At 35.5% G+C, this 144179-nt stretch overlaps 1 protein-coding gene across 7 annotated transcripts; it reads right to left on the bottom strand.

Moving 5' to 3' along the window:
- Positions 1 to 34772: 34772 nt before the first annotated feature.
- Positions 34773 to 117773, bottom strand: GAPVD1 (GTPase activating protein and VPS9 domains 1). Of its 7 annotated transcripts, XM_074293090.1 has the most exons (27): positions 117578 to 117756; positions 91480 to 91696; positions 89837 to 90680; positions 86019 to 86105; positions 85423 to 85557; positions 83511 to 83700; positions 81847 to 81927; positions 77517 to 77677; positions 72562 to 72691; positions 71453 to 71578; positions 70767 to 70940; positions 69366 to 69506; positions 67019 to 67153; positions 66168 to 66287; positions 63843 to 63920; positions 62449 to 62816; positions 60804 to 60891; positions 59727 to 59807; positions 55365 to 55487; positions 53288 to 53417; positions 50323 to 50432; positions 47827 to 47986; positions 45974 to 46161; positions 44349 to 44562; positions 42866 to 42938; positions 37935 to 38132; positions 34773 to 35072 (listed from the first exon to the last, which is right to left on the bottom strand). In XM_074293090.1, the coding sequence occupies exons 2-27, from the start codon at positions 91662 to 91664 to the stop codon at positions 34932 to 34934; spliced, it is 4461 nt and encodes a 1486-aa protein (XP_074149191.1). In that variant the 5' UTR covers positions 91665 to 91696; positions 117578 to 117756; the 3' UTR covers positions 34773 to 34931. The 7 variants fall into 7 exon arrangements, with proteins under 7 accessions (XP_074149191.1, XP_074149185.1, XP_074149184.1 ...); XM_074293084.1 differs by lacking the exon at positions 81847 to 81927 and having other exon boundaries at positions 72625 to 72691; positions 117578 to 117773; XM_074293083.1 differs by lacking the exon at positions 81847 to 81927.
- Positions 117774 to 144179: the final 26406 nt, after the last annotated feature.

Raw genomic sequence — 144179 nt, 5'->3', positions numbered from 1 at the left:
TCCTCATTACTTGATTTGTTTCTTCCTGGCTGCTTGAAATCTCCTTGATGTAATAATTCTGGAATTTAGCTACAATATTCCTTGGAATTTTCATTTTGGGGTCTCTTTCAGGAGATAGTTGGTGGGATTATTTCAATGGCTATTTTACCCTCTGGTTCTAGGACATCAGGGAAACTTTCCTTGATTATTTCTTGAAAGATATTGTCTAGGCTCTTTTTTTCATTGTGACTTTCAGATAATCCAATAATTCTTAGACAGTCTCTCCTGGAATAATTCTCCCAAGTCCATTGCTTTTCCAATGAAATATTTTACATTGTCTTCCTTTTTTTTCCCAATTTTTTGGTTTTGTTTGACTGATTCTTGATATCTCATTGAGTTAATCATTTTTGTTTATTCAATTCTAATTTTTAGTGAATTTTTTTTCAGTTAGCATTTTTTTATTTTGGGGGGGGGGGGTTTGCATTTAGTCAACTGAACTTTTAAATGAGTTGTTTTGTTCATTGGATTATTTTTCCATTTCACAAATTCTGTTTTTAAGGAGTTGTTTTCTTTTTCCATTTCACCAAAACTATCTTTAAGGAGGGGTTTTCCTCAGACAATTTCCTTTTCCAAAGTTCTAATTTCCTTTTCCATTTTTCTAACTCTTTTTTAAGATCCTTTTTGAATTCTTCCAAGAGAGCTTTTTGAGTTGGAGATCAACTTATATTACCTTTCGAGGCTTAATTTGAAGACATTTTGCCTTTAGTGTCTTCAGGGATGAGGTTTATTCTTCCCTATCTCCATAACAGCTTATCTATGATCAGAGCTCTTTTTGCTTTTTTATTCATTTTTAAAGATTGACATCTGCTCTTAGAGCCAAAGGGAGATTATCCCAAGCTTCACATCTTGGTGATTTCATGCTGCCCTAGGGCCAGTGCTGCCAGCTTCTTTCCTGTGCTGGATAGGCATGACCAAGTCAACTTGTTATGCAGGGCTCAGGAGTTCACTATTTGCTTTCTGTAGTTGTATTGGAGATCTCACAGCAAATCTGCTGATCCACTGGCTTCTGAACCAGGACAGAGTAGCCAACATTGCTGTATTTTGGCTCCCCCACACACACCTGGTTGAGACAAAAGTTATTCCAAAATATCTTCTGCTGGAAATTTGTTATACTTCAAATATTTATGGGTTCTGTCACTCCAAAAACTGATCAGAGGCTTGATCTGGTTCTGATCTGAGGGAAGCCAGGAAAAGTTCAAAGACCTTTACTCTCTGCCATCTTGGCTTCAGGGTGAAAAGAGAAAGGAAAGGAGAGGAGAGGAGAAAAGAAGAGAGGAGAGGAAAGGAAAAGAGAGGAGAGGAGGGAAGGAAAGAAAGCAGGCAGGAAGGAAGGAAGGAAGGAAGGAAGGAAGGAAAGAAGGAAGGAAGGGAGGGAGGGAGGGAGGGAGGGAGGGAGGAAGGAAGGAAGGAAGGAAGGAAGGAAGGAAGGAAGGAAGGAAGGAAGGAAGGAAGGAAGGAAGGAAGGAAGGAAGGAAGGAAGGAAGGAAAGAAGAAGGCAAAAGAAGGAAAGAGAAAAAAAGAAGGAAGTCAAAAGACTGAAAATATAGAAGAGACTATAAGATATCTCATAATAAAACTAACTGACTTGGAAATAGTTCAAGGAGAAAAATATTAGGAATCATTCCTCCAAAAACAATGACCAAACAGAAGAGTTAAAATCCTATTTCAAGAAATCTGAAAAAAAAAAAAAACTGCACAGATCTCTTAGAAGCAGAGGTCAAAATAGAAACAGAAAGAAACCTCCGGAAAAAACAAACAAACAAACAAACAAAAAAAAACAAATAGAAAACTTTAAGGATTATCATAACAAAAATCCAAATTTTCCAAAGAAGAAATGTTAGGTTCTTACTAAGTGCTAATGAGATATAAGGTTCTTACTAAGTGCTAAGTCGGTACTTGACAATTCTCTAGTTCTGGCCATGACTGGGAGTTTTACTTGTGAATTTCTGGGGAAGAACTTGCATGCTTAGGAGGAGCAAGTTCATTGGTTGAAGTAATTTTTCCCAGAAGCCCTTGCATTATCCCACACCCATTCTCTGGGAGGATAAAAAAGGGAAGTCACTACTCTGGACGAGAGTTAACAGCAACTGTCTAGAGACAACGGCTCTCTACAGGAAGAAGAATCTGTCTGAGAGATATGAGTTGACATAGCAGATCTCCTCCCAGAGAGCGATCAGCAGCTTCTGGAGACGACAGCACCTTACAAATTGGAGTCCACAACATGGGGCAAGGACTTTTGCTTATCCTGACAAGGACTTATTCTGAGCCCTTCAGAGGATCTAGCCCAGACCTTCGTATTTAAGGACTTATTCTGAGCCTGTCAGAGGAACTAGACTGGACCATCGCAAAGAAATGCTTCAAGCAATCAGGAAAAAAATCAAATATACAGTCAGGATCATGCACAATTTAGTGGTCACAATTATAAATGAGTGGCAGACTTAGAATATTATATTCCAGAAGGTAAAAGATATAGGCTTATAACCAAGAATAACTTAATCAGCAAAACAATATAATTCTCAGGGGGAAAATAGGCATTTAATAAAAATAGAGGGCTTCAAAGCAGTCCTGAAGAAAAAAAAAAGATTCAGAGAGATTTTGAAGTTCAAATACAAGAGTGAAGAGAAATATTAAAAAGTTAACATGGGGAGCAGCTAGGGGGCACAGTGGATAGAGCAACAGCCCTGTAGTCAGGAGAGTCTGAGTTCAAGTCTAATCTCAGACACTTAATCCTAGCAGCATGATCCTGGCCAAGTCCCTTAACCCCAATTATCTCAGAAAAAAAAAAAAATTAACATGAATGAGCAAAGAACTAAGAAAAATAAAACTGCTTGCATTCAATATGGGGAAAAGATAAGTGTCCTCCAAAAACTATTATCATCAGGGTTCAATACAGAGAATTCAATTAGACAAGATCAGGGATTGGTTTATTATGTCTTCATGATCTTAAGAAAAAAATGAAAAGAAAGAGGAAGACTGGGGGGAAATGAAAGGAAGGTTAGGGAAAATTATCTCACACAATGTGCACAAGTAGATCTCTATACAAAAAGTAGTAAGTTGGAGAGAGGCTGACACTTGAAACTCTTATTTGAACTGAATAAAAAGAAAGACTACACACAAAAACACATATACACACACAGTGTTGGGTAAAGAAATATATTTTACTCATCAAGAAAATAAGAGGGAAAGGGAAGAAGAAAAGAGGAAGAAATAAAATATAGGTTAAGGAAAGAATTAGTTAGTCCTAAGAAAAATAAGCTCTGAAAACATACATAAGTATTTAGAGCTCTTTTTGAGATGGTAAAGAATGGGAATTTGAGGGAGTATCCATAAATTGGGGAAATGGATCAACAAATTATAAATATGAAAAATACTAATATGCTGAACTCTTATCAAGATAATGACCAACCAGGATTCCAGAGGATTAATGATGAAACATGCTACTCAGAGAGGTAAAAGTCTGATGATGCAGGATGAGGTAAATATGTTTTTTAATATAGCCAATGTGGAAATTTGCTTTGATTGATTATACATGTTTGAAATGAATTTTGATTTTCTTTTTTTTCTCAATTAAAAGTTTAGGATAGAAGGGAGAGAAGGCAGATCTTGGATGATTAAAACAAAACTTTTTTAATGAACAGTTTGAAATAAATGTTCTCAAAATAATCCCTTTTAGTTCTAAAATCTATGATTATCACATCTGCAAAATGTGATAATAATGCTAATCACCATAAGGTTATTCTATTTAAAGTAGTGGAATGTAGTAGAAAGGACCTCACCTTTAAGAATCAGAGTACTTAGGCATGGACCCACACTTAATACCACATACTAAGATAAAATCAAAATGGGTCCATGATTTAGGCATAAAGAATGAGATCATAAATAGATTAGAGGAACATAGGATAATTTACCTCTCAGACTTGTGGAGGAGGAAGGAATTTGTGACCAAAGGAGAACTAGAGCTCATTATTGATCACAAAATAGAAAATTTTGATTACATCAAATTAAAAAGCTTTTGCACAAACAAAACTAATGCAAACAAGATTAGAAGGGAAGTAACAAATTGGGAAAACATTTTTACAGTTAAAGGTTCTGATAAAGGCCTCAACTCCAAAATATACAGAGAATTGACTCTAATTTATAAGAAATCAAACCATTCTCTAATTGATTAATGGTCAAAGGATATGAACATTTTCAGATGATGGAATTGAAACTATTTCCACTAATATGAGTGTTCCAAATCACTATTGATCAGACAAATGCAAATTAAGATAACTCTGAGACACCACTACCCACCTGTCAGATTGGCTAAGATGACAGAAACAAATAATGAATGTTGGAGGGGATGTGGGAAAACTGGGACACTGATGCATTGTTGGTGGAGTCGTGAACGAATCCAACCATTCTGGAGAGCAATTTGGAACTATGCCCCAAAAGTTATCAAACTGTGCATACCCTTTGACCCAGCAGTGCTACTACTGGGCTTATATCCCAAAGAAATACTAAAAAAAAAAGGGAAAGGGACCTGTATGTGCCAAAATGTTTGTGGCAGCCCTTTTTGTAGTGGCTAGAAACTGGAAAATGAATGGATGCCCATCAATTGGAGAATGGTTGGGTAAATTATGGTATATGAAGGTTATGGAATATTATTGTTCTGTAAGAAATGACCAACAGGATGAATACAGAGAGGCTTGGAGAGACTTACATGAACTGATGCTGAGTGAAATGAGCAGAACCAGAAGATCATTATACACTTCAACAACAATACTGTATGAGGATGTATTCTGAAGGAAGTCAATATCTTCAACAAAGAGAAGAACTAACTCAGATCCAATTGATCAATGATGGACAGAATCAGCTACACCCAGAGAAGGAACACTGGGAAATGAGTGCAAACTGTTTGCATTTTTGTTTTTCTTGCCAGGTTATTTTTACCTTCTGAATCCAATTCTTCCTTTGCAACAACAACAACAACAACAACAACAACAACAACAACAACAACAACAACAACTTCAATTCTGCACATATATATTGTATCTAGGATATACTATAACATATTTTATATGTATGGGACTGCCTGCCATCTAGGGGAGGGGGTGAAGGAAAGGAGAGGAAAATTCGGAACAGAAGGGAGTACAAGGGATAATGTTGTAAAAAATTACCTATGCATATGTACTGTCAAAAAAAAAGTTACAATTATAAAAGTAATTAAAAATAAATAAATAAATAATGATAATTTTTTTTAAATCTTAAAAAAGAAAAAAAGAAAAAAAAAAAAAAGAATCAGAGTACTTGTGTTTAAGGACTTGATCTGCCATTTAATGTCTGTGTGGCCATAAGTAAGTTGCTTCTGTTGTCTATGTCACTTGTAAAATGAAAATAAAAATCCACTGCCCATCTCACAGATGTTATAGAAAAGCACTTTATAAATTGTAAAGTGCTATACAAATAGGAGTGTCTATCATTTTTTATTGAATAAATAATATGTTTAAGACCCTGACCCTTCCCAATAAGGCCATAACCTGAAGAACAGGCAATGAAAAAAAACCAGAGTGTTCATTTTGATACAAGTCAGTGAATTTCAGAATGACTGAATTCAGCTGTCATTACATACATGAATGTATTGAAATATAATTGTGCAATAAGAAATGAAGAATATAAGGAATTCAGGGCCATAAGGGAAGATATACTGCTACAGGGTGAAATAAACAAAATCAAGAAAAAATGTAAAATGATTAAAACTATGTAAATGAACAGATCACTAAAAAGAAGCTACATTCTGCATAACTGAAAAACCAGTAATAGTACTAGACAACAGAGAATGAAATATACTTCCATCCTCTTGTAAGAGAGGCAGAGAATACTATGGCAGAATTCTATATACTTTATCCAATGTGATTACTTAGTTATATTTTTGAAGGGGAGAAAAAGGAGGTGAAAGTGAGGTGGGGAAAGGATGGAAGAAAGGAAGAAGGGAAAAGGGGGAAGAGAAAGAGATGGAGGGAGGGAGGAAGGAGGGCAGAAGAAAGGAAGAAAGGGAAGAAGAGAGAGGGAGGAAAGCAGGGAGAGAGAAATGGAGAAAAAAAACGTTGGAAGGCAGGCAGGAGGAGAGAAGGGAGAATGGAAGGCAGGAAAGCATGAGGAAGGAAGGAAGGAAGGAAGGAAGGAAGGAAGGAAGGAAGGAAGGAAGGAAGGAAGGAAGGAAGGAAGGAAGGAAGGAAGGAAGGAAGGAAGGAAGGAAGGAAGGAAGGAAGGAAGGAAGGAAGGAAGGAAGGAAGGAAGGAAGGAAGGAAGGAAGGAAGGAAGGAAGGAAGGAAGGAAGGGAGAAAGGAGGGAAAGAGGGAGGGAGGGAGGAAGGAAGGAAGGAAGGAAGGAAGGAAGGAAGGAAGGAAGGAAGGAAGGAAGGAAGGAAGGAAGGGAGAAAGGAGGGAAAGAGGGAGGGAGGGAGGGAGGGAGGGAGGAAGGAAGGAAGGAAGGAAGGAAGGAAGGAAGGAAGGAAGGAAGGAAGGAAGGAAGGAAGGAAGGAAGGAAGGAAGGAAGGAAGGAAGGGAGAAAGGAGGGAAAGAGGGAGGGAGGAAGGAAGGGAGGAAGGAAGGGAGGAAGGAAGGGAGAAAGGAAGGAAGGAAGGAAGGAAGGAAGGAAGGAAGGAAGGAAGGAAGGAAGGAAGGAAGGAAGGAAGGAAGGAAGGAAGGAAGGAAGGAAGGAGGGAGGGAAGGAGAAAGGAAGGAAGGAAGGAAGGAAGGAAGGAGGGAGGGAGAGAGGGAGGGAGGGAGGAAAGAAGGAAGGAGGGAAGGAAGGAGGGAGGAAGGAAGGAAGGAAGGAAGGAAGGAAGGAAGGAAGGAAGGAAGGAAGGAAGGAAGGAAGGAAGGAAGGAAGGAAGGAGGGAGGGAAGGAGAAAGGAAGGAAGGAAGGAAGGAAGGAGGGAGGGAGAGAGGGAGGGAGAGAGGAAGGAAGGAGGGAAGGAAGGAGGGAGGAAGGAAGGAAGGAAGGAAGGAAGGAAGGAAGGAAGGAAGGAAGGAAGGAAGGAAGGAAGGAAGGAAGGAAGGAAGGAAGGAAGGAAGGAAGGAAGGAAGGAGGGAAGGAAAGAGGGAAGGAAGGAGGGAGGGAGGAGGGAGGGAGGGAGGGAGGGAGAGAGGAAGGAAGGAAGGAAGGAAGGAAGGAAGGAAGGAAGGAAGGAAGGAAGGAAGGAAGGAAGGAAGGAAGGAAGGAAGGAAGGAAGGAAGGAAGGAAGGAAGGAAGGAAAAAAAGTGAAGAAAGGAATCTAGAAAGCATGCAGGCCAGGATAATAGAACACAGATAATGAAGAGAGAATGATATAGAGAAGTTGGTGCATCTCTGTAAAATGTCAGAAAATTCACTTGAAACCCTTTATCCTTATCACTTTGGGATGGTTAGGAATAGACAAATATGTTCGTGATACTGACAGGCAGCCCAGAAGAAGAAAAACTGTAACCACTGATCCATTTCTTATAGACCGAGAAGGGCTTCGACGGGCATCGAGCCCACATTAAATCTGAGCAGGAATCTCTCCTCCAGCTCTGACAAATGACCATCTGGCTTTCAGTTAAAACCTTCGGGGTGGGAGGATTCCCGGGGTAGTGTAGGAGCACTGGTCGGAGTCGCGAAGCCTGGAGTACTCCTTCTGGCCCGACACGGAATAGCCGGGTGATCTTAGGTAAGTCGTTTTCCTTCTCTAGGTTTCATTTTCCTGAGGCAAAGTAGAGGTACCCTGCTCTGCCCATCCCCCAGCTAGGCTATTGTGAGGAAAACGAAGTGTGCACCTTTAACGTGCCGGAGAAATTATCACCATGCTTCTTTCCTCCGCGAAGGTCCATGCTAATTTAACGCTAGTACCAAGTTTTTATGTTATTAAACAGAAACTTCCCTTTCTGGAACACCTTCATCCTTACTCCGGTACGTTCTCCACATTGATGGCTACTGGCTGAAAATATCAACTCCCGGGGACTGGAGGACTCCCGATCTTGCCTCGGACCGCTTTCTGTTAGAACTCGCCCAATCCCCGCCTGCCTTCTCCCTGCCACCTGCACAGCCTTTTTTGGGGACGGAACTTGTCGTTTGTAAGCTTGGCCACACGATGTCGCCCCAGGAAAAGCCAAGGTGAAAAGTATGGAAATAAAAACGGGAGAAAAAAGACTGCCGCCCCTAACGTGGGTCCCATTCCTACGGCGCTTTTCAGTTTACAAGCACTTTAGCACTTACTAAGCACCCGCCACGTGCCAAGCAGTGTTGAGCAATAACAAAGACAAAAATCGCCCTATCCTTAAAAAGCTCACAGTCTAATGGGGAGGGGGGGAGTCCCGGTGGACAATATGCAAACGACCATGTTCAAATTGTGTATTCCCTAGCTTGGGGGTGGTCTCAAAGGGATGGCACTAAGATTAAGAAGGAATGGAAAGGATTCTTGCAAAAAGGAGGAAGAAGGGAGAAAGGAAGAAAAAGGAAAGGAAGGAGGAAGCTGGGGGAGAGAAAAAGGAAAAGTAGATGAGTGGGGGGAAGGAAGGAGGGAAATAAGGAACAAGGGAGCAAAAGAAGAAAAAAAAAAAAAAAAAAAGGAGAACAGAGAAAAGGAGAAAGCCAGGAGGCAGAGATGAAGAAAACAATTTCAGGGAAAGTGTCCAGAATCAGTAGATGGAATATCATGTTTGAGGCACAGTCAGGAGGCCATAATCAGTGGATCAAGGAGTTCGTGGAAGGGAGAAAGGTGTAAGAGAAGAAAAAAGGTAGGAAGGGAACAAGTGCTGAAGGGCTTTGATCTTGGAGGTAACAGGGAGCTAGTTGGGGTTATTGAATGGAAGTGAGAGAACAAAGTTGGTCAGATCTGCATGTTAGAAAGATCACTTTGACTGTTGAATGGAGGGTGGAGGGGAGAAAGATGAAGCTGAGAGACCAACCATGAGGCTCATGCAATAGTTGTGAGGTGTTGAGAGTGGAGGCAACGTCAGTAGAGAGAAGAAGAAGAGAAGAGAAATGTGATGAACATAGAAAGGACAAATTGCGACTACTGATTGGACGTATGGGGGGAGAAAGAGTGAGTAGATGACAGGCAGGTCATGTGACTGAGAGGGGGTGGTACCTCAGTAAAAAGGAAGTTAGAAGAGGGAAGGCTTTTGAGGAAAAGATGAGTTTTGTTTTGGGCATGAGTTTAAGATGTCTACAAGAGAGGTATCCACTCAAGACATCTAAAAAATAATCAGAGATCCAAGATTAGAGGTCTAAAGAGAAGTTAGGGCTGGCAAGTAGACCTGAGAGTCACCCGCATGGAGATAATAATTGAAACTATGGGAGCTGATGAGATTACCAGATGAAATAGTGAGATAGAAGGAGAAGAGAATCCAGAACAGAGGCACTATTAGTAGGCATTCCCTGGAAGAAGATGCACCAGTTGGGGCAGGTAAATGGTGCAGTGGATAGAGCACTGGCCTGGAGACAAGAGAACCTGAGTTCAAATTCAATCTCAAGACACTTAACACTTACTAGCTATGTGACCCTGGGCAAGTCACTTGCCAAGAAGAAGAAGAAGGTGATAATGATCCACCAAAAGAAATAGAAGAGTATTCAGAAGGTAGGAAGAGAAACAGGAGATAGCAGTGTCATAAAAACATAAATAGAAGAGAATATCCAAAGGAAGAGGGTAAAAAATAATGGAAAAAAATGCCACTTTCTTCAAAAAAGACCTGGAAAAAGTCAATAATGTGGATATTACTATTCTCATTTTCTAGACAAGGAAAGGGGTTCAGAGAAGGAATGTCACTTGCCAGTAAATAATACTAATAAATAATTATAACAAAAAAATTCATCAACCCCCATGATTTCAATTATTATCTTCATGCAAATGACTCTCTGGTCTACTTGCCAGCCCTAAATTCTCTTTGGACTGTAGGTGGAACTGTGAACTAGTCCAACTATTCTGAAGAGCAATTTGAAACCATTCCCAAAGATGAAGTCAAGATGGCAGAAAGTAGACGTGACTTTCTGTGACCCACTCTGATGTAAAGGAGTAGAACTGAGCAAATGCACTTGGATAATGGAGCACTTGAGACTAATTGTCAATTGGACTATTAACTTGTTTGAAGGTTGACCCTCCCCAGCTATTCTGTGCTGACTTGATTGGTGGGACAAAGAGGGGGAAGTGACATGTGGGGGGGAGTAGGAGGAGGAAGAGGAAATTGAGATGCTCTCTTTGTCTCTCTTGTGGCGTTGGAGGGAGGAAGGTGTGTGTGGAGATTGCTAGATTTAATCCCCTGACCTTGAACATAAAAGATCAAGAATAAAGACGTTTAGTGATCCTGACTCCGGCTGATTCCTGGGAAGACAGAGTTCCAGCACTCTGACCTCTCAAATCAACCTCAGATTAAGAAGCTGGTTTTGGAGTGACAGCTCACAAATATCTGGAGTACAACACATTTCCAGAAGAAGATACCTTGGAAGAACTTCAGAACAGGTCTGTTTCAAACGGGCAGGAGGACAGTGTGCTGAGCCCAGACCACAACACAGAGAGCCCGGGGCAAAAACCTGGGATGGGGAGTCACAGTGTTGCTGCATCCACACACTGGGGAACCTTCTGAGTCTCTTAGGCTACTCTGTTCTGGCTGCAAGGGGGTGGTTAGCAGATTCCCTGTAAACACCCAAAAGTGAATACAAAAGGCAAATGAAAAGTCACTGAGCCTTGAAGGCTCACTGGACATAGTCACAATTTCCCAGCACTGGAAGTCAGTCAGAAACACCAACCTCAGGGCAAACTAAAGTAGCTGTCACCCTTTGCCTTAAGAGCTGATCTCAATCCTTAAAAAAAAAAAAAAAAAAAAAAAAAGAGCAAAAAAAGCAAAAAGAACTCTGACCATGGACAACTTTTATGGAGAGAAAGAACAGACCCCAACCCTGAGGTTCCTAAAGACCAATCAATTCTAGATAAAGCCCTAAAGGGAGATAGGAGCTGGCCCCCATTTCACAAGGCTTTCTTGGAAGATTTCAAAAAGGATCTTAAAAGAGAATTAGAAGAAAAATGGGGAAAAGAAATGAGGTCTTTGCAAGAATGTGTGGAAAAAGAAAAACAAACTATCTGAGGAAAATTCCTTAAAAGTAGATTAGATAAAATGGGAAAAGTATATAACTCCCTACAAAATAGAAAAAGATACCAATTCACAGAAAAACAAAATTTGTGAAATGGAAAAAAAATTGCAATAAACAAAACAATTCAATTGGCCAAATACAAAGGGAACTAAAAATAATAATAATAATAATAATAACTGAAGAGAATTGAAACCATTCCTAAAAACTATAAAATTGTGCACACTCTTTGATTCGGCAATACTACAACTAAGTTTATACTCCAAAGAAATAAACGGAATATCATATACAAAAACATTTGTAACACCTCTTTTTGTGGTGGTAAAGAATTGGAAATTGAAGGAACCCATCAGCTAGGGAATGGCAGAACAAGATATGGCATGAGAATATAATGGAATAGTATTATGGAATAGTATTGAATAGAACTATAAAAAATGGTGAAGAGGATGGTTTCAGAAAAAAACCTGGGAAGACTTGCCTGAACTAATGCAAAGTCAAGTGAGCAGTACCAGAAGAACAATTTACACAAATTACAGCAATATAATCAATTGTTAAAAACTTAGTAACTCTAATCATTGGATTCAATGATCCACTCCACTTCCAAAATGCTTAAGATTAAAAATACTATTCATCTCCAAATAGAGAATTGATGGATTAAAGCATATTTTGTTTTCTTTCTTTGGGGGGGAGGAGGGGAGAAATATGGCAATATGGAAATGTATTTTGCATGATTTAATATGTGTAATGAGTATTATTTTTGGCTTTTCAATGTGCATGGAGGGGTAGAGAAAGAGAATATGGAACAGAAAAGAAAAGAAAAATTTAAAAACTATATGTAGATATGTATATATGCATGCATACACACACACACACACACACACACACACACACACACACACACACACACACAAATAGAATCCAAAACAAGGTAACTTTATACTAGTAGCTTGAGAGTTCAGGAAAGGCTAATGTAGGTGGAGTTCTAGAATTGAATTTTGAAGGAAATTGGGGCTTCTAAAAGGCAGAGATAAAGAGAGAATGAAGTCCAAACATGGGAGACAATTTGGGCAAAGAAATAGCAATGGGAGATGCATGAGAGATAGCAAAAAGGCCAGTTTGACTGGACCATACATAAGAGTGTGTGATGGGTTTGAATGGAATGGAAAAGCATCTGTTATTATCAAGCACCATCCTAAGTACTGGTAATACAGGTAGAATATGTGGAATTCTTTTTGATTGGAAGTTTCTTGTTCTTATTCAATTTATAGCATATGGAAAGGTCAGGCAATAACTTAGGTTATGGAAGGGACAGGAACAAAGCAAGTGAAGGTTTGATCTCAGCATCCCAGCCAACAGTGAACAATTGGGCAAAAGGACATTGAGGATAGATCTCAGAAAGGGCAGGGTTCATAGCACCTCTCAGTAGAGGCGAGCTGTACTATTCTATCTCCAGTTCACTTGTTGGTGAGAGGATAATGCTTTCCTGCTTACTCCATGGGGTAGTAGTGGTAATATGCAATAAAACTAGAAAGGTAGGTGAGAGACCATTTGTGAAGCACTTTAAACGCCAAAAGAATGAGGTGGTTCTGGCTTTCCTTGATGTCTTTTACCCACACTCTTCTCTACAATCAATATTTAATTCCAGTCCTTGTTAGCACATACAAGTAGTTATTCAATAGGTGTAAGTTCAGACATCCCAAAAGAGACATTCCATTCTTTTTCTAAACCTTAAAGTGCTCTGGCAGTGTCTTAGAGGAGACAGAGCAGTTTGCAAAGTTTGCAGTTTCCAATTCTCACTCTGACATTTACCCCATTTGAAACTGAGCACATCATTTGCCTACTCTGGACCTCCCTTTACACAAAATGGGGACAATAAGCTTATACAGCCTACCACATAGGGTTGTTGTGAGCCTCAAATGAGGAAGGGAGGATTTTGGATCTGGTGATGAACTTGGAGCTAGGAAATTTTTGGTTTGGAATCCTAATTCAGATACTATTGTGTGATTCTAAGTAAGTCATTGAACCTCTCTCAGCATCAATCTGCTCTCTGTAAGTTGGAGATAACAATACCATTTATATCACCATATTGGTATAAGAAATAAATTATATAATGTGTATAAAATGACTTGCAAACCTGAGACACTACATAAATACAGATTATTGTTATTATTGTTAATTATTAATCCATAAAATATAAACTACTTAAGGGCATCCCTAAAATGGGGCCTTAAATACAATAGTTGCTAAAGAAATATTTGTTGAATCCAACAAACATAAATTGGAAAGTTTTTTTAAATGCAAAATACTGTTAAAATCTGTCAATTCAACTCTAAAATTTTATAATCCCAACAACTCTTGGTTTTTTCACTATGATGTATGATCCTTGAGGTTCCGAAAGGATGATACAGATTTTATTTCTGTATTCCTAGCATTTAGCTCATTGTCTTAGATACAGTAGGTGCTTAACAATGTTTAGTGGTTGATTAGAATCATGATTTTAGAGTTGCAAGGGACTATGGAAAAGCAATTATTCAGTTGGTAACATGGTAACGTGGCTTTAAGCTTGGGAGTCAAGAGATTTGGTTCAAATCTAGCTTTATGACCCTCGGCAAGTAATTTCATCCTCAGTTTCAGTTTCTCACCTATTAACAGAAGCAATTTGGAGCTTTAAAGTACCAGAATGGGAAAGCTATAGAAATGAAATTAAATAGACCTAGACAGATAAACCGATAGATAGATAGATAGATAGATAGATAGATAGATAGATAGATAGATAGATAGATAGATAGATAGATAAAGATAGATAGATGGATGAACAGTTAAAGAGATGGATGGATAGATAAGATGTCAAACTAACCAATAGGAAGTGGTCATCAAGCTGGGTTGTCACAGAAGTCACCCCAATGAGCGTTTACTTATGGTCTATATGTAACCTTGCTTCCTAGTTCCAGAATTTACTATCTATATGACCTTTCTAAAAGTAATTATAGAAAAGAGAAATGATAAATGTTGGAGGGCATATAGGAAAATTGGAACACTAATACACTGTTGGTGAAGTTGTGAATTGGTCAGCTATTCTGTAATTTGGAACTACTTTTAAAAGGTTGTAAAAACCATGCATAACCATGTAAGCAGTACCATGGTATTGCTGACCATGTGAACCAGCAACACCAGCATTAGGTCTGAATCCTAAAGAGATTTTAAAGGAGGTGAAATGGAGCAATGGAAAGAACCTATTTGTACAAAAATATTTATAGTAGCTCTTTTTTGTAATAGCAAGAATTGAACATTAAAGAGATAGCCATCAATTAGGGAATGGATGAACAAATAGTGGCATATGGTTGTAATGGAATATTATTGTACTATAAGAGATAATAAGCAGGATACTTTCAGAAAAATCTGGAAAGACTTACACAAACTAATACAAAGTGAATTGAGTAAAAACAGAACATTATACACAGTAATAGCAACATTGAACAATGATCCACTGTGAATAACTTATCTATTATTAGTAAAAATAATTCCAAAGAACCCCAAAGAAAAATTCATGGAGTCTGAATACAGATCAAAGCATACTTTTTTTCACTTCAATTTTTTTCATGATTTTTTTGGGGGGAAGTTGTTTTTTAATAAGATGACTAATATAGAGATGTTTTGCATGATTGCATATGTATGACTATATCAAATTGTTTATCGTCTCAGGGAAAAGGAAAGAAATTAAATAATTTGGAACTCAGAATTTTTTTAATAAATATTAATTTTTTTACAAACAATGGAAAAAATAAAATACCGTTAAAAAGTAAAAGTCATTTAACCTCTTTGAGCCTCAGTTTCTTCATTTGTTAATTTGACTTCATGGGTCAATTGTAAGAAAAGAACTTTGTAAGCCTTAAAGTGCTATGGAATTTCAAGATTATTACTCTTCTTTTTAACAGAGATATTTAATAAAGCCATTTCTAATAGTATGGGAAAAAATGTTCTAAATCACTATTGATTAGAGAAATGCAAATTAAGACAACCCTGAGAGACCACTCAGATTGGTTAAAATGACAGGAAAAGATAATAATGAATGCTAGAAGGGATGTGGGAAGACTGGGACACTAATGCATTGTTGGTGGAATTGTGAAATGATCTAACCATTCTGGAGAGCAATTTGGAACTATGCTCAAAAAGTTATCAAACTGTGCATATCCTTTGATCCAGCAGTGTTTCTACTGGGCTTATATCCCAAAGAGATCTTAAAGGAGGGAAAGGGACCCACATGCGCAAAAATGTTTGTGGCAGCCCTTTTTGTCGTGGCAAGGAACTGAAAACTGAATAAGTGGTCATCAGTTGGGGAATAGCTAAATAAATTATGGAATATAAATGTAATGGAATATTATTGTTCTATAAGAAATGATTAGCAAGATAATTTCAGAGGGGCCTGGAGAGACTTACATGAACTGATGCTGGATAGTGAGTAGAACCAAAAGAACATTATACACAGAAAAAAAAAAAGATTGTGTGGTGATTAACTAAATAAATATTTGTTTTTCATTTTTAATAATAGCTTTTTATTTTCAAAATACATGCAAAGATAGTTTTCAACACCTTAATTAAGTGATTTTGGCCAATTCTAATAGACATGACAGAGAGAATATTAGTATCCACTTATTCAGTGCCATACCAATCAAACTGCCAAAAACATTATTTTATAGAACTAGAAAAAAAATAATAACAAAATCCATCTGGAGAAACAAAAGGTCAAGAATACAAAGAAATTAATGAAAAAATACAAAGGATGATTGCTTAGCAGTATCAAACCTAAAACTATATTATAAAGCAGCAGTAATCAAAACCATTTGCTATTGGCTAAGAAATAGAGTTGAGGATCAGTGAAATAGATTAGATACACATGACATAATAAGCAAGGCCTATAGCAATCTAGTACTTGATAAACCCCCAAACTCTGGCTTCTGGAATAAGAACTCATTATTTGGCAAAAATTGCTGGGAAAACTGGAAAATAATGTCAGCAACTCAGCATAGACCTACATCCCACACCCCATACCAACATAAAGTCAAAATGGATACCTAATTTGGGCATAAAGAATGATACAATTTTAGATAGATAGATAGATAGATAGATAGATAGATAGATAGATAGATAGATAGATAGATAGATTTTTTTTTCAAATAATTAGGAAAAAATAAAACATCATTAAAAAGTAAAAGTCAGGGCGGAGCCAAGATGGCGGAGAAGAAACACACTACTCAGTGAACGTCCTCACTCCCTCACAACCAATTAGATAAATTAAGTCTCAAAATTAGCTCAGGACTGATAGATACCACAAGGACTGGAAGCACGACTTACCAGCTGAAGAGAATCTGGAGTTTCAACAGGAAAGGTCAGTTCTCAGGGGAGGAATAAGAAAGACCAGCACAGACGGTGGGGTAGGGGCACACTGCGCCCATTGCGCTGGGAAGGGCTCTGGGATCAGAGAAGCCACTGAGGTAAAGGAATCTGGCACAGGCTGTTAGCTCTTCTCTGCTAATTATTTAGCAGTTCAGAAGAGAAAGCCAAAATATTTTAAAACTCAGATTAGATTCCCCCCCCCCCCCACCCTGGGGCAGACTCGGCACCAGGGGGTGTGGCCTCAGCTACCTCCTGAGAATAGTTAAGAGACTGACAAATGGGTGGATACGGCCCAAGGCAACACACACGGCCTAGCTTAGCTGGAGGGAGTGGAACTCAGCTCCAGGAAGTCCCAGAGAAGCGGAACCTTTGAACTAGGGACCGCGGTTTCTGGCAGACACTTCCAGTTTGAGCGCAGGGGCTTCTCACGTCACCTGCTGCAGACATCCACTCCCCACCCGGACACATAGGCTGAGCTTCTTGCTGTCTTCACTATTCTACGCCCTCAAAGCACAGCAGTGCTAATCACCTCTGAGGCACTTCCAGGGAGGGGGTGGGGAACTCTCTCCCAGAGCTCTCTCTTAGCGCGGGCGCAGGGGCCGCTGCATCCATCCGGTCTGGGAGGAAGCTGGTAAAGAAGTAAATAATTTCCTACCCCAGGGACAGACCCCAAAACATTTTTTAAGTATGAGCAAAAAAGCTAGAAAAACTATAGATTCCTTCTATACAGAGAAAGAGCGGGTATCCAACCCCGAGGAAGTTAACAGCAAAGATTCAGAAGATAACAACCTAAAGGGGAACAATTCCTGCCCCCCATCACATAACTCTCTCCTAGAAGAAGCTCTTAAGAAATTGAGGGAGATTGAAGAAAAATGGGGCAAGGAAAGGGAAGTTATGATAGAGAATAACAACGTCCTGAAATTGGAGTTGGAAAAAAAAAGTAAAAGTCAGGGGTATCTAGGTAGCGCAGTGGATAGAGCACCAGCCCTGAATTCAGGAGGACCTAAGTTCAAATCTGATCTCAGACACTTAACACTTCCTAGCTGTGTGAACCTAGTCAAGTCACTTAACCCCAGCCTCCCAAAAAAAAAAAAAAAAAAAAAGTAAAGGTCACTTAACCTCTCTAGGTCTCAGTTTCTTCATTTGTAAAATACAGATATTTACACTTTACTACATGATCAATATAAAGAAAAGAACTTTGTAAGCCTTAAAGTGCTATGGACTTTCTGGGGCTATTACTCTTCTTTTTAACAGTAAGCCATTTCTAGTAATATGAAAAAAATGTTCTCAATCATTATTGATTTAATAAAGGACAATTTTCAGATTTTAAAATTAAAGCCATTTAATAGTTATATGAAAAAAAATGCTCTAAATTACTATTGTTAGAGAAATACAAATCAACAGAAGTACCACTCCATACCTCTCAAACTGGTTAAAATGACAAGAAAAAATAATGATAAATGATGGAGAGGATGTGGGAAAACTGGGGCATTAACACATAGTTGGTGGAGTTGTGAATGATGCAACCATTCTGGAGAGCAATTTGGAACTATCCCTAAAAGGCTATAAAACTGTGCATAACCTTTGACCCAGCAATGCCATTACTGGGTCTATATCCCAAGGAAATCATAAAAGAGGGAAAAGGATCCACATGTGCAAAAATTCTTTGTAGCAGCTCTTTTTGTTGTAGCAAAGAATTGGAAAAGAAGTGGATGCCCATCAGTTGGGGAATGGCTGAACAAGTTGTGGTACATTAAAGTAATGGAATATTATAATTCTATAAAAAATGATGAACAAGAAAAGAATAGAAAGATCTGGAAAGATTTATACTAACTGATGCTAAGTGAAACAAGCAGAACCAGGAATACTTTGGACACAATAACAACAAGAATATGTGATCAACTATAAAAGGCTTGGTTTTCAGTATTTTAGTAATCCAAAGGAATCCCAATAGACTTTGGACTGAAACTGCCATCTATAACCAGAGAAAGAACTAAGGAGACTGAATGTAAATCAACACATGGTATATTCACTTCTTTTTTCTGTTTTTTTCTCTCCCATGTTTTTCCCATTTGCTCTGATTTTTCTCTCCCAACATAATTCATAAAACAATGTGTTTTAAAAATAAATAAACTAAAAAAGAGAGAAAAAAAACATTATACACAGCAATAGCAAGATTATGTGGTGATTAACTCTGATAGAGTTGGCTCTTTTCAACAATGAGGTGATTCAGGCCAATTCCAATAGATTGTGATAGAGAATCTGTATCCAGAGAACAGTATTTTCACCTTTTTTTTTTGTTGTTGTTGTTGCTGTTTGCTTGCTTTTTTTTTTCCTCTTATTTTTTCCTTTGAACTGATTTTTCTTGTGCAGTATGATGAATGGGGAAATATGTTTAGAAGAATTACACACATTTAACATATATTGGATTTCTTGCTGTCTAATGGAGGGGCAAAAGAAAAATATGGAACACGAGATTTTTCAAGGGTGAATGTTGAAAACTATCTTTGCATATATTTTGAAAATAAGAAACTAGTAAAAAAAAGAAAGAACTTGCAATGGAGCTTTTTCTGTAGAAATGGATAAGGGCTGTGTATATGTCTATGGGTCAGAAAGGGTATGGAAGAGGAGCTGGAAGTATATGGGAGGGGGCTCAAATCATAGTAAGTGATTATATCTAGGCAAAGGGCTAGGTCTCATTCCATTAAGTCTTCAATAGAACCTTCAGGTAAGAAAGGGTATGAGGAAGTCAATATATATATATATATATATATATATATTGGTATAAGGAGAATAAAGCACTGGACCTGAGTCAGGAAGACTGGAGTTTTAACTGGGCTTCAGACATTTATCAGCAGAGTAACCCTAGATTTGTCATCTGAAGTCCTCCCTGGAGCTGCTTACAGCAGGTCTTAAAGGTTCTCTCTCCCTCCAGAGCCCATGCTATGGTACAGTGGAAAGAACAGTTGCTCTGGAGTTGGAGATCCTGGGTTTAAATCCCACTTCCACCACTAACACCTCCCCCCCCCCCATAACATTGGGTTCCCTGGGCTACCTCTGTGATTTCCTCCAGGTCTAAATCTGATCACATTCTGGGATGGTAAAAGTGAAGATGAAATGAAGAGAGAACAAGCTTGATTCAAACCCCAGTTCCTGGAGAAGCTGCACAGATGGTATAGAATTTCACAATTGAAAGGGACCTCTACTTTCTGCATCTTCAAATACCTCCAAGCACATCTCCTTTAACCACTGAAAGACCTCAACAAAGGGAAAACCCATTACCTCCAGAAGTATCCTCTTCCAATTTAGATACCTTTACTTGTTAGGAAGTTTTGCCTTACAATTATCCTAAATCTGTCTCTCTACATGCATGCTCCTAGTAAAAGAGCTAACATACTCATTTCCCTCATGGTAAGATGATAGCCACAATGAAACAATAGCACCTATGTAGAACATCCTATAGAATCTTGGAATGAGGAGAATCTGAGTTCAAATTTGTCTTCAGTCATTTATTGTGACACCTGGGCAAGTCACTTAACATCTGTAAAATGGGCATAATAATGTCATTTATCTACCAGAATTGTTGTGAGGATCAAATTAAATATATTTATAAAGCACTTTACATAGTAAATACTTACTAAAAACAATAATAACAACCAGCAAGTCTCAGATCTAATTTCCTAGGCCATAGAAATTTGCTGCCAATTTGTACCCGATAGCTGGTACTGCTAATGGAAATAAAAAGATATTACAAGATGGAGTTTATTTTTGAGTTCAGGGTACAACTTGGTGATTCAATTTGTCACCTCAAGTCTACTGCCTGCTTGTCACTTGCTAGATTCTTATTAGTCCAGCCCATGGCTCTCATTTGCCAAGCATCAGAACCTTGGAGTCATAACAACTGGGTGAGAGAGATAGGGCAAGTTTTATCACCCCAATTTTACACATGATGAACCAGGATCCAGTTGTTTAAAGCTGGATGATCTTGTTCTAGTCTTCACTTTCTTGAGCTCCAGATTCATCTATAAAATGGGGCAGTTAGGTGAGGGCTGAAATTATATTTTATTACATTCCTCAAAGTGTTATTGTGAGGATCATATAAGATCATGGAGGTGATATATTTTGTAATCACAAAGCACTACACAAATATAAAGGGTTATGATTGTTATCCTTACCACTGTTCCAATTATTAATTCTTCTAAAGAAATAGAAATGTATTTTGGTTCTCAAGTCATTCCACATGAATCATAGATTTGGAGTAATGTAGCCTCTCCTATAAACTATCCATTTTATAGATGGGGGAATAGGTCGTGGATCCTAATTTTTATAACTATAAAATGAGATTGAATTGGATGACCTTAAAGGACTCTTCCATCTTTAAATCTATATCCCCAGAATGGATCTTAAAATAGATTTTTCAAACTAAAAAGAGCCTTAGGAATCATTCAGTCCATCTTAAGCAGAAGAAACTAAGAAGCTAGGAATAAGATCAGGATTTGAACCCAGTTCTCCTGACTCTCAGTCCAGTGTTTTTCATACTACACCACCCCGCCTCTCTGTTGCCTGATACTTTAGCAGGCCAAAATGCCATACTGGGATGATCAGACGAGTCTGTGGCTCCTTCAGTCTGACCACAAGAGCATGGCCACCGCAGACAGCACAGCTGAGCATTTTTTTTTTTTTTTTTTTGCTTGTCTTTTAAAAGTTCTCTCTGTGCATCTGGAAACACATTATTTGTGGTTCAGTTTGTGGTCAGGGAAAGTTTCCATCTCAGCTTGCTAACTAACATCATTAAGGGTTGGTGTTTTCTCACTTCGATGAAAGTGAGAAGAGAAAAACAATCAGAGACCACATTAACAACATTTTAGAGTATCAGGAAAGGTGCTTCCTGGAGGCACAGGAGACTATAAACAAAGCACAGTGTGAAGTCTGACAGAGGAAAGTAGTACTCAAAGGCGGGATCAGGGAAGGCTACCCAGACAGTATCTGGAGTTCAACTTAGAGAGGAAGCTGCCAGCCCTAGCTTTTCCTCCACCATCCCGACTCCGCCCTTGAGTTCGGTATTAAAGAATGAATGGAAATTCAATAGACATGGATAGACATTCAGGATATCTGGTTAAATAAAACAATTAGAGTTGACAATAAAGGAGAAAAAAGAAGACCAGGTAAGACATAGATCAATTAGCAGGAAGAAGTGTGACTGACTGGACAAATGATTTAATCTCTCAAGGTGGTAGTTTCCTTTCCTACAAGATAAAGAAGTTAAGATTAAATGATCATTAAGGTTTTTTCCAGATTTTATGAATACCCCTTAAAGACTGCTGAGTATGAGTGTAAAGTGCTGAGATTAAGACAGAGAAGTCATATGTACCTATTTGAGCCTTACTTCTCTATTTCCTACGAAAAGTAATAGCAGATTAGGAAAAAGTTAAGCACTTTAACCAATGAATGTATGTTGCTCTTCCTATAATCTCAGGTCCACTAGGGACCTAAGAATCAATTTAATTCAACTATTTTTTCAGGAGGCATCTCCACGGTGACTGCCACAAATAATCCCTTTAACCACTGCTGAGAGCTAGTGACAGCAGATTCACTTCTAGAGGCAGCCCACTCCACTTTTGGTCATCTTTCTTTGTTAGGGAGTAAATTTTTCCCTCCTTTATGTTGCTGTTGAGTCGGTTTTTTCGATCGTGTCTTGACTCTTTGTGCGACCCCCATTTGGGGTTTTCTTGGCAAAAATACTGGAGTGATTTGCCATTCTATCCTAGTTTTTGTTGTCTTTCCTCCTAACTTCAACTAAATTGAAGCGAACCGACATCCCTTCCCTTTAGAGGGGCTCCCTCCTTTCCGCTTCCTGTCATTGATTCTGGCACTTTACATTCGTTTTGTGACACATGCTCAGGTTGCCCACACCAACACTCCTAGGTCCCAGGACAGACCTCGGCCTAATGACTCCCGAGGAGGTCCCCGCCGCACCCTCTCCGGCAGCGACGCGGGCGGTTTACATTTGCATAAATGATTCTCCTCTCCTCTCCCTCCTTCTGTCGGGGACCCCCGAAGTGCAGGCAGGACCCCCCTTTCGCCACCGTGATCATAGCCTGGCCCCAGCGGTCGGTGTGGTGCTACTCCTGCCGAGGACCTCGAGCTACAGCTCTAAAAGTGAAACGTCCTTCCCACGAAGGTGGGACCAAAGGCTCCCGGGGACTAGGGCGGGGATGTCGAGAGCTCTCAGAAGCGGGGCTTTCCCCATTCGGGCTCACTTTGTAAGCGAGCGCAAAGGGCGGCCATTCTCCCTGCAATGCTCCCCTTCCACTGACGCCCAGACAGCCTTAACAGAATCCGTCACCCCTCCCTTCGCTGCCCCCACGCTCAGAGCCGCAGCTCGGGGCAGGGGCGCCGTGTAAAGACTGATCCGATAGGTTCCGGTGAGAGAGCTCGGCCACAGAAGAGCCAATAGAATGATGACTTTTAGACCTGGAAGGCCCTTCAGCGCCCAACCCCTAGTCTTACAGATAAGGAAACTACAGCTGATCCAAAGTCACTTGTATGGTAGCGAAGGCATTTGAACTCGGGGTCTGTTACTCTAAATCCAGTGCTCATTCCACTGTGTTGCTGAAGACCCGCTCCTCTGGTAGAAGTGAAGGAAGCTAACGCGTCATCCGGAAAGGAAGTTCTTGGAGCTTGTAAAAGGGCTGAAGCACCAGGAAGCTCTTGGACAGCGGATCCCAGGCTGGGAGCTTCGAAGAAACCAGTACCCGACTTACCTGTATCCCTGGCGGCTGGGAGCTTTATTTCCTTTCCACTGCCCCCGCCCCCGCCCACACGCCGGTAACTGCGGGCCCGCTACTTTCTTCTAGATTAATAGACTGTTAAAACGGGAAAAAGGATTCAGCTCAATTCAACAAGCATTAGTTAAGTGCCTATTGTGTGAATGAGCTGTTCTGTGAACTAAGAACAGAAAATTCAAAGACTTGGCTCCTGGTTTCCTGGCTATTATCATGCTGATGACTGAATACACAGACATACAACTAAAGACGAAGTCTGGTAAAGTGGAAAGAGCACCAGAAGTTGGAATCAGCGGTCCAGAGTTCAAATCCCAATTCTGGTCCCAAGGAAATCCTTAATCTGTTTGAAGCCCGTGTAAAATATGGGTGATGGGCTAGATGAATTTATCCAACAAGTATTTATTAAGCGTTTAGGTTCTAGGAAGAATGCTAGAAACAGGCACCAAAATGAAAGCCCTTGCCCTCAAGGAATTGACTGTGACCTAAAGGTGGGTTACTATACCCACACAAAATAAAGTCAAGTCTTTTTAAGTCTTTCACAAATTTCTTTGCATTGCATTCTCCTGGTCTTTGCACAGATACAGGATCTCTACAGCTGAGACTCTAAATGACATCTCATCAATGAAATCTTTGCCTGAATGTAATGACCTGCACACTTAGACTTTGTATTACTCTTGGTTTTACACTCTGATGCATTTACACCAATATTGCAGAATTGGATTTAATACCAAAGGTCCTACAGCCTAGCAATCCCTCCCCTTATACTTAACCCCCATGGGACTCAGTTTTCTCATCTGTAAAAGGATATTGGACTCCGTAACCTTCAAAGTCCCTGCTAGCAATAGATATGTTCTCATTGATATGGGTCTTTTCTTCCACCACACAGAACCTAGTCACTTGTGCTTACCCATTCATCTTGTGTGATTCCCTTAGTTTGCAAAAGGGGGTCCACTCAACATACTGCTGAATTTTTTAGCCAATGCAAACCATGAAAACAATTGATTCTCTTATTCTACAGTGTTATGTATTATATTCTGTCTTTACCCCTCTAGACTTCAGATCCCATGTTGGCAGGCAATATTCTTGTCTTTGGACAGCAAAACAAGTGCATGGTCTTGCACACAGCAAGACCTCAAAGAAAGTTCATTGTTGACTTTGAAATTAAATTTATCTTCCATCAGGGGGCAGCTAGGTAGCGCAGTGGTTAGAGCACCAGCCCTGAATTCAGGAGGACCCAAGTTCAAATCTGGTCTCAGACACTTAACACTTCCTAGCTGTGTGACCCTGGGCAAGTCACTTAACCCAGCCTCAGGGAAAAAAAAAAAAATTATCTTCCACCAGTCATCTGCACAGTGCTTTCTTACATGGTAAGAGCTTATCAAATGCTTAAGGAATGAATGAATGGTAGGAGCCGACAACTTGGCCACCTGGATTTCTAATTTAAAATAAATATAAGGGCTGAGAAACCATGTGACAGTGACTGGGAAGAAGGTTCAGGTCTTCCTAACCTGCCTCAAATCTTGCCTCCAATACATACTGTGTGACTTCCAGCAATTTATTTAAGTTTTTGGTACTTCTATGCAACTCTCTTAAGACTAGGTATGTTAGAGTTGCTGGACTATATCAATGGGAGATTCAAGATCTAAATAAAAGACGGAAGAACAATGGTTTTCTCTGGAGAAATGAAGGGGGTTGTACAAGTTTGGAAAATTTAAATCTAGGAGGTGGGAAATCCACTCCTTGATTTAGATAGTGGCTTACTAGAAGCAAGAGTACTGACTTAACTGTATTCTTCTTAAAGGCCTGTACTTTTTATTAGCATGGGTTGAATTCAGAGCATATTTATGCAAACATAAGATTTGGGTGTTACAATTTGAATGTTTCATAATTGGAAATAAATTTGATGTGTATGAATTAAGGTTTGCCTCTGGGAAAATCTGTACCACTTCTGTCACTCATCTCAGCCAAATCGTTTTCCACAAAGTGGAATGTGATATAATAGTAATTCATGTGTGTGTGTGTGTGTGTGTGTGTATACCACTTTAAGATTTATAAAGCATTTTCCTCACAATCACTCTATGAGATAAAAGTATAATTGTTTTCTCCATTTTACGGAGAATGGAAGTATGGCTGAAACATTCACACAAGAGATCTCATTCCATCTTCTCTAGAAGAGTGCCCCCTCTGCAATCCCTGTTCTTTATCTTCAATCTCTCCTTGTTACTGGCTGCTTCCTTACAACTTACTTAAATAAGCCTGTTTCCTCAAGTTCAAAAAACCCTCATTGGTCCACCCATCTCTACTAGTTCCCACCCCGTTTACCCTGCCTTTCATGGCTAACCTCAAGGCCAACATACAGCCTAGCTTCTGACATCATCCTTTCACTGAAAATACCTTCTGCAAAGTTGCCCATGATCACTTAATAGCCAGACCTCTTCCTAATTCTCACCTTCATTGTCTGGGCAGCCTTCAACACTCTCTTCATATTCTCTCCTCTCTAGGATTTCATATCGCTCTTTTCAATTTCTCCCGCCTCACTTATCTTGATGCCTCAGATGAACATTCATCCAGGTCATAACCACTAACATCGAGGCCCAAGCTCTTCTCTTATTTCTCTATACTATTTCACATGGTAATCTCAGCAGTTCCCATGCATTCAAATGACATCTCTGTTGATAATTCTCAAATCTACTTTTAGCCAGCCCTACCTGCTCTGCTGACCTCATCTCATATTTCCAAATGACTACTGAACATCTCAAACCGGATGTCCTTTAGACATCTTATCACAGCCAAAATTAAGCTCACCTTCCCCTCTCTTTTCTATTACTGTTGAAGGTACCATTATCTAAGTCACCCAGGTGAACAAACAAGTTTTTATCCTTGACTTTTTACTCTCTCCCATCCTCCCCATGTAAATTTCATTTTTTTTAAACATCTTTCTTAATATGTCCTACTCTGTGTTGTTTCCCACCTTAGAATAGGGGCTCCTTGAAAACAGGAACTGTCGTTTGTCCTTTGTATCCCCAGCACTTAAAATAATGCCTAGTCCACAGGAGACATTTAATAAATGCTTACTGAATAAAAAGTACTTCCAATCAAACTGAGATTCTCAGCTGTTTTAGTAATCTGACATTTTCTTAATAGCACCAATGTTTTACTTGTAAAAATATCAGTCTGACTAAATGTCATAAGTCATGAGAACCTGAAGTCACATCCTCCCTCACACAATTAGCAATTAGCTAATTGGGTAAATTGTTTTATCTAAAAAAGCCTTAGTTTTCTCAGCTGTAACAAAATAACACCTAATTTTCAAGATTGTTTTAAGGAACAAATAAGCATTTTTCAAACCTTAAAACACCACGTAACTTCCATTATCATTACTACTACTACTGCTGCTGCTGCTGCTGCTGCTGCTCCTGCTCCTGCAGCTGGGCTGCTGCTGCCCAACCAGTTAACCAATTAAATTCATTCAGTAGTCAAAACACAACCATTCTCCTAATAGCCATAGATAATAAATTGGCCTCCAAAAAAAAAGGCCAATATATGCATAATTACTAAGCTCTTGATATTTAGTATTGCCATATTTAAATTAAAAATTAAAACTTTTATTAGCTCTGCTTGAGTCCAAAAAGAGTAAGGGACCCTTTCAAGCAAAAGTTTTTTCATATGTCCTTGTTGTGGATAATATGCTGTTTATATCAAACTCAGCAATGTTAGAGGGCCTTCTCAATGAGATTTTGGCCTTCAAAAGAAAGTCCAACAATTCAAGTTATATTGGTGAGAATGCACATTATCCAAGTTCTAATGAATGGGACAGTTCATTGACTTGGTCCATGGGTACACATCTTGAATAATCACTGCAGACAATGAGATCGTCAGGAATGGAACAGGCAAAGCAAACTAGATCATATTTGGGAAACAGTGCTTTCACAATGACTTCAAACTTCTTACTTCCACAAAAGCTCACTTCTAAATAATATTTCCCCATGAAATGCTATATGGTTACCAATTAGGTACCAACCACTACAATATCAGACAGAGTCAAAATTACACATGACCCAAAAGACAATGGAAAGCAGCATTGTGGGTCTCAACCAAGCTGTAAACTTGTACTTACTACTTGTATGCAAAAAGTAGCATGAAAAATACTATCTACAAAGGGCTTATTTCCAAAATATAGAGAATTGACTCTAATTTATAAGAAATCAAACCATTCTCCAATTGATAGTCAAAGGATATGAACAGACAATTTTCAGATTAAGAAATTGAAATTATTTCTAGCCATATGAAATGATGCTCCAAGTCATTATTAATCAGAGAAATGCAAATTAAGGCAATTCTGAGATACCACTACACACTTGTCAGATTGGCTAGGATGACAGGAAAAGGTAATGCTGAATTTTGGAGAGGATGTGGGAAAACGGGGACATTGATACATTGTTGGTGGAATTGTGAATACATCCAGCCATTCTGGAAAGCAATTTGGAACTATACTCAAAAAGTTATCAAAATGTGCATACCCTTTGATCCATCAGTGTTCCTACTGGGCTTATATCCCAAAGAGATCTTAAACAAGGGAAAGAGACTCACATGTACAAAAATATTTGTGGCAACCCTTTTTGTAGTGGCTAGAAATTGGAAATTGAATGCATGCCCATCAATTGGAGAATGACTGAATAAATTGTGATATATGAATGTTGTGGAATACTATTGTTCTGTAAAAAAAATGATCAGCAGGAGGATTTCAGAAAGGCCTGGAGAGACTTACATGAACTGATGCTGAGTGAAATGAGCAGGACCAGGAGATCTTTATATACTTCAACAACAATACTATATGATGATCAATTCTGATGGACCTGGCTCTCTTCAACAATGAGATAAACCAAATCAGTTCCATTTGTTCAATAATGAAGAGAACCAGCTACACCCAGCAAAAGAACTCTGGGAAATGAGTGTGAATCACAACATAGCATTTCTAATCCTTCTGTTTTTGTCCGGTTGCATTTTTTATTTCCTTCTCAGGTTAATTTTACCTTATTTCTAAGTCCGATTTTTCTTGTGCAGCAAAATAACTGTATGGATAGGCATATGTATATTGTATTTAACATATACTTTAACATATTTAACATGTATTGGTCTACCTGCCATTTGGGGGAGGGGATGGGAGAAAGGAGGGGAAAAGTTGGAACAGAAGGTTTTGCAATTGTCAATGCTGAAAAATTACCCATACATATACCTTGTAAATAAAAAGCTATAATAATAATAATAAAAAAATACTATCTACTACATGAATGCTCATTACATAAGTAAGAGATAAACTATGCATTTCTACTCTCCCATTATTAAAAGAATTAGAGAAAGACTTTCATTATTTTGAAATGTTTTTCTCTGGAGCATTAACAGAAAGACAAAATCACAGAGGATAGGAACATAAAGATGGATTGTGATGTCACTTGCTGGAAGGAGTGCTCATACCAATGAGGTCCCAGATGCATTAAAGTACTGTAGCTTGAATTTAATTTTTAACAGTTCCCTTCTAAAGTTATATGTATTCCATAAAAAGAAAAGTCTGTGAAGGAACAATTTTAAAAATTTTCCTATTTCCTTGCCTTCTTCCATTCCTTTGTCTTATATGAAAGGTAGGATGATGTTTGAAAGGAAGGGCTCCATATAGGTAGTTTTTCTCAACCGAAAAGACTAAGTGTGAATTCAGAAAATTAAGCTATGATAAGAACTCACATTTATAAAACATTCTGCATACATTCATTGTTTTGAGTATCACAACTCTGTATAGAAAGTAGTATGAACATTATTCTCTTCCTTTCATAATAAGACAACTAAAGCTCATGGAGAAATGATTTGTTCAAGGTTATATAATTACAAAGTGACAGTGGTATAACTTTAAACTACCTTTTGATTCTAAAAAACCAATATTCTTTCCATTAAACCAAAATGTCTCTAATAGTGTCTATTTCTATAATCAGAACTAAGTCATACAATTTTCAACAAGTTGAATTGCTTCATATCTTCTGTAATTAAGGAAAATAACTGTGCTAAAAGTGAAACATTCGTCTTCATGATTTTAAAACTAGTAGGAACTTAAAAATCACATAAACCAATACCTCTTCTAACTTATTTTACAGAGCAGGAAATTGAAGCCCGAAAAGGAAACTTAGCCCAAGTCAAGAAGTCAGAAGAACTGGAATTTGAATCCAATTTTCCAACTGGAAATCTCAGGCTGGTGAACATTAAAAGTGGAAGAAAGTTTACTTAGGCATTAGTTACCTAGGCAATCTTCCCCATAGATAAGAGAAGCAAAAGCCCAGAGCTGCAACAAAACATTGGATTTGGAGTCAAAAGATACCTGAATTTGATCTACTTACTAGCTGTGTGATATGGGAATAATCACTAAACCTTGAACCTTGTGCAGTTTCCTCATTCATTATTAGGACCATAATTCTTGTATTATTTGTGCTCTATAAACTTTAAACTGCTATAGAACTATGACCTATAATTAATAATATTCACAGTCACATGGAAAATTAGAGGTAAAGCCAAGACTAGAACTTGGTCTTTTTTATTCCCAGGTCAGTGTTCTTTTTTCCATGATAGTCATGTAGCCTGCCTCTCAAATTCCTTCTTCCAAAACACTTATTTTCAAGTGTTCTTAAGAAAAAAGTAAGTGTGAATTCATGAAGAACAATAATATTTACAACTCAAAAACTTTTCAATGATGCTTATAAGACAAACTACATAATATGATGATGGAAACAAACTCCAGGGAATTAAACTGCTCTCCTTTTTTAATCAGTTTTACAGAATGATATAATACATTAATAATCACATTAGAGACAAGACGAGTTTCCTGTAGGTATACAAGATTGTGCAAGCTCATTAATTTAGATTTATAGAAAGGCTTTACCAGTTTCAGAGAGGAGAGGCAGTACAAAGCTTTTCAGTACAGGAGAAGCACACAATACACAACACAGAATATTCAGCAGAGATGAAGTCTAAAGCCATACAGCCATACTGATGGTTGTTGGCTAGATACAAAACACTCTCTTTTTGAAGTCTGACCTCCTGTTTGGCTACTACCAAGAAAGTCCTGCCATATCATTGGCTATACCACTGGTCTTCAACTGACCACACAACTCTTTGACTTCATTTACATGCAGCTTTCTAAAGAAGAGCAAAGCTATTCTTGACTGAGGACCCATTTCTGGTATTGTTTACATTCTATAATATATTCAGTTATCATTAGTCTGGCAAAGAGCTCCCAAACATTTTGGCATTAGAGGTTTTTCCAAACACCTACTGTCAATCTTTATTTAAAAAAAAAAAAAAAAAACTTCAGCTAAAAAGACTGTTTTTGAAACTGTTCTTTTCAAATTATGGCAGGTATATTTAAAATTCTTCAGAATAATCTTGCTCAAATAAAAGAAACTAAAAATAGGGGAGACACAGACTTTCTCTCAAAAAATGAAGGTGGGAGTAGAGGAGAAGAAACATTTAAACAACACTTTTAAAAATTATACAGCATATCAAGAGTAATAGCTCTAACAATGGGATTCCTGTTGGGCTCTGACAACCCTACAACTCTGGGGCAGTTCTAAGAAGAGCAGTGATACTGGGAAGTCATCCACTCAAGCTCAGGACAAGAGAACACAGAAAACAAATAAAAAAGATATCTCCCTGAGCCAACTGTGTAGGCTGACTGGTTCAGTTTTCTGGTCAATTTCTTAGGTTGACTGGCCAATACAAATATCCACAACTAAGAAGACATGTCAACCTTAGCAAATGCAACCCAAAACCTCTTAAGGTACTAAGGGTGGTTCATGAAGGGCCCTAACTCCAAACCCAGCTTTTATATCATATTGGTTAGTTCTGGTAAATTTGGTCTACAACCAGAGAGAATAATTCCTTTAAAAAAAAAAAAAGACCTAAGGATCTAGTCTTTTTAATACTTAGCATCCTATGAGAGAAAAAGCTTGTTCCTAATGAGAACTACTACCATCATTTGTCATGTAATCAGATGAACAAATTTCTACTCTTTTTCCTTCCACCTATACCTTCATCTAGGGGGAGAAACAACCATTTTTATACATTTCATTGACCTTTGTTTGGAAAAAAAATAATATGTGGCATTCTAAACACAGGTTTATAGCTCCCAAAGCTTTTGTTCCTGTAGCTAAAGATTCTTGTAGCAAAACAGAATAGCAAAACAAAATAGCTGTTGCTATTGTGGTTATTGTTTAGGGAGAGAAGGGGCATTCTTATAGCTTCTTGTTTGGGTTATTTTTTTTTCTTTTTGACTTAGACACTTTCGTGTTCAACTACATGAGGAAAAACAAAATGACCTTCCTATAGCTATATAATATGAAGAATATTTAAAAGTTACATCAGGAAAAGATATCTATGAGTCTGACAAAGCCTACTTTTTAATTACAACTATGGAACAATGTTTTTTATATAAATGGCTTTCAATAATCAGGATTGAGAGGTTTTGTAGTTGTTTGTTGGGTTTTTTTGGGCGGGAGGGGGTTAGGAAACAGATTAACAGATCTTTTTTGAAATCCTGATATAAACCATAAAGAGAAAACTCCTTTTACAGAAGGACTGGAAAACCCAAAATCTTTAATTATGTTTCTTTTACTCAATTTTTAGAAGCAGTAAAAGTCAGTTTTGTTTTCTTTTCAAGTGGGAAAAAAATTAGAACTATAAAAGAGGTCTAGAAATCATACTAACCAAACCCATCATTTTACAGATGAAGAAACTAAAGCCTAGAGAGAAATGATTCCCTAAAGACTAACAGTTGCTAAATAGAAGTATCAGGATTGAAATACCAGTCTTCTAATTCTAATTCAATGCTTTCTCTACAAGATTAATTTTGCAAGACTCCAGTGTGAATCAGTGTCCCAACTTAATACCCACTGTGAACTCATTCAATGTGGAAAAATGAGGTTCTAAGTTCTTTCACACTAATAGTCCATTTTAAGTTATTGGAAGAAAAGTCAGTACAAATCTTCAAAGCATATATTACATTACTATTACAAACCCATACTACTTCTTTTCCCTTCCCCTCAAAACACACACACACACACACACACACACACACTAACCAACCTGTACTGACTCCCATGCTTAAATATCAATAAAATAACAAAATCTGACACTGAACACAATTAGGTCATTGTTGATCTGAAATAATTCTTGTCTGTGAAGTTTCTAGAATGAACATGTTAACTATTTCTTGAATGAGGTCTCTAATACTAATGTGCCAAAAGCCTCCCCTGCTAGGACTAAGAGTATTGTCATCATCTCTATCACAAATGAAAAAAAAATGTATAGCCACAGAAACTGAACTTCTATGGTATGCTTACTATGGGTTCAAGCATTTGCATAACTAAAATAGACAGCTACTAAATAAGGCAAATTCTATTGCTCCAGAACTTTAATACTAAGTCTCCAGTCAAAGTTATAAAGAGATGAAATCTTTACCCCATTCTCCACTCTCTCTCCAAAGCAATAACTTTTATGTAAGTTCATTTCTGAATCTAATTTTCACGTTGATGACAGAGAACAGATTTTAACAGTCCCTGGGACAAGGGAGCAGTCAATGCACAAAGAAACAAATATTTTTCATTAAATTATCAAAATCAAATACCATTACAATTGACTTTTTAAATACCAATGGAAATAAGTTGACCAGCTGAATCTTAGAAATCTTATCATACAAATATGTTTGGGTTTTTTCGTTTGTTTTTTGGTAATAGAATACATAACAGATTTTGACCTACAAAAAACAAAGGCAACTGTGATAGGCACAGCCTAGAAAACAGTATACTGTACACATTTGTATTTTGTTGATTTTTTAAAAACTTAAATGAAGGATGAAAGTTTAGGAGTATTAGTTTAACGTGTTCACCCATTAAAAGCAAACATCTAACTCTACACCTACTTCTACATAACTTGATATCTTCAAGTATATGAACAGAAAAAGGAGAAGGGTAGAATAAAGTCATTTTCCCTCAGTATTTTAGAAATGTCAAACAGCACATCCTAAAGAAAGAGAACAGACTGTATCTTTCCTTACTCATGAAAGGCTACCTATTACATCCTTATCCAACTGCAAGCAATAAAAATGCTTTAGGGAACAAGGTGGTACTATTAGCATTAAGAAGCTGACTCAGCTCTCCATTATGTAAAAGAACTAGTATTTCCATTATGTAAAAGAAGTGATTATTATCTATACTGAGAAATAACACAAGTACAAAATAAAACCAGCCAGTGATCACTTATATACAAGACATGTGCTTAATGCTGTCAAGGTCCTGCTTGGTCAACTTCTCAGGCACCAAGGACAATCTGTCAGCTTAATCATCTAAATGAAAAGAAAGCCACATTTTACTAGAAGAAAGGAGAAAATAATAGAAATCTGCCCAAATACCCTGACATGGTGCCTATTTATGAATATATATGTATGTGTGTATATATATATATATATATATGTTATATATACATATATATAAAATATATATATATTTTTATAAGGACAGTGTGATTTGTTAAAATATTTTATGACTATTAAAACCTGCACCACTAGAGCAGACAATACAAAGAACACTTAGTAAAAAAAACGCCATTCACTGAATCCCCTGGCGTATGCATTCAATGTGAATAATCAATCAAAACATATATTACAATTTAAGGTTCATAAGGAGCTCTGTCTGAGATTTGTACAGTATACACAATATTTCAGAAGAAAAATATTACAATAAGGTATCTGATATTTACTATTCCTTTCTATAGTCAGTGCTTATCTCTAGACACAGTCCATTTATTTTATAAGCAAATTCCCAAACCTTCATGGTGAAAGATCCAAAAATTGACACTTGCTATCAACTGTAGCACTGAATGCATCAAACTCTTGGAAAGTTCAATAAACTACATTGTATTTTAATAAATATTTATGTTTTTTTGTTTAAGCTCAGCTTAGGTTCCTTTGAGGAAACCATATCACAACAGGGTAATGACATAACCTACTGTCAAGACACAGAAGTTCCTTGTTTATGAAAGTCAGAAGATGTCCATAGTACAACAAATATAAATATTTATATTTACATGTCCTTCTCAGCTTCTCAATTTAGGTATACAGACTTAGATATAATGCCACTAATGTTTCAAATATTATAAACCTTCAAGTTCAGAGGGTGTTTTCTTGTCAATACTAGATATCTTAAAAGAGGTGACCTGGTCCTTTTTTTTTTTTTTTTTTTTTTTTTTTTTATGAAAAGGAAAGAATAGCTATTCATGAATGATGACCTAGGAATTTTCCCAAGAGGTTTTTATATTCCAAAATACCTGAAAAATGTGGTCCCTTTTTGCAGCTCTACTTAGAATGGGGAAAATAAAATATGCAACCCAGAAATGGGAATAGTGGGGGGAAAACAAAGAAAGAAAACCTGCTAGTTATCTCATTAATCTGTTTAGTAAAGATCTGGTTGAAAATGCCTGAACTCTGTACAATATACAAGGACAATTTTCAGCCTGCTAAGCAGCTGGTGAATATTATTTAAGAAATTCTGCTCTCCTTAACAGTCTGCCTGCCAAAGCAGGCTTCAGAGTAGGTCACTTCCGGTCATCAATGGTTTTAATGAATTCAACTGCTGCTGTGAATTGCATCCACCAATATGATTCTTCTCCAGATAGACAGTTAGCATAAAAGCTACTGATGTACTGAACGGTAGACAGTAAACAGGGTGGGTTTGCCTGGAGGAAAAACAACAAATACAAATTAATCTAAAGATTAAACCAATAGGTCTTTAGCACTTAAAGAATTATGACATGCTTCTCCCCACAATTATTTTGTCAAGAAGGCTAAATATACCCAAGCCAAAGACACCCCCCCCATGGTTGTTTTTCTTTTTCTTTCTATTCAAGTAATCAAGTGGTACAGTAAATAGGTGCCAAACCAGAAATGTGGACAACTCAAGTTCAAATCTGACCTCAGACACTTACTAGTTGTGTGACCTTAAGCAAGTTACTTAGGACTGCTTGAATTTCCTCATCTGTAAAATGGAGAAAAGAACAAAACCTACCTCCCAGGCTTCTCATGTGGACTAAATAAGATATTTGTCAAGTGCACAGCATAATGTTGAGCATATAATAAGAGTTATATACAATTAGGTATTATTAAAATTATTAACTTATTGTTATTGTTACTTCATAAACAAAATCCAGATGGATTTTTTCCTCTCTGTTAAAAATAGTTTTCCACATGGTTTAAAAAAACAACTTCAGAAGTAGAAGAAGAGACAGGTGTGCCTAGAGAGGTCAACTAAAAATGACAAGGAAGATGTCATAAGAGGTCACTTTACTAAGTATTTCTGCTGGACTTTTTCTCTGTTACACAGGAGAGTTAAATCTGCTCCCTGCCCTCCCCAAAAATTCCCATGTTGCAAAGATGACAGGAATGAAAGATTCATTTTTTAAGACAATCTGGGGATGTTAGTGGATTACAAGCTCTATGAGCGATATTAAACTTATGTCACTGGCCAAAAATCAAAAAAAGCTAATAGGGCCTTATCCTCCATTAAGAGGAACAGCAACTAGCAAAGAACTAAGGAGGTTTTTCTATTCTGCCCAAATAAGAGAACAGAGGGAGTTCAGTATTAAGGTAAAGTGAACTTTAGGAAGTTCACTGGTAAAGTTTCAGGAGGAAGACAATCACAATAGTAAAGGGTTTTGTGATTGCACCTTACAAAAATCTACTGAAGGAAATTATAAGATTGAGTCTGGTGGAAAGAGAATTTAGGGATAACACAGATGTTTTTAAGTAAATGAAAGGCTTTACTGCAAAAGAAGGAAGAGATGTTGTCTTTAGGGAAATAGGTGAAGTTGTAAAAGTTGTAAAAAGGAAAATTTGGGGTTGATGAAAAGCTTCTTAACACTAAATAGAATGAGCCACTTAAATATATTTCTCCTCATTAAAAGTGGTCAAGCAAAAATTAGATGATTACTTGGGAATTATATAATAGAAATACTTTTCAAAGTCCCTTTTTATCTCTAACATTTTGGGCTCTTCTTATCTCCTTTCCAAAATTAGGTGGCTTCAGCTTATCTCACTGGCAGTTATGCATCTATGTACCCTAAAAAAAGGATTCTTTTCCTAGGCCCAACAATGAGCTAAGCTCACTTTTCTGTGTTCAGACCAATGAATGAATTATCCTCTAATTCTTCCTTCTCATGTAGTTTAGGTTCATAAAAGAAAAAAAGTACACTTTAGCCTTCCCTCTTCCCCAGTAAATTATGGATAGAGACAAGGTACCACAGAAGTTGTGGGACACTAAAACTAAGCTAAGCAAAAATTGGATAATAAACTATTAGGAAAGAAAGGCTTTTCACTCCAAGCTAAACATTTAGATTACTACTCATTTTTATGAAGGAGCCTGGGTGCAGCTAGATGGCACAGTGGATAGAGCACAGGCCCTAAAATCAAGAGCTCCTCAGTACTAATCCAGCCTCAGATATGGAACATTTACTAATTGAGTGAAACTGGGCAAGTTACTTAACCCAAACTGCCTTGCAAATAAAGCCTCTTAAATTCTGGTCCTTCTAGTGTTAAGCAAACAGAACAAAGAATAAATCATATAGTTTATACATTACCACAGCATGTACAAATACTACCACTGAAATCTAAATACCAAATGATTCTTTCTAAAAAATAAATACACCAACATAAACATTCTAAAATGTAAAAATCAAAGTGACAGCAAACATTATGATTATCTATGCCCTAGAGTTTAAAGTAACAAATAATTACATTCCTAAGATGAGAGATCTAATATATTCATCTAATATATTCAATATAATGTGTGGCAAATTGTACAAAAGAATATTAGGTATGTGAATTACCAAAGGCATCAAAATATAAAATAAGAATTAGATGTTTATCCATGTCATAGATTCTGACACTGTTTTAGAAAGAAAGAATGTTTAGTCAGGAATCTAGACTTCCCATCCTTTTTTCCCCCCCCTGAAAGGTCTTGTCATTTAACTTCTGTATAATTAGGGACTCTGTCCCTGTGAACAAGAGGCAAAATGTCTTTGAAAGCAAATTGGAACCTGAAACTTGTGAATGTGGGCTAATTTTTTTTTTTTACTAGCAACATATAAATTGAATGACAATCCAATGAGATTGTCAAAGTACATGGTGCTTTGTAAAGAGCAAATTTTATCTTCATTTGTAACCTTCCTATTACCCAACTTCTATAGCTTAACATACTCACTATGTTATTATTCTATTTAACAGTGATAATTGAGTGGCCTTTATCATAAAAGAGATTATCAATGACACAAAAACCATAAAATGATTCAAGCTAATTATGTAGTGAGAGTGCAAGAAAAAAAGGCAGCTTAATGCTGCTGCACATGTATCCTCAAAATACGAAAAGAAACAAAGGAAAGTGTATATGGCATTAAGTGGCTTATCAAAGTAAGACTTACAGAAAGATATGGACAAAATTCCTACCACAAAAGAAGGCAAGAAGAGGCTATGATCTGCATCAGTAAAATAATCAATCTCATCAATGATACCATAAATTTATGGAAAAATATAAGTAGCTAACTCACCTTTATCAAAACAAACACCAAAACAGGAACAAAATCATCTGCTCCAGGGACTGAATCTTCATTGGCCAGACTTAGCAAGTTCATAATTGTGGAGCACATTCTCAGGATACACTGTACTTTGTCCCTGGGAGTCTTATAAGCACTTATTGTGCGGATTTCAGATTGTGCAGATGGCCATGGTGCCTCCCGAAGATAGACCTAAAGGGGAGAAGAGATTCATACATTAGCCTAAAAAAGACCCACCACCAGCAAAACACAATGGAAGACTATAGTGTACAAATGCCATTTTCACATCAGTAACTCTTAACAAGTACAGAAGAAAAAAAAATTTAATTGCCAGAGCAAAGGAGATGTGCTTTCTTTGTAAAAACATTTCTATGAAAATTAGCTTTAAAATCATACCAGGTGACAGAATTTCAGATTTGAAAGAAACTTCAAAGATGATCTAAAATATATCTAGTCCTTTCCTGAAGTAAGAATTCATTCTATAACCAAAGTCATCTATAGTCATATGAAAAAAATGCTCTAAATCATTACTGATTAGATAAATACAAATTAAGACAACTTTGAGGTACCACCTCACATCTATCTGACTGACTAAGATGAAAGAAAGGAAAGACAATAAGAATGTGAGAAAATTGGTACATTAATGTATTGTTGCTGGAACTGTGAACTGATTCAGCCATTCTGGAGAGCAATTTGGAACTATGCCCAAAGAGCTATAAAACTGTAGAAAAACAAAAATCCTTTGATCCAACAGTGACACTACTGGATTTGTATCCCAAAGAGATCATAAAAAAGGGAAAAAGACTCACTTGTGCAAAAATGTAGCATCTGTTTTTATAATCTGATTTTATTTTTTTTCTCAATAGTATTTTATTTTTTCCAAATATATAGTTTTTGACATTCATTTTTGTAAGAATCTGTGTTTCATTAATGAAAAAAAATGTAAATGATAGTGGCCTAACTATGCCAGATCTAAAACTATATTATAAAGTTCCAGTCATCAAAACCATTTGGTGCTAGCTAAGAAATAAAGAGTACTGAAATCGGTGGAATAGATTAGGTTCACCTGACACAAAAGTTACTAACTAGAGTAACCTAGTATTTGATAAACCCAAAAACTTCAGCTTCTGGAGTTTCACTATTTAACAAAATTGAACAAATTCACTATTTGACAAAAATTGCAGAAAAACTGCAAGGAAAACTGAAAAATAGTATGGCAGAAACTAGGCACTGACCAACACCTAACATCTTATACCAAGATAAGGTCAAAATGGGTTCATGATTTAGACAGAAAGGGTGATACTACAAACAAATTAGTTAAACAAGGGATAGTTTGTGACCAAAGAAGAACTAGAAAACATTAAGAAATGCAAAATGGATAATTTTGTTTACATTTTTATATCCAGTATTTCTGATAAAGGCTCATTTCTAAAATATATTTAAAAATTGACTCAAATTTATAAGAATTCAGAATAACTAAAAATGACTTTAATTTCTCTATCTGAAAACTATTTCTTCATATGACCATTTATCAATTGTGGAATGGCTGTATTCTTTCTGTTTTTATTTTATTAGCTCCCATAGATTTTTTTGTTTATTTTTAATTTTTTTGAATGCAGGAAAGATCTATTTTACATTCTCGAAAAAACAGATGCCTAGTTTAGTTACTTAACTCCAACGGCCACACTAAAAACAAACAAAAAAACCCAATAAACTATGTTGGATTGATTATGTCTATGAGAGGAATTTGAGAGAGAGGGAGAAAAATTTGGTTTTGTAAGAGTGAATGTTGAAAACTATCTTTGGGGGCAGCTAGTTGGTGCAGTGGATAGAGCACCAACCCTGAGGCAGGAGAACCTGAGTTCAAATCTGGTCTCAGACACTTAATACTTCCTAGCTGTGTGACCCTGGGCAAGTCACTTACCCCCAATTGCCTCAGCAAAAAAAACCCAACAACAACAACAAAAAAAACCCCCATTATCTTTGCCATGTATGTGGAAAAATAAAAAAATTATTTAAAAAGAGAGAGAGAGAGAGAAACAAATAAATGGGCAAAAAAAATAAAAATAAAAATTTGTCATTTGCATCCAAGAAAGAACTAGTTTCCCCTTTTTTGTAGTTTTTTTCTTTTGTTTTGATTTATCTTTTACAATATGACTAATATGGAAATATGTTTAAAATTATTGTACATATATAATCTATATCAGATTGCTTGCTATTTGGGGGAAGAGAAAGGGAGGAAGGAAGAGAAGGATGAAGGGGGAAAGGGAAGAAAAGGAAGGAGAAAAAATTTGGAACTCAAAACCTTACAAAAGTGAATACTGAAAACTACAATATCCCTCAGTGATGGTTGGCCAGCCTTTGCTTAAAGATTTCTAATAAGATGCATTCTCTTTCATAACAATCCATTCCATTCTAGGATAATTCTAATTTGGGGAAAGTTTTCATTACTTTTAATTAAAATCTGCCTCTATAAAATTCTTCACAATTGTTCCTATTTATGCCCCATGGAATTGGAATCAAACAAAATAAATTTAATAACTCTTCCACATATAATTCATAAATATGGCAGTTGTGTTCATAAGTTTATCCTATTCCAAGCTAATTCACTTATAACTCTTCATAACTCAATTTGGAGTTTTCTTGACAAAAACACAGGGGTAGTTTGTCATTTCGTCCTGCAAATCATTTGACAAATGAGCAAAGTGAGGCAAACAGGGTTAAGAGTCTTGCCCAAGGTTATAGAGCTATTAAGTATCTGAGGCTACATTTGAATTCAAGTTTTCCTTATTCCAGCCCAGCGTTCTCTATCTACTACACCACTGAGCTGCTCTCTCAAGCTAAACAAATCTTTAAATACTTGCTAAGTCCTTAGTCCTCTCTCTTATCACTTCAGTTTTGGTCTAAACAGGTCACAGGACAAAACTACAATCACTTGCTTCTTTTTCTTTTTCCAATAAATGATAATTTAAGTCCCTACTAAGTGGGGACTGTCATATGTATTAGGACTATAAAAACAATCAAAATAGTCTTCACTTAAAGAAACTAATATTTCATTTAAAAAAGGGGGGGAGGGGAAAGAGAGAGAAAGAAAGGGGTAGAGAAAAAATGAATATAATTTTAGAGCAGAGATAATTATAAACTGAGTGGATTAGGAAAGGACTCATGAAGGTGGTTCCTGAGTAGAATTTTGAAGGAAGCTGGAGATTTCAACAAGTTGTTGTGAGAAGAGGGTAAATTCCAGGCCTAGAGGACAGTCTATATGAAAGCACAAAAAATTCAAAATGGACTAAGGATGTAGAAGGAATAATGAAAGGGTAAGAGTGGGAGGATAGTAGTATTAGGACACAAAAAGGAGTAATCTGCAAGAAGTGTAGAAAAGTAGGGGGGCACTAGGTTATAAAGGACTTTAAAGACCAAGGAGAAGAATATGCATTTTTATTGTAAGTGAGAGTGAATTTCTGGAGCTCTTAAGCAAGGGAAGAATGCACTAAACTTTTAAAAATATTCACAGAGCTATAATTCATTACTTCAAGATTCATGATTTTAGTCAGCAAGAATAGTACCCCCAGTAACACTACTTAGAAATCTTCCATGTCTTAGGGGTGGTTACAAAGGGTGCTATGGACAAAAAGAAAGAAAAAAAAAAAAGAAAATCCCTTGATGGCTAAATTCTGGTAGCTCTCCACACTTAGACTGGTCCTGAAACCCTTATATCAATTCCTGATACCAATCCTTAAAGCTTTTCTAGCCATCAAGGCCTGCTAATAATACAATATTTGAGAGCCTGAGATTACCAACAAGTCATGAGAGGTAAAAACGAAGACTTCAGTGGAGATATGGATCGATAAATCATAAAAATATAGAAGGTTCTGAGCCTAGGGAACTGAGACCTCCAAGTTACTAAGTTTCTTATACTATCAGACTGGAAATAATCCCATTTTGGAGAAGAGAAAGAATCAAAATATATTGAAACAAACTGCTGATATAAGTTACTAAATCACAGACATATAAGTGTTCTCTCTTAAGTAAGGGAGGAATATTCAGATACAATATATTCAAAAACAAAAGATATCAGTTTTTACTGATAATTTTTAAAGCCTTAAAGTACTCTTAAAAAAATTTAATCCAGCTTTTTAATCCATATTATTTCAATATCCCTTCCCAAATCTGAAATTATTCTATGTTTTAAGATTCCTCTAGTTCTAATATTAAATGTTTCATGTTGCAAAGTCTCTTTTTAGGCAGGATATTCTGTGTTTTTTTATTTTAATGTCTTATTTAGTTCTTAATATCTATAAAACCAAAACATATATCTGGAATTATTTTATGATAAAGATAAATGACAAACAACAAAAGAAAAAGCTCTCCCATATAATATCAGCAACCTTAGAACTACCTTGCAAGTTTAAACACTGTAAGGTATTTATCCCATTTTACAGATGAAGAAATGGACTCTAAGAGGTTTTATAACTTGTTCCAAGTTAACTGGTACCAAAATCAGGACTGAGTTTTTTGTTTGTTTGTTTTTGACTAAGGCAATTGGGGTTAAGTGACTTGCCTAGGGTCACACAGGTAGGAAGTATTAAGTGCCTGAGACCAGATTTGGACTCAGGTCCTCCTGACTTTAGGGCTAGTGTTCTATTCACTGTGCCACCTAGCAGGATTAAGTTTTCTGACTGCAACTTTTTCCACCAGACCACTGTTTTTCTATATCAAAGGTATTATTTGATGGTATCTGGTGCTCAAAGCAACCACTTTAAGGGATAATAGTTGTGAAACCTAATGAGTAATTTTTAAAATTATATTATAAATATGATATAGATCTTACAATATTAATTATTTGAAAATTGGTAAATTAAAATTAGCAAGTAACTTTTACCACTGCCCAATTATTCTGGATAAAGTTTGTTATATTATATTACCTCAGGTATCTGAAGTGCTTTATGATTTGCAGTCACTACTTTGGACAATCTCTGGATATGTTCATGAAGAACCCTAAAAACAACAAAAAATATTTCAATAGCTGTCATTCATTTCTTTAGGTTTGTACACATCCTGTCTGTAGATATGGATTAAAATAACATCAGTCGCTTTCAAATTTTATCTTTCAAAATTTATTTAAATTCAAGATAGAAGTCAAATATACAAACTGCTCAGAGTTATAGGTGGACCCAATATTATCATTACTATAAATAACAATATCATCGTCAATAATATGATATAGAATTGATGCTAATGACCCAATTCTTTTGGAAAGCAGTTTAAAATTATGCTAAAAAAGAAAAATATGCTTTGACCAAGAGATTCCCATTCTCTACTAGGCATGTAACTCTACCTCTCAGAAAATGAAAGACAGAAAGGTTTTACATTTTTATATTCATAAAAATATTTATAATGTCACCTTTTATGATATTAAAAAAACTGGAAACCAAGTAGGATTCTATTAACTGGGGAATGGAATAAATTGAGGCACATATTTAAATACTAAGAAATATTACATATGACAAACATGAAGAATACAGAAAACATAAGATATACAAACTGACAGTGAAGTAAGCAGAAATAGGAAAACAATAAATGCAAATGAAAACAATATAAAATGAAGAAAACCTCAAAAATAAATAGTTTGCAGAAATGATAAACAAGCTTGGTCCTAGAAAAAAAGCTGAAAAAGTGCACCTCCCTTTTTTCCACTCCAGAGAATGTAGTTCATATTGTCAGTCATGGTTGATGTGTTAACTAATTTTGCTGAACTATATTTTTTTCCTTTCTCTTTTAATCCTTGTTACAAAGGATGGCTCACTAAGTAGGAAAGGGGAAGGAATATATTCAGATATAATACGTTCAAAAACAAAAGAATCAGTAAAAAGATAATTTTTTAAAAGACTTAAAAGTACCCTAAAAATAAATAATGATGGCTTGTATTACAATTATGGCTACAAATTATAGCACATGATCTTCAGATCAATTCTGCAATACGGGAAACGTAAACATTTTTTAAAAGCATTATAAGATGCCTTTTTCCCCCCCCAAAAGAAGTCTTGCTTTATAAGACAGGATAAATATTACTGAGTGCTGGCTACCCTGCTTTTGAGTCTTATTTAGATGGTATAATAATAATTACTACTCTCACTCTTTTGGCAAGTCAGAATCTCACAACAGGTCTGTGAAGCAGGTATGGTAGGAAGTATTATAATCAATTTATAAATGAAGAAACTGAGGCTCAAAAAGGTAAAATGAATTGTCACATTGACTAATAAAAAGTGAGGGTGAGACTCAAACTCACAGGTTCTGACCTAGTGACCAATGACCACTCCACTGTTACCTCCCCAACTCTCGAAAGATATCTTGCCGTTTTCTAGACAGCCGAGCAAAACACAGGCCCAGAACAATGTTAGCACTCACTGGTCACGAAGAATGTCTCCATCTTGGTTAGGATAGAAGGCGAGCTTGAAAATTCGGTTCATCACACTTCGCTCAATTGCCATTTGAGCATCTTGGAGCTGCTCCTCACTAGCATTCTGCCAGATGACATCCTGAGCCATGGCACCATATAAAAACTGCAGGAAATCTTCTACCTGAGCTGTCTTATCATCAGCTGCTGTGAGCTTCTGAAAGTCTTCAATGCAAAACAACCCACAAAGTAGAATTTAAGGAGGAGAGAAAAATAAAAAGCTAACTCTGGCTATGATCCCAACTGCCAGCTAAAAAAAGATACCAAACTCTGTTGTAGTCCCAGGTCTCTGTATTCTCCTGATTTTAAAAATGATTACAGTGAAGGTGGTGAGAACAGGACAAAAGGCGAGTATATAAAAACTTAAGGATGCTAGGGTACAAACTCTCTTGCTCAGAAATTTTCAATAGCATTTTATGCCTAATAGGTAAACTATCAACTTCTTAAACTTCCCGCCCCTTAAACTACCCATCTAAACTTCTCTAATTCTAGATTTTTGGCCAGACTAGACTAGCTCTTCTCTTATCTCCTCCTGTTCTCTCTTGCTTGCCTACATTTTGCCTTCAATATTTCACATGCTAACAATGAGGTGATTCATTCCAATCCCAATGGACTTGTGATGGAGAGAGCCATCTCCATCCAGAAAGAGAACTTTGGGGACGAATGTGGACCACAACATAGTTATTTTCACCTTTTTTGTTGTTGTTTGCTTGCCTTTTTTTTTTTCCTCTCATTTTTTTTTCTTTTTGATCTGATTTTTCTTGTGTTACATGAAAAATGTGGAAATATGTTTTAAAGAATTGCACACGTTTAACCTATCTTGGATTGATTGCTGTCTAGGGTAAAGGGGTGAGGAGAAGGGAGGAAGGAAAATTTGGAACAAGCTTTTACAAGGGTAAATGCTGAAAACTATCTTTGTATGTATTTTCAAAATAAAAAGTTATTAAAAACATTTTTTAAATGTTTCCCATGCAAGACAGAGATTCCATCTTTATCACCATCTACTGCAATCTTTTCCTTCCTTCAAAGACAATGCTCAGATTTTCCTAAAGCACTTCAAATTATGTGGTCATTATAACATTGAACCTTTTTTCCACACTTATTTCTATGTATCTACCTCCTCTATTGAAAGATGATGGGCAGGGATGATGTTGTTAATAATAGTAGCATCGTTGAGGGCAGTGAAGATGTTACTAATAATACCCATCAAATAGAAAATCACTCATTAACTTAATTAATTAGATTTATTATTCTTTAGATAAAGTATTCATTAATTTAAATTAAATTTATTAAAAATCAAATAATTTATTTTATGATGATTTTATTTTATTATATCAGATTTATTATATATTGAATAATATATTAAATAATAAAAATAGCATTTATATGCTTAAAACATCTTTATTGCATTGAATTAAGAATATGGATAATGAGTATGCATAATGCCCAAGTCACAGAGCTAGAAGCATCAAAACTGGCATATGAAACCTCGATCTCCTGTCTCTAATCACAGGTTCCATGCAATCTGCCAGCAAAAAGAATCAAAAAACTGAAATTTGAATCCAAAGCCAGTTACCTTGAATGAATTCCCGAATCTTCTTCTCTTTGCTCTCCAGCAATAATCTCACACAAACTGTGGTAAAATACCGGTTAGCCACCTCTTTGTCTCGCAAAACTCTCTGCAACAGCCTTTCTAGATGAGCCTGTGTAGTCTGTAACCCCTGGCGACAACGGGTGAGATAAGCAATATATGGAGCCCTTTTCCTAAACAAGAAAAATACTTTGAAAAACACCAGATACAGACAACCATAGTAAAACCTCTTTTAGGACCAAGTGTCTTTATAAAGAAATTGTTTTCTTGGCATTTGTTCATAAACCAATACTCCAAAAAACAACCACTCTTCTTAAAACAATACACAGAGATAAGCTAGAAGGGGCCTTAGAGAGAGAGAGAGAGGTAAGTCCAGCCTTTATATCTGATGGGCTTTCATAAGGAAAACATTCCTATCAATTAGAACAGACCAAAAGCAAAATGAGCTTATCAGAAGGTAATAAGTTTCTAATAATCAGAAATCTTCAAAGAGACTATAGAAGATTCCCGATATAGCTAAGGATTGAACTAGCTTATGATACCCAAGGTCCCGTTCTAACTTGAGATTCTATTATTCTTTTAATTTACAAAATCAGAAATCAGTCACAAAACTTGAATTTGAGGCAGCTCTGTCACCAGCTAGCTGTGTGACTTTGGCTCAGTTTCTCCATTTGCAAAATGAAGGGATTGGACTAGACAATTTCTACGAGTCTAACATTTCACCATTCTGTGAGGTGATAAAAACTAAAGAGAGAGAGCAAAGTAACTTGCCCGAAGTCATATAGCAAGCTAGAAAGGAAATTAAGATATGACTCGGTTCAATCCTCTTTCTGCAGATTATGTAATTCTGGGTCAAGCCTTGCTGACTTGCATAACAGTGAAGAATATCACAAGAAAAGACAACACTTTGAGACTGGCTCATAATCTGCAAAAAAGGAGACAAAGTAAAGTCAATCTACATGAGCTCAAAGGAATTACAGAGTAGTCATGTTAACACAGTTCTGGGTTCCTTTGGCCAAAGCCTTTTCCAGATCAAAGCCCTCACACCCTTTATCATTACTGATTGTAATAATCATATTTCTATAGTGTTTTCAGGTCAAAAAAAGCACTTCCTTCACAATCCATGCCTATTTTAAAATGAGGTACTTGGCATTCAGTTAGAAAAGTGACTTGTCTAGTCTTCTATTTATATGTTTAGGAACCATGATTCAAATTCAGTTCTTCTGTCTCCAAATTCAATGATTTTATAACTAATACAATACAACCTTTGTTTTGAGCAAAAGTAGATTCACCTATAAATATTAAATAAATTAAATTATTTAAATAAATTAAAGGGAGAATTTCCCTAAATGGCCAATTTATTCTAGCAATGTTGCTGTCTCTAAAATATCACTTTAAAGCAGGGGCCATATAAGGGCTGTGAAATAATTTAATAAGGCAACTGCAGGTGATGATCAGCTAAAAGCTAGGAACCACAACCTCCCACTGCTTGAGTTTATAACTTGGTTGTATGTCTCACTAATGATGTTATAAATATCCAAATGGCCCTTGACAGAAAAAAGGCTCCCTACCCCTGCCTTAAAGAAATATATATATGTCAGACTAGCTACTGCCAAAAACAAGTACATCTCTCTATAACTGATCTCTCTACAATGCTAATGAAAGCATCATTTCTCAATCTCTCTTCTCTAGTCAGGTCTACCAATTCTTTCCATACTAAAACTAAATCCTACCATCGACTCATTTCTAAAAGATTCAACAGGGGGGAAAAAAAAAAAAAACTACATTCACAGGAAGCTGAAAATTGACTTTCAAAACTGAATAGGTAGATAAAGTACCGGTAGTCTTCTGCAATAGATGCCAGCAGTTTCCGACAAGTTCTATTATCAAAGCGTCCCACGCAGCGAATTGTTTCTTGAAGTTGAGCCATTAAATTCTTGTCTTGTAAATTAATTGCTTCAGCTATCTGAACTTTTAAGAAGCATACAATTTCATTGTCTAACAATTTAAAAAAAAAAAAAAAAAAAAAAAGCAATTTACACTACTGCCATGTATTTCCATGAACTTGCAAAAAACAATATCTAACACAGTCATCGTATTTGGAATCCCAGATCAATATCACATCTGCTCTACCACAATGCATACACAGTCTCCCAGACCACCTTCTCAATGCCTCAGTTATATTGAGGTACATTGGCAAAAAAATTTCATCATTATGCTAAAATCCTCTATTAAAGAATTCTATGTACTTAACTGGCAGTGGGACTCTGACAAGAAACACAGGATTCATTGCCAAGCCCAGATTCAAAGGTAGTGCTGGATCTAGAGTTAGGAAAAGTTGAGTTTAAATCTAATCTCAAATAATCAACTGTATGATCTTTGGCAAAGGTTTACCTCCCTTAGTTTCCTTATTTGTAAAATAGGAATAATAATAATAGCACTTACTTCCCAAGGCTATACTTATACTAAAATGAGATATTTGTAAAGAGCTTTGCAAACCACAAAAAAACTATACAAATGCCACTTTATTATATAAATGCTATTTCTAATCTATTGGCATAGCTTTAACAAAAGCTAAAGTCACTATCAGAGTAGGGTTTTTAAAGATAACTGCCTTTCATACAATCCATAAATAGTATAATCACATGATTAAAATCTTCTTCAAATTATGACATGACAATAATACTGGGCTCTTGAAGACTACAGTATTGAAGCACAAGCTAGACCAGGTTCTACCAACATAGAACCCATTTAAGGTACAGGTCAGATGATGGGGTTATTTATATCTGTTATCTGAGGATATCTGTTATATGAGGACCTAACTAGCAGACTGAACAAAGAATTAATAATGATCAATTTTAGTCACTAGATGATGAAACTTTTCAATCAGTCAATGTACATTTATTATTTTTCAGTCACAAAAAACTCACAAAAGTCATCTACTAAGACATGAAGGACTCTTTCATCTTTTTTAACAGATTATTACACCAATGAAATCTAAGATGCTTGAACATTTTAAAAGTAAACAATTCAGAAACAGAAGTTAGTTGTATTTTTGTGGGTTAGAGAATCACTGTGTATCATATACTGTTACTCAGAAAAAAAACCAAACCATACATTGATTTACAAATTACTTTTGGAACAAAACTTATTCATAAGTTGGAAATGATATTTATGGTAACATTTCTTTTCCACCACCTTTTTACAAAATGCTTTTTTACAAAAATATGAGATTATCCTTCCCTGTGATCATATTCTGGACACATTCACTAGACTGGAAGCTGCTGAAGAATGGAAATCATATATTATTTCTTATCTTTGCATCCTTTAGTACTTGACACATATAAGTATTGACATAATAAATTATCCATGCTTCAAAGATTTTGATTATATCCACATGGGAATTCCCTCATCCATTTTAACACAGATAATAATTCCTTACATTTTTTTTTGAGTTATTGTAACCAAAAAAGTTACCCTCTAATAATAATAATAATAATAATAATAATAATAACTAACATTTATATAACGCTTCTTTACCAGGAACGCTACTAGGCACTTTATAATAATTATTATTTGATCCACATGCCAGCCCTGGGAGACAGATACTTTTATTATCCTCATTTTATAGATAATAATGAATAACAATAATAATAGTATAATTGTCACTATTATTTACATATCAATTTAAAGTTTGCAAAGCTCCTAACATGTTATCTCATTTGAGCTTCATAATAGAAGTAGTTGCTATTCATTCTCATCATCCTCATCTTACAAAAGAGGAAACAGAGACTCAAGGTTGCAATATACTCAAGTTTACAGCTATATAAACATCTGAATCAAGATTTGAAATCAGATTTTAATTTCATGCCCAGCATTCTAAACACTATGTGAATTAGCTTGACCTGCCCTCAAATTCCGATTCAAATGCTTATTAGTTACAGATAAGAAAACTGAAGCAACTTGCTCAGAATCAAACACCTAGTAAGTGCTTGAGTTCACATATGAACTCTAGGTCTTCCTGATTCCAGGCTCGGTTCTCTCTTCACTACACCACCTAGTTGCCCTAGTAATCTAAAGTCTGGTGAACCATCTGAACTTCATTAAACTTTTCTTTGGATAATACAGAGCCTATTATAGGAACCATACTCAAAGCATACAAGAATTTATACACTGTACTGACTAACCTTAAAGAACTAAAGGTCACTTCTGCTTAAGCATGAGGCATCAGAGTAGGTCCTTACTGGAAGGAATGGTTCATAAATCATGTTGTCATAAGTATTAATACAGGGGAAAACACAATGTCATTATCCATTGATCAAGCAGCACTTTACCTTCTGGGTCTGTATGGTCTGGCAGACCATTCCTCGTTGAATGAGTCAACACTGGGAAAGCAACAGAATCTGCCGAGCAAAGTGCAAGCCTCAGTTTCTTTTTGGCATCCCTAGAAGGAAGTAAAAATACAGGAAACTGGTTTCGTTATTCAGGAACATGAGATTTTTTTTATTATAATCCACTACAGAAATAAAGAGCTGAGATGGGCAGCTAGATTCAAAGAGCACATAATGTTCAAGGTCAACATGGCAGGAGGCCTATTCCAGTGAAGATCCTGTGCATGGACTTTTCCTACTCAACATTTTTGTTGGTGATTTAGATAAATTTGGCTTCAGATTTAGATGTTAAAAAAAGATTTAGATAAAAGCAAAAACAGCCTGCTTAACCAATATGGAGATGAAGTAAAGCAAACACACTAGGTGATATAGGAAAGTTCTGAAAAGAACCTGAGAGACCAAAGTTCTTGGCTGAAATTAATATGATGTAATTTAATAGGAACAAATATAGTGTTACACATGGATACAAAAAAATCAGCTTCACAAAAGTAAAATGAAGAAGATATGGCTAAATAATATTTATCATGAATAAAAATAAAATAATAAAAAACTATAAAAATAATAAAATAAAAATTAAAAGGAGTTTTAGTGGACTTTATAATGTGATATGGCAACCAATTTTTTTTTTGAGGACTGAAGCAACTAAGAAAGACAATGATAATAGGAATAATAAATCCTAATGTACCCTAATCAGAGAGCATCTATAGAGTACTGCACCTGTTCTTGGTATAAAAGATTTAAGAAAGGCATTGTTAAGTTGGGAAGTATCTAGAGAAGGGCTACTAGGACAGTGAAGGGTCTTAACTGTATTTCATAAGAGGATAGACTGAAAGAACTGGGCATGTTTAGCCTAAAGAAAAGATCCAGGTGAGAAATGATAGCTTTATTTAGGTATCTGACAGCTTCAAGCCTCTGAAGGTTTGTCATGTTGACACAAGGATTAAACTTGTTCTGTTGGGTCCTAGAAGACAGAACTAGAAGCAATGAGTGGTGGTTGCAAAAACAAACAAACAAACAAACAAACAAACAAACAAACAAAAAAACCCAAATTTAGATTAAGGAGAAAACTTTGTATATTAGAGAAAAACTTCTAACAATTATTTGTCCAAAAGTGGAATAACCTGTCTTGGCAGGTGATGGGAACCCTCTCCATACAAGTTTTCAAGCAGAGGCTGGATAATCACTATAGTAAAGATTTCTCCTGTGTATGAGTTAGACTAGATGACTACTGTAGGTTCCTCCTAATTCTCAAAGTCTATGATTCCATGAAATAGATCATAAATGTGAAAACATCCAAGATAGTTCTGACTAAAGGAACTTCTCAACTAATGAGCAGAATTGGGATGTTTTGATGTGGTGGTAAGATAAATCAAATCTTTGTTTCAATAACTATACAGCTAGCCATTTATTTTTCAAAAGCTTTTTCTTCCAAAATCATGATCATTAAGAGAGAAAAAATAGAGTGCCCTCAAATCCTTCAGTTTCTAGAAATTTATTCCAGGTTTCTTTTGATAGTATCATTGCTTTCCATATTAATCACCAGGGTAACAATCGGTAGATTGAGAAATCTTGGCAAGTTCAGGCTTCTATCTTGAATAGATACTCAAGAGAATATACTTGTCATTTTGTCATATCAGGCATGTATATGCCTGAATGAATAAAATTCGAAAGGAGTCTTCAAATAAATGATGCATATTCCTCTTTCTTGAGTGCAATTGTAAAATGCTCTGATCAGCCAACTCAGCACAAAAATGATGCATCTTCACAAAGTCCAAAATCACATTCCATGAGAAGAGTTGGCATTGTCACAAAGAACTTCATATTTTACAATATATCATAGAAAAAACATTGGATTTAGAATCAAAAGATCTATATTCAAGCAAAAATCATAGAAACATCCTCACTAACACTAGTTGGATAAGCTGGAAGTTACGAATTACAATGCTGCCAGTGATTCAGAGGATTACTAAACCTTATTATCTGCCTTACCATTGCAGTGGAAGATCCTCTAAACCTCAACCATATGCCTTGACATTTATACCCTCCAGGACACTGCTATCTGACTTGTTAAAATAGCTATCCTAAGGAAACCAGGCCTTACCATCTATCTCACTGCTAATCAATTAGGACTTATGGGTCTTTCCATGCGTCTTGTAACTGAACTTCTTCTATATATGGTCTTCTACAATAAGAACGTGAACTCCTTAAAAGCAAAAACTGCCTCACATTTTCTATTTCACTTAATAAACATTAATTAAGCACTTACTGTGTGCTAAACAGTCTCTTTCCCAGCACTTAACACAATGTTTAGAATACAGTAGATCCTTAATAAATGCTTTTTAACTCATTCATCTACTGTCTGTGCAAGATAAATCACTTTATCTCAATGAGAAATACAACATTATTTATGTAGCATTTACTATGTGGCAAGCACTTTACAATTATTATCTCATCTGCTCCTTACAATAATCCTGAGATGGAACTATTATCTCCATTTTACAGCTGAGAAAAGTGAAGCAAACAGAAGTTAATTGACTTCTCCAGCTTTGAATTCAGCTCTTTCTGACTCTAGGCTTGGAGATCTATGCACTGCACTACCTAGCTATCTAATAACAATTCTTCCTCCCAATTTTTTCCTCTTCTTTAACATATCAATCAACTAAAGATTTTTGATGTTGGATTTTGTTACATTCACCATTATCCTGAGGTTTTTTTGTATCATAGTTATTGGTGTAAATAACCTACCCCTCTTATTAGAGCATGTATGTACTAATCAAGAGAGCTGAATCTATGTACATTATGGAAACTTTCTCACAGCACCAACTGTTACAGTAATTGAGCAAACAAATGGCCAAAGTGACTGTAAGGCTGGCAGAAATGCCAAGTGCGGCCGCCAAGGCCCACATACCTGTAAGAGAAAGGGGAGTCTTGTGGGGGTGCCGCCTGGCTGGCCGAATCCGGAAGATCATCCGCAGAGATATTCTGCAGGGCTTCATCCCGAGGAGAGTCATGTACACTTTCACCATCCCCCATAACTTCTAAATAAAACCCATTCCCCCAAAAGCACAAGCCTGTTAGTTTTGGAGAGGCTGAAGAGTCAAGTTTTCAAATGAAATTGTGTCTTGAATTGTTAACACATTTCTTTGAGAAAACCAATATGGAAATTGCACTTCTCTATTACAGAAGAAAAACTTTAAATACTAAAACTAATTTATTTTAGGATTGGGAACTATCACTAAGTTCAGTTCTACTGGACTAAGGTCTACAAGGACAGACTATATCCTACCTAAATTGTCTCTCTAACCTAGCACAAGTTCTTAACATATATTTGCTTAATTACTGTTTGATAGATTAATAATACTAATGAAGCTTTGAAATTCTGTATTAATAATTGACACTTCCTAGCACTTTAAAGTTACAAATACTTTGCATGACATGTCTTTCATCTGATTGCCATGATGACCCTGTAAGTAGGTGGAAGAAATATCATTACAAAATTACAACTACCAACATGATAAAGTAGAAGATGACTAAGAAAATGCTCAAGAATCACAGAATTAACTGCACCATGAAAGGCCTTATGGCTCATCAAATATAACCCATTCAATTTGGAGATGAGCAAAGTAAGACCCCATGGAGATTAAGTGGTTTACTTGTGTAAGGGTCACAGAGGTAATTACTGTCAGAACTGAGACTCTGGAACTCTTGACTCTATTGTCCTCTTCTCTATAATACATCTCCTCACTCAGTGTTTATCAGAAGGAAAGATTTACAGACAACATAAAGACATATTCCTTTCATTTTTCCTAGATTCCTAAAATTCAACTGACACATTTCAATCTAAATGAGGCAAATTGTTTTAACAGAGCTTGTTGTAAGACAAGTAGCATTACCTACCCTTGTTATAAGACAGAACCCATGCTAACCAAATGGGTTGGGCTAAATAATCTCTAAGATCTTTATAAACTTTTAAAACCATGATTCTATGAGACCTTAGATCTTCTCCAAAAAGATTTAAAAAATCAATTGCATACTTTCACAAGGCTATTTGGACACATAAATATCTAGTTTGAGAAAAGGGGGAACTATCAATTCAATTTTCAATTAAAAGCTAAGAGTTAATTCCTATTTTGAAAATAAAAATATAATTTCTTCTCTTCTCTAAACAGTAGTTCCCTAACCTTTACTATGAATACTTTTAAATGTCAAAAATTTCATGGCACTCCATTAAAATGGTTATACTATCTTAGTACATATTTATTGAGAAAGTCCATTGTGATAATAGACTATTATGAACCAGTAACACTTTTAAATAATTTGTATTTTAGAATTCATAAAACCACCTCCACACACTTTAAATTGTGATTACATATTCAAAACATTCAATCTATATAATTTGTTTATTATGCTTTACAATACTATTTTGTTAGGGACAAATAAAAATAAATTGACAGTGCTTGGAATGCATATAGATTTCTATTATGCCTCCAGAGTTCCTCAAAAGTCTATAGGCCTTGGGTGGGAATCACTTATCTAAAATGCCCAAACAACTAACATTTCCTACATCAACAAATCATTGTAAAAATCAGTATAAAATTTTTATCATGTTTAGAATCACAATCACTAAATCTTACAACTGAAAGGGATATTAAAGAACAAGAATAAAAAAAACACAAAACACAAAGCCATCTTAGAACATACACTGTTCAAAGCTGGAATGACCTCAGAAATCATTTAGTCTAACCCCTTCATTTTTCCCTAAGAAACTGTGAGATAATGAAGGCATTTTGATGGGTTAAATGATTTGTCTAGAGGTCAAAGGAAGTTAGCAGTAAAGCCACAAATTGAATTTTCATCTCCAAGACCAGCACCCACTTCATAACTTCTAAAGTTATTTTTTTGCTCCAATCCTCAGTGACTGAGAAATGTCTATTAGAAGAATGAAAACTAGACGGGGATGACTATAGACCAGGGCTAGATCTTACCTGCACCTTCATAGTTCCCCACAGCTCCTTCACCAGGACTAGTTCGTTTAATGGCATTCCTATATTTATCCAGGATATCCTCAGCAACCTGGGTCTGTGCACTGAGCCTGGGAGCAGGATCATCTGAGGAACCAAGGAGAACATGCACAAGAATTGGTTCACTTCCATACGCACTGCTTTGGAAGTTAGTACGATACCAGTAACAAGAAAATCCCAAGGGCGAATTAGGAGGCAAATCTTAAAAAGAGCACATATCTCAATGTTAAGAGGCACCATGCAGCTGCCTACTCATCCCCAATTCTAATAATCAGAGCTTTGCTCAAGCAGTAAATTGGGATGAGCAGCTCCACATCTCATCATCGCCAGCATTCTACACAATGAAAGTTCAGTAAAGACATAAGAGGGTGAGATGTGTTCCTAAGTAGTCACACCCAAATCAACTGGATTAGCAGGTGCATATTAAACAAAGCTTTCACAAATGCAATTCTATTATGTAGATTCCATTTACTCAGAGACATCTCCAGGCTGAAGGGGGAAAAAGGTAAACTGTTCAGACCTCAGAATTAAGTTCTTTTTAAAGAAAAGAAAATAGTTCCATCTTTTATTCATAAATTACTCTTCCACACCACTTCTGAACAAGGCTGCCTCACATTCCAACAAACTGAGACCATGTGGCTGTTGGGGTACAGCATAATTGTGCACTTACTACTACTTGAAACATTCTAAGATCAGCTGCATATGCTTAAGGATAGTTGTAATTGCACCTGATATGAATCTTATAATCATCAAACTATAGTTCTACTTACTAAGAGGGCGGTCACTTATCCAGCAAAATAAACCATTCCAAAATAGGCTCATAGTCAAAATAAAGGGAGGAGTCACTCAATAACTGATAATTACTAGAAAAGTATCGCAAGTCCCTGGGAGACTATATACCTCCAATGACCACAAATACAATTATCCTGGGAGATCTGGGAAATGTAGTTACCTTTAAAGATCAATTTACAAGTAGGATCCCATTTTAACAAATTCAAAGGGACAACAGAATAATTATATTACATTCAATATTTAAAAGGATTTATAATTTTAATTTATGGGTACTTTCTACCAGTATAGATTGCAAGCTTTCCATGCCTTAGCAGATGGTTTAATACATTGCCATAGTCAAAAAATAAAAATAAAAATAAAAATTTCTGGGAAACCAAACTTTAAACAAATCTATCCACATCTAGCTAGGATTGTATCCCCATTAATACTGGTGCTACCCTTGAAGGCTTTCCAACTTGGTAAAAGTGCTTGAGTACTGCTAGCATAATTCTTGAGAATGCAGAGTGGCTACTTACTAAACATTGGAGGAGTTAGATGAAGGATATTAAACTCAGAATAAAAATATATAACAACTCAATGCTACAGAGTTGGGAATTTTAAAAATTATAATAAAGTAAACACATTTATTGGTACTGTAGATGGAAAAGATAAAATTCTGTCTATTTCACAGAATCTGAATTGGAAGGGACTCAAACCTCAAAGCCTGTTTAGTTCTTTCTGCACCTAAATATGAATTCCCTACAAACATCTTTAACAAATGGCCCCCAAACTTCCCCATGAAGTCCTCTAGGCATGACAAAATCACTACCTACTGAAACATTCCATTTCATTCATTTTATTTATGGACTGTTCTCATGGTTAAGAAGCTATTTTCCTCATATAGAAATGTAAGCCCTATTTTTATTTATAGCTTTTTAGATTCTAGAAGCCCATGCCAGAGGAAGACAATCTCTTTTCAGGTCAAGATGCAAAGGCCAAGTGACACACTACATGTCTATCAGGGAAAGACAAAGCCAACAGAAAAACTGAAAAAGGCTTTGAGAACAGGCCCAGTGGTAACTATTTTGTTATAAACTAGTTTTCTATTAGACAATTAACCCATCTAATGCAAAGAGGCTCTACATTGATCACCAGATAAAGAACATTTTTGATCAGAGTAATTCAGTAAGATTGTCTACTAAAGCAAAGAGGGGCCACATTTCGCAGGTACAATATTAAAATAAATTCCTAATAAAATTGAACACTTTCAAAAATGTGTTGATGATTCTTTGATGATAAATGTTTTGCGTTTTAAAAAAGAATACTTCTTGGCTTTTGGTTCACATGCTGATGAAGATTACAAAAATGAAGCATAAGCCCTCTCAAGTGAGATACTTTGGGAAGAGCTAGTGTTAAAAAATGGGATTTGAAATCCCAAGAAAACTATTAAAATCCCAACTTTGCCTCTATACTAAATGTGTAAATCCTGGAAAAGAGTCACCTAAAGCTGGGGTTCACTGAAGCAGCTGATGGTACAATGGATTAGAGTGCTGGGCCTAGAGTCAAGAATTTTAATCTGACCTTAAACCACTTACTATTTATATGACCCCAGAACAAATCATTTCACCTTCCTCTGCCTCAATTTCCTCAACTGTAAAATGAGAAGAATAATAATAACACCCTGCTCCGAGGATTGTTGCAAGGATCAAATGAGACAATATTTGTTTAAAAAAAAAAAAAAAAAGAAAAGGAAAAAAAAAGGTAGCTTATAGTGGATGCTATATAAATGCTTACTCCTTTACCCGATCTCTTTTAGTATGGTTTTGTGAATCACAGAAGGTTAGAGCTAAAAAGGACCTTAGAAATTATCCAGTAAAACTTGCTTTATTTTATACATGTGAAAATTAAGGCCAGAAAGAAAGTGGCTTGTTCAAAGACACAGAGCTACTAAAATAGGAAATACAGGACTTTAAGTCCAATTTTTCTCACCCCAAGCTAAATACTATTTCTGCTACTCTATGCTTCCTGGTATTACTTTGTAAATTACCTGACTATCAAGTCTGATACTCATTTTCACAAAGCAACTCACAATAATACTTCATTTTCCTACTAGCCTAGGCACCAAGAGCCACAGAATATTCTTTATTCCTCTCATCTAATTTAAATCTGGAATTAATAAAATTAAATACAAAGGCCATCAACACAATTTTTAAAATCACTTAACATTTTGTCACTATACATAATTACATGAGTATTTAAATATAGGTACTATGAGCAATTTTATATAAACTGATGAATAAATACTATGACTTGGGAAACAGCTCTTACAGAATTTCTCATTTAAGAAAACTAATTGTACTCTGATCAACAAAGCAACTATTGACATGATGTCTAGTCACTAAAATGGCAATCATTAAAATAGGATTCCACTTGTACCCAAGGTTCATTTTTTTCCAATTTAAACTATCCATTTTTAATTAAAAAATCTTTATAATCTAACACAATAAAAAATTGAAGTTAGATGTAAATTTACCCAAATTCTCTATTACTACTGGAATAAGTTAAAAACTTTCAAAACTCCAGGTTAGTTAATTAATTATATAAGTACAGCCTGCCTAACATCACTAAAGAGTTTTTAGAAAACTCATTGGGGAAATACACTGATGGGGGAGGAGATGAGGAAGAAAAGTTTTTAAGAACAATCAACTTCACAGGTGATTGGCTGCATGAACTGACAAAGAGGTGTCTCAAGATTGTGATGGGATTTGCATCCAGTATACAAATGACATCACTGCTAGATGATACTGGCTAGGACATTACCTGGGATATTCCTGTACCATATTAGTATATACACTAATACACACTCAAATTTAGTTTCCCTTATCTCCAAGTTTCATAATAATCACATCAAGTATGATTGCTAAAGAAAGGAAAATACTGAGTCCTCAATAAGATAGTAAACCCATATGCAATACAAATTAAGTAAAGCATAAGTACATAGTCTTAGTGTTATCTGCTACTTAGATTGAAATTCCATTATGGAAATTCCAGTTTAACTTAATGGTATTACAGTAAGTATGAATAACTTTAAGGGTAAGGTACTGACTAAAAAAAAAAAAAAAAAATTTAGGGTTCTAAAATCTAGGGAAGTCAATTAAATATATTGGGCTAAAGATGTGGTGTGGACCTTATTCTTGAGATCTGCTAGGGGTTCTCCCAAGAGGGAATGTCTTTTTGAAAGATAATAATTTGTGTTAATGCGCCTAGAGGTTCAGTTTTAGAAATTTCATAATAAATTGAAATTGATGACGATGACGATGATGATGGTGGTGGTGATCTGCAGCAAGAGCATACTAATAATCCACTACAATTGTCTATTAGAAGCTACGGAGCTATGAAGGAAATATTCCCCATCATTTCACACACATACAAATACACATACATACACACAAACATACTTTTCTACAGAGATAACATTTATGGCACCCAAGAAAAAGTGTTATGGAATATGTGCTCTGGGAATGAAGGAGCCAGGAAGTCCATGGGTCTACAAACCTGTAAGTGTTGAGAATCTGTCAGGCCCCAGATCATCTTTGTCTTTTTCTTGTTTTTCTTTCTTTCTAAATGGTATAGGAGCTGGAAATTAAATAAAGTCAGTAGTGTGACATATAACATACTGCACTGTACTCGGAAGACAGTAGTCAGTCATTTTGGAGATACTGGTGTGCCAATAGTTCTAAATGAAAGGAGGTTTTAAAAGCTGAAAACCTAAGAAATTCTCTGTGTAAATCTTTTCCACAGACAAATGTTCTTAAAAACAACTGAACTTGAGTTCTCAGAGTCTATCTGGAGATTCTTTTATAAGAAAGTATCAATTAAGAGATAAAGTTGAATCCATTGCACTTTGAAACCTGCCAAGGGAAAAAACAAAATACAAAAACACCACATTCAAAGCTCAGAACGCCATTCTCTCCTCAGCAAGAGGCCCTAATTATGAATGAAAGGGGTCATCCATAGCTCCGGATTCCCAGGTTACCAAGGGGAGGCCTGTGAAAGTGGCACCTGTTTCTACTTCTGGTGCATCTCTTTTTCAGGTACAAACACATGTGCAAACTTAAATATCAACATCTCTATCATGCCAAAATGTTCACAGGAAAAGCACATGGTCTCATACAACTCAATTTCAGTACCAGCATGCTAAGATGTAAGGGATGCAGCTTCTCAATTTATCAAGATAAAAAGTTTAAATTTATTCCAGGTATTCAAAATAATTGTGTGAATTTTAAAGATCAATCCCATAATGGGATAAAATTCTTTTTTATTCAGTTTTGAAAAGGGATATTCCTGTTCAAAGTATCTTTAAGTGAACTTCAGCAATATTTCATATTTACACATCCCAAGGCTACATATTCTCCAGATTTATGAGAAATCAATACACTATGGGTCGCAGAGCAATAACCTTAACATCCTAAAACTTTATCTTAACATCCATCTAAGATAAGCCACTTAAAACACATTAAAAGACAAGTTATAATCTAATTCCCACAAAACCTGGAATATTGACTTACTGAAATCAATGAACTCATTTCTCTGATCCTAAACTATAGCATTCTGATAATTTTATGAAATTACCTTTAGGCATAGCTGAAACAAAACGTTTTCTCCACCAAGGTTTGTTTCTGTCTGACTTCTCATCATCACTATCTTTTCGTTCTTCAGTCTGCAGAAAGATTTAGCATTTTATTTGCAGTATAGATAGGTACAAAATATTTTCAAGATATCTTTGAAGAATTAAAAAATCCCTAGAATAAGGGTTCACCAGAAAAATCATTGTACTCCACCTTACAAATAAAATTGCATTGACCAAAATTACACAAAGTTTTTCAAGTTTTATACATATTTTGGGATTCCACAGAAAAAGGAAAGAAAAGTGGATATAATGGGTAAAGCAACAGAGTAAGAATAAAAAGTGTCTTCTGGTCCCCTCTCTGTCACTAATTTTTTAGCATTATCTTAGCAGAACTACTTTGCCTCCATTTAACTGAAAAGTTAGTTATTAACATTAATCTCTCTTCCATACCTCATAAAAATATTGTGCGAATTAAATGAAGTTAAGACATGAGAAAGTGTTTTGAGAAAAGTTTTAAATTCCACATAAATTTAACTTACTATCATTAATAAGCACTGAATTTTGCATGTATGGTATGAGGATCAGATTTTGGAAAGGATTACAGCCATTCAAGTCACAAGAGGGTTCTGTTCAAAGAAACTCCTAGAGAATGTGAGCTGAAGCATGGAGAACTATTGTCTGCAGCAGCAACATACTAACAAAATCATGACTCTTTTGAAAAAATCCTAGACTTACTTGTGTATATATTATATTCCCTACTAGATTTTAAGCTTCTTGAGCACTAGAACAGTATCTTGTTTCATCTTTATATGTAAGCATTTAGTGTACTGTTTCAGAAACGTTTACTGAATTGAACTGTGGAATTACTGTCACTTCAAAAAAACCAAACTGCCTAGGGATCCTAGATGTCAGGGTATTTAACATAATAAGGAATAGTTTCACTAGCTCAAAGAGTGGTTCTCAAAGAGTGACCCACCAACCCCTGGGTGTCTCCAAAGTCAAAACTAATTTTTCATAATAATATCAAGATGAAATTGGCTTATTGAAATAGTCTTCACTTTTCAACTGTGCACCTATGTGAAGCCAGATTTTACATCAATCATAACAAAATGTCACAACAAATTGAATGAAACAGATTTTAAAAATCTGATTACATTCTATTAAGCCAGATGTTAAAAAGATTAGCAAAAATATGTAAAATAGTTATTCTACTCTTTGCTTTGGAAGTTATTTTTCACAAAAATGTTATGTTAACATAATGAATTCATTATTTAAATGAATAAATATTTTTAAAATTTAATAATTTTCAATTTCAAATACAGTAAATATCAATAAACTTAAGCAACATAAGTATGGGTTTATAGCTCTACTTCCCAGCTCTTGAGGGTTATCAAGACCCAAAGGTTTGAGAACCACAGATTCCATGTTAGTTTGAGAATTCTTAATATGTAAGAATCTTTAGGGATCAGCAGACCCAAAGGTTTAAGAACCACTACACTGGATCATCAAGCTGTACTTAATCACAGATATTCCCATCTCCTTAGTCAAACAGACTCCATGTTAGTTTGAGAGGTCAACAGTCCTAGAAGAAGTTATTCAAACCAACAGTTACCAAAACATTGCTCTACTAAATCTGGGGCTCCTCACCTCTCCTCTCAAGGAATCTTTACTAGGAGATGAAGATGATGATGGAGGTGCAGCCACTAAAGGAGATCCAATGGCACCTGAAGGAAGCAGTTCTCTCTCTTCATTTCCAGGACGCCGATTCCAACTAGGATCACTCATGGGTCTCCGGGCAGAAGATACGATATCAGAACTCCTGCTGCGGACTAATCGCTCAGGATAGGAATGTCTCTGTTTGAATGCCTCTGCATCCGTTGGAATCAATACATGGGAGCCAAAGCCTGGTAGCCTGGCTTCATTTCCTCCCATGGCTCCTTCCAGGATTGGAGGATCAGGTGGTGGGTGTGATGGTCTAGCATAGTGAACTTTTGGCCTTACTACAGCAGAAGCCCCTTGGATAAAGAAAAATTTCCCAACTGATAATACAAATAACATAACAAAGGCTTTCAATTAAAAGATGAAGTTTTTCTTTGGGTACAAATAATTTGTAAGATTGCTTGCTATCTTGTTCAGCAGGGAAGGAAGGAAAGGAAAGAGAAAAAAAAACTTGGAATTCAAAATCTTACAAAAGTGAAGGTTGAGGGGGCAGCTAGGTGGCTCAGTGAACAGAGTACCAGTCTTGAATTCAGGAGGACCCGAGTTCAAATCTGGTCTCAGACACTTAACATTTCCTAGCTGTCTGATCCTGGGCAAGTCACTTCACCCCAATCTCAGGAAAAACAAAAACAAAAACAAAACAAAAGTGAAGGTTGAAAACTATCTTTACTGGAAAAAAATAAAATACTATTAAGTGAAAAATATAAAAATTTTAAAAATCTATTAAAGTTAAGGAGCCAGAAAAATTATAATAATCAAATTTGGCCTTAAAAATGATCTATGACAAGGTACGTCCTTCAAATTCTCTGCAAAATTGAAGGACTATAGAAGTAAAATTCTATATATAATTTTCAATTTTTTTTTCAATATATTAGTCAGATTTACTAAATAGAATTTTTTCCTTTTCCTTCTTTTCCTTTATTATAAGAGATGACTTTCTAGGAGAAAGATGGGATAGGAATACACTGGAAATATAAATAATATAAAAATAAAACATCAATTAAAAAAAAGTTAACTCAAAAATACACATTTATTTTCTTCTTTATGATCATTTCAAAACTATAGCTCTTCTGGAATGCTTCACAGTAGTAATTAAATACCTTGGATTCTTCCAGTAGAGTACAAGTTCACACAGGAAAAGTTTCCAGAGGAGACCTAATAACTATGTTATGAGTCTATTGTTTCAGGACCAAACTAACTAAATTGTGAAAGAGTCAGTACTAGAAATTAAGAATCCAAGTATTTAATTTTTTTTAACAGCTGTTGCTAGAGATCAATGAACTAATGAGCTCTAAAGAAGTGAAATAATTTCAATAATTTACCTTCATGTGAAGCCAGTGGGTCAAACATTGCAAGCAGAGACTCTGATTGAGAAGGAGGAGAAGTCAGCTGGTGGGCTCCTGCAATACAAAATGAAACTGAGTCAAAAATAAACATATTTTAGCACTTTCAGTTCCTATACCTGTTCAGATAAATGCTTATTTACTTTCTGAGTACATTTCAGAATTAAATGAATAAAAATTCGTAAACAGTCCAACTTCTGGAGGCATTCTCTTACCAGCACAGTCTTAAAAGAAAATTCAAATACATCTGTACTTTGACACTTTGCAGACAAATTCTACCAAGCTAAGAAGGTTCAAGTAAGAAATTGTCTGAAGGCCAATTTCTACTTAAAACTAAAGGAACTTATCCCATGGGTTACTAGGTATAAATTGTTTTACCATTTCAACTGAAAATAGATAGATAGATAGATAGATAGATAGATAGATAGATAGATAGATAGATAGATGAAAGAAAGAAAGAAAGAAAGAAAGAAAGAAAGAAAGAAAGAAAGAAAGAAAGAAAGAAAGAAAGAAAGAAAGAAAGAAAGAAAGAAAGAAAGAAAGAAAGAAAGAAAGAAAGAACATCCACTCCTGTCTTTCTTCCCCTCTGCCTACATCTACAATATCAGGAGAAAGATCCTAAAAACCACATACAGTAAAATAATTTTAAGGCCACCTCTTAACATAACTTTTATTGTACTATTATGAATGGTTTTTGAAAACTAGAGAAAGATAAGCTAAATAGAATGTAGTCAAGTTTTATAGTTAGTCTGTCATCAAATTTAGGCAGACTAAAGACAAAAATGGCAAAGCTGAACATGTCATACCATAAAACAAAATGTAATGGCTAGAAATATTACACATACCTTAGAGAAATAGCTAATGACTTGGCTCTGTATGAGTAATGTTAAAAGAATATGATGGGGATAGAAAGAAAAAAATCTCCAAATATATGAAATAAATCAATTGCTGTAATTCAAATAATTTTATTCTAAAGTTGGTATTATCTTTCTACATGTATTTTAATAAATTACTGTTTTAAAATATGAGGAATCAGGCTGCCTAAAGAAGTGTGAACTAGCCCAAGTTAAAAAACAGAACAAGTCAAAGCGCCAATACAGAGCAGCACAGAATCAAGGCCTATGATAGACCACCCTGAATAGCCACTCTGCTTCTAGCTTCAGTGAAAGAAAAAACACAATTTTACAAAAGAAAAAGAAAAACAGAATATAGTTTGTCTATAAGATATGTATTTCAATTGGGAAAAAAAAGGAACAAAAATATTAACACTTCTTTTTGTGATAGCAAAAGGGAATGCCCATCAATGGAGAAATGGTTGAATAAGTCATAGGATACAAACATGATGGCTAATTGTGCCATAAGATGAAGGAATTGTTTGAGAGAAATCTGGTAAGATTTTTAAAACAAATGCAGAGTGAAATGAGTAGAACCAGAACAATTTATATGATAAGACAAAAACTGTAAAGAAAAATTTTGAAAGACTAAAAACCTCTTATTCAGCACAAAATCCATGATTGCAGAGGACTAAATACTCATATCATCACATGAGAGGATGAACTTATACATATATACACACAGACACACACATATATTATACAGAAAGTTATATGTACATGTATGTATGTATGTTACCTATGTACACACATTTTTACACATTTTTAACCTGGACAATCCAAAAATCTTGCATGCAAGAAAATTGTTTGACTACATATTTGTTACAAGGATTTCTTTTTATCTAAAGAGCAAGTGGGAAGAAAAAAATTATCTTTATTAGTTGAAAAAAATTTTAAGTGGTATTCTCACTGACAAAATCAAAAATTTATCATTGGCCAAACAAATTCAAACTAAAATAGTTTACAGGCAACTTTTTCTTATAAAATGTACTATTAATAGATAACCATACCATATTCATGAATAAATTCTTAAGGTCTACACAGGTATGGTTTTCAAATCAATTAGGCTGCTACTGAAAAAACCAGACACTTCTAAATTAAAAAAGACAAAAGAAAATGCCTCCAGAACACTGGCTAGATCCCCTATCGATTCCCTGTAGGGAAAGATAAATAAAAGTCAAACAGAATTAAAAAGCAGAGGGGAAATTATATTGGTAGAAGTAAAATAAAACAAAACAAAAAACTGCCACAACAATGAAATTGTGTCCCTCTAATAAAATCAAGGATCTCTAGTAACAAAAGTAGTAAAAATGATGGTGCAATAAAATTAAATAATGAAATATTTGGGACACTTGGAACAAGAGGTAAATAAATGATATTTCTGCACCCTTCACATACATTTCTTTCTTACCATGGACTACTTCATCCATATCTGGACTAGTAACTGAATCTTTGCCACCAAAGTCTGAACTACATTCAGACCTAAGGTCCTCAATCTTATTAGGAATATCCTCAGAAGTTGCACTGATGCCTTATAAAAACATAAACATGAAACAAAAGAAAAATATTAGAAATGCCTTTAAATATTAACAAATTTTTCATATTCTGACTAGATCATTTGATTAGTACCATAACTTTTATATTTAGGCTTAAGTTAAGTGAAACTAATTTATGCAATAAAAAAAAATTAATCTGTAATGGCAGAATATAATAGCAAGCTATTTAAAGGTATTTAAAATAATACTGTAATACTGAAAACAATAATAATAATGATGATATGATAGACATATTTATATCTTTCTTAATATTACAAAGCATTTTACACTGATTATCATCTACATATGTGTCTGGTATGTACCTAGATTTCTTCATATGATCATAATTCACAATACAAATCAATTTTCCCACATCAATCACATTAAATAAATAGTACAATTACCCTCGTTTCTATTTTACTAATGAAAAAATTAGGTTATGATCCTTTCACTGTATCACACTGTCACTCAAGGAAAACACAAACAACAAGCTGAAAATTAAATGAAAAATTAAAAAAAAAAACAATGGGTTTAAATACTGAAACCAGGCCATAAGATACCTTAAAAATCAGTTTCAGTTTAAAAAAGAGATATTTTCCTGATGTAGCACTTAAGTTAAAATAACAAATTGACATCAACAGAAAACTTACTGAAATTAAAAACAAAACAAAACAAAACAAAAAAACAACCCTTAAAATACTTCTTCCATACAACAAAATAGAAATACCTGAGACAACACTGAGGCCTGGAGTGCTAGGGCGGGAACTGACTTCCCGGACATCTGTATCATCAGATGTGCTGCCCAGTCCAGAACAGCTCTCTAACTCTTGTAATCTCTCTTCCTGTTTGAGATCTGGGGCCTCTGGATGAAAAACAGCATGTGGTCACATTAGTGCTTCAGTCAGTTCCTTATGGCTTCAATTTCTATAACCCATATAAAAAAATGCCCACCTGAGGATTAATGAAACCAGTGTAAATAGATTTCTATATCTGGGCCAGTTATTTCAATTGCTTAGACCATTGTGTTAATAAAGCCAAGGTTACGGATTCCATTCTACAACAGGTCAGTTAATTGTGCACAGATGAAAACTGTTTCAAGGCAATGTCCCCAATTCCAGCCAGCCATATAAAAACCATGTACTAGGACATGTATGTTGGACAAGGGTGTGTGGATAACAGAGAGCAAATACATTGTCGCTAGGAAGCAATAATAAACCATACTTCAATGGTATTGAAGTGCTTTCCTCACAATCACTACATAAGAGAAGCAGTGCAAATACTTTTATCTCCATTAGACGAATAAGGAAACAGGCCCAGAGAAGTTAAGTGACTTGCCAATAGTCACATATCTCATAAACTTTAAAGCCAAGATCTGAACTCAGGTCCAGGGCTCTCTCCTCTATAACATATTGTCTTTAGAAAAACAACTCAAGCATATGTCACCATAGTCAATTAGAAACATCACCTACTTATAAAAATGACAGATAGTATATCTGAATTTCTTAAAAGTATTCTGATATTGACATGTCAAAATAAATCAATTGACTCTCAATTAAAGGAATCAGGCCAAACTTTGAGTGAATATAATTTTACTTAGTATTGTGTTAACTGATCTCTAATAAGAGACACAGCATAACTTGGAAGCACAAAAAGGAAAATGTCGCTCAATATGTAAACTAAAATACAACTTATAGATTTACTATAATCGTGTATAAAATATTGAATTTTAATATTGAATTTTAGACTCTAAAAAGGGGTTAATTTTTCTATTGGCATAAACCTAACCATGACTACAGGACACCCTACTCAGATCTGAAAGACCCTGCTATGCTACATCTATAATGCTAGACTGAGAGATAGAAATATTCTCATCTTGAGTAATTCAAATAGTGATAGTTTTTTTTTTAAATCCAGAATTTGATCATTTAGAAAATACTTGTCCATGATTATTCAAAAGTTCCCCAAAATTTAAAAATCACAGATTAAAAGCTGGGGGTCATTTTTCAAATCTCACATTTATGTTAAAGAAAATAGAGTCCAGAGAAGAAAGAGAATTGTCCAAATTCAGATACTAATAAACTGTAAAACTGGGACTTGAACTTCAAGCTTTCTGACTCCAAGTCCAGTGTTCTCTATGTCATATTAATGAACAAAAAATGTCACAAATTAAAACATTTTGCTACAATGGCATAAAAGATATCCAGTTATCCATTCCCTCTTTCTATTTTGCTTCATATTGAAGGCTCTCCACAATCCAGTACCACCCAATCTACGAAGCCTAGTCACATATCACTCCACGCTTGGGTCTGTATGTTGCATACATGCAGACACAGGGATACACATGCACTATATTCCTTCCAGGTATACTAGACTAGTGTTTGTTTTTCTTCCTCTGTGCCTTTGCTGATGCTTAGTTTAGCATGCCTTCACTTTCCCTGCTTCCCTCTCATATTTCCAATCATACTTTAAAACTTGAATAAGAATTCCACCTCTGCCATGAAGAAATCTTCCCTATTTGTAATGTTCTTTCCCTTGGGATCTCACTTAACACGTTGTTTCTACCTATGCTATACACTTAGAATATAACTTATAATAATTCAATGTATATTAAGTATTTAATATATCAAAAGGTATTATTATATGCTAGGTGCAAAAGATACAAAGACAAAAAGAATACAATTCATTTCCTCGAGAAATTTACACTCTACTGGGAGGAAACACTTTGTACAAAGATAAATCAATACAAAGTAAATACAATGCGGGCTGGAAGAAGATAATACTGGAGAAATAAGGAAAAGCCTCATGTAAAAGGAGACACTCAAGCTGAATCTTGAAAGGAATGATGTCACATATTAGAGTTACTATCTTGTCCCCCTACAACCAGTGAGTTCCATGAAGAAAGGGATCATATCTTAACTCTGAATCTACTCAGAGCCAAGCAGAGTACATTGCACACAGCAGTTGACTAATAAATGTATGTTAAATAAACATACACTCAACACATGTATTTAAGTACCTTAAATTGATTTCTCCTGTGCAAATAAAAAAAAAGGAAATGAGGACAGGATACTAACCTGAGTCACTTGGTAATACCTCTACACTCCAAGCTTCGCTGGTTGTTTCTGATATGGTAGAACCAGTGCAGGGGTCAAGAAGCACTGACCCTGAACCTGGCAGACACAGCAAACTGCCTAACATGTTCTCTGCTGCCGCACCTGTACAACCAGTGGGGAGCAAAGGGTTAACAAAGGTATGGACTGAAAGAGCAGTGACAAAAGGAGAAAGACCCAACACAGCCTTACAAAATTCTTGAGCCTATATGCAAGGGGCTAAGAGAAAAGGAAGAATGTTTTGAACCATAATCACCACAAAAAGCAAGGGTTTGCTACTATAAATCATGGCAACACTCAAATTCAATGGACTGGTTTCCTATTTTTCCAAACTTTCTTCTCCTTGAAGTGAATACATATCATTCAAGTCATTGTGGCCAGCTGCCAATATAATTAATTCAGCTATAAATGCTCCAGCTTGCAACATCTCTCTCCACATACACTCCTTTACAGATAACAAGAGCACTGAAGAGACTCCAAAAGTTCAAACTAAGAGACTCAACCTCAGAGGAACACATTGGCCAAATAAGCTTTCTTCTGGCACCTTAGAGAATGATGGAGTACACAGAGCGATAAAATGTATTTGCAGTGGAATACACACCTCTATAGCAGTTATTCAACTGCAAATATAGCTTACTGCTTCATATATTCCAATGCCAAGAATAATACTCCTTTGGCATCTAGAACAAAGTAATGCAAGACTAATTAAGAAATCTATTTACACTATTTAAAAATGCATGTAAAAAGACTCAACATTACTGCACAGCTGTATTAAAACATAAAACTAAAAGAAGTTCCATGATTTTCAACTCAGTATAATGAAATAATTGTTCTAACTTCAGTTCATGTGGGGAAAAAAAAATTACCATTTTTAATATATGACACTGATACATTAATACATTGGTAGATACATTATTTTCTAAGAATAGGCATATCACCTTTTCAAACTGAATAGCACTTTCAGAGGTGAATTAATTCTTTCTAAAATTCTCTATGCATATTGCACTGGATTTACAGGTATAATTCCTATACTTAGAAAGAGTTAATTCCTCTCTCAATGATCTAGAGTTTACTCTTAGGAAGGAAATTAGTAAAAATAAACTAAGGACAGATGCCAATTCCTAAAAATAAAAGCAAACTGTACAGTAATTCAGGAGAGTGGTTATCCTCTTTCAGAATGAAGTGTAGAAAAAGGATAATCTTGCCTAAGTTCAAATAAATAGAATAAAATGATTCACTTTAAAATTAAATTTGCACACAAAAATACAACTTTACCCTAAAATGTGACACCTAGTAGAGCATAACCATGAGGGACCAACTACATAAATATCAATAGAGAGCTTACCATACACCCTTATCAGTTACCTGCAATCTCTTGTAATCGATCTTCATCAATGTTGGGATCAAAATCACTGCCCAAGACATCTGTGCTCCAGGTCTCACTCACTGTTTCTGAAATATCCCGATCATCTGTCAACCCCATCATATCACGAATTTCAAATTTCCGTAGTTTATCATCAAGGTTATCCTGTGTGGTAGCTGTCAAAAATAATGACAAACCCCTCTTTATTATAAAACAGGCATCTAATTAGCTATGGGCAATTTAAAAGAGTTTCTCTGAATTACAAGTTAGAAACATTTTTGGGTTGGTTTTTTTTTTTCATTCACCCTGAATAGTTTTAATTCATGAAAAATATATTGATGTAAGCCTACAAATTTTACTTACTGACAAAACTAAATGTTTGAAAAAAGAAGGAAATAGCCAAAGAGGAAATTAAGTTTAACACTTATAATATACAGAAATTTTTTCAATTAAAATTAACATGTATTTATTTATTAACTGTAAATGCAAAGCAATGAAAAAGGTCTGACTTATCAGAGTCAGATTTGGGCCCATTAAAAAGCAAAATTACAATCTGATTCAATAAGTAATTATCAAATATCTGTATTGTAAAAGAGCTGTTGAAAGATAGAAAATAAGTATTATGGTCTCTGGCCTCCAAAAGCATAAGGTTATTTTTGAAATTTACAGATGTTTGATGATTTCTTACCTTGTTCATGTTCCAAAAGCTGCAGAGCTTCAACTCCATTACTCCCAGAAGGCCCTGCTCCAAGTTCTGATACAGATTCTCCTTCCAGGTCCAGAGAAGATACAGAATTAGAACGATTTGAAGGACCTATAAAAAAAATTTTTTTCTGTCAGTGATTGCCTTTAAGCAAGACACATTGCTGTGCTACATACAGATTTTAATGCTTTAATAAGTGATTAAAAACTGTCAAGATACCGCTCTGAGAATTAAGTTGAAATACTGAACCACAACTTCAAAATTTTGGGGGGTGGCAGTCTTTTTTCTGATTCAAAAAAATGAAAAATGACCAAAACTCCCACTCCAAAAACTAACCATTCAATTTTTTCATGCATATTTCTATTGTACGCTCCTGGATAATGAGGTGTGTGAAAGGTGAAGTGCAATCTAATCACACTTTAGTCGCTTATATGTCAAATGTGATTGACAGTACAAGCCTAACAAAAACAACCACAAGCAGTTCTATCACATAGAGTTATAATGTTTTAGCTCCAGTTTAAGTACAAGTAAATATGGAAAAAACAATAAAACAAAATTTAAAACCATAAACACTATGGAGACAAAATGCTGGCTTATTTGTTTGTTCTAGTTAGACATGCATCTTTTATATACCTCTAAAGGAGCTATATTGTCTAAAAGCAGATACTTTCATCCATCAATATGAAATACATAAAACTGCCAAAGCCTGGCAACAAGAATACTCAAGATTTTAATGAAGTGAGCTTAGTTTTCTTTTTTGCTCATTTCAGCTTTTCATAAATCATATCAAATTTGCATATCAAAATTCAAATATGTATCTCTATAGTTAATAACACAAAGGCAAAGATGGCATAAACATATTTCTTAATAAAGCTCCTTCAAAGAAAACTAATTTTTTTCCCCCTGAGGCTGGGGTTAAGTGACTTGCCCAGGGTCACATAGCTAGGAAGTGTTAAGTGTCTGAGACCAGATTTGAACTCGGGTCCTCCTGAATTCAGGGCTGGTGCTCTATCCACTGCACCACCTAGCTGCCCCCCAAATAAAACTATAAAATCTATTTGAATCACAATTCCTGGAATAAAGTAACCCTTCACCTTCAGATATTCCTTCCAGATTATCACTGCAGAGGGAAAAGCGCAAGGTTTTATCAGGTTTACCGTGGAGTTTGGTTTCATCAACAGGGACATCTCCTTGTCCACCATCTGAGAGCTGCATGTTTAAGACCTAAGAGATAAAAGTCATTCTGGTATAACAATGAAAAGGAGATGGAATTTTTAATAAACAATAACAACAACAACAAAAAACAATAACAATAGAAAACCTTCCATTTATATAGCTCTTCAAAATTTATACTTTCTTCTAATCAACTCTGAAAGGTAGATAACATAAGAATTTTTTTATCTGTCTATACTAAGGATGAAGAAACTAAGCTCACAGAGGTAAAGAAAGGTTCAAGAGCCACACAACTAATAGGCATTAGAGACTATAATCCTTTTCTTTTTTTATTTTCTTTTATTATTTTAATAGTTTTTATTTACCAGATATATGCATGGGTAATTTTACAACATGACAATTGCCAAACCTTTTATTCTTATTTTTCTCTTTCTTCCCCTTCCCCCAGATGGCAGGTTGACCAATACATGTTAAATATGTTAAAGTATAAATTAAATACAATATATGTATACATGACCAAACAGTTATTTTGCTGTACAAAAAGAATTGAACTTTGAAATAGTGTACAATTAGCCTGTGAAGGAAATCCAAAATGCAGGGGGACAAAATTAGAGGGATTGGAAATTCTATGTAATAGTTCATAATCATCTCCTAGAGTTCTTTTGCTGGACGTAGCTGGTTCAGTTCATTACTGCTCAATTAGGACTGATTTGGTTCATCTCATTGTTGAAAATGGCCACATCCATCAGAATTGATCATCATATAGTTTTGTTGTACAACCCCTTTTCTAACAGACATGGAAACTTAGGGAAAAAGTGATTTGCCAATGGTCACATGGATAGTAGGCAGCAAAGCCAGCATTCAAATTCAAGTCACAATCCTGCATTCTTTCTATTATACTGCAAAACTCACAATCTTCTAACTTCAACTTTAGCATTCTTTCTACTACATAGTGATACTGTTTTAAGGTTTTTGTCTTAATTAACTAAATAACTTTTCAAAAATTTAAGAATATTTTAGTACTACTTTCTATATATAAAAATAAACTTTATTAATTATTTTATGAACACTCTTAACAATTAGGATGTCTAAGGCAGGAAATTAAAGCTATCTTCTAACTTCCCTAATAATCTTCCTTAGAAATGAATATCAACAGGAACTATAGGCTCTATGACATTCCTGAAGTTCTACTTCTGGGAAGGCTGAGATCTGACTCCAGGGATTCTGAGCTGCTGCAAGGCTTTAATCTATGGGGGACCTCACTAATTCTGGCCCCAAAATATGAGGCCCAAGAAACAAATGACTATGAGACTTGCCTAAAGCGAAGCACCCTAGCTCAAGTCAGACAAATGGAGAAATTAATTAAACCTTCAGTGATGATCAGGCCCAGAAGTGACATTTCCAATCTAAGCAATCCAGAAAGTTGCTATTGTTCAGTTGTTTTGGTCAAGTCACTTTTCATGATCCCAGTTGCTCTTTTCTTAACAAAGATAAAGTGGTTTCTGACTTCCTTTTCCAGCTTACTTTAGAGATGAGGGAAGTGAAGCAAACAAGGATTAAATGACTTATCCAAGTGTATGGAGCTACAGAATGGCTTAGGTCAGAAATGAATTTAGGAAAAGGAGTCTTCTGGACTACAAGCCCCAAATCTATCCATTTCCCCTCCCCCTACCCCAACTGTGGTAACCTAATGTCAAAACAAACAATGTATATATAAGTACATAGAGTTCTTGCTCTATGTAAATTGACATTATGCAAAAATGTACAATTTGCCAGATAAAACATTGAAAAAAGAAAGTATCAAGATTATAAATTTAATATAAGAATTGGAGCTAAAAATAGATGAGAATGATAAAGAAGAATTGATTGAATCTTATGGAAAAGAACTATCAAATGAAGATTAATTCAGCTCCTAGTTGCAAAGATTGCAGAAAAAGAAAGGGAAACTTTGGAACCTGAAGTCACTCCTCACACACCCCCAAAAAAGTTAATTAAAAAATCAGTTAACAGAATAATTCACCATTTGAATTTTTTTTTCTTGTATTGAAAAGATGGAAAAGATGGAAAAGGTTAAAGAATAGTTAAGGATAGCATTGTTTGCTATTGTCAGATGTGGAGGAAGAGGAGGGAAAAAGAGAGCCACTGTCCAAACACCCCTAAGTAGCTTCATAAAAAATGTGGCACAGCCACTGAAAAAGGCTGAATGTAGTGGGTGGGGAAGAAGCAACATACCACATATCTATATTAATTTTAATATGCTAGTATTGTACATACTTTATAATTATCTATCTTTCATAAAATTTTATTATCAAGGTACAATAATATGTCTGGTTTTTAGAACATTTTGTGACTTGTGTAAAGATATTGCTTTGTGTATGCTTTTGTTATGTAAGCTAAATGAAGTGGGTGAGCAGAGGCAAATTCACATTATGTAAAAATCACTTTACATAGAGGTCTGTGGAATGGTCCACTTACATTAAGAGAGCTCGGCATGTGAAATTAAACTGTCAACAGGAAGAAATAATTGAGCAAATGTTTTTCCTGTAATTCTCTTTTTTAAAAGAATAAATGCTGAGATACCATAAAACTTTTCCAATTTTTCCTTGGAAACAGAAAGCATTGTGATTTGGTGTGAGTTGAGTTTGCACTTAGATTTACAGAATCTGACCAAATATGAAGGCTCAATATATTACTAACTGTTAACCTCAGCTCCTAAACTCTATATGTTAATCAAATGCATTATAAAATATCTTATATTTGTAAAGCATATTCAAAATATTTTTATTAGTTTTCACCACAATCCTCCTGACTCTTCTTTGAATCAGATGTCCATTTTAAAAAATATTACCTGACCTATTCAAAATCAATCAACATAATAAAAGTACAACTAGAATTTGAACCAAAAGGATCTTCTTTTCCAGGCAAATGTTGGAAATATGTAGGATGAAGAATACCACTTTATCTCATAAAAATAAGAACTTTAATTCCAAAAAAAGGTCATTTTGGGCATCTACATTTAAATAACGAATTGCTAATAGTTTAAGCACCAGCATGTTATATTATCAAATATACTTTAAACAATTACATTGGACAATCTTCTAAGAAATCTACTTAATTTTTCTTTTTCTTTATCTGCAATAATACATTGCTAAAATGCTTTAAGTTTTATAAAATGTTTTCCTTATAATAAGCCTCTTAGGTAGGCAACATATAAGTCACTGCCCTCATTTTATTTATTGATTTATTTATTGATTTATTTATTGATTTATTTATTTATTTATTTGTTTGTTTGTTCATTCGTTTGTTTATTTATTTATTTTGAGGCTGGGGTTAAGTGACTTGCCCAGGGTCACACAGCTAGGAAGTTTTAAGTGTCTGAGACCAAATTTGAACTCGGGTCCTCCTGAATTCAGGGCTGGTTCTCTATCCACTGTGCCACCTAGCTGTCCCAGAGCTGGTGCTCTATCCACTTTGCCATTTAGTTGCCCCCACTGCCCTCATTTTAGAAACAGTGAAATTGAGGCTCAGAAAGAACTAACTTCCACATCCAAAATGCCCTGTCAGAAACCTCAGCAATAAAAAACCACTAAGCAACCCATTCCTCTTCTGTTGCTATTCAGTAGTTTTTCAGTTGTGTCCAATTTTTTGTGATTCCAACTGGGGTTTTCTTGGCAGTGATATTGGAGTGGTTAGCCATTTCTAGCTAATTTTACAGATAAGGAAAATGAAGCAAACAAGGTTAAGTGACTTGCCCACAGTCATACAGCTAGTAATGTCTGAGGCCAGATTTGAACTCAGGAAGATAAGGCTTCCTGACTCCAGCATGCTATCCGCTCTATCATCTCGTTGCCCTGTTCCACTTCTAGACTTCTCTATTTCTTTAAAAGTTGTTTTTTCTAACTAGAGCCTTAATTTATCCTTTTCTAGGTTATAGAAAGTCATATTAGTGAACAAGTATACCAGTTTCATACAAGTCCGGAGATAGACCATGTTTTCCTAAAGACCAACCCAGTCAGTTATTTAAAAGGTCATCCTCACCTACAAAAATCACACATCTTTTTTAAGAGTAATAAATTCTTTTTTTCCCGCTGAGAGAAATAGGGGTTAAGTGACTTGCCTAGGATCATACAACTAGAAAGTGTTAAGTGTCTAGGACCAGATTTGAACTCAGAATCCTGACTTTAGAGCAGGTGCTCTATCCACTGCGCCACCTAGCTGCTCTGGGTAATAAATTCTTAATAAAAATTCATGACTGATATGCTTTGCCTGCAAAAAAACCAAAACAAAACCTTTTTTGCCTATTTATTCACAGGCTCACAGAGACTTGAAAAGGATACTAGATATTTAGAGTGGTTTCAAAAGATGCAGTTGATAGAGGAGAACAAACCCTCGTCTTGAATCAAAGAAACTTGCACCAGGCCACAAAGCTAGAAAGTCACAGAGTTAATACTCAAACTCAAACTAGGGCCTTCCACTGATAACATCAGTACCTTTACTTGCTAAATTTATAAAGTATTTGAATTGTCAAAACCAACAAAGTAAGATGCTTATAATAAATAATTCTTCATGAAGCATACTCCCCTTAAGGAAAATAGATGTGAAAATGAAGAATATAAAATTACAAAGCACAGTGAAAAGAATTTGGAGTCATCAAACCTATTTCAAGGTCTAGCTTTAATACTAAGTGACCAAGGACAAATCATTTTACCTAAGAAATTCAATTTCCTATATAAAAAGTAATAATTCAGGTTCTTCCCAGGATATTTTACAGATGATTGAAATGCATATTTTGAAAACCTAAAAGCATTATAGAAATAGGAATTTTTATTACTATGAACATTGAGACTATACCTAATATTCAGCAAAATAGTCATACCTCATTTTCTGACATCATGCCTGGAGTAAGCTGTGGACCTGTCCCCAAAGAAATGACCAATACTTCTTCTGGCTGCACTTCCGGAATTGTCTCTTGGGGAAATCCATCATGGTCTGGGTGCTGGTCAATTAGCATATTGGTACGACTTCTGCTCCGAGTTGCTAATAAAAAATTTCAAATACAACTTTTGAAGAAATTTTTTAAGTAATAGAAATGGCTCACAGATGAGTGAAATTTTAAAATAACATAAAAGATTCACAAATAAAAGGTCAAAATAAACTTAATATAGAATGCTTGCACATGCACAAAAAAAGAGTGGCCAAACTACAAAATATAGCTTATGGGTGACATGAAAGTAGAATTGCCCTGATATTCTTTTCATAACATTACTGACTCCTTTTTCAAAATTTTAAATAGAAACTTCTAATAATACAAAATGGAATTCAAAATAGAAGATGCCAGTGCAAAAAAAATACTATCTTAAATAGCAAACCTAAAATATGAAACTCATCTTTTACAAAGCACTCAGTCAAATATTACTACATAATATAAATTATTCCTATTATGTATTAGCCCCCTCTCACACCACAAGCTGCCATGACAGCAAGCCCCAAAATGTCACCAAGAAATATAGTTTGATGGAAAGAATATTGGTCTCAAATTCAGAGAACCTAGATTAAGATGTCAAGTCTGCTGCTTTCTACCTGAGTAACCTGTATAAAGTCATCTTCCCTCTTTGGGCCTTAAATTTCTGTTATGTGAAAAGCAAAAAAGATAGACTAGAAGATGTCTAAGTTACTTTGCAATTCTATACTATCACTATGTCTTAACTCAATTCTGTACTCTCCGTCAAGCACAGAATTCTCAACACAGCAGATGATCAATAAACGTTTGTTGTACTGAAATGAACAGATTTTGTTTCACATTCAATATGAATATGGGATGGTAAAAACACCTCTGCATTAGCTTCTACTTCCTAAAATATGAACATTAGCTTTAGGTAGAAACTGATAAATAATTCAGTTTTTACAATGGACAGAACACTATATATTGGGCTTGGAGGGAGAGAAAATTTAGATGTAATTTAAGCTCAGACTCTAATAGAAGAATAAGGTACAAACATAGATGATAATACATAAGACTCCACGGTAACTGACTTAGAAAGTACAGAACAGAGAGCTACTGAGAATATGAAGGGAATGACACAAATGAGCTAAACTTTAGGTAAAATAGTATTGTAAAAAAAGAGCATTAGAACTGGAATCAAAACAAGGTTTATGCCCTGATTCTATCCCATTAGCCCTGTGGCCATGGGCTAATAATTTTATTTCCTTTAGATTCAGTATTCTCAGCAATAAAACTGAAATAATGCATGCATTATTCCCAAGAGGAATTGTCAAAAGATCACATTATAAACTGTATAGAAGCAGAAATTTGTCAAACTGCTTTTTCACATTTAAATTCAACAAGAATTTGTTAAGTAACTCTAGCATGCCAGCTATTGTTACAGCCACCAAAGACTTTTAAGACAACAACAAAGTCAAGTCACCCCTCAGCAAGGAGGGGTGAACAGCATCCTAAAAAATAAGGGAAAAGAGAAAGCCTTTTGTAGGAGGTGTTCCATAAGCTGAGTCTTTCAGAATTTCAGAGGTCAAGATGAGGAAGTATATGTAATGTTTTATATGGGAATGTAGGAACCAGGCCAGTTTGACTGAAATATTTTATAGAGTAATGTGTAAAATCAGCCTGAAAAGAGAAAATAGAGCCAGATGGTAAAGTTTGGAGCACTAGCTCTAGAGTAAGGAGGACCTAAATTCAAATTTGACCTCAGATAACTACTAGTGATTCAAGCAAGTCACTTAATCCTGATTGACTCTCTGAAAATTTTGAGTGATGCATTTTAAAAAATATCAAACAGATGAATTTCTATTTTATCCTAGAGGCAATAGGGAAGCACAGAAGTTTCTTGAGAATATCAGTAACGTAGTAATACATTTTGGTAGCTATGAAGAGGATGAAGTGAAAAGAGAAAGAGACCTCAAAGTAGGAAGTTATCATAATAATCCACATTAGCAGTGACAAAGCCTGAAACAATAGAGTGGCTGTATGAATGGAGGAAAGGGACGTAGTAGAAACAAAATCAAAATAATCTGGTAACCGACAGGGCACAGGGAGCAAAAAGGCATTAAGAGTTAGCAGGATAGGGCAGCTAAGTGGTGCAGTGGATAGAGCACCAGCCCTGAAGTCAGGAGGACCTGAGTTCAAATCTGATCTCAGACACTTAACACTGCCTAACTGTGTGACCCTGGGCAAGTTATTTAACCCCTAACCCATATTGCTTTAACAAAACAAACAAACAAACAAACAAAAAGAACAGGATTCTAAGGCTGCAAATCTGTATAACTATTGGGATACTTAAATAAAGTCAAAAGGAGGGAAGGAAAAGTGCCGCTCTGGACAAGTTGACTTTTTAGATGCCCAAAGAACTGCCATTTGGAGCATATATGATAGAGAACTAGGTCAAAAGATACCTGACTGTATAGATTTAAAGGTAATTTACACAAAAATGATAGTTGAAATTCATGGGAGTTAAGAGACAAAGAAGTAAGAATTTAAAAAGAAAAGAAAGGGGCCAGGAGAGAGCTTCCTCTGTTCCTCTTTCTTCATAAATTCTCTCAGAGGATTAATTGAAGCCTAAAAATATAAGCAGGAAATTTTTTTTACTATATTTGAACTTAAAGACTGTACTTCCTGTTGAATCCAAATCTTCAGGGACTTGGCAACTACTCCTTTTTCTTTTTCTCTCCTATAAGCCAAAAATTGATTACCAGTACATCAAGTAGGCTCCCAGAAGTAAAACCAGGATCTACTCTGCTTCTTGAATTGATGAATCTAATGGCTCTTTTGGAAATTACTGGTCAATACTATAATGTAATCATAGATTATTAAGAATTAGAAGTATTCTTGGAGATGATCTAATCCAACCTTTACTTAAAATAGAAATTATCTCTACCACGTTACTGACAACTTGTTACTCATCCTCTTCATGATTATCTTTGTTGATGGGTAATTCATTGAAATTGAAGGTTTAAAGGATATCAGATGTCAAACTTACAAACTACTCTTCACAAGGTAACTGTCAACTTTTTTCCCTAAAATCACTTTCTTTTATAAAATTAAACATAATAAGTAAACTATAAACAAACAAAACTCCTCTTCCAATGCTTCTTATGCAGTATATTGAAGCATAGACAACTAAAAACAAAGATTTTCTAATATCCCTTTGCTAAACAGCTACCTTACTTTCACCATAAAATGTAAGGGAATAGAAATTAAGCAGAAAACTAACTTAATACATTGCCAAATACATTGACAAATTAAATAATATAATCTGTCAAATGGAAACCAGATTTTTGCCTATTCATCTGGGAGTCAAAGTGATGAACTAAGAGCAAAAGGATAGCTACAGAGAGACAGATTTTGGCTCCATTTAAGGAACATCTTTCTAACAAAGAGAATTATTCAAAATTTGATTGGGCTACCTCTAGAAGTTGTAGGATCATTTTCAAGCAAAACCCCAAATGACTTCTTAAGAATGCTAGAGAAGAGATTTCTGTTTAAGTACAGGTTGAATCTCTGAAATCCTTTCCAGCTCTAAAATTCTTTGAAATGGTTTAGGTGTAAATCTTGGTCAAGGGCATAAAAAAAGCACTTTCTATTTCAAAATTCAGAATATTTAATTAACCAAGCAAATCCTAATGGTATTTCAATTTAGGATTCAGCCTTTGTTAGAATTTAGTGTTGTCAGGGGCAGCTAGGTGGCGCGTGGATAGAGCACCAGCCTTGAATTCAGGAGGACCTGAGTTCAAATCTGGTCTCAGACACTTAACACTTCCTAGCTGTGTGACCCTGGGCAAGTCACTTAACTCCAGCCTCAAAAAAAAAAAAAAAAAAAAAAGAACTTAGTGTTATCTAAGTAAGTTATGTCTCTCTTACATGTATGATGTCATAGCAGTAAATAATCATTATTTTGTAAGTAAAAAATAAATCTTGACATTATCAAATTTAAAACTTGCACTACAAAAGAAGGCAAGTTCCCCTCTATTTATTTCACAAAGGTACAAAATAAATACAATGACATAGAAAAATGAATTCAACTAAAATACATTGCTTAAATCACATATGTGAACTTTCAGGGACAAATGCCACAAAGATCTTAAAATATTTAAATCTCAAACAGCCATTTACACAAAAAAATTAACACATGCACATGAAGCATAATTTTGTGAAATAATTTTTTAAAGTAGAAGAAATAGAGCCTATTACCCACCAAATGGGGTTACTAGAGTAATGTGAGCTGTGAGATTGGTGGCTGAGGGATCCCATGCAGTGATGGCTGCTAACTGTTGTCCTGGGGTTCGACAGCATTAAACAGAAAGAAAATCAACCCTTTGAACAACAGAAACATTTTTAGAAATGTGAAATAAAATGCAATGACCTGATATCAATTTCATAAAAGAGTTATGGGGAACCACTTTAAAAAAAATTTATATTAGTTTTAACCCTAAAATAGTTCTAAAGTACACCAAATGAAAATTGGTACACTGAAATAAGCTATCAAAATGGTTAACTCCAAATGAACAGACATCATTTCTTTCTTCCTTTTTAAAGAATAGGAGCTCTTAATATTCTAATCTTACCAAAGTGCTAATGCAACACAATAATAGATAGAATGGAAAAAGTAGGCAATCCAGTTAGATACTGCAAATTTCACTATTTAGCTATACTATTATTTGTATGATATTAGGCAAATCATAAAATCATTTTCTTCATCTGTAAAATATAAAATTTGTTCTACAAATATAAGCAATCATTATTATTATTTTACTTCAGTAATTTTCTAATGCTTCCTTGCAACTTACAAAGTTGATGTCAACACAAGCTCCAGCAAGGCCAAACATGGAAGAAGCTCAAAACCAGGGACCAATAATCTATTACCTTGAAGCCTATTATCAAAAGACTGGCCATCAGGAAATGATTTTTTTCCCCTTCCATAACCATAGAGGCTCAAGAAAACAGTCTACTAAAATGTTTAGAGGTTAGGATCTACATTGATAGAAGTAAAACTCATACTAGTGTTTTAGAATAAACTAATAAAATAAAAAAAAACTACTTTCAGCTTCAGAAAATCTTGTTTCATCGGTGTGGATTTTCCCTCTACCAATTCAGATAATAATCCTCCACCTCATGGAGGACAAGGTAATAAGACCAAAAGAAAGTAAAAAAAAAAAAAAAAATCATCATAAAAGGGCCAACTTTCTGAAATTCAGAGAAGTATAGAATCCTTACCTAAGTTGGCCCTGGACTGTAGACACATAAAGCCCTGAGGAGAGCCATACTTAAAAGACTTTCCAGCTTATGTTTATCAGTCAGACTTTATGGTAAACCATTCTCTTCTGACTCTAGAATCAGAATTCTTCTGACTGTACCACAGCTTTAGCAAACACAACAGCTAAAGAAGAAATACTAAATAAAAACATCATCATACTCTACTGTCTACTATTTTATTTGCTGGCACAATCCGATTTAACACTGCTAATTGGTTTAGCAGTGGAATGGAGCAAAAAAATATTTCAAGGACCGTAAGTTCCAGAGGAGTAATGAGTAAAGGGAGACAGTAAATATACTGTCACTCAGGTGACTTACAGGACACTAAATGCTAAATCTCTATCTTGAATGATCACAAAACTTTATAATAGGATTTTACAACTACACAACAGAGTTTCATTATTATTAATACATATCATTGGTCAGGGAATGCCTAAATGAGTTAATTGCATGCTACCCACTAGACCATAACCATCTTATATATACAATACTACAAATACTAATTATAGTGTCTTTCACAAAGATGTTCAATAAATGTTTGTGAAACTGCCTTGGAAATGCAAACAAAGCTGGTCTAGATGATGTTCCTTACTACCCTATACTCACCTAATGGCAAGCGATTTTTTTTATTAGCTGGAGTAGTCGCAGGAGACAACTGAGGTGTATTATACGAAGTCATTTCCAAACTGTTACTTTTTCCTGGCTTAGCTTGGGGAAGATTTGCCAACAAGTTTTCAAGAGCCATTCTATCTTCTCTCAATTGGTCACCCAACATGACATTCTTCATAAAACCAACCTGCAAAAGGAATAAATTCTTAGTCAGCATTTTAATACCTTTTTCATATACATATCTATATAATAAACTGTATAATACTTCCTCTACTATATAAAAATCATACATAAAATATACTATATAAAATCATTAATACATTATAAGTAGACCATATTACCATGGCTCAAAATCCTGATATAATATCTTTCTTCTGAGAACCTGAGATACAAAAATAATAGCTAATGGCAAATATAATATATAATCCTTGATAATCAAAAATAGTCTTCAAAACCTTTTATGGCTCAGTTATAGCAGATTATCTCTGGTATGAAATAGCCCTTTTCCAATACCTAATACCTCCTAACGCCTCTTCCCATCTTTTCTGGCAACTTCCATATTAAATAAATTGGTAATTTAATTCACTGGTCAATCCTTTCTGTTTCCTTGTCTGTGAAATCATAGGTGGAAAACTGACCAGATCCCCTTGAGTGATCACGTATTTTATAAAACTTATGGTCCTGGTCTGAAAACTATGCACTTGACGCGATCTGCTACATTCCTCCCACCAACACACACACTGATCTTTAGCAACTTAAAAACAGTTGTATCTGATCTCTCCTCTCTTTGAAGATGAAGACAACTGTACTTTTCACCCTAAATCTGTATTTTTCCAAATCTCAGGTATTTCACTTAAAATCTGGGCCTTCCCTTGTATGCATTAAAGCACACCATATTATATATTACTGACCCCTCTAACTTTTTTGTGACAAAAAGTTCTAAAACTGCCACGACATTCATCTTAAAATGTCATGACACTGATTTTAAACTGAATTTTCATGGAATCAATAAAGGACATTGATTGGACAATTCCTATTATTACCTATGCCTGTTACATTTTTTAAAAATGAATTATTTGTTGTTCCAGACTTATAATTTCATTGTTATAAGAAAATCCTAAAACAAAAACTCCCTTTACTGATGAAGAAAGGCAACTACTGTGCAACTTTCAATCTCAAGATAGTTGCCAAGGCACTAAGAAAGCTAACTTATCCAGAGAAATATAGTCAAAAAATATCAGTCTAATCTCTATTCAATATATAATTCTTCTGCTATTGTAGTAGGAATTAGTATCAAAATTCATAAGAATAGTTGACTACCTGGATACCTTCTACCACTCAAAATCTTCAATAGCCCCCTATTGCTTCTAAAATAAAATATCAGTTTCTCAGTATATTTTAAAACCCTCCATAATCTGGTCCTGCCTCTCTTCCCAATTTTAATTATCATAACTCCCCTTCTTTTGTTCTCTACTCCATTTAAATTGGTCTATTCACTCTTCCATTGACACAACATTTCATCTTGTACTTTTATATGAGTCCATCATATTTGGACTTTCCTCAAAAACTCTCTCATTTCCTTGATAACATAACTCCAGAATTACTTTGGGCTTTCTCTGATACCTTCTACCCCAAATCCCTGTCAATTATTTGGAAGCTCTTTTACCTTGAAATTACTTTGTACTAATTTTTGTTTTTACTAAATTATATACATGTTGATTTTTCCTGCAATAAAGGGTAATATCCTTGATGGCAATGATTTATTTACATTATCTCTGATTCAGTGCCTGTCACTAAGGAGACATTTAATAAACACTGAATGAATTAAGGTCAATTTCATACAACTTGTGATTTATAAAGCAATTTATAAATTGATATCACAAATTCTAAGAAAAAACAAAGCCATTACCAGAGTGATGAGCTGGCTGTAGGTCATATACACTACAGTTCTACTCAACCCCTCTAGAAGGTTAACTGAAGACATTGGAGGAGTCTCCACTGCCCGACCACCAATTACAACATCAAGGAAGGCAGCAACACAACTCTGTTGAAGAAAAGAGCTCAATTAAATATTGACACTAGAATTACTGAACAATATTTAGAGGAATGGCACAAAGTGTACTTCTTCAAATAGTTTATAAAAAAACTAAAAAATGCTATGTGTCAACATATGAAATATATATATAAAACTTATGCTATTATATGGGCTTAACATTTCTATATATAATATCAATTACTGTTTTATAAATGAAGTACTTCTATATAAAAAGAAAAGGAAAGTTTTATAAAAGTACTTTTTTTTATGATTCTATTACCTTCTTCAAGTTGCTCCAATCTAACTTTTTAAATAGCAGAGCCAGAAACTTTTAAAAATGGTTTTTTCCATCCACTAACCTCTAATATAATCTAGATCAGATACAAATAAGAGGATCTTTTACTATACAAACAATTTTTAAAAATCAAAGGATTAGAACTCCTAAAAATAAAATACATTTATATTCTTACTTTGTCAAATTTACCAAGGCTGCTTTTTGCTCGAGGATCTCCCTCCTCAGAGCCAGTCATTGCTAGCTGCTGCAAAAGGCGGCCAACCTGCAATTAGAAACAATATTAGGGATGTATGCTGTATAACAAGACATTTTCCACTAATGAATCTAGACTGGCAAGGCATCTCCTGTGTGACCTCAAACCCCACTGACCATATCTTGGCCTTAGTTTTTTCATGTAAAAAATAAAGAAATTGTATTAAACTAATGTCTAAGGTACTTTTCAGCTCTAAATCTTATGACTTATGACCTTGTAACAAATTTTTAAAAAAAGATCAATACAAAATTGTATGAAAGAAAAGTTAAGAAAATAGAATTAGAAAACCATATACATTGACTATAAGTTGAAATCAACTTGACAAGTCTGGTGAAATGCCCCAGAGATCTGTGTGTGACTCTGTGTTTTTTACCATTTTTTTAATCGAAGAACTGAATAAACACATAGGCAACTTGCTAATGAAGTATGAAGATGACAGATGAAGATAGGAGAGGCTAATATACTGGAGGTTTAAACATTGATTAAAAAGATCTTGATAAACTGTAGCATCAAATATAAAATCAATTCAAATGAAATTCAATTAAAGTCCTAGACATGGATTAAAAATATCAACTTTAGAGAAGATATCTTAGAACCAAAATGACAGAGGAGAGGAAACTCACCAGAACTCTCAACATTATCCTCCAACAACTTTAAAATAACACCTCAAATCAAGAATTGGAATGGCAGTGCCAACAAAAGGTGAATGTGAAATTTTTTTTTTTTTTTTGCCTAAAAAGTTTGTAATACTAGGGTAGAAGCAGGTTCAGTGCACACACCCACATGGCAGCAACAGTAGCAGCTTCAGCAGTTTTCACCAGATAATAAGGGGTTTGGACAACCTGACAGAAAGATTAAAATTACAGGTACTTCTTGCTGGAACTGAGTATACAGCTGGTGCTAACTAGCAATTCTATTGCCCATATATGCAGTTCTGGACCATAGTTCCAGGATGAAGAAGCACACTGGGGTCAGTCAAAAGGGAGCAAGGGCCCTGGTCCTAGTTTCATGGCAAAGAAAGGAGCCTAGAAAGACCAGAATACAGACCAGGAGAACAGCAACCATACCTCTCCCAAGATTATACCATTTTGAAAGCATCAAAAACTTGCAGACCTCCACACTTAGCTCTGAAAACAGCAGTAGAAAAAGGCATGAAGTTTGGAACAGTAATTCACCATCCTTAAATGAGAAGAGCTCAACTTAAACATAAAGTTCAAAGTTAAAAAAAAAAAAGAAGACAGAATAATGAGCAAACAACAAAAAAAGAATTTGACTGTAAAATGCTATATGGCATGAAAGACCAAGACACTTAACAACTGCCTCGCAAAAATGAACAAATAAGTAAATAATGATTCCTTAAAAATTAGAATTTGGCAACTGGAAACTAATGACTCCAAAATACATCAAAAAAGAAAAACAAAGTCAAAAGAATAAAAGAATAGGAGAAAATATGAAATGTCTCACTGGAAAAACAACTGACCTAAAAAATAGATCAAGGAGAAAAAATTTAAGAATTACTAGACCGGGGGCAGCTAGTGGCACAATGGATAAAGAACCAGCTCTGAAGTTAGGAGGATGTGGGTTCAAATCTGGCCACAAACACTTAACACCTCCTAATTATATGACCCTGGGCAAGTCACTTAACCCCAATTGCCTCAGCAAAAAAGCAAAAAATAAATTAAAAATTTATTAGACCATCTGAAAGTAATAACCATGGAAAAGACTCTAAGATTATAACCAAAGTCTAGATCTCCCAGAACAAAGAGAAAATATTTCAAGCAATCAGAAAGAAACAATTCAAATATTGCAGGACCGTAGTTAGGATCACACAAGTTTTAGTGTTTTTCAAGTTAAAGCAGTAGAGGGCTTTGAATATGATATTCTAGAAGGCAAAATGGCTAAAATTACAACCAAGAATCACTTATCCAGCAAAAGTAATACTTAAAGGGGAAAAACAGACACTTAATGAAATAGAGAGTTTTCAAGCATTCCTGATCAAAGACCATAGCTAAATAGAAAATCTGACATTCAAATACAAAGCTCAAGAGAAACATAAAAAAGAAAAAGTAAGTGAGAACTCAGAAGGGACTCAATAAGGTTAAATTGTTTATATTTTTATATGGGAAGATGATACATGTAACTCTTTTAAAAAACTTTATCATTATTAAAACATTTAAAATAAGCTTATATAGACAGAGAAAATGGATCTGAGTCAATTATATTGGAATTATCTCCAAAAAATAAGGAAAAGGTCAGAGAAAGATATGCACTAAAAGAAGAGAGAATGGAGAAATTGTAAAACAGGGAAAACTTTCTCACATAAGCACACAAGAAAGAATTTTTACAGTAGCAGGAAAAATGGGTGTGTGAACAGGCAAGACTTGAACCTTATTGTCATTTGGTCAAAGAGGGAAGTATATACATACTAAATTGTGTATAGAAATCTAACTTACCCAATAGGGAAATAGGAAGCAAAGGGGATAAGAGAAAGAGGAAAGAGGAAGAAGGATAAAAGGGAGGACAGATTAAGAGAGGCAGTATAACTGGTTAGAAGCAAAATAAGACTTTTGAAAAGTGACAGGATAAAAAGAAAAAGGGAAGAAATAAAAGAAAACGACATGGAAGAAAATTCATAATTAGTAATTCTAATTGTGAATGTGAATGGAATGAGCTCACCCACAAAATGGAAGCAAATGGCAGCGTGGATTAGAAACTAACTCTAACATGGTATTGTTTACAATAGATACACTTGAAAAAGAAAAGACACAAAAAGAGGTCCAGAGAAGTTAATGAATGACTTGTCCAAAGTCAAGGAAGTAATATTTACTAAGTGTCAGAGCCAGGATTTGAAGCCATATCAAGACTTATAATAGTGACAGTTAACTACACTGATGAAATCACAACACTTTTTAAGTATAATAAATAATAAACTGGGATAAAATTTAAGTAAAAGAGATGACTGAGATAATATTTTATCTCAGAGTACTGCCAAATAAATTGTACTGATTTCTTACATCATAATATAATAGGGAAAAAGAAAACCAGATTTGAAATCAGAAGGCCTATGCTCAAATTCTGGGCTCTTCCACTTATGGTACCACCTCAGGTATGGTACCCTGGATAAGTCACTTAATCTTTCTTGAACTCTGTTTCTTTATCTGTAAACAAGGATAATAATGGTATCTATTTCAAAGGATTATTGTGAGATCCAAATGAGATAATTTATGTGTAGAGCTCTACAAACTTTAAAGCACCTTATATAAATGCTAGCTATTAATGTAATGGTTAGAATACAGACCTAAAGTCAAGAAGACCAGTTTTCAAAGACTGGCAGAGACATTTAGCATTTGTGTGATCCTAGACATGTCACTTAACCTGTATGCCATCTGTAAAATGTATCCTTATCTGTAAAATGGGGGAAATAATAGCACCTACCTCCTGAGATAGTTATAAAAATAAAATGAAAAATATTTGTAAAGCACATTGAAAACTTTAAGGTTTTATATAAATGCTAGCTAGCTACCCACCTAATAGGATTAGGATAAAGAATAAATGATAACATATATATATATATACATATATATATATATATATATATATATATATATATATATATAAAGCACTACAGAAATATTAGTAGGTGTCATCATAAATTTTTTCATATTTCTTAGAAATAATCACGTCAAAAATAAATCCATGTAAGATTGTATGCCTTGTGAAAGTTATCAGAAAATACATACCTGCATCAAATTAAATCTTGCCACTTCATTTATGGGAGCATCAGAAATTATCCCATACTGTTCTGGATTGACAATTGCAGGGCAAATGAAACAAGCCAAGAGGAGATCAGTACACATTGCTCTTACTTCTCCTACATCAAGCCTGTCTACACAAGAAAGTGTCTTATACATTTGTGATACAATCCACCGCAAACTATGGGGAAAACAGTATGTGTTCTGTTTGAGATAGCCTATAAATTTGTTCACCAAGGCCACCAGTTTGGATTCATTCAAGTCTACCATCTCTTGGACTTTCTGTCTGAATCTCTCTGATCCTCTCTCTCCAAAAAGCTTTTCCTGCTGGGAAGGAGAAAACCTCTCAATCAATTTATTTGGATCTGTTTCCAGATGGTCTTCATCTTCAACCAGCAACTGCATAATTGGCTCATGTAATGTTGCTGTGAGGAAGAGTTTGGCAGAAAAGAGTCCTTCAGAAAATAACTTGAATAAAATGCTAAATGCACAAGTGCCTCTCCTCAAAAGACGCCTAGGATTGTCACTTTCTTTGAGTTCAAATTCAATCAGATATCTCAAAACCTGAAGGAGGTAGCTCTCATCTTCTTGCATGATACAGTTGCCATAGAGAGAGGTAAAAACTGTATGGATAACACTCTGAGTGTTATCCTGGTTCAGTTTTTCTCCTGCAACCAAAGAAGAGGCAATGAGTCGTGGGTTTTCCCTTAACCTATTTAAGAATTCTCCATAATAAGTCTCTTGAAATCCCAGCTGTTTATATCCATCAACAAACTGTGTATCTTCCAAGATCTTGGCATGCTGGCAACATTCAGCAGGGGAAGCTTCAGCACTAAAAGACACACATAAAATACACATCACATCCCAATGAAATAGGTGAGTAATATTTCCATTTATCAAAAAAGATTATTTGAAGTTATTAAAACCATTTAAGCCTTTTAGCATTTGAATAAATAAAACCATATACCTAATGGTGGTGGGGTAGAACTTACATGTCATCAAGTGTGGTTTAAAAAGAAAATAATATGAAATATTGACAGCTGCTGTACACAGCTATTCTCTCTGATATTAGCTGAATTTAAATTAATCACTAGTCAACCAACAAGCATTTATGAATTGCTTAAAACAATACTGGGCATTAACTATTACTTATGAAAAATTAGACTATTCATTTTGCTTTGTGCACTTAAGAAATGAAAGAGATAATTCAAATTAAGCCTATGTGAACTTTTATTGCTGATTTCTTTTAATTCTGAATTTAGTAAACACCAAAAAAGGAATATTTCTACATATAAAATAGAATATAAAAATTTGCCAATAAATCAAAACCTTACATAGCAAGTACTGAAGAAGAGGTAAGCAATCTCATGGGAATTTTTTTTTAATGAATGTAGAGTGGGATGTGAGCAATTTTATTATATAAGTCAAGCATATGTGTTCCAGGGGATAATAAAATAGAAGGGCACAAGTTCTAGGCTAGCATGGAACAACCAGTTTTGCTACAGCCACCTTGATACTGATAAAAGAATATTGGTAACATGTCTAAAGGATATTCATTTGGTACAATGAATTTAGAAGTGGAAAAGAATTACTGTCTATCATAAATATTAAGAATTCAATTACATTTATACCTTGTTATGATAAGCCGATCCAAGTTGATTCTCTGTTGCTTGGCAATCCATGCTGTGCGGTACAACTTCTCAGCAGTCTTAAGTACATCTGCATTTAGCCTCTGGATCAATTGTTTCTCTGAATTTACATAGAGTCGTTCCTGCTTCAGGTGATGAGCCAAAGTGTGAATATCCAACTTCACCATCTTCAAATGTGAAAGAAGTACACAGGTGAACACTAAAGAGAAAACAGATACATTTTTTTTTAAAAAGTTAAGTTGCCATTTAACACTTTTAGCCAGGTCATATTTCTCAAAATAAGTGTAATATAGAAGAGTTGCATATTGAAGCAGAAAAAGCAATGAATTGGAAATCCACAGTTCATAAAAGACCACAGTTCAAATTCTACCTCTTCTACTTAGTGACCTTGTATAAGTCACTGAACCTCTCATTTTATCAGAGTTAGATGATGAATTAATTAGTTTTGCTGAACTTCTTGTTCTGTCTTTTTACTCTGTACTGAACATGGCTCATTAGGTAGGTGATAGAGGAGAGATATATTCAGAAACAAAAGTGACATAAAAACAAAAAGATTAACGAAATACTTTAAGATACAAAACCTTTTTAATAAACTGAAAAATTTGCTTAACTTTTCTTCTCTACTAAGAAAAAAAAAGAGTTCATCAGAGATTTTTTTTTTTTTAACCTATGAATTGCAGAGAGGCATCTAAGTGATGCAATGGATAAAATACCAAGTCTGGATTTATCTTCCTGAATTCAAATTTGGGCCCACAGACTTATTAGCTGTGTGACACTGTGTGACATAGTCAACTGTTTGCCTCAGTTTCCTCAACTGTAAAATGAGCTAAAGAAGGAAACAGCAAACCACTATATCTTTGCCAAGAAAATGGAGTCATGAAAGGCCAGACATGCAAACAACAAAAACAACAGTAATATGAATTATATAAAAGAGAAAAGGAATTTTATATACACACACACATATACACACCCATTTTGTATACACACACACACACACACACACACACACACACACACACACTCATTTTATCTGGTGCATTTTCAATTTTGTTAGAAATTTCCTCAAAAAAGTTTTTTAAAAGATTAAAAAATTTAAATTAAATCCATGCACTGAGCTCTATATCTTAATTGTGCAAATCACAGAATCTCAGACTTGGAAAGTTTGGTCAGATCCTAAGACAAATGACTCATAGGACTTGAAACAAGAAAGGTCTTTTGAGATGATCTAACAACTCATTTTACAGATGAATAAATAGAAACCCAATGATTACATGATTTGCCAAAGGTCACAGACTAAATAAATAGCAGAATGAATATTTGAATCTGAGTCTTTTAACTATATATCCAGTGTATTCTTTCTACCAAGCCATAATCAGTGTAAACACTGATGTATGAATCAACCAATCTGATTTGTTTTAGCTACTGTTTAAATAAAGCAGCTAGTGTGCAATGGATGAGCAATGGGTACAGGTCACAAAGTTCAAACTAAGTTTCAGAAACTTAAGAGTGATCCTGGCAAATCATTTAACCTCAATTTGCCATTGTAAAATGGAGATGATAATAGCACCCACTTCCCAATGTGGTGAAGATCAAGTGAGATAATATTTATAAAGCACTTTAACACAGTGTGGCACACAGTAGGTGCTTACTAAATACTTATTGCTTTCCTTCCTTCCTTATGAAACATTGAATTTGGGAGTTGGAAGACCAGATTCAAGACATATAATACCTAGACATCACAAATTATCATAGAATTATGGATAATTCACATGACCTCTGGTTAATCACAAATTCTTTATTTATAAATTAGAAATACTTGCTTATTTGCTCATCTCTCGCTGTTTCATACCTCAAAACTATTCCACAACTTCATAGAGTACTTTCTCTTTTATTCTATATCTCATACACTCTTCTCCTTGCTAAGGCAAAAAACCCTTTCCATTTACTTCTAGAGTTTGTCCAATTAATTATTTATTCACTCTCTAAATTCCAATCTCTGCCTGGCTTTTTTGATACTGACTCTAAATATATTCAAGTCTTTGTTATACTTAAAAACAAAAATTCCTTTGACCCTGCCTTCCCCACAAGATACTATCTTGGAATACTTCTCAACTTCCAGCCATAATCTATAATAGCTGTATCTGCTTCCTCAAAATCAATTCTCTACTCGGTCCTTGAAATCCACCTTCCATGAATCCAATCATTCTGGAGAGCAATTTGAAACTATGATTAAAAAGTTATCAAACTATGCATACCCTGTGATCCAGCAGTGTTACTACTGGGATTATATCCCAAAGAGATCTTAAAGAAGGGAAAGGAACCCACATGTGCAAAAATGTGGCAGCCTTTTTTGTAGTGGCTACAAACTGGAAACTGAATGGATTCCCCATCAATTGGAGAATGGCTGAATAAATTGTGGTAAATGAATGTTATGGAATATTATTTTCTGTAAGAAATGACCAGTGGGATGATTTCAGAGAGGCTTGGAGAGACTTACATGAACTGATGCTAAGTGAAATAAGCAGAAGCAGGAGATCATTATTTAATACAACAAGATTATACGATGATCAACTCTGATGGATGTGGCTCTCTTCAACAATGAGATGATTCAAAATAGTTCCAATTGTTCAGTAAAGAAGAAAATCAACTACACCCAGAGAGAGGACTATGGAAAATGAGTGTGGACCACAACATAGCATTTCCACTCTTTCTGTTATTGTTTGCTTGCATTTTTGTTTTTCTTCTCAGATTTTTTTTTCTTTCTAGATCTGATTTTTTTTTTTGTGCAGCAAGATAACTATATAACTATGTATATCTATATTGGATTTAACATATATCATAACATAGTTAACATGTATTGGACTACCTGCCATCTGGGGGGAGGAGGGGGCAAGGTGGGAAAAATTTGGAACAGAAGGTTTTATAAGTGTCAATGTTGAAAAATTATCCATGCATATGTTTTGTAAATAAAAAACTTTAATTTAAAAAATAATTTAAAAAAAAGAAAAAGAAAAAGGCTCAGCAAACCCTCACATCAGAGGCACTAATTCTTCCTGAACACCCCATACAGGTCTTTTAAAGCAATGCTAGATTATGGCTTATGAGTATAATGAAGGGTGGATTTTTGTCCAGATACAGATTGGATTGAATCTCTAAGATCCCTTGAAATTCTGAAATTCCCTAATTCTTCTAAATATAGTTATATATATCCAATCTTATTCTCTTTCATGAAATTCATTTCTATAAATCCAAATGCCTACTAGTCTCTTCTACATCAATGTGCTCCAAGCAGTCAGCATTTATTATTAAATACCTACTATGTACCAGGCAATTTGCTAGTGAGATAGTCCTTGCCTTCATGACCTTCTTCTATTTGGAAGATATGTATATAAGTAAACATGAGATATATACTTGTTAAATTTATATAACATGGGGGGCAGCTAGGTGGCGGAGTGGATAGAGCACCAGCCCTGACTTCAGGAGGACTGGAGTTCAAATCTGGTCTCAGACACTTAGCACTTCCTAGCTGTGTGATCCTGGGCAAGTCACTTAACCCCAGCCTCAAAAAAAAAAATTTAAAAAAAAAATTTATATAACATGATGTTATATGGAGTTGGTAGGAATAATTAGAGAAATCAGGAAAGGATTCTTAAAGAGGCTGAATTCAGCCTTGGAGGGAACTAGGGGTTTTAAGATGCAAAGATAAAAAGAAAGAGCACCCCAAATATAATGGGACAGCCTATGCAAGATGGAAGAAAGAGCATCAAGAGGGAATACTAAATAGTCCAGTATGGCGGGATCATTAAAATGAGTAAAAGGGAGCAAATGGCAATGCGTCCAGAAAGTCAGAATGGAACCAGACTGAGAAGGATTTTAAATGCCAGAGAAAGCTGTTTTTATTTTACCCCAGAAGCAGTAAGTTTGAAAAGTTTGTGCTTTTTTCTCAAAAAAACAATTATTCATGGATTTGAAGAGCAAAAAATATGGAAGTAGAGAAATTAACTAGAAGACTAAAACTAAACATCCTCCTCCATAAACATGCCCTTTCCACAAACTTCCTATGTCTCTTAATGACATTATTATCCTCCTATGCACCTAGACTCCATCCTTTAGAATCAGCTAAAACTACTCTCTTTGTGTGTGTGTGTGCACAAGTCTCCTTGTCTCTTGTCTCTCTCTCTCTCATAAGTTGCCAAATTCCAATTATCCTACCTTTGCTTGCATTCTGCTGCATATGTCCCCTCCTATACTTGTCTTCCTGAATCTAATCTCTGTTTAATCCAATCTATCCTTCACACAGCTGCAAAAACTGTCCTCCTAATTTAAAATCTCTAACCATAGGGGCAGCTAGGTGGTGCAGTGGATAGAGTACCAGCCTTGAATTCAGGAGGACCGGAGTTCAAATTTGGTCTCAGACACTTAACACTTCCTAGCTGTGTGGTCCTGGGCAAGTCACTTAACCCCAGCCCCAGAAAAACAAACAAACAAACAAACAAACAAACAAATAAATAAATAAATAAAATCTTCTACCATATTATCTTTCCAAAACTTTCTTTCAGTGCATCTCTAATTGCTTATAGGGTAAAATACAAAAGTACCTTATCACATAATTTTAAGGCTCTACAATCTGACACCAAATTTCCTGACATTTCAACTACTCCTCTTCCCGCATCATACCTTGCAACTGAATTGGACAATAAACTATTCCCTGGATTTGATTTGCCATTGCCCATGAATCAATGTCCATCTTCATGCCTTAAAGGCACTCAATTCCCCTTTTTAAAATCATTCAATGTTCAGGTGAACCATCACCTCTTTTATGAATTTTTGTCTTAATTCCCTCTAAAATATTTCTCTCCCATCTCAAATTTTCCTAAATCACTCTGACTAGAATATTTCCTTTTACCTTCACATGAAGCTTTATATCGATCTTATTTGTGAACAAATTATTGGGATAAGGGCTAGAACTGTGATTTCATAATTAAGGGGATGTTCTCTGAAATTTCCTCTATCAATACAAATCAGTATGTTCTCTGCAACTTAGTACCTATATTTATCCTCTAGAACAGAAAATAAATTTGCAGGCAGATTTTATCATTTTTTTATCAGCAATACCTACTATAGTACTGTACATACAAGACGGATGCAATAAATGTTTGTTGAATTGAACTGTCAATGCTACAATGTCATTACTATAATTACTAGCATCAAGAGACCACATTTTAAGCCATGGCTCTAGAACTTTCTGATCACATGAGCCAACAGTTTAAAAATCTTCCTGAACATCAGAAAGTTGTGGCAGGATACTGTAATAATGGAAGGTTAAGACCATTTCTGGAGCTATCTCTGCTCACAGCAGAAAACAAATTAGTAAGCTTCTATGATGATTTTGCTTTTCAAAAGAACAGGTAGAACTAATAGTTTGGGTCTGATTCTGACCTATTAGTGGCAAAGTGACAAAATAGAAATGATGAGAACTTTGGGAAAATATGACCATTCCATTTGTAGATTTATGATAGAGAAGAAGAGAAAAGCCAGGGATAGATGCACACTCTAGATTTTGAGAGAATTGTTTCAAATAATTTACAGATAGAGTAGATTAACATTCTACAGGGGAAGTAAACTCAAGAATGCCTTAAAGAATGAAATTTTGACAACAAAAATTATTCTAGTGAAAGGGGAAACATCTAATTAGACATCAATGTATAGCATATTGACCACTTTATATTTCAAAGGCATGTACTGAAGATGGAAACAGTGGCAGATATGTTATAGCAAATAGAAGAATAACAATATCAAAAGAAATGCCAGAAGTACTAACCAAAAAAAAAAAAAAAAAAAAAAAAAAGATAAAAGAAGGTACTTCAGTAACAGAAATGATGTAGCTACATTTTATGCACTGCAATTCATTTACTTGAGATTTAAAATTTTTAAACAAAAAATAAAAATAAAAATCTTCCTGAGTGTCAGTTTCTCCATCTATAAAATGAGAATGACAAAATTCATACCACCTACTTTACAAAAGTGTTAAAAGTATTTTGTAAATTAAAAATCACTTATAGAAGTATAAGTTATTAACTTTTACAAAACCCTTAACAAATCATGAGGCAAATTTAATTAAAATTAAAAGTATAAAAAGCCAATTATTTACCTCTTTGCTAACATTAGCAAGAAACTTAAGTGCCTACTGTTTATAGATCACTGTCTTAAGTGGGAGAAATCTCAAATTTGAAGGATCTAAGTGTAAAGATACTTCCAGAACTACTTAATATACTTACTTAATACATAATGCTAATACTACTACTTAATACAAATTAGCATCAGTACTGAAATCCCCTCTATATAATTCTCAGCAGTTTAAATATGGTATGTTATTTCCAGAGTTTCTGGTCCAGTAAGGGCAGATCTTAACAATGGAAATTGAAGTCATTCAATCTCAATTTGTCAGAATTAACAGACTAATAAAAATACGACATACAAATATGAGCTTGCTTCTTACATTTTAATGAAATATATGCAACAGGAAAATTAGCTGGTTTTCACCTGATGGAGTTAAGACAAATATTTTATATTATTCCATTCAAAAATTAATAAGAGCTTGATTCAAAGAGATACAATATAAAAATTCAAAGAAAGGTCCTTAGACACTGTAACTTAACATTTTGTAACAATAAAAACTCATCCTCCCTATTTACTGTTAATCCATATCTGGTAAACAAATCTTAAACAAGATCAAAGAAGGCTTTCTTTCAATTTCAAATGATTTATCAGAAATTAAAAACAGAAACATTTATCCTAATATACAGCTACCTCAATTCAAAGTTATTTCTACAATTACAGTATTCTCCAGAAATGCCTGGTTGTGTGTGTGTGTGTGTGTGTGTGTGTGTGTGTGTGTGTGTGTGTGTATGTGTGTGTGTGTATCTTTTCATCTTGGAAAACTCAAACTAGGAAAGTAGGAGACTACAAAATTTTCATTTGATAAAACCTAGGAAAATACAATTAACAAAAGACAAGAGATTCAAGATCCAAAAGATAGTGAAAGGCTAGACCAGTAGGATATCTATATAATCCTGCATTTGTTTAAAAAAAACAAAACAGATATCACATATAAAAGATAAAGACATGTTTAGGAAGCAGTCAGAATGAAGGAAAAAAACTTCAAAAAATACTTCTATTCTTAAAGAAATGGAGTACATGCCAACTATGATAATAATAATGACTCACATTTAAACAGTGCTTTAAGGTTTGCAAAGTACTTTACAAAATCATCCCTTTTATGTCTCACAACAACTGTATCAGATAGGTGTGATTATCATCATCTTACTGATGGAGAAACTGAGGTTCAGAGGGATTAAGTAATTTTCCGAGGATCACCCTTCTAATAAGTATATGAGACAAGACTGGAACGTAGGACTTCTTGATTGAAGTCCAGTACTATATCCATTATACCAGGTTGCTTTTCAATAAATAAGCATGAAAGGACAAATATCCTTTATAAGGACTTTTAAAAAAGTTTTAATATCTCTTTGGGATATAAGCCCAGTAATAACACTGCTGGATCAAAGGGTATGCATAGTTTGATAATTTTTGGAGTATAGTTCCAAATTGCTCTCCAGAATGGTTGGATCTGTTCACAACTCCACCAACAATGCATCAGTGTCCCAGTTTCCCCATATCCCCTCCAATGTTCGTCATTATCTTTTTCTGTCATCTTAGCCAATCTGAGAGGTGTGTAATGGTAAGATCAGTACTGATGGAAGTGGCTATCTTCAACAATGAGAGGATCCAAATCAGTTCCAATTGATCTGTAATGAACAGAATTAGCTACACACAGCAAAAAAAAAAAAAAAAAAAACACTGGGAAATGAGTGTGGACTACAACATAGCATTTATTGTTTGCTTACATTTTTGTTTCTCTTCCCAGATTATTTTTCCCTTCTTTTTAAATCCAATTTTTCTTGTATAACAAAACAACTGTATAAGTATACATATATTGTATTTAACATATACTTTAACATATTTAACATGTATGGGACTACCTGCCATCTACGGGAGGGGGTGTAGGAAAGGAATGAAAAAGTTAGAACAGAAGTTTTTGCATGGATCAGTGTTGAAAAAATTACTCATGCATATGTTTTGTCAATAAAAAGCTATAATAAAAAAGTTTTGATGCTTTATTTATTGAAATTAATTAACATTTAAAGTTATTAGGCAAATTTAGCTTTTTGTTAACATTCAGTTTTAAATTTTTAATGAAAAATTTAGTTTTTAAAATATCAGGAAGTACTAGTTATTTGCAAGTTCACTATGAGTCAACAGAAAAATGGTAGCCAAAAGAGATACTATATTATCTTAGGTTGCATTAAAACCCCAATTTTCTTAACTATGAGGGAGTTAGAAGTAGATAGACTAAGGTCCCTTCTGGGTCTAACATTATATGATTATACAACATTATAAAATCCAAAAGTACTTTTCTCTGTATCTACAGTACAATGCACAATTCTGAACACCTCCTTTAGTATCAATATAAACAAGCTTTCAGAGAAGAATGAACAGATTAATAGAAATACGACACACAAACATGAGCTTTCTTCTCACATTTTAATGAAATATATGCAACAGGAAAATTAGCTGGTTTTTACCTGATGGAGCTAAGGCAAATATTTTATACTATTCCATCCAAAAATTAATAAGAACTTGATTCAGAGAGATAGAATATAAAAATCATATAATGTGGGAGAGCTAGTGAATTCCCTATCAAGCTGATGCTAAAATAACCACTTCTTTGGGGTACTGTATTCAGTACTTATGACTTAAATTGTTTGGCCAGATGAGGTCCCTTCCAACTCCAAAAAAGGCTATGATTTAGTCAGCTAGATGGCACTGTGGATAGACCACTGGCCTTGAAGTCAGGAGGACCTGAGTTCAAATATGACCTCAGACACAAGATGTACTATGTGTCCCTGCCCATGTTATTTAACCCCAATTGCCTGGCAAAAAGAATAAAATAAAACTAAAACAACAACAAAAAGAGGCTATGGTTATACCTCCTACAAAAGATTCTTATACAAGTAAGAGCTAAATTTCTAGGATATTTTATAACTCTTAATCCTGATCATAAGATGAGAGAATGATTTAAAGCTAAAACGAGAGACTTAAGGTCATCTCAGTAGTGTCCACATCAAATGGAAATGGACTACTGCAGCTACATATTGATGTAGAAAAATCACAAATTAGCATTATCTCCTACTACATTTTTATTAGTTTTGTTAAATATTTCCTAATGATATCTCTGGCATGTCAGGGTTGCTAGTTTGACCTGTGATATAGGCCAATCTTTTCAGGTCCTCTGACTCCAGATACACTATTCTTTCCATTATATTGCAATGCCTTTCACTGATGACTCACCTCACCAACAAAGATTATGCTATTAGAGTGAGAATACCTACATTCTCCAGACTGCTTAGATGATATAAGAATGTTTATTTCAAATATAAAAGATAAAAAGTGGGAATGTGCAACTTTCAAGAATTTTATAGGCTTCTATCTATTAAATAAATTAGCCCACAGTTAATTCTAACTAAATCTAATTCCTACAAGGGATAAAGTATGCCAGTAAAATAGCTTTCTCCTCTTCATCAAATTTTTATATTAATGTTAATCAGCATTTATAAAATTATCTTGAATTTTTTAAAGACAAACAGTAAAAGTTGAATACTTCAAAATACTTCAAAACTGTCTGGATATTTCTTAGAAAACTCTCACTTCCCACCTTGAGGAAGCTAGGATAAACTTTGTTTCTTCTTTAAAAAACAATAAGCAAGGGGCAGCTAGGTGGCGCAGTGGATAAAACACCAGCTCTGAAGTCAGGAAGACCTGAGTTCAAATGAGATCTCAGACATTTAACACTTCCTAGCTGTGAAACCCTGGGCAAGTCACTTAATCCCAACTGTCTCAGGAAAAAAAAAAAAAAAAAAAAAAAAAAAACCACAATAAGCAAACAAAATAATTAAGTACTAGTTAGAAATAACAACAAAAAAATGGCTTGAGGGTCCACTACTCTGTTTCCTCAACTGTTATAACCCTTCATGTGGTTATTGTGCAAAAAGTGTCTTTAAAATATATATAAAGTAATATATGTGAGTTATGACTATTACTCACAAAAAGATACCCAACATTATACAATTATTATATTAAAATCCAACTTAATTGTAAAAAGAATGAATCAGCCAAATGTGTGAATCAAAATATCTGAATCCAAAGATTTTTTTTTTAATCCAAAGATGTTAACTGTATAGAAGTTATTAGCATAATAATGCACTAAAATGTTTCAACTATTTTGTGACATTACAAAAACATATTCAAAAAAGGATTTACAAGCAGGCTCAAGGTAAAGCAGGGAGATGAGAGTTGCACAGTACTATATAGTACTTTGATCAATTTTGGGTGTCATATTTTAGGTAAGACATTGATTAAGCTGGAGAATATCCAAAGGCAGACAACCATAATAGTAAAAAGTCTCAAGATCATACTATATATGGATCAAGGATTAGCTGAAGTAAGCGGTTATGTTTAACAAGAAGGAGGACATGATAGTTGGCTTCAATTATTTGATAGTCACATAGAAAAGGAATTAGATAATTTTTGGTGATTATAGAAGTCAGAAATAAAAACAAATGTAAGGAAAGGTTTCCAAATAAGTAGGTTTATTGAAAAGAAGATTGTGATATCCCAATGTAACTGGACCATACTCACTAAAAGAATTTAAAGTCTATTTGTGAGGGCTGTTAAAGAGAGTTCTTATATGGTTTCCCAATGTCTCTTCCATATTAAAGATTTTATGACTCTGTGGTTAGACACACGGTCAAAACCATATGATTTAAAGATAAAAGATACCTCAGTGATCATCTAATATAAGGTCCTCATTTTACAAACAGTAAATAGACCCATACAGATCTAATGAGGGAGAAAAAACCCTCCACCAAGCTAGGTGCAAAGAACTGTGGTTTCTAGTCCTGGCTCTGTCTTTGGGGAAAAATCATAATCTTCCTAAGCCTCAGTTTCCTCTTTTATAAAATGAAGTTAAGAACACAAGCCCTGTCTAAATCATGTAATACAATGGGACAAGTTAGAAAATCTAAGTGTATTTATGGGGTAATATTTTGAAAAAATTAAGTACCATATAAATGAAAGTTATTATTTTGTAGCTACAGGGTGATAAGGACTATATGTCTACACACTATCAATTTAAAATTACTCACTGTAAAGAAGTTTGGATTCCCTGAGTAAATTTATGCCAACTGTGGCCTACAAGCATGCTGAGGACAGAAGGGTAATAGCCCAGATTTAAACAGATTGAACAGCAGATAGAACACAGGGCCAGGAGTCAGGAAAACAAGTTCAAATTTGGCCTTAAACACTCACTGTGTGGTTGTAGGCAACTCACTTAACAATGTCTGCCTCAATTTCCTTACTGTAAAAGGAGCTGTAGAAGGAAATGGCAAACCATTCCAGTATCTTTGCCAAGAAAACCCCAAGAGGTCTCAAAGAATTGGATACAAATAAAACATGTGAAAAACAACAAAACATGTAATAAAAAAGGACACTAGATTTGGAATAAAAAATTTTAAAGTGAGCTTTCCTACCCACTCAATAATAGAAAGTGAATATATGTGAAATCATGGGAAATCAATCTCTCCTGGCCTCAGTTTCCTCAAGCTTAAGTGAGAGGATTGAACTAGATGATCTCTGAGGTCATTTTCACCTCTTTTTCTCTGCAGTTCAGAAAGGGGAAGTTAGAGTATTTGGGAAGAAAGCATTTCATGCTGTTCCTACAAATAGAGAACAATGATGAAATCTTCTGACTATACATAATTTTAAAGTGCAAAACAGAAAAATATACTTTGCTCCTTCAAAGAGTCATGGGAAAAACAATTAAGAACTTTATAGAGTCCTAACTAAAAAACTTTAACCCTTTTGTGCAGAATTAAGACCAAGCAAACATTTATCATAGTAGATAATTTAGGCTAATAAGCAGTCTACCTTTGCTTTTTTGTTTAAACTCAAACAAGAAAAGCCTTAAAGGATACTATCTAAAGGAAAACTGTCAAAATGCCGATGTGCTTCCTAGTGTTGCCTAACACAGCTTAGAGATACAACCCTTCATCAGACATTATTCAACTTCATATAGAACAAGGAATCCTAACAAATATTCCTCTAAAAAAGGATTGGACAGGTCACATAATCAAGAAAATGAAAGACTAGACATTTTTTCTGAAATTATCTATTTCTCAAACCTCTTTCCAAAATCGAAATTATGCACAGAAATAAAGTAACTTTAGGGGGGGCAGCTAGATGGCACAATGGATAGAACACCAGCCCTGAAATCAGGAGGACCTGAGTTCAAATCTGGTCTCAGACACTTAATACTTCCTAGGTGTGTGACCCTGGGCAAGTCACTTAACCCCAATTGCCTCAGGAGAAAAAAATTTAAAATAAAGTAACTTTAGTTGTCTCCATGGTCTAGGAAACCTGGAAAACCAAAGAAGGTTTTTAAAAAAAATAAACTAATGCCTAACCTGAGCTCATATAGCCTATCTCTCCCTCACCACTTAACAATCAGCAGCAGGGCTGTACTAACCAACTTAAGGACTCAATTAATACAGAGGCTGACCACATAACTCAAACCTATATCCCAATCCCAGTTCCTTCTTTCCAGTACCATGGAGATTTCAGCACTCACTCAGAAAGTATGCAAAAAGAAAAAACAGAGGGGAAAGACTGATATTACCAAAAATTACAGGAAGAAAACTTAAAGACCTTAAACAAGTTCAGGCATCTATAAATAAATGCTGTAAAACAAAACAAAACAAAATTTTTAAAAATCCAACACTTGATGAGAGGGAGGATTCTCTAGATTGTGAGAACATGAAACCACAAGCATGCTGTTCCTGAGAGGTTTAAAAGAGAAATGAAAATTATGAAAGCAGAATTTATTATCTGAATAACAAAAATAATGGGCAATTTTTTTTAAAACCACCTTGAATTTGATGTGGTAATTTTTACCAAAGAAACAAAAGAGCAAAAGAAAAGAACTAGGAATGCAAATACACAGAGATGATGACCAAAAGAGAAGGGGGGAAAAAAGTTTAAAAACCATGCTCACCATCCAAGTAAAATATATTGATCTCAAAGACAGGATATGTAGACACAACTTAAGATTCACAGGTCTCTAATAAATACCATGACTAAGCATGAATTCCAAGAGATTTTTAAGAGGGGGGGGGGAGAAGGAAAAGAACCTGACAATACAAAAATATTTACAGCACCTCTGTAAGGGCAAAGAACTGGAAATTGAGAAGATGCCATCAATTGGGGAACAGTTGAATAAGTATGTGATTATAACAAAATATTATTGTTCTGTGGAAAATGATAAGCAAGATAGTTTCAAAAAAAAAAAGTTTTTTAAGTCCTCTAGGAACTCAAGTAAAGTGAAATGTCCTGTGTACAAAATAATAGCAATACTGTAGGACAATCAGCTGTGAATGACTTTTTGTTATTATTCTCAACAATACAATGATCGGGCAATTAGATGGCGCAGTAGATAGAGCACCACCCTAAAGTCAGAAGGACCTTAGTTCAAATGTAACCTCAGACCCGGAACATTTCCTAGTTGTGTGACCTGGGCAAGTCATTTAACCCCAATTGCCTCAGGGGGGAAAAAAAAATACAATGATCCAAGACTACTCTGAAAGAGTTATGATGAAAAATATTAGCCATACCCAAAGAAAGAACTGATTGTCTGAATACAGATTGTAGTATTAAAAAATCTTTTTTTAAGATTCATAGGTCCTTCCAGAAGAATATAACAAATCAAAAACCTTAACATTATAATGAAGGAAATAAAAGAAATGTAGAGAATTTCTAAACAAAGAAAATGAAATAACAATTGAAGAATTCTTAAGTTGAGGGCAGGAAGGGAACACATCAGGGGATAAAACCCAAGACAGCAAAACTCCAAGATATATAGTGGTTAAATTTAAAATTTTAATTCAAAAATGTTATGTTTAATATAGAAACATATTTAAAATGATTGTGTGTGTGTGTGTGTGTGTATATATATATACACACACACACACACAATCATTTTAAATGTGTGTATATATGCACACACACACACAATCATTTTAAATGTGTATATACATAAAACCTATATTGGATTGCTTGCTGTCTTGGTCAGGGAAGAAGTAAGAAGAGGAGAGAGGAAAAAAATTTGGAACTCAAAATCTTACAAAAATGAATATTGAAAGTTATCTTTACATGTAATTAGAAAAATCAAATACTACTGAATAAAAAAAAAGGAAAAAACAGAATTTTAAACTAGAAAAAAAAAGGGGGGGGGGAATGACAGCATAAGCATATTAGCAGAACATGGAATAATTTACCAGTCATATCTATGAATAAGGGAAGAATTTATGACCAAACAAGAGATAGAGAACATCACAGGATGTAAAATGGATAACTGACAATATTAAATTTAAAAGTTTTGTACAAAACAAAACCAATATGGCCAAGATTAGAAGGAGTGAAGAAAATTGGGGTGAAATTTTACAATTTTACCCATAATAAGGCCTCATTTCTCAAGTAGATTAAAAAATGAGACAAATTTATAAGAATGCAGGTCATTTTCAATTGATAAATTCTCTTCATCCACCTGTCACATTTCAATGAATGCAAAAGCTCAAATAGCCGACCATGTATAAAGACAGCTATTTGGTATAGTGGGCAGAGCCTTAGAATTTGGAGTAAGGATAGACTGAATTCTAGTTAATGGATATGAAGTTTTCAGAAGAAACTAAAGCTATGTATAGTCATATTAAAAAAAGTTCTAAATCACTACTGAATAGAAAAATGTACATTAAAGCAAGGTAATACCTATTAGATTGGCTTAACAGAAAAAGAAAATGACAAATGTTGGAAAAATGTGGGAAAATTGGGACAACTCAACCTGCTATCAGGGGGAAGGGTAAGAGGGGAAAAGTTGGAACAAAAGGTTTTGCAATGGTCAATGCTGAAAAATTACCCATGCATATATGTCTTATACATAAAAAGCTATAATAAAAAAAGAAAAATATAATAAAAATAATTAAAAAGAAAATTGGGACACTTGATACACTGTTGTTCACTGATCCAATAATTCTGAAGAGCAGTTTGGAACTCTGCCCAAAAGATTATACAACTTGCATACCTCCTTTGACCCAATAATAACACTATTAGGTCTGTAATCCAGAGATTTAAAAAAAAATAAAAGAAAAAGACCTATATGTAAAAAAAAAAAAAAAAAGATTTATAGCAGTTCTTTTTATACTAACAAAGAATCAGAAATTGAGTGGAAGTCCATCAATTGAGAAATGGCTAAACAAGTTATGGTATGATTATGATGAAATACTATTGTGATATATGAAATGACAAGTAGGATGCTTTCAGAAAAACCTGGAAAAATTTATATGAACTGATGCAAAATGAAGTGAGTAGAAACAGAACACTGTAGACTATAACAATATTTATAATAATGAAATGTAAATGAATTAGCCATTCTCAATAATATAATAATCTAAGAAAGTCTGGGAAGATTCATGATGAAAAACACTATTTACTTCCAGAAAAAGAACTGATGGGGGCAGCTAAGTGGTGTGATGGATAGAGCACTAGCCCTGAAGTCAAGAGGACCTAAGTTTAAATCTGGCCTCGGACACTTAACACTTCCTATCTGTGTAACTCTGGACAAGTCATTTAACCCCAATAGCTTCAGGGGAAAAAAAAAAAAAAAAAAAAAAAGAACCGATGGAGTCTTAAAGCAGATAGAAGCATACCTTTTTTTTTTTTTTTTTTGCTTTTTTGGGGAGCAGGGGGGAGGGTGGTCTGTGTTTTCATAACCATTTATGCTTTGCACAACTGTACATGTATAACCTATGTCAAAATGCTTGTCTTCTCAATGAGGGGAGAGGGAGACAACTTGGAACTCAAAAAAAATTTTAAATGAATGCTAAAGTTTTATAAATGTAATTGGAAAAAAACAATTTTAGGTATAATATTTCATTATGAGTGAGGAAGATATAGAGACAGACAGAGACAAAAAGAAAGAGAAAGAGAGAGAGAATAGGGAACTTGTGGATGTGCTCTGTGAGATTTGGCATTTAAAAAAAAAAAAAAAAAAACTACCAAAACTATCACAGGAAGGAGCTAGAACTCATGGGGGCAAATGGCATCAGGGAAATAGGAGAATATGAACCCAGGGAGGCACTTTTTGAGGTAAATAGGGAAAAGAGGGTAACCAGGGAATGGGTATAAATCAGTGGTTTCATTATCACCAGCAAGAACTGGAACTATGCTGAAAGATACAATGAAAAGGACAAACTCTACAAGGTAGTGGCAGAAATTATTCAAAGGAAAGAGTTTGGAATGAATAGCTGGGAGGTTTTGATTCTATGAGGAATACAGAAAAAAAAGAATAAGAATAGACAATTACAGTGGTCATGAGTCAGAGAAAAGAAAATCTAGAATGGACAAAAAGAAAAGATGGATAATGAGGAAAAAAACTCTTTGCAAAGAGACACAAAAAATGAAATTTTAAAAACTAATGAATAATATTTGAAGGGAAAGAGGGGAAATAGGAATTTACTAGTTAGTTAACTGAAAGGGAAGAAGAGACGAAGAATTAAATAACCAGATAAAAGTCAAAAAGAAAAAAAGGAACCAGAGTAGCTAGGCAGTCCAGTGGATAGAGCACCAGTTCTGAAGTCAGGAGGACCTGAGTTCAAAGCTGTCCTCAGACACTTAACACTTGTAGTTGTATGACCCTGGGCAAGTCACTTAATTAATTCATTAACTCCAATTGCCTCAGAAAAGAAAGAAAGAGATCGAGAAAGAGCGAGAAAGAGAAAGAGAAAGAGAGAGAAATAACAAATGGGAGAGAAAATATGGGAGAGTGAGAGTTAGTAGAGTTGATGAAAAGAAGGCCTCCTTTAAAAAAAAAAAAAAACAAGCCTAGGTAACATAATATTGTGTTTACTTACATCAGAAGTGGGGGAAAATCATACTTGGAAAAAAAAAACCAAATTAGAAATGAAGGAAATTATCAATCTAATTCTCATAACTTTAAATATGAATGGATTATCAACTAGTAAATGAAAACTAGTAAACTAGTAAAATGAAAAAGTGACAAATTTGACAAGACAAAATTCTAATCTGTTACTTACAAAGAATTCATTTAAAAATGAAACAGAGGATGGAAAAAATTTACTATGTATCAAGTGAATCCAAAAAAGCAGGAGCTGCCATTGTATCAAAAAACCAAAAACATTGAAAAGTAAAAAGGAATAAACAGGGAACTACATTTGTGCTAAAACATTCCCCACACACAATAAATCAATCAATAAATAAACCAATCTGCTCCAAATGCTATCATCCAGACTCATAAAGGAAATATTAAATGAGCTACAAGACACAGACAGTAATAAAATAATGACAGGAGACTTCTCAGTTCTGGATATTGTCTAACAGAAAGATAAACAAAAGGGAAAACATAAAACTGAACTGCTAGAGAAACTAGGATTAGAAGAGTTATGGTATTTTCTAAGTGAGACAGCAAAAGAAATCCAATGTGTGATGAAGTAGAAAACATAAATTACCCAGTTAAAAAAACGTCCTGATTTGATTAAAAAAAAAAAAAAAAAAAAAAAAACCTACTGAGAAAACTAGAAAACAATTCGGAAGAAATCAGATTTAGATCAAGATCTTACACTATATTCCACAATATATTTTAAACAGAAACACAACATTAATGATATATTTTTAAATTGAATGAGATTTTACACTTCTCACAGCAATGAGTAGAAATCATAAATACACTATAAGGCCAGCAAAACTCCTAAGTGAGGTCCAACTAGATTACAATGTAATTGGGGAATATTCAAGAAAATAAATACAGCATAGATAATATTAATTTGTGAATTTCTAAATCAGAAAGCTGCCATTCTTTCTATTTGAATTTGATGCCACTATTAATTAAACAAAAAGGAGGCAATTATAAAATATAAATTATATTACTTTGATTATGTTAAATTGAAAAGCTTCTGCATAGACAAAATAAATGCATCTAGGATAAAAAAAGTGATCAAATAAAAAAACTTTGTATTAAATTTCTACAATAAGGGCTTGATAAAGATATACAACTATAGTGGGTAAAACTATAAAAATACATATACATATATGTATATATATGAATGTTAGCTACTCTTCAATAAATCGAATGGTCAAAAAATATGAACAAAGTTCTCGAAACAAAAACTTCAACATATCCATTACCACTTGAATGAATGTTCCAAATCAGTAATAATAAGAGAAATGCAAATCAAAACAACCCTTGAAGTTTCACCTCATACCCTGAAAGCTGGCAAAGATGACAAAAAATGGCAATACTCAATGTTGGAAGGATTGTAGACTGGCAGGAAAATACACTGTTGATGGAGCTGAAAATCAACAAAAACATTTTAGAAAGTTTTTTGGAATTATGCAAGTAAAGCAACTAAAATATCAATGCCCTTCATATTAAAGATTCAATTACTGGTATTCTACTCCCACTAAGTTATTAATAAGAAAAAAGTCTCCTTATACACCAAAATGTTTATAACATCATTTTTTGTGATAGCAAAGAATTGAAAACTAAGTAGATGCCTATCAACTGGAAAATAACTACAAAAATAATGGTACGTGAATGTAATGGAATGTCACTGTGCTGTAAGAAAAGATGTATGGAATAAATACAAACTTATAGAAAAATCTAGAACTGCTACAAGGTGAAATAAGCACAGTCAAGAAAACATAGAAACTACAACAATGTAAATATAAAAAAAAAAAAAAAAAAAAAAAATCAAGTGACCAAAACAAAATCATAAAAGCAAACCATAAATCAAATCATAAATACAAAATCATCAAACAAATAAAGAGATAGAAGATAATAATATTCTCAACCTACCCCTTTGCGGAAGCAGAAGGTCCACAACTGTTACACATTGCAAATGTTTTCAAACTTTTTCAATGTTTAATTTAATTATACTAATTTTTTTCCTTTTAAAATATTTTTTTGCTATATAGGATGTATTTTTTGGAGAGGAAATGGAAAAGGGAAGGCTATTTGGTATAACTATGATAATGTAGAAACAGATAACATCGATAATTTTTTTCAATTTTATTATATTATTATATTATATATTATATATATATTATTATTATATTATATTATATTATTTTTCCAATCCCATGGAAAAGTGATTTTCAACTTTCATTTTTGTAAGATTCTGAGTTCCACATTTTTTCCCTCCCTTTCTCTCTTATCTATCCCCCTCCTCATGCTAGTAAGCAATCTAATATAGATTATTCATGTACATCCATTTTTTACATATTTCCATGAATCAAATTGGGAAAGAAAAATCAGAACAAAAGGGAAAAACAAGAGAAAGAAAAAATCAAGAGAAAAAAAAGATGAAAACAGTATGCTCTCATCTGCATTCAGTTTCCATATTTCTCTCTCTGAATGGGGATGACAAAAAATATTTTTTAAAAACTGGCTATCCATCTAAACATAAAAGCTTTATTTAAGAAGTTATTCCAACTTATTAAATACAGCCACAGCCTATTAATCATAGAGAATTAACTGAGTAGTATATAAAATACAGATCTGAATCAGTAGTATTCCTTCCTAATAAAAAAAATTTTTAAAAATCATAACTTCTACAACTAAGCCATGTTAGCTATTTTTCAAAGTTGAATTTAAGAAGCAAATCTAACTTCAAATACAAATCAGAACTGTAATTGTTGGCAAGATGAATAGATTTAGAATCAAAAGTTCCAAGTTTTAATATCAACTTCGCTACTTATTTCTAAGTGATTTGAACAGACAATTTCTCTAAGGCTTCCTCAGTTTCCTTATCTGTAAAATGAAGATGTTGGATTAGTCACTAATTTTACTCCAATGAGAAGTATGCAAGAAAGAACTGAATCCATTCCCTTTTAGAGAAAGTTTTGCCAATAAAACACATTTTTTCAAGAATTTGTCTTTATGGGAAAAAAAAAAAAATTTAAGTTTATAGTCCAAATTTAAACTCCACACAAAGCTTTCTCTGATATCCGACATCATCTTATCCTCCCTTTTACATCCATAAAGACCAATTTCACATTTCTTCCAAACAATGCTTTGCTTATAATTCCTTAATGGTTTTGTGATTTCTTGTAGGTATTAATAGTTGTTGTGTATATATCTCATTCCTTGACCATACTTGAGGGCAAATGAGGGCAGTAACTGTGTCTATGTCTCTCCCAAACTTTGTTTCTTATGCTTATAGCCTGGTATATTCAAAAGATTTTAAGAATGACTTCTCTGGGCCTCAATTTCCCATCTGTCAAAAAGGGGCCAAGTTAAATTAACTATAAAGTCACTTCTAATTATAAAATCCTACAAATCTAAATTAAGAGTTAGTTTTGATTAAATAAAAAAATGTCACCTGTTTAAAAATTCAATGTTTTATCGATGCTAGTATCTTTTAGTTCAAGGCAAATACCTGACAGACATTGTCTTCAAAAATTCTATGCATGATTCTATGAAAAAAATTAATAAATAGGCAGACTTTTAGTTATATCACAATGCACCCTTTCCCCTAATATAAGCATATATCGACCTAACATTTTCTAATATGCTCAAAAATCTTATAATAAAAAAAAACTAATAAACTGAATTTTTTTTGTCTTCTACTGTTGACTAATATGTAAAATAATTGCTTTAAACATAAAATGCTGGGCAATTATTTAAAGTCGAACTCTTAATTCTTAAATGTTAGCACCAATACCCTTCTATGGTTTCACTTATTCTGGTCAAAGTAATAGATGAACCTTTGTGGAGCCTTTTAGCTCCATAACCTATGATCTCAAGAAAAGGATACAATCGAAAGGCATTGTTTCTGTCTCAGAATGGTGAAAAAGAGCACTAAATCAGAATCAGAAGACATCAGGGTCTGACCTCTAACACTAGTTGTGTGACCTTGGGCATGTAATTTAACCTTTTTGATCCTCCATGCTGCTCCCAGATCCAATTTGAACACCCTATGATTCTATTTTCCTTTTAGCAAACTGAAAATAACTGAGAGTTTAAAGTTTTTCTTTGTTTTTCTTAAAATAACTACAGTGTTAATCAGAATATTAACAATCAAGTAATGAAACAAAAAAGGCAAGTGAGAATCAATAAAACCAGGCAGATTCCATTCAAGCACCAGATTTGCCACCTGTCTGCATAGACTTTGGACAAGCAGCTTTCCTCCTGCTGGTCATTTCTTACAGAGCAGTAAGGGATTTACCTTCTTTTTTTAAAAATCAAAGTGTAAACTCTGGTTTGATTGAACAGTCATTTAATGATTCTAGTAGCCTAAATGCTTTAGGACAGGCATAATACATGTACAGGTTAAATAAAACATGGCACAATGGAAAGTGTTCCTTCTGAAGACAGTACACCCTTCATAGATCTCCTAACCTATTTTAACATTTGGGTAGGTTACTTAATCTCTTCCAGCCTCAATTTCTCATCTAGTTATATGAAGAGGTTAGAAATAGATGACCTCCAAGGGATATGAACAGACAATTCTCAGATGATGAAATTGAAACTATTTCCACTCATATGAAAGTGTTCCAAATCACTACTGATCAGAGAAATGCAAATTAAGACAACTCTGAGATACCACTACACACCTGTCACATTGGCTAAGATGACAGGAACAAATAATGATGAATGTTGGAGGGGATGTGGGAAAACTGGGACACTGATACATTGTTGGTGGAGTTGTGAAAGAATCCAGCCATTCTGGAGAGCAATTTGGAACTATGCCCAAAAAGTTGTCAAACTGTGCATACCCTTTGACCCAGCATTGTTGTTATTGGGATAAAGAAATACTAAAGAGCGGAAAGGGACCTGTATGTGCCAAAATGTTTGTGGCAGCTCTTTTGCTCTTTTTGTTGTAGCTAGAAACTGGAAGTTGAATGGATGTCCATCAATTGGAGAATGGTTGGGTAAATTGTGGTATATGAAGGTTATGGAATATTACTGCTCTGTAAGAAATGACCAGCAGGAGGAATACAGAGAGGCTTGGAGAGACTTAAATCAACTGTTGCTGAGTGAAATGAGCAGAACCAGAAGATCACTATACACTTCAACAACAATACTGTATGAGGATGTATTCTGATGGAAGTGGAAATCTTCAACATAAAGAAGATCCAACTCACTTCCAGTTGATCAATGATGGACAGAAATAACTACACCCAGAGAAGGAACACTGGGAAGTGAATGTAAATTGTTAGCACTACTGTCTATCTACCCAGGTTACTTATACCTTCGGAAGCTAATAATTAATGTGCAACAAGAAAATGGTATTCACACACATATATTGTATCTAGGTTATATTGTAACACATGTAAAATGTATGGGATTACCTGTCATGGGGGGGAGGGAGTGGAGGGAGGGAGGGGATAATTTGGAAAAATGAATAAAAAATAAAAAATAAAAATAAAAAAATAAAATAAAAAAGAAATAGATGACCTCTAGTTTCAAGACTATGATCCTGTGAGCTCAGCTAAGATATGATAGGATTTAGAGCTGAAAGTGATCAATCAGATAGATCATTGAGGCAAAAGGTCCTTAACACCCCTAGGAAGTCCATAGAGATCAAGGGGAAAGTACTTGCCCATAAACTTGGATAAAAAGAATTACAACTTCATATTAACTAACAGTTAAATAAAAATTTAGCATTTCCTTCAATTATGAATATAAGCAACAAAACATACTCTGAGAAAAGGTCCACAATTTTTTAACAGATTGCCAAAGTGATCAATGACACAAAAAAGGTAAAATACACTAATATAGTTCAAAGTTCTATCATTTTACAAAGAAAGAAATGAAGACCAAGACAAGCAAAAGAATTTACCCCCAAAATAAAAAAATTTACCCAAAATCCCAAAAGGATTTATACCAAAATAACAGCAAGTAAGTATCATGACCAGAATTCGAATCCTTAAACTCCAAATTCAATGTTCTTCCTACTATACCTCTTCATAAACTATTTCATTTCCAAGTCTTTCACTCTGCATGATTATTATCTCTCAGTTAAGGTAGATAAATGGAAGATGACAATCATCTAAACTCACAATACAGTAAGCCTTTCATCTAATGGTAATGTGTAACATTATCTCCCCCAAACCAAATCTCTACTAAAAACACCAGAAATCAATAAATATATAAAATGAATAAAAACATTCAATATTTATTAAGTAATTATGTAAAGGTAGTGAAGTAGATGGTTGAACTATTATCATCCCCATTATGTAAAGAAAACATGTAGTCTTTCTCCTCAGAGAACTTACTCAATATTCAATTGTCTGAATCACATACAGTAAAATTCTCTTTTACCACCTCTCTCCCTTTAGAAAGAATTAGCTTTACTCTTTTCCCATCATTTTTATTCTTTTTGAGGGAGGAAAGTCTCACACAGGATATTAGCAATTATTCTACTAAAAGTTGCAACTATAAAGTTGCAGTCAAATATTGAGAAAATATTAAGAGTTATTTGCTGGTGAAAAGATTGATTCCAACATGAAGCTGAAAAACAAAAAAAAAAAATTTTAGAGAGGTTCAGAAATGAATTTTAAGAGAATGACTCACCTTATGTACCTTCAAATTTCCCTCATTAAAGAGAAGGCTATTGTTGACATATCACACACCTTTTGTTTTCAATAAAGAATAAGCATTTAGTCTTGGAAAGTGGTAGCATGTGTCAACAGAACATTTAAACTAAGTCTAACAACTAAAATGTTTCTGCCACCAACTCCCAAGAAAACTCTACAGGGCTCCCATATCTGAGAATCAGAGGAGGCTTCAAAATAAAATCTCAAGGCAACAAAGTCATTTCATTATCCTCAAATTATCCCCATGGCTTACTGTAACTTAGTATAATATAAATGAATGTTTTATGCTAGCCTTCAAAACTATAAATGTTTTCCCTTCCTTTAATTATCAAAATACTGTGGATGGCTGACCCCCTCTTTTTAGTCATTTTGTGAGTTTAATATTCTTATTTATTATGGATTGCGATCTACCTTAGTAGAGGAAGACTCTGACAGTGAAATAACAGACCCCTATGTACACTGTTATCTCAAGCCAAATATCTCAACCGTTTCCATTCAGAACTCACTTTCCAGATGCCTTCCAAAATTTCCCTAGAGCATTTAAAAGACAAAATTTCTTATCGACATCTTTCTTGATGTAGATGACTATATGCCAGGTGTACAGGAATGAACAATTCTGATTAGCTCTGAGGAACAACTGAAAGAACACAAGTCTTAGTATTCTAATAACTTATAGAACTTCAAGTTTTCCAAACATTTTACATACAGTTGAAACTACAACACTAGTGAGGTAGGGAATACAAATGTTGTTATCACCATCATACTGAACCTATACTGAGGTTCAGAAAAGTTGAATAACGTGAGTGGAAAGGAAAATATGAATCCAAAGTCATCAGTTCCTATAAGCACTGACCTGGAAACAGGATACCTGGGTTCGAGTCCTAGCTCTGATAATTACTAGCTGTGTGACATCAGTCAATTTGCTTTCTCTCTCTAAGCCTCTGCTGCTTCTATAAAATGAGACACTGGACTGGACAATCATTAATTAGGGTCTCTTTCAGTACAAGAGTCTATAAAATTTACCTACAACAATAACTATACTAGACAGGATAGAAGCTGCATCTTGCCTTGCTCTAACAACAAAAATAGAAGGTTCTTTCTGCTCCCACAGTAATATAAAACATTAAGATTCCGAATGGGATCCCCAAGAGTCACAGAGAATTAAAAGGACTGAACAACTCCTCTGTCTTTCATTAAAGACCCTCCAGAGACTAGTTCCAACGTGCTAATCTTTCTTTCTAGCCAAACTGTACCACATACCCCCTTTCCCATCCAGCCTTCTCCTGCCTCTGCACATTCCAGCACCAAGTGCAGAAGCCATTCTTTCCATCCAGGCCTTTTTTCTTCCAAGCCAACCTGGGTCCGACCTGTTTCATCCGAAGCTTTCACAGCTCTCCCTCCCCAATCCAATTAGTCATCTAAATTCCTTCTTTGCCTCTCACACTTTCTCTTACAGCATGCTCACGTGCCCAGATGGTATCCCTCTGTCAAAACTTCACCCTTGTAAACCCACTGCAGTCAAGCAGACGGTCAATAAGCGTTTATATGTGCCTACTCTACGCCAGGCACGGTACTAAACACTTCAGAAATAATATTTCAGTAGTTCCTCACAATGGCCCTGGGGGTCCACGCTCCTTGGGAGAGGAAGGAGGGGAGAACGACAACATGAAAACCAACTATGTGTCAACAAGACGTGTAAGAGGGCAAATCGCAGATGATCAGAGGGAAGGCCTAGCATTAATAAGGGTCCAAAAGGGCTTCCTGTGGGGGTCGATGTCTATTTCTCAAATTAATTACCAGTTAGGAATGGAAACTTCAAGACCCCCTGCGCCGCCACCTCCTGCTGTCTCCACCTGCTCAGTTTTATTTTCCCTAAAGCTTTTTCCTCCCTCCTGCCCCAGTCTTCGCTTCCTCTCTCTCCCCTCCATTTCTCCCAACTCTTCCCCGTCCGGGCCCGAGCCTCGGCCTCGCCACGCAGGCCGACCTTCTCGATCCGGCAAGGCGGGCTCTCCCACCTGGCTGCTGCGGCCCGGGTTCCTCTTTCGCCCCCTCCCCCCTCGCAATCACCCCCTCATGTTTCCCCTCCCTCTCCTGCAGCATCCCCTTTCCCCCCCCCACCCCCGCACCCGCAGAGGGCAAGGCCAGGCCTCTCAGGGCCTGGCTCCGCATTCCCGACTCCGGACCTGCCGTGAGGCGCTGGCTGTGGGGGCCTAGGCCCACACTACCGGGACCGGGCCTGGGAAGGGCGGAGGGTTCTGAGGGGCGAGAGGCGAGCGGGCCGTGGGAATCTACTCACCAGAGAAGACCAGGGCGGGAGGGCGGGAGCAATCTTCGAGCAGGGGCCGGGGCTGAAACTGGGCTAGGGCTGGAACTGGGGCTAAGGCGTCGCCAGTCTCTGCTCTTCAGGCCACCGCCGTCGCCGTCGCCGCCACTGCTCCTTCGCTGCGTCCAGGGGCTGCCTCCCCTCACTCAGCCGGGACACCAGCCTCCGCACCGATGCGCATGCGCAGAGCGAGACCGTTCCTGTGGCCGCTGGGACTTGTAGTTTCTGCACTGTCTTTTTTTCCAAGTCTCTTGCCAAATAGTAGTTAGATCTCAGCTGAACGACCTTGCTCTGTGCCTCGGTTACTCCATCTATAAAACAGAACCTTCTTTTTGGTTCGAATTTGTGTTTTCATTGGTATTGGGATCTTTCGGTGAAAAGCTTTTATCTACCAAGGCAGATGGACAAAGGGTGAGTGAAAACCATCTCTGCAGCAGGCAGTGTCAGCCCTGAGCTACATCTTACCGTCTCAGAATTGCCTGGCAGATTCAGAGATTAAGCGATCTGCCCCACATCTCAAGCAAGAGGTTTCAGAGGCTGAACTTGGACCTAGGCCTTTCTAATGCCAACCCTCTCCACGCCTCCCCTTGGCCCCTCCCTCCCAGCGATCCTCCCAGATGGAACACCTGCACTCCCAAAAATCTGCGTCCTGCCGGCCAGGTCTCACCGAGTGGTGACGGAGAGAGCCTGTGGGAGCCAGTGCCCGTCACAACATGGTCTTTTCGCCTCTTTTGTTTGCTTACATTTCCTTTCCCATTTTTTCTGATTTTTCTTGTGCAATACGATAATTGTGGAAATATGTATAGAAGAATTGTACTTGTTTAACATATATTGGATTCCTTTTCATCTAGAGGAGAGGATAGGAAGAAGGGAGAAAACATTTGGAGCACAAGGTTTTGCAAGAGTGAATGTTGAAAATTATCTATGCATGTTTTGAAAATAAAAATCTTTATTAAAATTTTTTTTTAAATCAGAATCCTAGCTCTGTGACCTTGAGAAGGTCATAAGATCATAAATTTAGATTTGGAAGATAACTATAAATTGTCCAGGCCAACACCCTCATTTTACAGATGAGGAAACTGAGGCCCAGAGAAGAAAAGCAACTTCTTTCAGTTAACAGTACCAAGTAGCAGAACTGGAATTTGAACACAGGGCCTCTGATCCTAGGTCATTTGACAGAAAGTCAACGTTTTGTTTGTAACAGGGTTTGGTGTTTTTTTCTTTCTCCTTCCAAAGGTGGTGGCAGGGAAGGGTGTTAAAAATGCATATCCTTATGAAAATAAAATAAAATTTTTTAAAATAAAAAAGAAAATTAATATTTAAGTGATTTCATGTCATGCTACTCCCATTCATTTACTAGAGTCCTGCTCCTTTCCATCTCAGAATTCTCCCACTATCTATCTACCTATAATTGAAACAAATACAACAAGGGATATGGCTCACAAGAGATAAAAGATGAAAGCACTTTGCAAACCTTAAAGCACTATATGAAAACCAGTTGCTATAATTATTTTCCAACATTCAGTTGCCAGGCTCCAGTTTGTTGAGATCTTTATTCCCTTGCAGGAAAACAGATAAATAGGTAGGTAGATAGATAGATGATGGATGTATGGACATATACAGTTTAATCTGAATTATTAACACTTTATACTTTATTAAGTCCATACAATCATTAAAACAATAAATTAATCCCCAATGTTTATTGACAAATTTCTGAGGCATAAATTCACACATGAAATGTTGATAATCAGGTCTTGAAAGAAAGTTCAGCTAATCTCTGGAAACAACTATCATAACCTGTCATCTTATCTACTTTTCATCTCTTGAAGTCCTTCCATCTGAAAAACCCAGATCCTGTGCCACCTTTTCCTTGAAATTTTCTCAGAAACTCTGAGTCTCAGAGTTAGAAGGGATCTTGTGCCTTATCACATCCAACTTCTACCTGGAATATTTTTTCTTTTCTTTTTTTTTTTTTTAATGAATGGGTAATTTTTTAAATTAATTTTTATAATTATAACATTTTCTTTGACAGTACATATGCATAGGTAATTTTTTTTAACAACATTATCCCTTGTACTCCCTTCTGTTCCGAATTTTCCCCTCCTTCCCTCCACCCCCTCCTCTAGATGGCAGGCATTCCCACACATATTAAAAATCTTATAGTATATCCTAGGTACAATATATATGTGCAGAACTGAATTTTGTTGTTTTTACTAAATATTTGCCTCCTACATTGATAATGACTCACAAATGATTATTTTGGGAGGGTCTAATCACTCACTCAACAAGCTCTGAATCCACCTACCTGTTCTATTATCTAGCTCATGTCTCTACATCTTATCCAGGGAAGGGAAGGGGAATAAACTTTTATATAGTGCTTATTATGAGTCTTAGACCTCTGCCAAGAACTTTATATATATGTATGTATATATTATATTTTTTATTTTATTATATATATATAATTTGATCATCACAACAACTCTACAAGATAGGTGGTTATTCTTTCCATTTTACAGTTGAGAAAATTGAGACAAACAGAGATTAAGTGTCTTGTTCAGGGTCATACAGCTTGTAAGTATCTTCCTAAATTGAGGCTCAGCACTGTGCTACCAGATGCCTATCCATATACCAAAAGAACATGAAACACTTTGTGAAGTATATCTATATATCTATCTAAATATATCTATATATATCTATAATATATCTAAAGCATTTCTGCTAGCCTCATCAAAACCCTGTCAAAAAAAAAAAAAAAAGGAAATGGGGGTGTTCTGGCATGACTCATTCTTGTTAAAGTGATGCTGACCCTTAGTTATCTACATTTTCCATTTTAAACTTCCCAATCCATCCTTTTGATAATGTATCATAGGGTTTTATGGGAATTGACACTTGTAGACCATACTGATCTCCCTTTTTTGGAGAATCTGTGCAAAATTTGTCTTTCTTAGATTATGGAATTTCTTTCCAATTCTCTAGAATCTTTCAAAGTTCACCACCAGCCCTTCAATTCTAGTACCTGATGACTTCAATTCAATGAAAGCATCCTCTTTTGATCTCCTCATTTCTATAGGGTTTGAATTCTCTGTTAAACATCTTTCCTCTATCCTTTCTAGTCCAAAGATCATTCCCCTTAGCAATAAAAATAGAAGCAAAATGAAAATTGAGTAATTCTACCATTTCTCTGCACTCTATTATTATTATTTCATCCAATCTGAGTATGGACCTATCTCTTTAATGTTTTTATCCTTAACACTCAGAGCACCTTTGATTTCATTATGAACTGATAAGTCTCCCATATAGATTTCAACCCACTCAGAACTTAGTAAATAAGTCCTAGGCATTTGCTTGAAGCAAATAAATGTTAAGAAACTTATCCTGAAACTAAGTTAGTTATTAGAATTAATGAAAAAAAAATCAAATAAAGGTGGCCTAGCTGTACTAGATCTAAAAATTATATTATAAAGCAGTGATTACCAAAACCATTTGGTATTGGCTAAGAAATAGACTAGTTGATCAGTGGAATAGGTTAGGTCCAAAGAACAAAATAATCAGTAACTCTAATAACCTAGTGTTTGACAAACCCAAGGACCCCCACCTTTGGGATAAGAACTCAATGTTTGACAAAAATTGCTGGGAAAATTAAGAAGTTTATATGGCAGAAACTAGGCATTGACCCACACTTAACACTGTACACCAAGGTCAGGTCAAAATGGGTTCATGACCTAGGAATAAAGAATGATATTATAAATAAATTAGAGGAACATAGGATAGTTTACCTCTCAGACCTGTGGAAGAGGAAGAAATTTATGTCCAAAGAAGAGCTAGAGATCATTATTGATCACAAAGTAGAAAACTTTAATTATATCAAATTGAAAAGTTTTTGTACAAACAAAACTAATGCAGATAAGATTAGAAGGGAAACAATAGGTGGCAGCTAGGTGGTGCAGTGGATAGACCACCAGCCCTGAATTCAGGAGGACCCGAGTTCAAATGTGGCCTCAGACACTAAACACTTCTTAGCTGTGTGATCCTGGGCAAGTCACTTAACCCTACCCTCAAAAAAAAAACAATAAACTGGGAAAACATTTTTACAGTCAAAGGTTCCAATAAAGGCCACATTTCCAAAATATATAGAGAATTGACTCTAATTTATAAGAAATCAAGCCAATTTCCAATTGATAAATAGTCAAAGGATATGAACAGACAATTCTCAGATGAAGAAATTGAAACTATTTCTAGTCATATGAAAAGATGCTCCAAGTCATTATTAATCAGAGAAATGCAAATTAAGACAACTATGAGATACCACTACACACCTGTCAGATTGACAGGGAAAGATAATGAGCAATGTCGGAGGGGATGTGGGAAAACAGGGACACTGATACATTGTTGGTGGAATTATGAATATATCCAGCCATTCTGGAGAGCAATTTGGAACTATGTTCAAAAAGTTATCAAACTGTGCATCCAGCACATGTTTGATCCAGCAATGTTACTACTGGGCTTATATCCCAAAGAGATCTTAAAGAAAGGAAAGGGACCTGTCTGTGCAAGAATGTTTGTGGCAGCCCTCTTTGTAGTAGCCAGAAACTGGAAACTACATGGATGCCCATCAATTGGAGAATGGCTGAATAAAGTGTGGTATATGATGTTAGAGTCAGAGGCAGATCTCAAGGGCAGAGTATAAGAGATACTAGGAGGCTTATTCTGCCTGAGCCTGATAACAGGGCATTCAAGGTATTGAGTAAACTTCATTAACCAGGAAAAGCCTCCTCATTCTTGCTGATTATGCTCAAACTCGTGCACTTCAGTCTTGTGACCTGGGGGAACTGGGAGGAAGAAAGATGGGAACTCCAGAAGGAATGCTAGAGGGAACGTTAGGGAACACTATGTAAAGAGTTAGAATAAAGACCTGTTGTTGCATACTTGAGTGACTTGGGTGTTCTGTGGTGGAACCTCTAAAGAGGTAGCTCTCTGATTGAGATAATCAGAGCCGAGATGTCCAAAGACCTGGTAAAGGTAAGAGCCAATTGACACGATATGAATATTATGGAATATTATTATTCTGTAAGAAATGATCAACAGGATGACTTCAGAAAGGCCTAGAGAGACTTAAATGAACTGATGCTGAGTGAAATGAGCAGGACCAGGAGATCTTTGTATACTTTAACAACAATACTATATGATGATCAATTCTGATGGACATGGCCATTTTCAACAATGAGATGAACCAAATCAGTTCCAATTCAGCAGTAATGAACTGAACCAGCTACACCCAGCAAAAGAACTCTGGGAGATGACTATAAAGCACTACATAGAATCCCCAATCCCTCTAATTTTGTCTGCCTGTATTTTGGACTTTACAGGCTAATTGTACACTATTTCAAAGTCTGATTCTTTTTGTACAGCAAAACAACTGTTTGGACATGTACACATATATTGTATTTAACTTATACTTTAATATATTTAACATGTATTGGTCAACCTGCCATCTGGAGGAGGGGGAAGGAGGGGAAAAATTAGAACAAAAGGTTTGGCAATTGTCAATGTTGTAAAATTATCCATGCATGTATCAGGTAAATAAAAACTACTAAAATCAAAAAAAAAAAGAGTTATTCATCTTACAGAAGAGATAGTATTTATTATGAGCTCCTAACATTATTTTAAAAATAAAAACAAACCCTTTTTGTTGGCCTTAACATTCATGAACGGTTGCTAAACTTCATGTTGAACTTTGGTGCTCTTAGCATTGTTTTCCCAAGATGTTACTAATATTTATTTTATACTAATCCTCTACAGCTGATCTTTATTTCTAGCTTCTATGTCTCTTTCAAAAATCTGATCCATTCCTCATAAGCCTCCATTGGTCTTTTAAACAAGTTCTTTTTTCTCTACAATCAGAATTTTTTTTCATGGTTTTAGTATTTATGTGTTTATATATTACTCTTTCACCCTATTAAAAGATAAGCTCCTTGAGGACAGGGACTTTGTTTCCTTCTTTGTGGCCCTAGCAAAAGGCTAAAGTTTCCTACCGCATCCAGGGCCATCTCTAGTCATTCTGATCTACATCTTACCACTGGACCCAGATGGCCAGTGACTTTGCATAGTTCTCCATCACTGAAAGCTAATTAATTTGCAAATTATGGCATAACCTTCCTGATGTCATGGTCCTCTCTGAGAATGAAGGGCAAACAACAACAACAATTTAGCACAGTTCCATGGACTATATGTTTGATAAATGCTTGATGTCAGGCTACAATTAAGCATGGTTATATTTGTGTTTGTGTGTGTATATACATACATATATACATATGCATATACATATATACACACATGTATATGTATATATATATATACATAAGTGCCTATGGTCATACATATATACATTTGTATGTATGTATATGTGTTTGTATATACACATATACATATGTAGTATGATTATTGCCCTTATCCTTCTTAGATCCAAATCTTTCTATATTTTTCTAAATTTTTCAACTCATCATTTCCTACCCTACAGCAATATTCCAACATTATACTATCTGGTTGTTTTGAATAGTTTAAAATAATATTAATATAACAAATATATAATATAGATTTCTCCCTTTTGATTGAATCCTTTTTAAAGCATAACTTTGTCTAAGATCAGTGATTATTATCTCTAATTTTTTCCAATAAATTCTATTCCTGATTTTTAACAATCAATAAATGGATAAATGCTTGATGAATTTGAACTGAATTGTGGCTTCAAAATTTATTTCTTGAGTACTTCTCATTTTTCTTTAGATGACTCTTCACATAGAATTTTAGACTATGGAATCCAATCTAATTTTTCTCTAGTCTCTTCAAAATATTCTATGCCAAAATTTATCCTGTACATGTGACTATACGGATTAGTCCTCTCCTTCTTTCAAAAATTCTACAATGAAGATATATTATCTGTTCTTAAACAACTTCTTCCTTGTTGATCTAAATAAAGTTCAAAATAGTGATTCTTCTTTAGAAGTTTAAAATTCTCATTAAGACAAATCAAAAGTATACCCTGTTCTGCTTTTAGAATATATCTGGATAGTTGAAATCCCCATCACTACTCTATCATATTTTTTTTGTTTTAGGCTTATATGATATTTTATATGACAACTGGATGGGTGGCTATATTTGATTATAATCTGTCTTTTTTTTTTATTTACAAGATATATGCATGGATATTTTACAACATTGACAATTACCAAACCCTTTATTCTAATTTTTCCCTTCCTTCCCCCTCCTCCTGGTGGCAGGTTGACCAATACATGTTAAATATATTAAAGTATAAGTTAAATACAATATATGTATACATGTCCAAATAGTTGTTTTGCTGTACAAAAAGAATCGGACTTTGAAATAGTGTACAATTAGCATGTAAAGTCCAAAATACAGGCGGACAAATTAGAGGGATTGGGAATTCTATGTAGTGGCTCATAGTCATCTCCCAGAATTCTTTCGCTGGGTGTAGCTGGTTCAGTTCATTACTGCTGAATTGGAACTGATTTGGTTCATCTCATTGTTGAAGATGGCCACATCCATCAGCCTATCATATTTTTGTGTCAGATTTCTGAGCTGTTTCTTTTGATTTCTATCCAGGTGAATCTATATTTCAATAACAATATGACTTCTTTTTCTCCATTTGATACTCAACCAAATACATTCTACTAAGCTTCCTTCTTCAGTTTCCTGAAATTCTTAGTATGCATATGTAGCAATTTTTTATTTTTTAGTTTCAGTTTGGTTTGTTAGTTGTTTGTTTGGTTTTTTTAACCTAGACATAGCAATCCTATGAGTGAGGGTCTGAGTGTGTATTATAAAATGAGAGTAACATTTCTAAGATGTTGTGGAAGACAGCTAAACCTTCAAACTGGTACTTGACATTAATTCTTTCATATTGGGGTCACAAGCAATCAATACTTTCTGATTTTTCTTTTAAAATTACATTATAATTATTATAAGAAAGGTTGCTGGGCCCAGGGAACTAGAACATTGTATTCTCTTTGATTCCACTAAGGAGCAACTTTTTTTCTACATCCATATGCTGGAACCAGCTTCAAACCTGAGGAAGTCTAGCCTCTAATAAAAAGGATTAGTTTTTTTTTTTTTTAACTCTTAGAATTTAACCATAGTTTAAAGAACCATGCTGAACATATTAGAGATAGTAGAAGAAAATTTTTATTTCAAAATAAAATTATAGTATCTGCTTATAATTATTCATATTAAGTTAAAGTAAAATTATTTTAAATTCTTACATCTTTTGTTCTGTATAATATTAATAAAATAAATCATAGTAAAATATTTAAATTATTTTTTAAATTGTAAAAGAATTATTGTTATAGTTGCTGCTTTTGCTCCTTCTAACATTAAAATTAGATTTCTCCAAAAGATAAGTAGAAAAGTACTTGGTGTAAAATATAGATCAGGTATAGAATTGTTATTTATTTTCTATGCACAGCATTTCTCAAACTTTTTGGTGTCAGGACCCTTTTTTTTCCTCTTCATTTATTTTATTTTTATGTTGACGTTTTCTTTTTCCAAATACATGCAAACATAGTTTTCAACATTCACCGTTGCAAAATCTTGTATTCCAAAATTTTCTCTTTCCCTTCTCCCCTTCCCTAGACAGCAAGCCATCCAATATAGGTTAAACATGTGCAGTTCTTCTAAACATAATTCCATATTCTTCATGATAAGCAAGAAAAGTCAGATCACAAGAGAAAAAACACAAGAAAGAAAAAACAAGCAAACAAACAACAATAACAACAACAACAAAATGTGAAAATACTATGTTTTGATCCACATTAGGTCTCCATTCTTTTCTCTCTGGATGCAGATGACTCTTTCTACCACAAATCTATTGAAATTGAACTACCAAGCAGGACTCTTTTCTTAAAAAATAACCTACTTAAAAAAATACATTTAATATGTATGGGATTGCCTGTCATCTAGGAGAGGGAGTAGAGGGAGGGAAGGGAAAATTTGGAAAAAATGAATACAAGGGATAATGTTGTAAAAAAAAAATTACTCATGCATATGTACTGTCAAAAATTATAATTATAAAATTAATAAAAATAATAACTAAAATAAAATAAAATAAAATAGCAGTTATATTTTCATTACATACTTATATAAGTAACTCTTCTATTAAAAAACTACATTTTTATGAGTGTCAATTCACTTTTCCACTTAGATGCTGATAAATTTTAAAAATATTTATTAATTCTTTAAAATAATAATAGCAAGGCAGCTAGGTGGCACAATGGAGAGAACACTGGCATTGGAGACAGGAGGACCTGAGTTCAAATGACACTAACTGGATGACCGTGGACAAGTCACTTAACCCCAACTGCCTTGCCAAAAAAAAAATTAATAGTAGATTCATTACATGCTAGTGTAAATAGCAATTCTATGAAAAATGACTATATTTTTATGAGTGCCTCTTGTTTTTGCAAATTATTTTTATGTCTGGCTTAATGAAAGACAACTGGATTCTGATATCTGCTCTTGTAATTAATCAACTACAATATGTTGGTTTGATGAAAATCCAGCCTTAGATATATAGTTGGAAGAGGAAGAAATATTCAGTAGGCAAATTATATTTTCATTTTGTCATGCAAATATTTTTGACCTTGAGGACTCCCCTGAAAGAATCTTGGGGAAGCCCAAGCCCAAGGGTCAACAGAACTGCTATTCTACACAAAAGAAATGTTTAATACAGACAAGACTCCCCAAGTATGCAGTGGCAGCAAAACTTAAACAAGCAGCTGCGACATAACTACCATTATACTTTCCCAAGAGATAAATATATCAAACATCAAGACATGATATTGTTTGCCAGACTGATGAATAGCAATTTTACATTTTGCCTTGGCTCTGCACCATCCAAACAATTTCCTCTAGATCTCAATCTTCTGGCAAGATAAGTCAGGAGTCTAGTTCCTCCCCTTGTCAGTGAGTATCTGCTTCAATGAATATAATAACTATAATAGCTGTTTTTTATATGGCATTAAAGTTTGCAAAGCACTTTATAAATGTTATCTTATGGATATGACTCTTTTCAGCAATGAGGTTATTCAGGCCAAATCCAGTGGTCTTGTGATGGAGACAGTAATCTGTACCCAGAGAGAGAACTGTGGGAAATGAGTGTGGATCACAATGAGTGTAACAGGAAACTGAGGACTTCTCAGAATAGTCACTTGATAATTCCAGACCCAATTTCAAAGGTCTGTTAATCATTAAGGCTCTGGGAAGGAGAACTAAAGGCTTGAACTTCTAGTAGAACTATCTGAAGTGATCCCCTGGCCTGGACCTTTACTTAACTGCTTAGAGAGCAATCTAACTATTTAATGGCCTGGAGATATTCTGAGATGTCTATAAACTGGCTAATCTCTATTTGTTGATTGAGGAAGCCTAAGGAAAATGAAGTCTCCTAGGTTATTCTAGCTTAATGGACTACTCATCTCTAAACAAATCTCCTCTTTGTGGGGGGTTATATGGTTTTTTATAAAATCATTAACTAGGTAGATTGAATTTATAACTTAGATTCAGTTTATCTGGGGAATTTGGGAAAATGAAATAGGGCGTTCATACTGGCTCAAGTAAAAAGTTATAAACAGTTGCAAAACTGGCCACCATAAAATACACCTGCAAACAGTTGTAAACCTTGTGAAACTGACCATCATAAAATTCAGGTCAAAATTTAACAAGTTCATGTTGCTTCCCAGCATTAAGCAAGATAGTCTACTGGATAAGGGGAGGAAAAGTGTCATGGATTCTTGTGGTCATGACTATATATAAGTTACTTCAATCTCTGTGGAAATTAACCTCTCTCCACTCTTGATACTCCCTTGGAAAAATGTTCACTTCTTACAAGATTCTAAAATAAACAATTCTATTCTTCACTTGAGATATCTCTGAGTATTTGTAAATTGGATTTGCTGTACCACAAACAACAAATTATTTTCACCTTTTTTGTTGTTTGCCTGCATTTTGTTTTCTTTTTCATTGTTTTCCTTTTTGATCTTGTGAGGGATAGAAAATCCTATCCAAAAATGACTACTCAGAGATCACTCATAGAAAAGCAGAATTATTTATTAGAATCTTGAGAAGCGGACCCCATCCTGGTCTGTGAGCCAGATTCACAGCAGGAGAGAGCCACTGCCTTGAACATGCTCATGACTTTCATACATTTCAGACAAAGAACCTTCAAAACCCCACCCTCTATAGGTTGTGATTGGTCATATTTGGTCAGTGGAATGCAGCTGGCAATGTGATTTATAGCTTCTTCAGCCACATATAGGTTAATCCCTATTTGGGCAAAGGAATGAAGCCTAGGCCTTCACGTGACTGGGGCCTATAGGCCTGATTTTATGTTAGCTAGCAGTCTCTGATCAATATGTGCTTAATCTGTAAGTTCTTCACCAAACCTTACTCTACACAATCTGACTTTTCTTATACAGCATCATAATTGGGGAAATATGTATAAGAATTGAACATGCTTAACATATATTGAATTCCTTGCTGTCTAAAGGATAGTGGAGGGAAGATAGCAATGTGGAAGTGGAGGGAGAAAAATTTGGAACACAAGATTTTACAAGGGTGAATGCTGAAAACTATGCATATGTTTTGAAAATAAGAAGCTAAAAAATTTTTAATAAATAAATGTTATCTTATTTGATCCTTGTAACAACCCAGAGAAGTGCTATTCTTACATTTTATAGGTGAAGAAGCTGAAATAGATTTGACCAGAATTACAAAGATAAATGTGTCCAACACTGGATTTGAACACAGATATTCCTGTCTTCAGGTTCAGAGCTCTAGCCCCTGTACTACTAATATAAACTGAGATCTTGGGGAGGGGGGACGGGTGGTCCTGGGTTAGAAATCTCAAATCCCTCTGGGAAGGGCCCCACCTTCCTGTTCATAGGGGAAACTCATTCAATTGTAAATTTTGGCATAGGGCATGGTCAATGCCCTCTATTGAGCTGAAAATTAGTCCCTCAAATTCATCTGGAGATTAGCCCCTAGCTCGGGGCCAAAGAAGACCCAATATAATCAAATGTTGTGTGCCCAGACCTTTGCAAAATAATCCTCACAGAATTTTGCCAGCTGATGAATATATTTCCTTCTCAGTATAATAAACCCACCTGTATTCATTTGGGTTTGGGAATTCTTTCAGAAAGCCTGCAACTTATTTTATTTATATTACAAACATTCCCTATTCTCAGTTGATTCCAACCAAGAGACCTTCATAGGCACAAGGGTGCCTATGAAGATGTACATAGATATAGCTTTAGAGATATATTTAGATATAGATATGTTTTATGTTTATATATAGATGTATAGCTACAGATATCATCTTTAGTATTCTGTTACTGGTATTAGGTAATCTATACTCAGGAAAAGAAACACACAGGAAAAAAGGAAACCTGGGAACCATGTGAGGTATAAGCGAGACTTGCCTAATCAATAGGTGCTGATGAGGTAAATACCTAATGATGAAGTTTACACCTCATTAAAATCAGGATTAATTGAGGTCTAGTGGCAGGATTGGGGTACAGGGAGTCAAATGGAGCTCCCCAGCATCCCCTTTGGATTCAGCGCAAGGATACAAAGTTAAATGAGGTCTAGTGGTTGTGTGGTACAAAAATGGTGAGGGGTCACCATTTAATAAAAAAGCTGGAGAGAGCTCTAGAGAAAAGCAAAGTTTATTGTACATTCTCCACACCCTTCGAGTAGACAATCGAAGAGAGGAAGCGCCTCCTGTGGGCAGGACAGCCCCTTTAATCCCTAACGCAAAACACCCCCTCCCACCACTGACCCTCATCCTCCTTGGCTGAGAGTCTTACATTCTAAACTGGAGATCTGCCTATGAAATTGAACTTGACCAATAAGTACATAGTTGCCCATATTTGGCTGAAATAGGGAGGAAATATCATGGGAGGTGTGTGGTATGGAAATGGTGAGGGAACACCATTTAATAAAAAAAGCTGGAGAGAGCTCTAGAGAAAAGCAAAGTTTATTGTACTTCTCGCGAGAAGGGCGTCCCACTCTTCGAGTAGACTATCGAAGAGAGGAAGCGCCTCCTGTGGGCAGGACAGCACCTTTAATCCCTAACGCAAAACGCCCCCTCCCACCACTGACCCTCATCCTCATTGGCTGAGAGTCTTACATTCTAAACGCGAGATCTACCCATGAAATTGAACTTGACCAATAAGTACATAGTTGCCCATATTTGGATGAAATAGGGAGATATCATAGGAGGGGAAGGCAATGTCCTTTACTTGAACTTCAAAGTCCTTCAGGCCTACTAGAATTCTGAAGTAGATGAAGCCTTACTCGATTTTCGCAACTGTCTTGAGAGATCTCACCTTATCTCATTCAGTCCCTCCTCTTATTTTGTACACTGAGATCTCTTCAAATTTTTTTGTAACATATTTTCACATTCCCTATTAATTCCTCACTTCCTTCTGATTCCTGTTGGCCTTGGGCCACCGGCTCCACCCTTACCCTTTTAACAGCATTTAACAGACCCTTCAGCTTTCTCTTCCAACCTGATCATTCCAGATGATGAGTTTTGGACAATTCTGGTTATTAATCTGATCAAACAAGGGATGTAGATAGGGAATAATATAACACCACTAAGAGCTATAAGGCCAAACCAAAGGAGCTGCTTCCACCAGCTTCCCAAACCAGGACCATCAAGAAGTATTGAACAGTGAGGTCCACATCTGTACAGGAACATGAGCAAGTTTCCTAATGTTCTTAGTGATTTCCTTCACTAGATTACCATTGTTATCAATCTTTATACAACATGTGGATAAATTTAGTTTAGCACAAACTCTCCCTTCCTCAGCCAACAAATAATCCAGCACAAGTCTATGTTGTAAAACAGCCTCTCTGGTTGAGTAGCTTCATCAGCCAAAAGATCTAGTGCCTCAGCTGTCTGATTGGTGATAATCTCTACAACTGCCTGAAGCCTAATTATCCTGTTCAACATCTATATTGGAGTTCTATATCCCCAACTTCCATCTTGAGCCCAGGTCGCTGGCCCATACTCTGACTATTCTTTCTGGAGGCCAGGCCTCACCCCAACCATTTGCATCTCCAGTCCAAGTGATGGAGGTATCTAAACTCCGTTTCTCCCTTCCCAAATTATCATACAACTGAATCCCTAAATATTGGTTTGCCTGTTCGGGAAGAAAGAAAACTTTTGGCCTTATTAGTCCAATATAACAATTCCCTGTCCAATTGAGAGGCAGGTGATTATAGGCAGTTAAACCACAGATCCAATAATGACCCTTTAGAGCAGGTTGTTCCCTTGGAAATGTCTGAGCTATTCCTTGTAAAAGGGTAATATTGTTGGTCTCTCGTCCCTAGGGGGCTTCCCCCCACAAAGGGGACATACTGGCATTTCCATAAACCTTGCTCTTTTCTCCAACTACAATTGGCAACTGGCCACTGGCCTGTTAGATTAGAGGTACTCCAAAATGTGGAAAACAGAGTCCCATGTTGCCCGGGTGTCCCTGGGGTGACATTATACCAACCCCATTGGTAACTGTACCCAATGTATATGTTCCCTTTCCTCTTATTCTCTTTTATACATCTCAATACATCCCATTCTACTTCACTACACTCAGCAGTAGTGACTTGTTGATAGCAATATCCCTGCTCTCCTATTTCTGGGAGAGCATTCAAGGTACAGTCTTTCCAGTCCTTTCCACACTTCAATTGAGGATTCCTCCCCTTATTCTGCCAATATTTAGACATTTTTGTACAGTCAATTGTCTTTGGCCTCAGGTCTGTTCTCGAATAGGTCCACTCACAAACACTATTTCCCAGCTTCAAACCTCGTCCTGTCTGATTTAAGCAGTATTTCCCTTTCCTATCTTCGGTCAATGACCACTGATGTTTCTCTTCTAAATTCCAGAAACCGGTCCCATTATGAATTTGGGATCTGTTGCTAAGGATCCAGGCTGGGCTTAAGGGGACAGGTACCCATGGCCATTGGTTCAATTGTTGGGATCCACCACAGATCCAACAATTTGATAAGTTAAATGTCCTCCCTATATTCTGCATGAGCAGGAGAAATTGGTTCTCATCTCTAGAAGGTCATAAGGAAATAGATAAACCCAAAGCTTAGGGAGAGCCTCATAATGTTCAACTATTATAACACCGTGAAGTTAAGGTGAACTTCCCAAAGGAAAATATATCAAATCACAAACTGGCAAAGAGACCCAAAGTAAGAAAAGAGAAGTCATACAGTTACAATGCACTGGATTCAGAATCAGTGTTCCCATTCAGTGGAGGTCCCCTCCTCTTATGTAATTGGAGGTCTCCCCTGTCTTCAACTGTCCACTCTGATAAAGGTGGCGCCACAGGTCCTTTTGTCCTGGTGTGGTGTGTCCAGCCTCGTTCCTGAGTGCGAATCGCAGTATCTGAAGTCAGTATCACTTGGTAGGGTCCGTCCCAGCACGGAGTCAGCTTCTCGTCCTTCCAGGAACGGATCAGCACCCAATCACCAACCTGAATTCTATGAACAGGGAAACCTAGAAGTCTGAGCTATTAGCCCTTTTTGTTGAAGTCCTTGCAAATGTTCCAGCAATGATTTAACATATCTCTTAACAAACAAATCCTTAGTTTCTAAAATAGGGTCCCAGTCTCCCTTAGGATAAGCCTGGAAAGCATGACCATACAATAATTCATAAGGTGAAAGCCCAATATCTCTCCGTGGCTTGGTCCTGATTCTAACCAGAGCGAGAGGAAGGCATTTCGTCCAAGGTAGTTGGGTCTCTAAAGATAACTTAGTCAGCTGCCGTTTTATTTCTTGGTTCATCCTTTCTACGTTCCCAGAAGAGGGAGGATGCCAAGGGGTATGGAGATCCCAAGTGATTTCTAAGGCCCTAATCAGATTCTGCAATACCTGGGCAGAAAAATGTGTTCCCTGATCCGAGTCTATCCTCTCCACCATTCCGTACCTAAGAATAATTTGTTCTAATAAGACCTTACTTACTGTCGAGGCAGTTGCTCGGCCTGACGGGAATGCCTCCACCCATGAGGTCAGATGGTCCACTATGACCAGCAAGAACTCGACCCACTGGTGGCAGCTCAGTAAAGTCCACCTGGATGCTTTGGAATAGTCTGATTCCAGGAGGTCGTCCCCCTTTTGGAAGCTGGCGTTGGGCAGCCCTGTTAGTCCTTCGACAAACAAGACAACCGTCCACCAGTTGTCGAGCCATAGTATATAGGCCGGGGGAAACATACCTTGTCAGTATAGCATCACACAGGTTTTGGACATCCCAGTGACTGCCCTGGTGCAGTTGCTGAAGGACTTGCCTCATACTTGCTTTGGTCAGTACCTCTCTGCTGTCAGGTAAGAGCCATCGTCCTTCCGAGTTCTCAACTGCTCCGAGAGTTGAGGCTTTCTCTTTTTCCTCCTGAGTAAAACTAGGAGAGGGTAGACTAGGGGGAAGTACAGGTATCAAAGCCATTATATGAGAGATTTCCTGATCTCCGGCTCCCTTGGCCTCCCGGTCTGCTAATCTATTTCCCCTTACCTCAAAAGAATTTCCCATCTGATGTCTCTTTACATGTATTACTGCTATATTCCTAGGAGTCAGAATATTTTCTAGTATCTCTCTGACTAGTGTATGATGAACCAGTTCTTTACCTTTACTGTTTACATATCCTCTTTCCTCCCAAATCCATGCACCACACCCCAGGCATATTTAGAATCAGTATATATATTCCCATCTTGGTCACACATTAATTTTAACGCTTGATTTAAAGCATACAATTCACAGCAATTCACAAGTTTGAGCAGACCAATGGGCAGGTAGACTGCCCTTGGTAACAGTGTAAGTTCTAACAAACCCATTTCTTTTCCCATTTACCATCCTAGAAGAACCATACATAAATTCTAAACAAATATTTATCATAACCTTGTGTTGATAACAATAAGGAATTTGTCCCAATGAGTTTATATCCAAGTAGATCTTTCATAAGTGAACATTATTCATACAAATCAGTTTGTTTTTAACAACACCCAATGCAAATACAATCATATACAGAATGTCTAATTCCACACAAGAGAATTCAAGAAGTTTTGATAAGAGATTCCCATTAACTTGTAATGGGAGAGACATTCTGCTATTCTGAAACATAAGGTCTTATCAAGTATTCTGATAGAGGCAGGGGGGGGGGGGGTTTGCAGAACTAAGAGGCAAGGAAACTGAGGCAGGACTGAGTCAGGACAATAATTCAAAGTTAAAACATAAGCTAGCCAATCATAGTCTAGCAAATTTTCAGCTAGAGTCCCCTGTAAAGGCCTTTTGTCTCTGCAGCCTTCTCCAAACCCAGCATCTGCTAAAATCAGGTGTGTCTAGCTAGTGGACAGGTAAAGAGCTTTTTCAACTTTTTGCAGCCTCTCCCTTATCTGTAGAGACAAGAGAGCGAGACAAAAGGAGACCTTTTGTCAATCGCAGAATTGTAGAAAAAAAAAATCTTTTACCTTTTCCAGAGTTCCATTCAGTACCCAAATTATGTCTATTTTCGAGGTCCTTCATCAGGGAACCAAAATGATGAGGTAAGCAAAGAGTAAGTAGTTTCCAATTAGGCCTGAACTGAAATAAGACATCAGTTTTTCCCAATTTTCTGACCAGTTGAAATCTCAGTTTCCCTTCCCCCCCCTGTTTACAGAAATTATCATATTATACACAACAGACTAGTAAATTTCCCAAAATAGCAATAGTCATACAGTTTTATACAGCAATAATTCTGTTCTCCAGGGGACAAAAAGGAAGCAGGATTAAAATTTTTGCAAATAACCCTATCAAATTATCAGATCAGATTAAAATAATCTTTAAACAAGGAGACTATCACGCATGTAAATAAATATTGAATAACTTGTTTTCAGAAAACTTCAGTTCCAACTCCTTAGAACAGTTATAGACTTGAAAAATAAAAATAAAACATTCAGTTATCAACACCATATAAATGTAGGCTTTTCCTTTAAATAGTAGAAATAATTAATATCTAAATCAGCAAGGAGGTGCAGTTATTAAAAACAAAAAACCCCACTATACTTAATGGGAGGGACCTCTCCACGTGGTCACCCTTCCCCCACACCACCATGCTTCCCGACCCAATATATCATAGCTCCATTTAAACTATTAATTACTTTTACAAATCAATCTTTCCTGTCCCGCCTTTAAGTAAATATATATGTATATATTTTTAAACTTTACACTTCAATGTTTGCACGTAACTGACCCAAATTTCATAAAACTTAATACATGCCCAACAGAGCTGACAAACACTTAAGGCATAGCTCAGTTACAAATTACCCAATTACCTCTAGCAAACATACCATCGAAGTAGGGAGATACAACCACAACCTCCCCTAAGTAAGCTACCAGCATTGTTTTAAAAACCTATGTTTTAACTTAAAATCCCAATCACAGCTTTAATTCCCAATAATATAAAACTACTTTGCTATCATATTTAAAACAATGAATTTCACTAAATAGCGGTTTCTTTCCCCTTGCCCATGTGGCCCTGCTGCAGTCAGGACACGTGGGAGGAAGAGGAAGGAAGCCACCATCTTCACTGGCTCAATCCCACAAACTTCCCCATGTACAGGGTTTCTGATCCCAAATGGGATTTACTAACAGCTATTTCTGGTCAGCTGAAAAGACCCCTGCTTCAAAAGACCTAGTTCTCCTCCCCGCCCGAAGGCCCCTGGAAGGGCTAATGGAATTAAATCCTCTCAGGTCCTTCCTTTCAGGTACCATTTAATCCTTTTGGCACCACCAGTCTGCAACAAAACAACAATACCTTATCATCTTTTTCTTGCTTTTTATTTTTCCTCATATTTTGGCAGTTTGTTCCAATTACTTAATTTATCTCCCAAGGGAATATCTACCGGTATTTTCTGATATTTTTCTCATTTCTCTCCGCGAGGGCTGGCTGGGACTAGGCCACACCCATTGAATTTGGAAGGAGTTTAACAGACTCCTAAACGCCCAAACACGCTAACAGTCGCCTGTTAACTCAGTCACCCAGGAAGGCCTAGCTCTCTTCCTGTCTACCGTCTACAGCCCCCTCCAGAACCTATAACTAGACTCAAGGGGCTTCACAGGACACTTACCTCCACTGGGTTGCTGCGCAGCAAATTTCTTGACTGATCTGTCCTCCACCAACCGGTTGGGATTTTCACCGCGGAGTTTCCGTTGCTTTTCTCTGAGTTTCTCCACTTCGGGTCCACTCTACGTCAGGGAGCAAGGAGAAGCCCCTGGATGCTAGCGGGCTGCCTAAATCAAGGCAGGGCGCCATCCCACTAGCACCCAGGAGTTCACTTACTCACCGAGTAAAGGATCCCGGACGAGCCCCCAAACTGTGTGGTATGGAAATGGTGAGGGAACACCATTTAATAAAAAAAGCTGGAGAGAGCTCTAGAGAAAAGCAAAGTTTATTGTACTTCTCGCGAGAAGGGCGTCCCACTCTTCGAGTAGACTATCGAAGAGAGGAAGCGCCTCCTGTGGGCAGGACAGCACCTTTAATCCCTAACGCAAAACGCCCCCTCCCACCACTGACCCTCATCCTCATTGGCTGAGAGTCTTACATTCTAAACGCGAGATCTACCCATGAAATTGAACTTGACCAATAAGTACATAGTTGCCCATATTTGGATGAAATAGGGAGATATCATAGGAGGGGAAGGCAATGTCCTTTACTTGAACTTCAAAGTCCTTCAGGCATACTAGAATTCTGAAGTAGATGAAGCCTTACTCGATTTTCGCAACTGTCTTGAGAGATCTCACCTTATCTCATTCAGTGGGGAACGCAATTATGCCCTTGACTTGCTGTTTAGAGTCCTTCAGGCCTACTCAAACTCTGAAGTAGATGAAGCCTTACTCAATTTTCACAACTGTCTTGAAAGATCTCACCTCATCTCATTCATGGTGAAGAGAGTCCCTTGTAAATGAATTTACAGACCTGAAAACCTAGATTGATAAAAAGAGGTTTGTTGCAGGGTTTGGAAGCAAGGTTAAAGTCTAGTTAGTAAGAGGCATTAGAGAGAGGAAGAAATATACCCCAAGCAATGGTTCAGAGAGTCTCTGATGCAAAACATGGCATGTTTCAACTCTCTGCCAAGGGATAATTCCAACTTGGCTTTTTTATCTGCTTCAAGAAGCCAAATTTTTGGTGGGCTTTACAGATAAGGAAGAAACTGTTTTGGGGAAACCTAAGCAGATAGTTGGGGATTGAGAAAATCCAAGCCAGCTCAGATCCGGTGGGGGCTGGGTACAAGTCCAAAATGGCTCAGATACTGACTCTCCCCATGGAACACAAAAGGTTGGTTTTGACCAGATCTTGTAATCAAAGGTCAGTCCCAAAGGAAGCTGTAGATTAGACAAGGAATCTTTAAGGGGGGTACGCCCTCATCACTAGGTCTGCTGGTCAGTGAGAAACAAAATCTTGAGACTACTTCTTGGTTCTATCCCCAGGTCATAAAATTAACATATCAATGACATGAACAATTGGATAAACGAGTCTCCTAGCTTCTGTTTCTCTCCTAAATTCTCTTAGAATTTATCCCATTTCAATTAGCATTACAATTACAATAAACTTTACCCCTTGACTTGGAAATGGGTTCAAGCCTGCAAATTCTTTTGAGACAATTCACAATGCCAGTCTGTGATTGCAGGCTTTTGGGGTCCCTTCCCTCAACAAGGACACTTGTTATTGGACATGGCCAGAGCCCCAAACCTATCTCCATCAGGGCTCCATGGGATGGCCACCATTATGTTATAAACACAAAAACTGTATCATTAGTTAATTAGCTCTGCAGCACCCACCCATTCCAGTTTATTAAAACCTTTTTCATAAGCTTTCTCTCCTCTCTCAATTTCAAACCCCATTCTCTTATGTTTAGACAAGTATCCCTGTTACCACACATATAATTTATAAATAATATGAATAACTAATAAATAATATGAATACATAAATTAATATTTCAAAAATGCATTTATTGCTATGAAAAAAGTAGTAATCATTATTCATGAGGTTAACTGCTAACTTTTGGAAAACATAAGATCTATAATCCAATGCTTTAGTTCTCTCAGCATGGCAATTAATATCTCTCAAAATATTGTTGGGCGCTGCTCCCCCACAGTTCCTTGCCATTAGGTCTTGGAATACACAGGAGCCACCTGACAGTGACTGCTGGAAATCCAACCCAGAATGGATCTCCTTGTGTGAGAGGATGATACAAGGAGACTGAGAGACTGATGCTGTTCTCTGACTGAGAGGCTATTGCACTGTCTGACCTCTCCTCTTCCCTCTACCTCCAATTTATCTCATTCCCAGTCCAAAACACCTGTCTCAGCAAAGGCTGCGCTGCAACTCCTTCAGATCTTATGATCCACAGCTATGGAGGCTCTCAGAGAATTGACCTGTCCCTTAACAATTAGGACTGGAAATTGAGTTTTACATACCATTATGACACAATGAAGAATAGAAAAGAAAAACAATCTCCAGGTTCCTGCCACTCTGTCCTTGTCCAAAACTACACTGGAAAAGAATTGTTATCTCGCCTCCTGCCTAAAAATCTAAGTTATAGTCCCTATCTATCCAAGGATGTCTGCTAGGGCCTGAACCACAATCCAAAGCTGGAAATACCAATTTCTCTCTCTCTAGATTCTCTCTCTGAAATAAAGATAACAACTGTAAAATGTAATTGTCTTCTCAGTTTCTGTATCCTGCTTGCAAACCCTAATTAGCTAAAATCCTTTATAAGTTCCCTGTCTCAGTTCCTGGTGGCTAAATGATTTTAGACATGAGTCCCATCTGGTCAGCTGGCCTGAAAACTCTCCACATGAAAATATTAAAAACCAATCTCTGTTTTGCCTCAGTTTCCCTGGCATTACAATCTTTTCTGCACGGAATGAGCTAAGCTCAGTCCTCTGAGGAGACTTTTCAGATTCTCTCAAAGATGACAGTTATGTATTTCCTCCTGTTATTTATAAATTTATAAAGAAACAGTATCCAAAATTCTATGAGAGGGGCAATTTAAGACGGGCTTGCATTTGTATTTGTAGCTTTTAAAAATATATTACAATATTATCCCTTTTATTTCTTCTGTTACTTTAGATAATATATGTCTTTTTAGAACCATATAGCAGTCTTCAATTCCATCCCACAATCTCAATAATCAGTCAGTAAGCTCCACTATGCCTCCCTTTTTATGGATTTCTAATTTACAGAGTTTATTATCCTTACTTGACATCTCTAAGTATAGACATATGAAGTTTTGTTTTTGTTTGTTTTGTTGTTTTTTTATTCTTTTCTAAGACATTGCTGCCTGCAAAATGTGATGATCTTCCCTACTGATTTTATGTTTCTTATGTTGCTGCTGTTATTCCTTACTGTTGATTTTGGTGATAAATACAGTTTAGGGCTTTTATTTTATTTTTAATTTAGGGCTTTTTAACACTTTTGCATCAAAGATCCCTTTGGAAATTTGGTGAAGCCTATGGATTCCTTCTTAGAGTAATGTTTGTTTGTTTTTTCAATAGTGGAATAAAATTTCAATAAAAGGTTGATGAAAATAAAGATTAATTCTTTCCCCTCTCATCCACCTTTTATAGACTCCCAGAAAAATATCCACAAACCCCTTAGAATTAAGAACCCATGATCTAGGGAGTATTTTCCTCCTAGAGAGGAGGATTTTCACAATAAAGGTTTTTCTAATCAGATTTTTTTATTGGTTCACATTAGGTATATTCCATCTTTGTCAAAGAGTCCTAAACTTTTTAAATAGGAATGATCTTTTCCCCTCAAATTTCTCACAATATTTTACCTTTCCTTTGAATTTGTACCTATTCTAATTCTTCCTTTTTCCATTATAGTTCAGAGGATCATACAATGTTGGACCTGAAAAAGTCTTTAGAGATCAACTACTTTTAATTTCCTCATTTGCAGATTTTTGTCTTCCTATAAAACCCCATCACAACCATCACCATCAGACTTAAAAATTCTTGAGATGAGGATCTGTATTTTATTGCTATAGTTCTATAGTCCAGCATATTGCCTTGAACATAAGGCATTCCATCTAGGGGAAAGGATGGAGGGAGGGGAGAAAATTTGGAACGGAAGGTTTTGCAAGGGTCAATGTTGAAAACTTGCCCATGCATATATTTTGTAAATAAAAAGCTTTAATTTAAAAAAAAGAACATAGTAGGCATTCAATGATTGTTTAATTTAATCTAATGTAAATCTAAGGATTTCAGTTTCTAGAGAAATATTTTCTTCTTTACTAATATATTTCTCTTCAACATACAGAATGCAAAATATAGAACAATGTTAAATGGAACAATCTTAAATACTTAAAATACTTAAAAGTTTGTTATATAGCTTTTTTTCACTTTTTTCATGAATACACACAGCTTCTTAATATCATAGAAACTAATTTATTCAGTTTATTAATTTAGTGCCTACCACATGCCAGCTAGGCTCTAGGACCAGAAATAAGGATAGTTCCTGCCTTCTAAGAGTTTGTTTGTAATTTAATGGGGGAAGACCACACACAACAGGAATCTGGAAGGTGAAAGGAGAAGGGGCACTATGTGCATATAGTTTTGAAATTGAAACCAGGCAAAGTTGCTGATATAAAATGAAATGGTCTCCAAGTCTTTCAGCCCTTAATAAAAGAAGGTTTTGAGAGGAATTAAGTACTCCACCCATTTTGTGGTTGTACAGTTCTTTGTGAGACTTTCTGTTAAGGTTTTCTAAGAAAAGATACTATAGTAAGTAGGTTTGCCATTTCCTTTTTCAGTTCATTTTACAGATGGAAAAACGAGGCAAATAGAATTCAGTCACTTGCCCATGGTCACATAGCTAATAACTTACTCAGGTAAATGATTCTAACTGCAGGACTGGCACTCTATTTAATTGCACTACCTATCAAGTCCTCCACTAAGAGGGAGAGGAGATTGTGGGAGATATTTTCAAGATTTGGATTAGCAGCATGGTGATGAAATTAGAACAGATGAATTGGGAGGGGCATTTTGTTCTGTGGAAATAGCTTGGATGGTATGAAATTGTAGAAGTTTGGATTAATCTCTCTGTCTCAATGTCCTACTTTTGCCAGGGGATTATTTATTATATTGTCATATATCCTTGTGTTGAGGTTGGGAAGGGGACCCCAAAAGTTTGTCTCCAGGTATCTTAAAAGAATGCACAGGCTTGAACCCATCTCCTAGTCAAGGGGCAAAGTTTATTGTAACGCCATTACAAAAGCAGGCTGAATTTCTTAAAGAAATTAGCAGAGACACAGAAGCAAGGAGACACATTTATTCAGCTTTCCATCATAGATATACTAATTCTTTGCCACATAGGTAGGAAGGAGAAATGTCTCTGGAATTTGATTTTCCTTGACAAGATTATCAGCCAGCAATGAATTGAGGAGTGGTCTCCAGAATCAGGCAGATTGTCAGAACAAGAGCATCTCTAGGGTGGGTGAATGGGGGCAAAGCCAGAAGACTTTGGCATCAGATAGATTGGCAGAAGAGAAGCCCCAAGGTCAGGGGACCCCAAAACCACTGCTATATTTCCCTAGAAGTTATGATGGGTGAACCCTGAAACTGTTCTTTGACTTTGGAAGGGAGAAACTCCCCTTGAACTCTTGAGAAACCCTCTTCTGGGATAGGCTTGCCTCAGCGAATCAAAATTAGGGGCATCATTCTGTTACCTTGGTGGGACTAGCTGCACCTCTATTGAGATGAAATTAGTCCAGGGCCACTCCTACTTAGCTCAAACTTAAGTGGTCTCATTCAGCTGGAAATCTAGGCCTGGGGGCAGTTATCTCATTCAATTGATCTCCTAAAAAAGTCAATTTAAAACTCATAATCTGCAGAGGCCCAAAAGCAGGACCATGCCTTGTCAAGGAACCTCTCCCTTGGCACAGCTGCCTGTCAGGACCCCTGCCTGATGAGCAGACATTCTCCTCTCAGTGTTTACACCTCTGTTTCTCTCTCTGCCAGGATTTCTCTGCTAGGACCTTTATTTCTCTGCCAGGACTTTGTTACTTAGAAGTTTGTCTTACTAGCAAAAGCTGACTTCTCAGTGCCAACAATAAACTTCCTTTTTGCCAGTCTAATATTTCAGGTTTGTGAATTCTTTCACATTGGACCTGCATCGACTAAAGAGGGGTTCCCACAGCTCTCTGCACTGCCACTAACCGCATCATTTGGTTCCCTAACCGCATCAGTTATACATAACATTTTCTCCTCTCAGGCAGTCTGTACCCCAAATTCATTTGGGACAAAGGGACAGAGGTCTCCATCTTCTGGAGCTGCTTCATGCTGATAAAAGGAGTAGTAGAAGGCCCTGCCCAGTGGGGTCCAGACCAAGGAGGGGAGACAAGATGGCGGCAGCAGCATTCAGAGGGGTGCTGGGTGTCAGAATCAGTTAGCCAGGGGTATTTAGGGTGAACAAACAGTTGGAAGTCTATAGCTGGATCCTGGAGGAAACAAATCTCACAAGTAGGTTAAAATTCAGAGGCCAAATAGGAGCAAAAAGAATAATTTAAAAGTGGAGTTAGTAGGGACGATAATCAGGAACCACCCAGAGGAAAGCTGGGAGGGGAAGATGAGGCTATCATGAATACCTCATCCAGACAGCTTTTCCTAGGATAAATACCAAAGAATGTTTTCCCCCAAATCCCCCTTTTGTCTCCTTGAAGGGCTGGGGTCAGTGTCTAAAGCAGGGGCATTATATGAAGTGAAAGGAGCACCCAGATGAACTAGGGTACAATAACCCTGTTTAAAAGGTGTGAAGCATTGTATCGAGAGGATGACATGAAGAGTGGAGCTAACAATCTTAATTGGGTTTGATCTCTGTTAGCAAAATCCTGAGCCTTCAGTTTTACAAGGGAAGGCTTTTACTAAATTAGTAAAAGTGACAACAAAAACCAAAAAGCACTTTGAAGCCCCTGAGAGGGGGCATACATGTAAAATCCATCTGCCAGTCCTTCCCTAAGTATGTACTCTCCTCCAGATAAGCTTTAGGGTGGGGGGCTTAGCAGCCCTTTCACAAACTTGGTATATTTGACAGAAGTTTGTTTCTTCTAACTTGTGACAGTAAAAATAGGTTTCATAAGGGATTGGAGAGCATTTTTTTCAAGTGAGTAGCTTGATGTAGGCCATAGAGAAGTTTCCACTGGTTGGCTTCCAGATCCAGAATATTAGTTCTCAGGAGTCATGAAGAAGGTTCAAGAAAGTGGTGTAAAAGCATTGTGAATAGGTTTGTTGAAATAATTTTGGAATGGATATGCATTCTGGCAAGAAAACAAGGGATAAGGTTAAAGTTATTCCCCTGGGAGGGCAGGTAGCGTCTGGGGTGGGAATGGTGACATTTGGGAAAGGGGTCTTGTAAAATAATGCATCAGGTCACATATGTAGACTACTTTGGGGATGCCGATGGCATACCCACCAACCCTGATTGCCTCCCATTGCCCATGGAGTTTCCTAGTCTGACTAAAGACTAAGGA

This window comes from Sminthopsis crassicaudata, chromosome 2 (assembly GCF_048593235.1).
Source record: "Sminthopsis crassicaudata isolate SCR6 chromosome 2, ASM4859323v1, whole genome shotgun sequence".
Taxonomy (NCBI): domain Eukaryota; kingdom Metazoa; phylum Chordata; class Mammalia; order Dasyuromorphia; family Dasyuridae; genus Sminthopsis; species Sminthopsis crassicaudata.
The sequence above is the reverse complement of the archived record's forward strand: the minus strand, read 5'-3'. Positions and strand labels throughout refer to the sequence as shown.

Excerpts from the sequence above, each read along its gene's own strand:
- GAPVD1 (XM_074293090.1), bottom strand. The coding sequence starts at position 91,664 with ATGGTGAAGTTGGATATTCACACTTTGGCTCATCACCTGAAGCAGGAA. Across the intron at positions 71,579-72,561 it reads TCTGGAAGGAATATCTGAAG|GTCCTTCAAATCGTTCTAAT; the intron begins GTGAAGGGTTAC and ends TTTTTTTTATAG. Across the intron at positions 66,288-67,018 it reads AGGCCTCAGTGTTGTCTCAG|GCATCAGTGCAACTTCTGAG; the intron begins GTATTTCTATTT and ends TGTTTTTATAAG.